This window comes from Taudactylus pleione, unplaced genomic scaffold (genome assembly GCF_031769625.1).
Source record: "Taudactylus pleione unplaced genomic scaffold, aTauple2 ptg000080l, whole genome shotgun sequence".
In the NCBI taxonomy this organism is placed as follows: Eukaryota; Metazoa; Chordata; class Amphibia; order Anura; family Myobatrachidae; genus Taudactylus; species Taudactylus pleione.
This window is the reverse complement of record NW_028284482.1, coordinates 8,384,778-8,528,956: the sequence shown is the minus strand read 5'-3', so window position 1 is coordinate 8,528,956 and position 144,179 is coordinate 8,384,778. Positions and strand designations below refer to the sequence as shown.

Sequence of the window (144,179 nt, the reverse complement as noted above, 5' to 3'; positions counted from 1 at the left end):
TGTGTTATTACACAGGTGAGAGATGGGAAATTTCAAATGTGTTATTATGGGCTGAAGGAATGGAATGTGTTACAACACGCTTGAGGAAGAGAAATGTGTTACTACAGGGGTGAACGGGGGTAATGTGTTACTACAGGGGTGAGTGGAGTTAATGTGTTACTACATGTGTGAGGGAGGGATTGTATTTCTACACAGGTGAGGGAGAGGAATGTGTTACAACATGGGCAAAGGAGGGAAAGGCGTTAGACAGGTGAGGGAGGGGAATTTCAAATGTGTTGCTATGGGGTGAAGGAAGGGAATGTGTTACAACATGGGCATGGAAGGGGAATGTGTTACTACAAGGGTGAGGGAGAGTAATGTGTTACTACAGAGGTAAGTGGGGGTAATGTGTTACTACAGGTGTGAGGGAGTGGAATGTGTTAGTACACAGGTGAGGGAAGGTAATGCTATAGCAGTGATGCATTACTACAGAGGTGAAGGATGAATGTGGTATTGGAGTACTGAGATGGAAACAGAAACAGTAAATATCTAAGGTCTACCCGGGTGAACCCAGGTACATCAGCAAGTTGTATATACAATTGAAAGATTACAGAATATATAAGCAAATAAAAATGAGAATAAAAATAACTAAATAATGAATCTAAGAGGAATTTGATAGATATATACTGTAATCTGCATTGTGATATTTGAATTGATATACCATTTTGTGAATATAAATTCCATATGAATATGAGACATGTGTATGTGTATATATACTTTCCCTTTTAAACACCTATATATGTAACAGTCATATACTTATTTGCTGGCAATTATGTAGTCTTTATATCTATTTTTTAGTATATGTATTTATTTGATATATACTGTATGTATTTATGATATTTTTCCTTTGAGAGAGAGAGAGAGATTCTCTTTTATATACTCACATTTATTTTTATGTATAATGATTGTATTTTAAAAAGAATGATTATCTAAGTTGATTATCTAAGTTTAAAGCCCCCATTCATGTCTAAAGGTCCCCATACATCAGCAATTGATAGCAGCAATCGTGCAATTTGCAATCGATTGTGTATAAAAATCTTTCCCTTTTTCAATCGATTGCAGATTGTATAGATGCCACAATCGATTGAAAAAGGGAAATATTTTTATACATAATCGATTGCAATTTGCACGATTGCTGCAATCAATTGCGGATGTATGGGGGCCTTTAGACATGAATTTTGTTGTTTCTTAAGGCCCCCATACATCAGAGATTGATTGCAGCAATCCTGCAATTTGCAATCGATTGTGTATAAAAATCTTTCCCTTTTTCAATTGATTGTGGCAATTCTGCAATCGATTCAAAAAGGGAAAGATTTTTATACACAATCGATTGCGAATTGCACGATTGCTGCAATCAATCTCTGATGTATGGGGGCCTTAACATCCTCCACATGAAGCTTGGTGATTGACTAATCAAACAATTAATCCCAACTGTGGAATAACAATAAATTAACCAAGGTATAAAAGAGCAGGACTGAGGCAGGTAACCCTAGTTTTGAAAGAGCTCAGAGTGAGGATGAAACTAGTCGACCAAAGGGTTAACGCCAGTTGGAGTTGCTCTCTGAGCTCTATTTTCATCCTAGCCTGCCTAAGGTCTCTTTTTTTTGTTGTGGATGGAATATACATTTCTTGGTCTACCATAGCTAAAGTAAGTGCCCTTCACTATTGAGGAAAGGGATCTGATTCCAACAGTATCAACCTTCAGTGGACTCAGCTGGTAAATCATAGGAGAGAACGCCGCTATCCTCATCTGCACCTGGGGATGGATGTCTTACTAGTGCCCTAAAGCTGCTGTGACATTACTGCTGTTGATTTTTATGTGTGGCAGCTACACATGCTATCTGTATGCAGACTACAGCCCCCCCAGTAAAAGCAGCCATTTCAGTGTAGTCAGTGTAGTCCAGTCGAAATCCTGACGCCTATCATTATCCCTACACAGGGAGCCCGACGCCCAGAATACCAAGCAAAAGTAAGCCGGGTGGCGGGCGCGGACAGCCACGGGGGGGGGGCTTAGGTTAGGGGCTCGCAGGGGGGACTAAGGGTAAGGCACCCCCTGGGAGTGTTAGGGTCAGGCTAAGGGAAGGGGGGCTTAGGTTTAGGCACTTAGGGTGGGGGGTTAGGCACTAGGGGGGAGGTTAGGGTTGAGCACCCCTAAGTTAGGGTTAGGGGGGGTAGGGTTAGTACTACTTACCGAAATCCCCCTGTCGGCATCTTCACCCCTGTCGGGATTTGATAATACATACTGATCCCCAACCAATGCAGCCCTGAGAAGCTGGTGTTATGCACCAGAGCTGCTTATGTGCATGCATCGGACCAGCCTGCCTGATTCACTGAGCAGGTGCCGGGACCCAGGCCAGCAGCAGCTCCCCTTAGGTAAGAAGGTAGGAGCTGCTGCTGATGCTAACTGTTTCCTAGCAACTAGGATGATGGCTGCTATGTGCAGCAACTCACCTGTTTGGAATACCTCTTTACCTGACCCCAGTCTGATGACCCCTGGTCTATCTCCCTTTCATTAGTTCCTGCCTGCCGGTGATATTTCCTTGTTCCTGTTCTAGTGAGCTCGTCACATGGTCGCTGTACTCTGTACAGTTTCCAGTCTCTCTGGCCCTCATTCAGAGGCGGTCGGAGGATGCAAGCGGTCACTCAGAAACTGGGCGGCTGCTTGCATCCTGACCGCCCGCCTCTGTTTCGGTCGTTAGGCTGTGGGTTTACACCCACAGCTCTAACGACCACTAGGGTGATGGTCGCGATGGTCATAGACCATTGCGACCATCGGGGCTTACGACGAGACCCTAAGGTAGGGTCTCACTTGTCGTAAGCCCCGGAGAGCTTCTGGCTCTGTCAGAGCCGGAAGCTCTCCACTGACATCACTAGTGATGTCAGTGGGGCCTCCCCCAAACGGCAGGCGTTCCCATTGGAATGCTTCCGTTTGGCCTGCCACCCCCCGGCCCGCCTTCCAAACGGGGCGAGCTGTCAATCAACATCGACAGCTCGCCCCCTTTGGAAAGACCCGCTACAACCGGCGCTGTCGGTCGTAGCAGGTCTCACGCATGCGCACGAAGGAGCCGGCTCCCTCATGCGCATGCGCACTGGACAAACATGGAGGTGGCCGTGCGGTCGTAGACCGTACGGCCGCCTCTGAATGAAGCCCTCTGTCTTTTCCTGTGACCTGGGACCCTGCCATTGTATACCTGCATCCTTGAACCCTGCCTTAGGCCTCTGTGTGTACTCCCTGCTCCTGTGTCCTGCTGAATTCTGCCCTGTATCAGTGTTCTGTGTCCATCCCAGCTCTGTGCCTTGCCAAGACCCTCCAGCTTAAGGCCCCCATACATCAGCAATTGATTGCAGAAATTGTGCAATTTGCAATTGATTGAAAAAGGGAAAGATTTTTAAACACAATCAATTGCAGAATTGCCACAATCGATTGAAAAAGGGAAAGATTTTTAAACACAATTGCTGATGTATGGGGGCCTTTACCCTCTGTGTTGCTTCCAGTCAGTGCTGTCTTAACAGCAGTGTGGGCCCTGGGCAATGCACTGGGGCCCCTACCCACCCATACATGGGAAAAAAATTAAATGGTCAATAAAAATTAAACCTTTAGATCCCCACAAATAAATCAATATTCCACAGCATCTGCAGCACTGGAGATAGGCTGCCACGTATGAGCAGTCATGTCTTTCACACTGCTCCGGGGCTTATTGCTGCAATACTATCAAATAACTGTGCAATCTTAAAATTATAACATGACAAAATCTCACTATGACGGGGCTAATTGCTTCAATAATACTATATCAGACTATGATATGGAATACCATGCTTTTAAAAATATCAAAAATTTACCAACTGGCCACAGCTGCAAGGGGGCGGATTGGCGGGCCCCTTGAAGCTTCGGGCCCTTAGGCACCTCCCCAGCAAGCCCAATGGAAGAGACAGCCCTGCTTCCAGTGTCTAGTGCCAGCAAGTTCCTGTGGATTCATGCTGCCAGTTTAATCATATCAAGTCCTGGATCTGGTACAACCCAATCTGTATCCTGCATTGCTGGTCTAGCTATATTCCAGCTAGTATCCTGAGTAGCTGGCCTGCTACAACCAGGTCCATATCCAGCATAGCTGGCTCTGCTATAATCCAGCTATTATCTTGAGTAGCTGGCCTACTACAACCCAGTCCGTATCCAGCATAGCTGGCTCTGCTATATTCCAGCTATTATCTTGAGTAGCTGGCCTACTACAACCCAGTCCGTATCCAGCATAGCTGGCTCAGCTATATTCCCGCTAGTATCCTGAGTAGCTGGCCTGCTTCAACCCAGTTTGTATCCTGCATAGCTGGTTCAGCTAGAATCCTAAGTAGCTGGCCTGCTACAATCCATTCGTATCCTGTCTTGCTGGTTCTGTGCACATCCAGCCTGTGTGTCTGTGGTTGCCTATTGGAGCAAAGCATATTCACCCCAGCTGTGTCTGTAATTACAAGTCTGCAGTTTTGTCTATCAGTCCAGCTAGCAAGTCTCCCTGCAGTTGGATTTCATTCTGTCAGCACTATGCCTTGCTTCAAATTTCAGTACACGCCTGCACCTCATTGCTCCTACAATTACCATTGCCTTGCTGGGATTTCAACACACAATCAGCTCCAGATATTTCTGCGGTCACTATTACCTTGCCTAGTCTGCCTACAATTAACTCTTGCCTTGGCTGATGCTAAACTCCAGGTTAATTACCCTGTGGGTCCCAGTTTATATGGATCCTATTCAAATAGTACAGGTGCATCCCTAACATTGATTCATACTCTGCCAGTACCCGCAGTATTGAGCTGCAAACAAACTATAAGGAGACTTACCATTGCAATCTCTCCCAGTGAGCATTTGTTTCAGCCAAGTAACAGCACAGTTATAAGAGGAACACTGGGCTTGATTCAGTACAGATCGCAACTGCGAATGCAATAGTGATTACGCTGTGCAGTCTCACTGAGAAGATATGCTAATCCTCTGTGATCACTATGCCATCGCAGCACAACATAAGGAGGCCCACCTACACACATCCATAATACTTAGCAAGACTGCGAAACCGTCTGTAAAATCGAGTACAGGATTTGCTAATCTCATCTCATGCAGTGAGTACACAAGCTGCGTATGGCATCGCAGTGGCTAGTTTATGCACACCTGCAACGCCATTCAAACACACTGGCACGCCTGCGTTTCGCCGGCCACCCCCACACGGTAATTCCTGTCAGTCACTCTGCACAGTGTGTAGTGACTGCGATCGTAGTCCCGATCACAGTGGTGTGTTTGTGCACACGCACTGCGATGCATACGCATAGGCAGAACGTAACAATCGGCTGATTGCCCGCATAATCACAGTTGTGATCCTTGCTGAGTCACGCCCATTGTGCTGGATTGGAGGAAAAGTCTCCTGATAACACTTGAACTGGAACTTGGGAACAATATACAGGTTGGAAATTTTAGCTCATTTTAATTTTATTACAGCTCAATCAATTGGATACATTTTTTAACTATATTAATGTTGTGCCATATATATTCTATTTATCCCCTGTGATTTGGAGGTTTGTTGCAATAAAAGGTGTTCAAGTAATAGAAATCTTTTTTTTTTATATCAATCAAGCACAATATTACATAAGAATTATTGCCATCTACCTACTTGCGCAGTCTGGTTGTGTTTCTTCATTCTATAGATATATAACTTGATTATTGCATATTAATATAAATGACCCTGACATTGACAGTAACTGCCACTATCTTTTCAAATTTTCCTAAATTGTTTCAATTTAGAAAACATATATTTATATTAGAGATGAGCTGGTTCGGGTCTCAGAGATCCGAACCCACCCGAATTTCGGGGATTCGGGGCAATCCAAGCGAAGCTTAGATCTCCCTGCCTGCACCGGATCCCTCACCCGAGGCAAAACCTCATGACCCCACTGTCAGGTTGCAAGGTTTTGTATTGAGCAGGCTTAACGCTGATTGGCTGAGAGAGCCGTCTGTCACGGCTCTCAGCCAAGCAGCGTTAAGCCCATTGAAAATGCACACAGAAGAAAAAGCAGATGCGCCCGTCGCCTGACACCTCCAGCACCGCCGACACTGCCGGCACCCCCACTGGCAGCATCCCCCGCTGCTGACATCACCGCTGTCGACACTGCTGGCACCCCTGCACTGCTGCCCCACGTACTGAGAACACCGTCAGCGACCCCCACACAGCCGACAGTGCAGACGCTCCCTCGCCGAGGACACCAGCAGCACCCCTGCACTGCCGACACTGTCAGCACACCTGCACTGAGGACACCGCTGGCACCCCCGCTCTGCTGACACCCTGCATTGAGAACACCCCTGCACTGCCGACACAGTCAGCAAACCTGCTCTTAGGACACCGCTGGCATCCCTGCTCTGCCGACACCGCTGGCACCCTGCATTGAGAACACCCCTGACTGCCGACACAGTCAGCAAGCCTGCACTGAGGATACCACTGGCACCCCCGCTCTGCTGACACCGCCGGCACCCTTCACTGAGAACACTGCCAGCACCGCAGCACTGCCATTCCATGTACTGAGGACACCACCAGCAACCCCTGCACTGCCAACACAGCCAGCAATCCTGCACTAAAGAAACCGCTGGCACCCTGCACTGCTGACATCACTGGTACCCTTCACTGAGGACACTGCCAGCACCGCAGCACCGCCATTCCATGTACTGAGGACATTGTAAAGCAACCCCGCTCTGCCGACACTGCTGTCACAGTAAGTGCACTGTTGGTGTATCCAACCCACACTGTATAACACACTGTATCCATGTTGGAAATTAGAAGCTGAACTGCCACATGTTAGTGCCGCCCACTGTGTCACTTAGCTTGGTCAGCCAGCTAGCTGGATGCAACCTTTTGGCCTTAACTAGATGAAGCAAATAATATTGTGAGGTGGTCTAAATTGATTGGAAATTACTGGAAGTAAATGTTATTGAGGTTAGTTATACTGTAGGAACAAAAACAGGCCCATTTTATGTGATTTTAGCTGTTTTTATGATTTTTTGATTTTTTTAAGAAAAACATCCAGATTCAAAACCAGAAGGGGATCCAGATCAAAAACCAAAACACGAGGGTCGGCGCACATATCTAATTTCTATTATAATTATTAGAGATGTGTACAGATCTCATGTTTTGGTTCTAAATCATCATTGTGTTTTTGTTGGAGGTTTGTAGTCCTTACCGGTGAGGGCGCTGTGGCGCAGTCCTTCTGGCAGAGGAGTTGGCATGTGGAGATTGGCATTGCATGCACGCAGAAGTCTGCCAGCGTTGGGCCATCCTGACAGGGGTAAGACTAGTGGCGTCTCCGCATCACGGCTGTCTGGGTACCACCATGTTGTCTTTAGCCATGTGACATAGCAGGCCAATCATCTGTAAGGCACCTGCTCTCTCTGGCCTATAACGTTCTGTTGCTGGGTACTTAAGGGTGTTTGGAGCGCCCTGTAGTTGCCAGTGCAACATGTTTCACAGCGTTAGCTGTGAGAGAGAGTTCCTGTGCTCCTGACCTTGAGACCTGTGCTCCGGTGCTTGCCCTAGCTCCTTGTCTATCTTCGGCTCCCTGCAGCTTGCACTGCTCTGCCTTGCCTTGCACTCTGCTGGAGATTGCCCTGCACCTTCCACCCGACCCACTCCTGGCTGAACCTGTCTCCTCAGTTAACCCATTTCTGTACAGCCATCATCACAGCATTTCCAGATTCTCCTTTCAGCCATCATCACAGCTTTTCTGGATATCCCTCTCAGCCATTACACTGCATACCCAGATATCCATTTCACCTTTATAGTCTATCAGGATTCACCTTATTCATCTATGTCACCATGCTAGACATTTGTTTATTCCCACTCACTACAGTTTCCTCCTGCTACATTTATTAGTTTGTAATTACTGGACTTTAGTTTATGTCTACCAACATTCACATTAAACAATCTACTTTTCAGTTTAAATCTGTTCTGGTGTTTACTCCTGTTACCACCCCAGGTCCACAACAAACACAGACTCTAACAGTTTGCACTAGCCAAATGGATTGGCCCACTGGACAGGAGTCCAGAACCGATTTAATTCACCACATGGCCTATCACCTGGAAGGATTGGAAACCATGCAACAACAATTAGCACAGTATGTACAAGTAATGGCACTCTGTCAGGATACCTTACAAGCTACACTAAATACTCCAAGTATGCCTGCAGTTATTCCTACCTCCACTTGAGTGGTATCTGCCTCTGAAGTTCCTCCTCATTTGTATTTACCTACACCTGGTAAGTTTGATGGCAATTCTAAACTGTGTCGTGGATTCCTCAATCAGTGTGATCTACATTTTACTTTGCAACCCTCCAATTTCCCTACTCCTAAAACCAAAGTGGCCTATATTGTGTCTTTATTGTCTGGCTCAGCCTTAGATTGGGTTTCTCTGCTCTGGGAGCGATCAGATCCACTACTGAATAATTACCCAGAATTTTTAACATCATTCAGGAGGATTTTTGATGAGCCCTGAAGAACCACTTCTGCTTCTTCCAGTATTATGAATCTGAAACAAGGTATCTGTCCTGTCAGTCAGTACGTCATTTAGTTCCAGGCATTGGCATCAGAGCTCAGATGGAACGAAGAAGCCCTAACATGGGCCTTCTGGCATGGACTATCGAATTGTATAAAGATTGATCTAGCCACTCGTGATTTACCCTCTAACCCTAATGATCTAATTTCTCTCTTCAACAAAGTGCATATACGCTTTAGAGAGCGCCAAGCTGAGAAGCTCAGAGCTGATCGTTTTAGGTCTCATCCTCTACCTGCTCCTACCCATTCTCCTCCCTCCTTTACAGATGAAGAACCCATGCAGGTTAATCATACCCATCTTTCTAAAGAAAAATTACAGAGACGCATTCAAAAAAACCTTTGTCTATATTGTGGAGACACGAGTCACCTGGTGGCTTCCTGTACCCGCAAGCTGGGAAACGGCCATTCCTAACTAGTCCCGGGTACCCACAGTTAGGCGTTTTATTTCCGTCCCCAAAGCAGAATGAATCTGTCTTGTCCATAGCTCTGGACATTAAGTCTTGTCCTGTATTCGTATCTGCCCTCCTGGACTCTGGGGCAGCAGAAAATTTCATGTCCCTTCGTTTTGGCAGATAAATGACAAATTCCTTGTGTCACCTTGACTCATGCTATCTCCTTGACCTCTATTGATGGTAGACCTATTTCAAATGGGGCTGTGTCTAAAAGAACTCAACCTGTTCTAGTTCGTATTGGAGTCCTTCATGTTGAACTTATCAGCTTTTTAATCATACCCAAGTCTTCCCATGAGATTATACTCGGACATTCATCGCTGCGTAAGCACAACCCCAAAATTGATTGGAGTAATATGCAGGTTCAGTCATGGAGTGAGAAATGCCAGGGGTCTTGCCTCCCAAAGATCCGACTTGTGAGAGAAATTCAGGCATTAGAGGTTCCATCTATACCTAAAGAATATCAATCTTTCACCAATGTTTTCTATGAAAAACAAGCTAATATCTTACCTCCCCATAGGGAATGAGATTGTCATATCGACTTTTTACCTGGGAAGATGCCTCCCCGTGGTCGGACCTATACGTTGTCCTTATCAGAAACCGACGCCATGTTGGAATACATCCAAGATAATTTAAAAAAGGAATTTACCTGACCATCTACTTCACCTGCTGGAGCCGGATTCTTCTTTGTTTATAAAAAAGATGGCTTGAGACCGTGTATAGATTATAGAGGTCTGAATGATATCATTGTGAAGAACAGATACCCACTACCGTTAATCACCAAATTATTTGACAGGGTCAAGTGATCCACTATATTTCCCAAGTTAGATCTCCGAGGTGCATACAATCTCATCCGTATCCAAGCAGGTGATGAGTGGAAAACAGCATTCAACACAAGGGATGGTCATTTTGAATATTTGGTCATGCCGTTTAGGCTGTGTAATGCACCTGCTGTTTTTCAAGGTTTTGTTAATGAGATCTTTAGGGATCTCTTATATGTCTCAGTTGTTGTCTATTTAGATGACATTTTGATTTTTTCATCCTCTCCTGAGGAACACCACAATCATGTCAAAGAAGTCTTGTCTCATCTGAGGAAGAACCAACAATATATTGTAAGTTGGAGAAATGTGTGTTAGGTGTACCAAGTATTCCATTTCTTGGATATATCATTTCTGGATCAGGGTTGGAAATGGACCCCAAGAAAGTCCAAGCAATCTTGGTACCGTCCCATGTCTTTGAAAGCCATCTCGGTTTCTCCAATTATTATCAACATTTTATTAAGGGATTCTCCTTCTTGGTGGCTCCCATAATGGCCTTAACTTGTAAAGGTGTCAATCCTGCTCTATGGCCCCCTGAGGCAGAAACAGCCTTTCAACTTCTCAAGCAAGCCTTTATCATAGTTCCCATTTTGAGACAATTGGATGTCAATAGGCCATTTATATTGGAAGTGGATGTTTCATCTGAAGCAGTGAGAGCTGTCTCAGTGCTTCGAGGATAACCAGATTCATCTGTGTGGTTTCTTTTCAAAGAAATTCTCCCCTGCTGAAAGAAACTAAGCTGTCAAGTTGGCTTTAGAGGAATAGCAGTACCTTCTAGAGGGCACTAAGTTCCCTTTCACCATTTTCACAGACCGCAGAAATCTTCTTTTCCTAAAAATATCCAATGTGGAAGTCCTCGTCTGGCCTGATGGGCAATATCTTTTGCCTGCTTTCGTTTTACCCTGACGTATCATTCTGGGGCTCTCAACCTGAAGGCCAATGCCTTGTCATGATCACTGTCCACTGAGAGTGGTCCAGAAACACTGCAGAATACTACCGTGCTGGAGTCAAAGGTTTTTGCCAGTATACAACTACAACCACCTGTTAGGAAGACATTTGTGGCCTCGGAGTTGAGAAAACAGTTGCTGACATGGGATCACTCATCTTGTTTTGCCGGTCACTCAGGCATTCGAAAGATCTTGGAGTTCCTGAAAAGATCCTATTGGTGGCCATTGATGAAAACCGCGGTAACCGAGGTAACCTGTACCCTGCATGCTCAGCAAAAATCTCCTCGACAGTCTCCAGCCGGTGAATTGGTGCCCCTTCCTGTGCCATTTTGTCCGTGGACACATCTGTCGATGGATTTTGTGACAGACCTGCCAAATTCTAATGGATATACCACCATCTGAATGGTAGTAGATAGTTTCCGTAAGATGGTCCACTACATTCCATTAAAAAAAGTTACCTTCGGCACGTGATTTGGCTCATCTATTTGTTCACCATATATTTCATCTTCATGGACTTCCTTCAGAAATTGTCTCAGACCGGGGTGTCCAATTCATGGCAAAATTCTGGAGAGCCTTCTGTTCTGTTCTACAAGTGAAACTCAATTTCTCCATGGCCTATCACCCTCAAAGTAAAGGTCCACCGAGAGGGTGAATCAGGAACTTGAGACCTTTTATGAGAATCTAGGTCTTCAATCCTGGAGAACTGGTCTGATTCCCTTCCCTGGCTAAATTTGCGCACAACGCATCATATCATTCTTCTACTAACCAAACTCCTTTCTACATTGTATATGGACTTCATCCTAGGGTTCCTGAGTTCCATAGTTTGCCCACCTTCGATGCCACTGTACGGAACTTTGCTTTGGTCTCAAGTGCAGGCTGCTCTTGTTAAAACCTCCCTGCAGTACAAAGATCAGGCAGATAGGAAGCAAAGAAAATTTCCTCAGATGTGGGTTGGGGATCAAGTATGGCTTTCTACCCGCAATCTTCACCTCAGGGTATCATCTATGAAGTTCGCTCCCTGGTTTATTGGACCATACTCCATTACAGAGATAATCAATCTAGTGTCTTATCATCTTCAGCTCCTATCTTATTTAAAGATTCCCAATTCCATTAATATATATTTGCTCAACCCACTACTTCTCAATAAATTCCTCAGTGTTCTCCCTGTTCCACCAAGGGTCCAAACTGAAAAGGGAGTTGAATTTGAGGTGTCTCAGATTCTGGATTCTCATATACCTGCTTGATTGGAGAGGCTATGGTCCGGAAGAGCGTTGTTGGACCAGAGCTGAGGACGTCCACGCTCCCAAACTCATCAGCAAATTCCACTTGGATCATCCCAAAAAGCCTGGAAAGTGTCCTGAGGCCACCCGTAAGGAGGGGGGTACTGTCACAACCCAGGTTTCATGGCATGGAGGTTTGCGGTCCTTACTGGTGAGGGCACTGTGGCGCGGTCCTTCTGGCAGTGGAGCTGCCATGTGGAGATTGGCATTGCATGTGCGCAGAGGTCTGCCAGCATTGGGTCATCTTGACAGGGGTAAGTCTCCATGTCACGGCTGTCTGGGCACCACCATGTTGTCTTTGGCCATGTGACATAGCAGGTGAATCGTCTGTGGGTCATCTGCTCTCTCTGGTCATTCCTGTTCTGTTGCTGGGTACTTAAGGGTGTTTGGAGTGCCCTGTAGTTGTCAGTGCAACGTGTTTCACAGCGTCAGCTGTGAGAGAGAGTTCCTGCGCTCCTGAACCTGAGACCTGTGCTCCGGTGCTTGCCCTAGCTCCTTGTCTGCCTTCGGCTCCCTGCAGCTTGCACCGTTCTGCCTTGCCTTGCACTCTGCTGGAGATCACCCTGCACTTTCCACCAGACCCACTCCTGCCTGAACCTGTCTCCGCAGTTAACCCATTCCTGTACAGCCATCATCACAGCATTTCCTGATTCTCCTTTTAGCCATCATCACAGCATTACAGGACTTTCCCTTCAGCCATCATCACAGCATTTCTGCATTCTACTTTCAGCCATCATCACAGCATTTCCGGATATCCCTCTCAGCCTTTATTCTGCATAACCCAGCCAGCCCCTATAGACTTTTGGAATGGACACAGCCCCTATGGACAACTGACTGCACAACACAGCCCAGCCAGCCCTTTTGGACAACAGGGCTTCCCAATTCAGCACTCCTGGAATGAACACCGCCGATATGGCTGGTAGATGGCCTTCTGTCCATTTCAGAATATGTGACACTTCTGTCATTGCCGCCTGACTTCGAGTTCCTCCTTGACAGTTTAGACAAGCCAGCCATTGTCTGAGTGTACTTGCACAGGTTTTCCATGAAGCAACAGCCTGGCTTGCTGCAGAGCCCTGAAGACTGCCTGCAGTTCCAATATATTGATTGGAAGCGCAAATTCCTCTGCGGTCCACCTTCCCTGAAAGGAGTGTGGACCCGTCACTGTGCCCCAGCCCGAAGACTGGCATCCATCATCAGAAGGACCCAGTCCGAGTTCCAAAAGGGATGCCCCTTGGTGAGGTGAGCCGTCTGTAGCCACCAGGCCAGAGATAGGTGTACCTCCAGAGAGAGCATCATCATTTGAGTCAGTATATGATGGGGAAATCTGTCCCACTTGGAGAGGATCAATAGCTGCAGAGGCCAGGAATGAAACTGGCATACTCCACCATGTCGAATGTCGACACCATGGATCCCAGTAACTGCATTGCTGAGTGGACTGACACTCGACGATTGTGAAGGCATCTGCGTACATACGTCTGCAAAGTGTAGATCTTTTCTGCTGTCAGAAAAATCCTTTGCTGTTGTGAATCTAACAGGGCACCCAGATGGAGCATCCTTTGAGACGGAATCAGTGAGGAATTTCTACAATTCATCAACCACCCGTGTACCTGGAGCACAAATATCATTAGCTGTAGGTGGTGGTGAAGTACCTCTGAGGACCCTGCTAGTTGCAAGAGGTCATCCAGGTATGGTAACAGGCGGATCCCCTGCAGCCGCAGATGGGCTGCCATTACAGCCATGACCTTTGTAAATACCCAAGGTGCAGTTGCAAGGCCAAACGGCAGAGCCTGAAACTGGAAATGTTGTGACACAGCAAACCTGAGAAAACATTGGTGAGCTGAAACAATCAGAATATGCAGGTATGCATCCTGAATATCCAGGGATACCATAAAATCCCTAGGTGCCATAGCCAGTATAACTGAGCATTGGGTCTCCATTTTGAACCTGGGTACCCTGAGGAATTTGTTCAGGGACCTGAGATTGAGAAGGATGGCAAGGACCGTTTGGCTTCTGGACTAGAAAAAGGCTGGAATAATACCCTGTTCCTCTTTGGGACATCGGGACCGGGTTTTTCGGAAGCCCTGTACAAAAGAATTGGTGGGGAGGCCTTCTGCGGAAGGAGAGGGCGTACCACAGAGAGAGCACTTCCTTCACCCAGGAATCCGTGGCAGTTTGACACCAGTACTGTGCAAACTGAAGAAGTTGACCTATCACCCTGGGGTCCCCCAGGAGGAGGCCCGTCTTTTCAAGCAGAGGGCTTGTCATCAGGCTCAGGGCTGCCACCAGAAATCATGGGGCCCAGGACTGACAAAATAGGCAAGGCCCCTCCCCGTGTTTCTGCAACTTTGGCCCCGCAGTGTCTCCCTCGCCAACACCCCTTCTGTCCCCTACAGCCTACAGACATTTACCTTGTCTCCCGTGTCTTCTGGCTGCTCCTCTTCGCGCTGTGGCTGGTTCCTCTGTCAGTGGTGCGGCGTGTATGATGTAATGACGTCATGTGTGCCTTGCCTCAATAAAAAAAATAAAAAAAAACCTTATTGTACCACGCAGATGTAATCTCCCACATTTCCCTCCCTCAGTGCTTTCCTCATTTACCTCTCTTTCAGCGATCCCCTCACATTCCTCTGTCTCAGTGACACCCCATACATTTCCCCCTCTCTTTCTTCCTCCCACATTCTCTTCTGTCTGTCAGTGCCACCCCCAGACTCACACATCAGTAACATCCCCCTTCTGTCTGTCAGTGCCACGCCCCACACTCAAACATGTCAGTAACACCCCCCTTCTGTATGTCAGTGCCACCCCCCACACTCACACATCAGTAACATCCCCCTTCTGTCTGTCAGTGCCACCCCCCATACTCACACATGTCAGTAACATCCCCTTTCTGTCTGTCAGTGCCACCTCCCACACTCACACACGTCAGTAACATCCCCCTCCTGTCTGTCAGTAAGATCCCCCCCATACTCACACATGTCAGTAACATCCCCCTTCTGTCTGTCAGTGCCACCCCCCACACTCACACATTTCAGTAACATTCCCCCTCCTGTATGTCAGTGCCACCCCCCATACTCACACATGTCAGTAACACACCCCCTCCTGTCTGTCAGTGCCACCCCCCCCCCACACTCACACATGTTAGAAACATCCCCCTCCTGTCTGTTAGTGCCATCCCCCACACTCAAACATGTCAGTAACATCCCCCCTCCTGTCAGTGCCACACTCACACATGTCAGTAACATCCCCCTCCACGTCTGTCAGTGCCACTCCCCACCTTCACACATGTCAGTAACACCCCCATTCTATCAGTGCCATCCCCCACACATATGCCAGTAACACCTCCACCCTTCTGTCTGTCAGTGGTGCCCCGTGCTCCCTCCCCATTTACCTCTGTAAAAGTGCGCTGCTTTGGGGCCCTCACTGCTGCCTGTTGCCGCCTGGGGTGGAGTCCGCGCTGTTGTAGACATGAGTGTGCTGCAGCTGCTCAGCATGTGTGGGCTGACCCGGCCGGCTGCTCTGTGCTCTCCTATCTTTGTCAGGTAATTGGTCTGGGGGAGGGGCCAGCTGCCAGTCAACAGAAAGCAAGGCAGCTAGACTAGTACACAGTCACTGTCAGTTTGATGGCTGCCCAGTGCCCAGCGCTGCAGTGTGGATCGATTCCGGAGTGATATTAATCCACTATGCCAATTATTCTCAAGGGGCACTTGCTATATTACTGGTAGGTCCGTCCCTGAGCAGGCGGGCCCCCTCCCTGCCCAGGCCCGGGACTCCAGACCCAGCAGTCCCCCCCTGATGGCGGCCCTGATCAGGCTTGGCAGCCAGACGTCTGGTACTCAAGGGCTGCTTCTTAGGCCTGGCAGATTTCTTGGTGGTGGATGGCCTGGGAAAAGACTTAGGGTCTCATTCAGACCCGGTTGCAAGCACCGATGTGCTCGCAACCGGGTCGAAAGTTAGCCCTGCGTACGCACAGCGGCCACAGTGCACGTACACAAGCCCCAGAGCGTGAGAGAAACTCTCTCGCTCCGGAGCTCTCTACAAATGGGGCAGCGGTCGATGTTGATCGACAGCTCGCCCCGTTTTGTAGGCGGCCCGGGGGGGTGGTTTCCAAAATGGAGGCGTTTAATGAACACCTACAGTTTTGTGGGCGGCCGCACTGACATCATCAGTGATGTTAGTGGGGAGTTTCCTGCTCTTTCAGAGCATGAAGCTCCCTGGGGTCTCATCGCAAGCCCCGATGGTCGCGATGGTGTTCACCATCGTGACCATCAACCTGGTCAGTCGTTAAGCTGTGGCTGGTAACCCACAGCTTACCTAACGACCAGGAGGCCGCACTTCAAATATGAAGCGGCTGCCCTCATTCAGAACGAGTGCTCGCTTCTTGTGAGCGCCTCTGAATGAGGGCCTTAGTTCTTGCCTTACCTGAGGCCCGATAGGTCCAAAAGGACGGAGTCCGAATCCCCAAAGAGGCTGGAGCAGAAGGCAGACAAGCCGACTTAGCTGCTGCTAAGGTATTTACAATCTTGTCCAGATCAGGGCCAAACGAGACTTTACCATCATAAGGCAAACAATCCAACCTCTTCTTGGATTCCGCATTAGTTCTCCAAGAATGGAGCCACAGAGAACGGTGAGCCGCAATGGCCGCCGAAGAAACACTGGCATTTAGTAGACCAATATCCAAAGCTGTCTCATTTATATAGGTAGCCGAATCTCAGAGATTTCCCACCAGATTCAGCAGTTCCCTGGTAGCATTAGAGGCTAAGGATGTTTCAAGGCTGTTAACCCAACATTCCATGGCTTGAGCCACCCAGCAAATGGCCATAGCTGGTCTGCACACAGCCCTCAAAAGGGAATAAACAAATTTAAAGCATACCTCTACCTTCCTATCTGTAACATCCTTCAGGGACGACATGGAAGGCATAGGAAGCGTTGAGCTTCTTACCAAGCGCATGACATGGGAATCCACCACCAGTGGAGTCTCCCATTTTGAATAATAATTCTCAGTAAAAGGGTAGGCACAGATTAGATGCTTCTGCGGTCTCAGTCAGACTCATCCAGAAGCAATCCAACATCAGATGACACATCATCATCATTCCATACAGTAGATTGTGACGATAGCAAGACCCTTTTAGCTGGTCTGCTGATAGGTGCATCCTGCTGATATATCTTAGTCGCACCCTGCAATATAGCAGAAACTGTATTAACCCACTGAGGGGGCAACACCTGTGAAGGTGTAGGAGGTTGTTGCTGGTTTTGCGCTGGCAAAAGGTTCTGTTGTTGAAAACTGAACTGTGGACACATAGGAGGGCCTGCTAAACACCTTGCAATAGTTATTAGTGCTTTTGCAAAGCACTCCCATGGCTGCTCCTGCTGAAGCCTCAGAAGGACAAGGGGCAGTGTAACACCGGAAACATAACTCCTCAGAGGCTATTTTCCCTGCCCCTAACACCGCTGTATATTTTTTACAGAGCAGTTTAATAGGGGTTAACTTTGTCATATAACTCTCACTGCCAGACATAGTAAAGAGGATCATTTAATCAGAGTCTCAGCTGCGACTTGTGCCACACCCACACCACACCCATGCTTATGGCCCAGAATAGCAGAATAGGTACAAGGATAGCAACAAAAGAATTATAGTTTTTAGCAAAGAAAACAGACAGACAGTGCTAGCATGCAGTCGCAAACAAATGCAGAAAACAATAATACCTGCACTTAATGGCACTTCCTTAAGTCAACTACAGAGACTTAGCATCTAGTAGGACAAAAGTGCTACATACACTGACCACCAACCAGAGGAGTGGAATGTAGGGGGACCCATACTCCGCATTGCCTGTGGAGATCAGCGACACACAGCCAGTAGAATGACTGTCGGAGAACTCATGGGGAGGCGGAGCCAGAAACAGGAAGCTGTCACAGATCAAGCCAGACCACAATGGAAAGGCATGTTCAGCAGCAGAGAGGAGCCGGCTGTTAAACAGGGAAGGCTGCCTCCCCTGGCCAGCGTTTAACGCTTGGGATGCTGTGGTGTTCCGCAGAACTCCAGTCCCAAGCGGCTTAGTGTGGACCCAGGACTCAGTGCCTGGCCACACATGCTGTCATCCCCAGGGTGCCCCCCCAACCCTGAAGGAAAAAGACTGCATCTTGGCAAGCACCACCGCGGGAATCCTCCGGGGTGCCTGCTAGCCAAGACCCCTGAGACCTGCCAAGAGGCACGGATCAGTACCGACGTCTCAGCACCAGAGGGGTGATGATGCGGCCGGGCGAACTTCCACTGAACTGTTCACGCTGACTGAACTTAGAAAAAACTTCACATTTTCAGGGCTGTTGGTAACAGCCCCACTGCAATACAGTGACCCAACTCCGTCTGGACACCAAACGAAACTAAGGAGCCTCCGGCCAAGGGGTGGGTCATAGAGAGAGGCCCCAATGCACCCTGGGAGAAAACACTTAACTGCATGGTGCCTGGATGTCTTCGTTATCACCTATACCCCAAGGTTTCCTGTGGACCTCCTATGGACCCTAAAGTAGAAAGATACAGTATATCAGCAGCGCATCGGTGGGTATGTACACCCGATATATCTGTGAACAACGTCATTCACAGACTTAGCCCGGCAGCAGAGTCAATTCCAATATATCATGCAAATATATTGGTGCATCAGAACCTGTGTGCGAATGACCCGCCAACCGCCCATACACTGGCTGTACTGGACCAATGACACCACAACTGGGTGGGTGCCCACCCAGTTATGATGCCTGGCCAGACATATGGAGCAGACGATTGGTAAGTGTTTATACAGTAGCTTACTAAATCAGCCACTCGGTCAGAGTGATGGTCAGTCGGGTTTGTGTGTATGCAGCTTAAGCATCAGAGCTGCGGCACAAACACATGGCAGTAGGGATGAGCGGGTTTGAATTTACTTGGTTCTTATCGACTTTACCGCAAGTTCGGATTAGTTCGGATTTATTTTATCGGCTATCCAAAACACATGATAGCCGATAGCCAGTAAAATGCAGTTTTGAGCACCGAGTAAATCCGAGAATATCTGAACCCGCTCATCCCTGCATGGCAGTTGAAACGAATAAAGCACATCTATGAAACATAGCACAGCAGTGGTAGACAGGATGGCATAATAATAAACTATATCACCCTATACAATATTTTCATTCAGCAAGAAATAATAGCCTAAAAGTAAAAGCCTAGTAGAAAATGTAATATATTACAAAAAAATTGGCCCTGATTTAGACCCGCTCGCTGCCGCAGGCAGCTCGCAGGGTCTGTGGGTGTTTTTTTATCTTTTATCTTTTCTCCTGCCACTCGCAAAACTGTGGGAGCGACCTGGAGACTGTCGCGATTATCGCGACCATTGGCCTTGCGACAAGACCCTGTGGTAAGGTCTAGGCTTCCGCAAGGCCGAGTGGACTTCCTGCTCTATTAGAGCAGGAAGTCCACTACTGACATCAGTAGTGATGTCAGTAGGTCCTCCCACAAACGCCAGGCATTCCTAAGGGAACGCCTGTGTTTGTCCAGCCACCCCCCCACCCACCTACAAAACGGGGTGAGCTGTCACTCACCATCAAAAGCCAACCCGTCTTGTAGCAAGCCCCGTAGTGACTGAAGTTCAGTCGCTCGGCAGGGCTCACGCATGCGCATGCCGGACATGGCGCATGCGCAGTAGCCAAACATCAAGCCGCTTGCGAGCGCTGTGTGCTCGCGAGCGGCTCTGAATCAGGCCCATAGTTCTCTAAACAGCAAATAAACAGGTCTCAGGCCAATAAAATTATTTAAGCCAGAGTAACAGCCTTATAGAAAAAATAATGAATGAATAACTTAATTAACACACTTCTCCAATCAGCAAATTACAGGCCCCAGGCCAATACAAGAATCATGGGGAATATAAAAGAGAGTGTCATTACCAAAGGACGCCTACTACTATTTCCATAAATTCAATTTAGCTGATATAATCTGCTGACTTCTTTATGCTCCATATTAGTTTACACGTATTTATACTGTCACTATAACTCTTCATATTCATTGTATGGGATCATAGTGGTGATAATCATGTGTAAACGTGTAACCTTGTCTTCATGCAGTCAGAATTTTACTTTGTATTAATATAATTTTGATTTGGGGGTCAAAACCCCCACTAAAGTACAGTTATATACTCTGACTGTCAAACACACACAATCTTGGCAAAGCCCATAATGAAAGTGGTGCACAATGGAATCATCCTTGAGCTCTCTCACCTACCCTTATGTTGTATATTAAAAAGGACATACACAGCTTAACAAATCAAGCACTTCAGAGGGACTGCCACTTTTGTGAAGTGTTTGGTTGAAAACATCTTGGTGGTTTAGTTGAACCAAACTATCAATGGGTTTAAGGCTAAAGCTGGGCACACACTAGATTATATTTTGGACAACTTGACTATTTCTGATGGATGGGAACATCAAATCTTTCATCGCGTCTTTTGGTCGGCCCTAAATGCTGCTTAATCTGAGGATGTCGTTAATGATTTTTGCCACAATGTGCAGTGTGTACGCTCTAACTAATAACAAGGTGATATGTTAACAATTATATAGTTACCGATCTAACCACCAAACAATGCACGATATATCATTCCGTCATTTGTAAGATTGCACAGTGTGTATACACTATGGAGCTCATTTAGACCTGCTCGCTAGATGCGTTCGCTCGCTCCCTGCGTATGCAAATCTAGTGCATGCCCAGAAAGGCAGGCGATCGCACGGCAAGGCAATAGAATGCCCACTATGTCTTGGCGTGCAATCACTTAGTGTATGCAGATGCCCACCAGCCATTCTTAAGACGCCCACTTGCGCACGTCATCTCCTGGAAGTGCTTGACAACATTGGTACCTCGAGCACCATCGGATGCGATTGCAGTGCTTAAGGTTGCCTATACCCTTCCGCAAGCACTGCAATCACTTCAGAGTGAAATCTCACCAAGTGACGTGTACTATGATGCTGCCTTTTAATTATGCATGCCTCTGAAACGGCATTGAGACACTCAGGCAGGCATGCGTTCGCACCTCCACTCCCCTTTTTCCAGTGGTCAGCCCCTGTCACCACCCACAAACGGCCTCTCCTGTCACACACTCTACTGGGCAGTCTATGCGCAGCAAGCAAACACATCCCGATCTCTTGCATTGGTTCGCGCATGCGCATTGCGATGCATACGCATGCGCAGATAGCGACTATCGGCCAGCTACAAGCGTTCGCATCATAGCGAATGGTTCTGAATCAGCTCCTATGTCGTTTGTCTGGGAAATCGTTGACAATATTGCATTGTTCGCACATTGTCTAATGTGTACCCAGCTTAACAGTGTTGTTAATCATCATCACAGTTAGAAGATGTCACCATCCTCATCATCACCCTCATCATTGTTGTTAATATCTTCATTACACAATATTAGATCATCCCCACTGAAATCCACTGTTAGAAAAGTCTCTGTTGTTGTAACTGACGGCAAAGGTTTCTAGGTAATTTTGATGAACATCAGTTTTTCAAAATAGTTTGGGTGTAGCCTCCTAAGTCAATCGATCACGAGGTTCTTGGCTGCGTAAACACTGAAGGGTGAGCAGTAAACCATAGATAGGTTATATGAGGGGCTCTAAATTGCCTTTCTTCCTTATAATATTCAAAGGAATTGTGTGAAATGCTAATTGGTACATAATCATTAAAGTAATCATCCACCATTCTATTGATGTTTACTGTATCAGATCGATTCACTGTAAAGGTGTCAATATAAGTGGGCAATTCTTTTTATTATTATATTATTACTTAGCGGAATTGCTTAGTTTCATCTCCTCCTTCAGCTTCACTAGCTGCTTTTCCAGTAATTTCATTAATCATATGACCTGACTGAGACTGGCATTGGACCTGATTCAGACCCGCTCGCTAAGGCGCAATCGCTCGCTCTGAGCGATTATCGGCCATCTGCACATGCGTATACTTTACAGTGCACGTGCACAAGCTGTTTGTTGCAATCTGATTTTGGTTGCTCGTAAGCCACTATCAGTTCGCTGCTTTGAGTGACAGATAGTGCAGTTTGTGGGTGGTAACAGGGGAAGGTGCTTGTGAACAGGTGAGTGGGTGTGCGAACGCAGGCGTGTCAGGCCACCAAAATGCCATTTAAAGGGCATGCATAATTAGCAATGTAGTGTCATTGTACATGTCACCTGCATGTATTTCAACCAGCACTGATCACTGTGCTTGCGGCAGGTTAAGGCAACCCCAAGGGCTGCGAGCAGCTCCGACAGCTCTCGATGGTCCCGATTAATCCTACATTTCCCGGAGATGACGTATGTTGTGAGTAGCAAGGGGGCATTGGCATCTTTAGACACTTGCGAGTGCACTTTGCCGTAGCTCGCTAAAACATAGTGGGCATCCTTACGCGATGCAGTGCGAGCACTTAATTTAAATATCCGGACCCTTTTTCCTTGAGAGCGACCGCATCTTGCGAGTGGGTCTGAATGAGCTCCAGTGTCTCAACTCACTTAATTGGATACCATTTCAATGGATTCAGTAGCTAGCATAAAACCAAGAGTATTCTGCAGTGTGCTGCAGTGAGGTAACATGTCCTCCCTCACTCTATGTCATGGCTTGATATGTATGTTTTGATGGCTTGCTGCTGTTACTCCAGTTGTTGAAGCATATAAAGGGTAGAATTCCACCTGGTTATTACCTCTTGCTTCAGTTAGTGGCAAGGGAAATTAAACTCTTCTTGAAGCTGCAGCAATGTTCTACATACAGCTGCTTAATGCCAAAAATGCCCCGAAATGTTACAGGCCACAGGTAGCATCTCCTGCATAGACCTGTCATTTTTTAAGTAATTCAGAACCACCAAGTTTATTGTGTGCACAAAACATGGTACATGTTCAAATTCACCTAGTTGTAATGCTCTCACAATGTTATTTGCATTATCGTAAAGCCCTGAGGACAGTCTTAGCGAGGAAAGCCATTTTGCTATCACATCCCTGAGTTTTTTCAACAGATTGACACTGATATGCCTCTTAGTGAACCTAGTGAAACAGAGAGTAGCCTGCCTGTGAGTGAGCTGACATTGGACCCGATTCAGACCCGGTCACTAAGGTGCGCTCGCTGTGAGCGATTTTCGCCCATCTGCGCATGCATATAATTCGCAGTGCGCATGCTCAAGCCAGTCTTCGCAATCTGATTTTGGTTGCTCGTAAACCACTTTGAGGTCACCACTTTGAGTGACAGATAGTGCCGTTTGTTGGTGGTAACAGGGGAAGGTGCTTGAAAATGGGGGAGTGGTGTTGCAGACACAGGCGTGTCAGGCCGGCAAAACACTGTTTAAAGGATGTGCATAATTAGCAAAGTAGCATCATTATACACATCACCTGCATGTATTTCAGCCCGCACTGATCGCAGTGCTTGCGGCTGGGAAAGGCATCCTCAAGGGCTGCGAGCAGCTCCAATGGCTCTCGATGTTACCAATTAAACCTACAGGTCCCGGAGATGACGTGTGTTGCGAGTGGCAAGGGGGCGTCTTTATACACTTGCGAGCGCACTTGGCCGTAGCTCGCTAAGACATAGAGGGTGTCCTTACGTGACATAGTGCGAGCCCTTCATTTAAATATCCAGACCCTATTTGCTAGCGAGTGGCCGCATCTTGCGATCAGGTCTGAATGAGCTCCATTGTGTTAGATACTGCTGCTGCGGAAGACAATACACCCACCCAGTTGGCTATCACAGTCATGTCATTTTTAGTTGACCAGCACCACATATCTGTAGGTAAGTGGAGAGTCAGTACAATGGCATTTTCTAGGCCAAAAATAACTGTTTGTTTAATGTCCCAGTACAGGTGAGGAGTTGCTATTATAGAATAGAATTGAGATGGAACAGTAATATACAATAACAAACAAAATAAAACTTACGCTCCAAATCAACGGTACTGCAGTGGCCGCTAGGGTGATCACTTAACACCCTTCTTCAACACCAAATAAAACACAGTACTTGCGGTCACTTGCGCGCCTCTGGAGTAAATACCAATGACAAAATGGTAACTTGTTGAGAGGGTTCCCCCTAAACAAAAAATCCTATATTCTTTTCGTATAGAAGACCCTCCTTCCTTTGGGTTATGGTGGTTTCCTCAAAAAAAGGGTATATAAGATATATATAGTGAAGTACAGCTTTATTATTTTAAAACATATCCAATAGAGAAGCAGTGTACCAGATATATTGGGGTGTAGGACAGCACACACCCAAATGAGCCAAAATAGGGTAGCAAGGAGAGGCAGAAAAAAGGATACCAGGTGAAGGGAGTAGAGGACATCCTCACAAGAGACCAGGGTTATACACGGACCCATCCCGGGAGGTGACTGTTTATACCCTATTGTGACCGCAAGTACTGTGTTTTATTTAGAATTGAGATGGAATTTGGTAGTTTAGAGACAAGACCTCAACTAATTATCTAAAACCAGATGCATTGCTGGCAAACATTGAACACAGATCTAATGCTTACATAGCCGTCATGGCTTTTGTGATCCACTTTGCAACAGAATGGTGGCTGTCATACTTGGTTCCTCTTGCAAATGATTGTTTCACAAACAATTGTGAGAAATTACTAGTCTTCTTTTTGGTCCTCTTCTGTTATGAAGATTCACCCCCAGCAGCAGCCTTAGCACTAAAGAACTCTTTTTGGGAATCCTGGATAGGGCAGGAGTCAGCTACTCTTTGCAAATTGGATGCAGGACTGCCTCCGATAATTAATGAGGAGGTTGATGAGGAAGATGAGGAGAAGAGTTTCTATCCATGCTGAAAGTAGCTGATACTGGACTGCTTGTTATTATATTACATGATTTTCCTGATATTGATAAATAATTTGAATGAACTCACTGCAAATAATGTAAAATGGAGGTGGTGCCTAGATACTTAACTTCCCTAACTCTACTTACTTTGGCACTACAAATGTCACAGATACCTTGACAAATAATGTCAATATTTGGGTCCAAATTCCACACAGAAGAGGTGTTTTTTTTGTTCTAATGCCCATGCTTCTTCTTATTACTAGCAAGAATTGGTGGCTGACTTAATAAACACAAACAACATCCTCAACCTAAATGTTATCTTCTTTTTCTTGTCCAGCACATTCATCATCAACATCCTCATTACTGTAATTAGTGTCAGATATACAATTATCTTCATTACCTTTACCACTACACAGCCTCACATTTACAGAGTGTTCAGAAATGGTGGAAGGAGGCTTCTCTGTGATTAAAGAGTCAAAATCAGAAATGTTAGACCCACACATTGTACTCATGGACACCCTTAGTGGCATAGTAACTAAAGTGTGGGATATAGAAGTGTAGGTGTCTGCTTACAGCAACCAATCAGATTCTACTTATTTATCTAGTACATTTTAAAAGATAATAGCTAGAATCTGATTTGTTGCTATGGGTAACACCTCCACTTCTATAAATCCACACTTTAGTACATATACCCCTAGACTTTCCTCAGGGATCTGTAAAGTTTGTGAACACTCAGTTTGTTCTCTAGCTTTAGGGCCAAATGTAATAGTCTGTTTTAGTAACAGTACAAACTCGCACTTTCTCGCACTTTTAAAAAGTGCGAGTTTGTGCTGAAACTCGCAAATTCAATAGCCTGTGAACTTATCAGCTCGAGGCTACTGCATTCGCGAGTTTAGGCGAGTTTAGGACTATGTAAACTGACACCTTTTAATGCGAGTAGCATCAAAAGGTGCGAGTTTTAGAGAAGCCATCACAGATCAGTGAGATCCGTGATGGCTTCTGTGTGTGTGTAAAAGAAAAAAACGTGCACACCCTCCCCAAAAGCATAACTAGCCCCGGGCTTTATAAAGCCTGTTCTGGTTCTAAAAATACAGGGGCCAAAATGCGTAGGGGGCCCCTGTATATTAAGAACCAGCACAGGGCTTTGTTGAGCTGGTCCTGGTTCTGGAAAATCAGGGGACAAAACGAGTAGGGGTCCCCTGAAAATTCCAGAACCAGCACCGAACTCTTTCTAGCGGGGGGATAATGCCACAGCCAGGGAAAATCTTTCACCGGTTTCCCCGGCCAAAGCATGATCCCTGACTGCTAGTCAGTCCAGGCTGGGGATCCCTGGGGAGTTTGGTACCCCCCCAATAAAGGGGTACCCCTCTCCAGGCCTAGACTGAAAGCCCGGAGCTATCCCCGGCACCCTAGGGCGGTGGGTGCCGGGTTGATAGTGTAAAGTGTAAAAATAAAGTTTGCAAATTGTCTTTAGTTGTAGAACCACAAGTACCAGCAAGTCCTCCCAGCCCGTAATGCGGGGCATTACGGGCACGCTGGCACTTGTAGTTCCACAACTAAAGAAATACGTAAATAAACAAACATACACCATGAAAGTAAAATTTTTATAAAACATACATGCACACTCACACATACTCACCTAGTATCCAAAGTAATCCATAGGGGCACCTGAAAAAAAAAATCCATACTCACCTCTCCTATGCATAGATCGCGTCCACTTCTCCAAGTAGGCAATCCAGTATGGATTGCCTGAGTATGGATTTTTTTTTTCAGGTACACCCCTATGGATTACTTCGGATACTAGGTGAGTATGTGTGAGTGTGGGTGTAAGTCTGCATGTATGTTTTAATAAAATTTAACTTTCACGGTGTATGTTTGTTTATTTACGTATTTCTTTAGTTGTGGAACTACAAGTGCCAGCGGGCCCGTAATGCCCTGCATGCTGGTATTTGTAGTTCTCCAAATACCAGCATGCAGGGAAGGCTTGCTGGTACTTGTGGTTCTACAACTAAAGACAATATGCAAACTTTATTTTTACACTTTACACTATCAACCCGGCACCCACCGCCCTAGGGTGCCGGGGATAGCCCCGGGCTATCAGTCTAGGCCTGGGGTGCCCTGGAGAGGGGTACCCCTTTATTGGGGGGTACCCAACTCCCCAGGGATCCCCGGCCTGGACTGACTAGCGGTCAGGGATAATGCTTTGGCCGGGGAAACCGGTGAAAGGTTTTCCCTGGCTGTGGCATTATCCCCCCGCTAGAAAGAGTTCGGTGCTGGTTCTGAAATTTAGCACCAAACTCGCAATTTACCAAAACAGACACCCTATTACATTTGGCCCCTAGTGTTCTTTTTGTGCGATTTGTCTATTTTAAAGGTGACACATCCAGACTCAGGACCTGATTCAGACCCGCTCACAAGATGCGTATTCAAATTCGGCAAGGCAGGCAATCGCATGGTAAGTCATTAGCATGCCCACTATGTCTTAACGTACGATCGCATTGTGTATGCAGATGCCCACTAGCCTGTCTTAAGATGCCGACTTGCACATGTCATCTCCAGGAAGTGTATGCAACCATTGGTAACATTGAGTACCATCGGATGCATACACAGCGCTTGTGGTTGACCATACCCTACCGCAAGCACTGCGAGTTTTTCAGTGTAAAATACAGCCAAGTGATGTGCACTATGATGCTGCCTCTTAATTATGCACACCTCTGAAATGGCGTTGAGATGCTCAGGCACGCCTGCGTTCGCACCTCCACTCCCCTGTTCCTAGTGGCCAACCACTGTCACCACCCACAAATGGCTTCTTCTGTCACTCATTCAGCCGGGCTGTCTATGTGCAGCAAGCATACGCTTCCCAATCGGTAGCACTGGTTCGTGCATGCACATTGGGATGCAAACAATTAGCTGGCTGCATGCAAACGCATTCCAGCGAGTGGGTCTGAATCAGGTCCCCAGAGCAAAAAGGTGTTGAATGCAAGATTACAGAATATGCCTGACTGTGTTTGGTCCTGACTTTTGCAATAGTCATTCTAGTGTATAAAAGAGCAGTAATAGGACCACAACTAGCAAAGAAAGGCCATGTTCTAAGCCTTTCCTTACCACTGCATGTGGTGTATGGCATTAGCAATTTTATGTTATTTGGCAGTAATTTTTTTAGAGGTGATCTTTTCTTAAAGATTGACAAACATTGTTTTGCTTTGGAGTACCCTTTCTTACACCTTCTTCTTACACCTTGACCTTCTTTAAAAGTAGATCTTAATGAACTACTATGACTGCCAGCACTAGTACTGGGTTGCTATTGTTCTTCTATCAACTGATCCGTGATTGATTTTTACAACAGGAAAGAAGTAAAGCTACTATAGTTGAACTTAACTGCCACCACACCAAGTGGACGTACAATGAGATAGGGAAATTAGGGACTGCTACGTTTACTATGCAGTTTTATGAAAAGATTTTAGATTTTTTCTAGTACAGTAATGTATGCTGCCTCTCCAAAACACATACTCTTGAAATATGATTTAAAGTGAATTATGAGATTTGAAATATTTTTTGACACCAATAATTATTATTGTTAATTATTTTTGGGGTCAGCTGATAAGGACACAACTACACTCAGTATGTACGGTAATATATGCTGCCTCTCCAAAACACACACCCTTGAAATATGATTTAAATTGAATTATATAAAGCTAGAAAAAAATTTTACACCACAAAGTGTATTTCTTATTTCCACTTTAATTATTTTGGGGTGCAGCTGATAGGAACACCACACCTAGTAAGTGCAGTAATATACACTGCCTCTCATTAAAAACACACAATGTTCCCTAGAAATATGATTTCAATTGAATTATGAGTTTAAAAAAAAACAGAAGAAGATGTCTTCTTTGGGGTGCAGCTCACTTAGACACAGTTAAGCTTAAAATCACACTATCTTTGCACTCATACACAATTGACAACATATACTGCAGCATATATAAATATAATTGTAAAAAACAATGGCACAGCTCATTTAAAGTTCATCTAGGCATTGATCAGAATAGGGGTAGGAGGGAAGGAGTGATAGTATCAAAGCAGCTACTGTGAGGTGGCTGCAACCACCTAAACATGGGAAAAACAAAGGAAAATAACTGCAGCGCTAAAACACTATAAGACCAATGCTGGAAAATAACATATAGCAAATAGCCTTTTATTATCCAAAAAATGTATATTACATTTACAATCTTAAAAACTTCTATAAAAGAATATATACATATAATAGATAATATGGGGGGAGGATGAAGAAGAAAAAAAAATAAGAAAAATTTAAATTTGTATCTTTAAACTAAATGAGTACTTTCAATCTACAAGAATAAAACTACATATTATGCAAACAAATCTTGTTGCAAACGCTTGCACAATACTTTATATAAAATTGAGTTTAATAAAGTGTTACAATTTGACCTTGTTTTCCACTTAAGTGAAAAAATGGCATGGGTACGGGATGCTGGCGCTCAGGATCCCAACAGTCAAAATCCCAACAGCGGCATCCCAACAGGGTTAGGATATCATCACCTGTCTCCCTACCCTAGCCCTCCCTCCCCTGTGCCTGTACCTAACTTCCCCCCCTAGTGCCTAAAACTAACCTCCCCCTCCCCACACTCTGAACCTAACCTTCCCCCACTAGTGCCTAATCCTAACCCTCCCCCTAGTGCCTAACCCTATCCCCTAACCCTCCCTCCAACCTTGCTACTTACCTTCGGGTTGCCGGAGGTTGGGAGGCTGGCACCAGGATTCTGACAGGTGTCGGGGTTCCGGCTCCGTTATTCGAAGGCATCCCATATTTCAGGATACTGAACATATCCCCCAAAAATATATGTATGTAAGCAACACTAATGAAGTCTTTAGTTCGGTACCAATGTGGCCATGTGTACACTTCCAAATAATAATTGACTTACACTGGCCACATTGTTACCGAGCTAAAGACTTTATCAGTGATACTTGTCACAAGAGGGTTAAGTACTTGTGGAGGTGAACCCGGGGTGGATTCAAGGGAGTTTATAGGAGCAGATGTCTGATATTGAAAGGACGCTGGTCTGAGATATGTGTTGCTCATGGATGGCACACTGATGAAGAATAGATGCTGGAGACGAGATACACCCGGATCAGACTGCAGATACACCCAACAGGTAACTGGGACATCCGGGAGGATCACAGACTGTCAGGATAGCTTAAGCAAGGCTCACTCTGGGGGTGGCAGTAGGGAGTAGCACAGCTGGTATGCAGAGTGTCTGGGAGGCTGGAACCTGGAGCAGTATACTTACAGTATATGTGAGACTCAGCAGGAGCAAGGAATAGCAAGCAGGGAGCTCAGAGACTAGGCTGGGAACAACGTCGCTTTGGCAATGAAAGGACTGCAGATCAGCCCTTAAATAGGAGGAAGTGCAGGATTGGTTGCTAGGGGCTCCCAGGAATGCTCTGACTGGATTGGCTGAAAGGAGTCACCTGACCACATCCAAGATGGCGGCGCCCATAGCATGCTGTAGCACTGCCAAGGTGTGCAATACTCACACTAGCAGCCAGGACACTATGCATCCAGGCCCCTGTAGCATGCAGCACGGACCTCCATGTGCCTATACCCCCGCCAGAAGGACCCCGCCAGAGCATCCAGACAGGTAAGTGCCGCTGACCCCGACCCCTCACAGCCCTGTAATTACATAGATATATTACTTCACTTAAGTGGAAAACAAGAACAAATAGTAACACTTTTTTAGACTCAATTTTATACAAATTTGTTGCAGTATTCTGTCGGCGTTTCCAACAAGATTTACATGTATAATATAAGTTTTTATTCTTGTGGATCCAAAGTATTTATTTAGTTTAAAGATACTCATTTTTACTTTTATTGTTCTTATTTGTATTTTATTTTCTTCCTCATTCTTCCCTCTCCTATTGGGCTAGCGATATTGTGCAGCAATACAAAACTTGTTTGCAGCAACCCGGGTTGTTTTCGACCAATAGCCATCCTCAACCTGCTCAATGTGTCACAAAAACGGACAGCAACCACAGTATCTCCCTTTGTGAGAAAATCAATAAGAAGCATGTGGTCCCAAAATACGGTTGCCATTTCCTTCGTTGCTGATGGAGTTGTTTTGAATTTCTTTCAAGGTGGGGACGATGCGTGTTTCCATGTCATGGATGCTTGCTTCGTCTACGGAGTCACATGACGTTTCATCGCCTGTAACAATACGCTGCAGGAACTGCATTTCTTCCTCATGGTACTGCATCAAGCGCTACAGAGGCAATCCCATCCTATTGGAGTTGGTACCCAGAGTGAAAACTTTTTCCTGTACCCCAGTTATCCAGGAATGATGTTGTGCACAGTACCCACTGAGATGTTCAGTTTATCAGCAATATCACTAACTCAAATGCATCTGTCCTACTGATTCAGACCTTCAATGTTGTAGAAATTGTCATCTGTGATTGACGGTGACATTTTCAAAGGCAATGCACCAAACTCAAACCTGTTACTGTGACATGGCATTATGACCGTACACCTCAACAAGTTGGCAGTGAATTTCAGCTGCTACTATGGCCCTTTAGACACAGAAATCTGATCACACTATGCACCTCAATGTTTTCACCATATTTCCGCCAGCGCTGCCATCTTACAACTGATGTTGGGATAGTATTGACTGATATAAGGCGCAGTCAAATGACCATGAGGGTATGCAGTGGTCTCCCTGCTCTGGCCTAGCAGGAAATTAGAATGAAATAGAAAAATTTACACACGTGAGAGATCTTGTTACCTTACTTATTGAACCACCCTCGTATATATTTTTTCATACAAATTTTTAAGATTATAAGAGGTATATTTACTAAAGTGAGAGTTTATAGAAATGGAGATGTTGCCCAAAGCAACCAATCAGATTCTAGCTATTATCTTCTAGAAGGTGCTAGTTAAATGTTAAGTAGAATCTGATTGGTTGCTATGGGCAGCATCTCCACTTCTAAAAACTCTCACTTTAGTAAATATAGCCCTAAGTGTAATTTTTTTTGCATAATAAAGGGTGTTTGATATATGTTATCTTCCAGCATTGGTCAATTTTAGGCATACCATTACATTATCCTATAGTGTTTTAACATCGCAGTTATTTTCTTTTGTTTATACACAAGAGCCTGTTTGCACGTGATTGCAGGTGCTACTAGTGTTTGGACTTCAATTCTGCACCAGCTCAGACCTGGTGGATTTTGGATCTTTTCCTACTTTTAATAAGACACAAAACCTACCCATGCACAGTTTGAAACTTAAAAAAAATATATTAAAAAGTGACATCTTACACCCTGTGTGACCAGATGACTTGGGTTAGGGTCACTATACTTCTTGAATGGCCCTGATTGGGTTTATTTCACCAATCCTGGTGTATATAAATTCCCATTCACCCTCAGAAACTGCCTGTTACCTTGTATTTCTCTCTCAACAGATGTTAGCAAGTTACATTTTGCTGCTGATGCCTGATTCACACTAAAAGAGCATTTAAAATGCATGTGCAACTTTGATTTTTTTTTATACATTAAATGAACATGCATGGTTTTTTTTGCTGACCTGAATAACATTGGGTCAAATCCTGCCAATAGGATGTAGTGGTCTAGTGTTTCTCCTTTATAAAGGGCAGTGACAACAATCTCTAGAACTTTGTATATTGCAATATTTAAAGTGATTTGAACGCTTCTTGTAACCTCCACTTCAAGCCCAAAGTTTTACATAGAACAAAATGTTTTCCCTTACTCCTTCCCCTTCTTAGTCCATCTTCGTAATTATTCTCTCTTAATTTTTTTCTTGCTGTCTGTAGGTCAGACTCTACAAGATAACAGCTTTGCTCTTTAGCACTTGGCAGCTTAGCAGATAGGCGCTGTGGATATTGTGTCTAGAAAAGGTCCACAAAAGGTCATTGGTTTCATGTGGAAGACAGGAGAATGTATATTGCTTAGCACATCTTGTTAGTAACCATATGAATAAGTTCTCTGGGGGAAATCACAGCCATGTTTTGCTCATCCAACAACAAAAATAATATTCGCACTCAGATGGAATCCTTTTCAATTACTGTACAATACAATTCTGACTATGAAGTTCCAGAGGAGAGAAAAGATTTAATGGCATGATGGGTCAACTGTACCTAGGACAATGTGCATAATGTCTAAAATTATTATTATTAATAACATTATTATGAACTTTCTGTTACAGAGCACTAGCATACTCCACAAGGCTTAACAACAAACAGCAAAATGAAACAAGACAGGGTACAGTATTCCCAAACAGACAAAGAGATATGAGGGCCCTGCTTACAAGATTACAATCTATATAGATTCAGAGACAGTGAGGAGTCATATTTTCTCTGTGATTTTTATTTTATTTTTGGATTGGGGAAAGGGGGGGCGATTTACTCGCTGAAAAATTACCAGAAAATAGCAATTTTCTAACGACACTTGATTCAACTTGCCATGCCTATTTTTCCAGCGTTCTGAATGCAAATTGTCAGCGGCCATTCCGATACAATTTACCAAACAATAGCGGTACTTTTGGCCAGAGAGATTGCTGTTATTTCATGTACAGTAGTTGCAAATAGATGCACACAGGCACAGAGAACCATAATAGCCTGTCCAAAGCAGATTGATTTGTGGGTTCCTGGGGACTGATGCAAACAGATGATGGTTATGGCTGATAATACTAACTGGCCATTTCTAATTGACTGACTGCAAATTTGCATCCCATGCAGATCAGTATTTTCCTCATTGATCATCCATAAATGATGTATTTTAGAGGGAATATGTTAGCAGGAGATTTTATACTAAAAATAACAGCTTAATAGTGAAATTTGTCTTTAGCATTTTTGGCCTCCTTGGTGCACTGGGGGTAAATATATGTGATTCCACCATTCAGACAACTAATGAAGGAGTTTTCATGTTGCATTGCTGTCAATTTGTGTAAATGGAGCTTCCTGTTGGGTGTGTTATATGATCTCCCTTGAAGCAGTTAATGTTTGTGATAATTGTGCAGCCTCACCCTGCAGCTGCATTTATTGTGTATGGTATAATAGCAGTGTTTGTAAAGCCTGACTCTGTACTCTGGCTCTAAGGATGAATTAATAATGGAATTCAAATTTGGAAATTAAAGTGGTCAGTGGTCCTTCAATATTCTCAGCTTTTACAGATGAAAACATATTTTTAATTTCATAATATATCTTTGCATACGTAAAACTAACCACCCTGCAGGCTACTCATCCACCTGTGCATGTTTGTTTATTATGCCTTGTGCATATTATGTAATTAATATGCTTATTTTTCTGCTTATCTTGTTGGAGTAGGCTTTACAGATATTTACTGAAGACAAAGGATTAAGGAGAAAAATCAACCTAAGGCAAATTTTATGCGGCAAGAAGTGCATGCAAGTATAAGAATGAATATAGATTGAGAGTCGACAGCAACTGATTGCAAATGCAAATGTCACACCTAGAATCAACTCCAGACCTTTTACCTGCTTAATTGATAATGAAATAATGAGGGAATAGCCAACACCTGTCCATAAAATAGCTTTTGAGTTGATCGTCCCATTACTTTTGGCCCCTTAAACAGTGGGAGGCACATATAGAAACCGTTGTAATTCCTACATCGTTCTCCTGATTTGGTGTAATTACCCTCAAATTAAATCTGAAAGTCTGCAGTCAAAGCACATCTTGTTTGTTTCATTTCAAAGCCATTGTGGTGGTGAATAGAGGCCAAAATATGAAAATTCTGTCAATGTCCCAATATTTATGGACCTGACTGTATAGATAAAATATTGTCTATCGCTCAGTAATTAACATCAGTAGGTGTCAAGGAGGTTGCAATGGTGATGCTGCAAAATCTTCTGCCAGAATGTGATTTCCTAGTAATGGAATTAGAGTCTTGTGATGTGAAGTGATGTTAACAAAAACAGCATGTAATTCAAAAGAATATACTCTGCTTTTAAATGTTAATTGTCTTATCTAGAAATGTAGAAACATAGATGTTGATGACAGATAAGAACCACTTTGCCCTTCTAGTGTGCCCATCTATGTCTTTTCATATCTTCAATTCATCTGAGGGGGACCCTTCATCACACAAGATGCTCAGAAAAGCACAAATACTGAGCACAGATACTTTTTGCATGGCTAATTGTCTTACACAAATCCCACTGAACATAGGAAAACCACCCTTCATATACTTTCTTTACTCCCCATTGAATCTGGTTCTAGCTGGTATTATAATTAACCCATAACACTTAGCGTGCGTTCACTCATAACACACAAAAACAAATAAACAACACCACGACTCATTATTTGAGGTCAGTTTATCTTCAAGTTCAGTCCGCCATTCTGTTGTAAGTGTGTGTGCAAAGATAATATAACTCCTATGCTGGGCCTCATACAAGATATTTGCTAACCAGGCAGAAATCACTAGTTACCATTTTAACCCTATGATGACCATTTTAACAATATGATGACATTTTAACCCTAATTTCTACATGACACATACTGTATAATAAACATGATCCTCACTGCAAAATTAGAACCTCCATTGTCCTTTTACAGCATTTCCTTACACAGAATATAGCAATTTTATCTATACAATATAACAATGTTAGTACTATTATTACATATAACATGTAATTTAAAATCTCACTAAAACAGCCTTCCCCAATCAGAAAACTAATTTAATCACTCTAGCTTTCTTGCATAACCTGTCAGTGAGCCTCACTGAATCCTTGTTTCATCTCTCTCAACATATTTTCTATATGAAAACTATATGACTACTCTAATAAATAATATGCATGATTATATAAAATATACTGTATCGGTTACTTATAAGGTAAAGAAAAGCTCAGTTCAATTACTATATTAAAAAGTGTGTTGTTTCAACAAGTATATGTCTCAAGTTCAATTAGTCTATAATGGTCATGTCATCAGATCTTGTGCAACTCTGTTGTCTTCCTGACTACTTCTCCTGTACAAGAAATCACTCCCAGGCCATCGTCTTCTCACAAACTCAATATATAAGTAAATATACACATACACAAATACAATATATATAGATTCAGGCGCAACAAAATATATGTTGTTTGGTATTCAGATATCCAAAATCCTTAATAAGCAGCTCCTATGAGAGGTAAATCCCTTACACCCCAAATGAAAAAAATATAAAGAGATGAAAAATGAAAATAGAGCATCAAAAGAGCGCTAACAAGGATACACAATTTCTTAAACATACTCCACATACTCCAGTGACTTTCTCAGCTCTTGTTCCAACCATCATAAAATAAATCAACAAGTTGGCTAAGAAAACTAAACAGTGTGAGCTAGACCATAACAACAAAACAAAATAAGCACTTCCTTATCCTGCTGCAAATATCTGTTCCACCTCTCTTTCTTTCTACTTTCGCTGAATATTTCTTCAAGCATTGAGGGGTTCATTCAGAGTCGGTCGCAAGCGCTGAGCGCTCGCAACCGACTCGATGTTGCCCCACTGGACATGCGCACGATGGAGCCGGCTCCGTTGTGAGCATGCGCGAGACCGGGCTAGCGACGGGAGGCGGGCAGGGGGCATGCCTGCCCAAACAGAGGTGTTCCCACCGGAACGCTTGCCGTTTGGAGGCGGCCCCACTGACATCATTGCTGATGTCAGTGGGCAGCTTCCTGCTCGATCAGAGCAGGAAGCTCCCTGGGGCTTACGATTGCCCAGACCCAACCTTGGGGTCTGGTCGTAAGCCCCAATGGTCACGATGGTCTTGACCATCGCGACCATCACCCATGTCGGTCGCTAGAGCTGTGGGTGTTAACCCACAGCTTAGCGATTCACAAGGAGGTGGTCATTCAGGATGCAAGCGGCCGCCCTGATTCAGTGCGACCGCTTGCAACTAATGACCTCCTCTGAATGAGGTCCTGAGTCCTTCGCTGGTACACGTGAAAATTAAGCATTTTCTCCAGATTGGGAAAAAGTATTGTGTGATGTCCGCTTCCAACGCGTTTCAAGCACTTAATGCTTTTTATCAAAGAAATACTTAATGGATAGTAAGGGCGGAAGTAGCCCTTACTTATTGAAATAGTGACTTATCCATACTGAGTAACAAACTGGTCATTACATGATCCAATGTAATATTACAGCAGGTTGCTCTTTGTTTTATTGTGACTTCGTTTTGGACTTTATGTAGGAGTCTTAACATTTTGAGTAACCCGGAAGCACTTACAAACTTTTGACCCCTAATGAGCACATGGAGGGGTATAAATAGAGAGTCACCCCTCCAGAATAGTATCCCCTTGAAGAAATCTCTGGACGAAACGCGTTTGGGGTAGCAGCCTCTTAGCCCATAAACTTTGACTCCTTTTTACTCAGATAAGCTGATATCCTCCTTTTAGCCATCAATTGTCTTTACATATTTTTATCTATTTTATTTATTCTTATCCTCGAACTTATATATTATATATCATTGTACTACTTTTATCATGTGATTTTTTTTGTTATAGAAAAAATTTATATTTATATTATCACTGTTGCACTTTACATATATTATTTTTGAAAACCATCTTATTTATATTTATCATTATATGCACTAGCACTTTGTAGCACAGACTGGTCACCTATTTGTCAACCACTTTATTCTTTTAAATATATATATATATATATACTCCCAAACAATAGATCCCAGCATGGAGACAGGGCATATGGGATGTAGGCAGGATGCCGATGGTCGAAATGCCAACCGCCAGAATCCCAACACTGAAAGCTCGGGATGGGACTAAAGATAGGTGTCTAAATACCAAAGCGTTATCATTAGCCCCACGTCGAAAGCCCGACACCTGGCATACCAAATGTAAGTTAGCAAAGGAGCGTGCTATGTCTAAGTCCTGACATGATCTTTTATGCAGTAATAAATACTTGCATTCTCAGAAACGTCTGCCATGGGTTATTCACTACAATACATTTAGCGACAAGATTAATTCAGTCTCTAAACAACACTGGTCAATTGTACAAAGAGATAGGGATTTGAATTTGGCAGACACTAGGTTGATGTCATGCTACACACGTGGTAAAAACATCCATAATTGGGTGGTGAAAGCAGACATCAGTGGGCTTGACAAGAAGGAAAGTGAGGGCTTCCTTAAAATAAAACTAGGATGCTTCAAATGTCTTAATTGCCTCACATGCAGGTATATGACCACAGGCGAGTTTTTCTATCATCCCCATAGTGGCAAGAAATATAGCATAAGACACAGGGTGACATGTACTACTAAGTTTATCATCTATATGATTACATGCCCCTGTGGTCTCAGTTATATTGGTAAAACGGACCGAACATTATGTGAGCGGATGGCTTTACATCGGTCGGCCATTAGGCCGGCCATTACATCTGGCACAATTGAACAACCAGTGGCCAGACATTTTTTTGAGGCACACCACAATATAGCCAAGCACAGATACATGATCATTGACCATGTTCCAGTCTGGGCACGTGGTGGTAATCGATCGCAGAAATTGCTCCAGTGTGAGTCCCGGTGGATTCACAGATTGGGGACATTATACCCTAAGGGTTTAAACGAGAATTTAGGCCTGCATTGCTTCTTGTAGGTACTTTCCTATATATTGGCATTTTGTTTTCTGGTTGAAGCCATATGATCAGATAAGTTGTCTGCATTAGCAATGTGTTTTTATAATGATGCTTTCATTGTGATCACGTATGTCCGTCCGGGTATTTAAGTCACACCATGTTAATGTAGTGTGCCTTTTTTATGTAATTCAATATTGGTCATGAATGATTGCCAACGTTATACAGATTGTGTTTACATCTGCCTCGTTATGTGGTCTGATTTACTGTAGTTTCTCACACTCTCATGGTATCTGTAATATAACATGATGTGTGGTGCATGATGCACATGATGTGACCACGGACGTCTGTCCGGGTACTTTATGTGCATCGGCAGAACACTTCGGTTGTTTTGTCTTGTAACCTCTCTCTGATTATCAGTAATTGCTATATATCTATAGATTATGTAGGTGCATGTGCCGATATTCGATCTGGTTCATTAGAGTCTCTGTAGATAATTTTGCCATTTTTTTATATACTGTAACGTGTTTAAAATGATATGTGTTATATTTATTATAATATTTATATATCTGCATTTACATGTTTCCATGTTCCATTTTTTTGTTTTTACTTTCACTATTTGCTGCCATGGTAACGGGTCGCGCCTGTGACGTCATCAGTGGGCGTTCCATGTTGGATGCCGCGGCGTCTCACGAGGTGTGGTGAAGGGTAAGTAATCTGTTTTACTTGTTTTTTGTATCTTGAAACGATGCATTAAAGCATCGAAACGTCGATCTGATTCCTGCCTTCTGTGATTATTGATTGGAGTGCCGCTGATATAGTAAATATACTTGGCTGCTCTTGTTCATTGACTGGGAGTGCCATCCACATCGTTTGTATATATATATATATATATATATACAATCAGCAGGGTTAGAGACCTCACCCCCTCATTATTGTTTGTTGGTAATTATATATACCTCGGTGTCCCAAGCCTCTACAGACAGTGAGGGGAGGATGATGCTTAGTGCAGCATGAGGGCACAGTACTGTTTATGGGAGTAATGTCTAAGCTGCTTCTGCTGCACCGGTGCTGCCACCTCATCTCTCTCTCTGACTTTGAGTCCCCGGCTCCAGGCTCTGCTGCTGATGACGTGGGTACAGGGGTGCCTCTGCGCTGGCCGGCCAATGGTCCTGCAAGGTGGGCAGAAAGGGTGCAGCTTCCGGTTTGCGTTCCAGAGTGGAGCATAAATTACAGAAGCACGGCTGCAAGACCGGGCCAGCAGGCAGTGTGAGCCGGCCTGGCAGGTAATGTGAACCGGCCCAGCAGTGGAGAGGATGGGACTGTCCCAGCGGGAACCTTAGCATTGTCCCAGTGGCCCAATCTGCCCCTGTATATATGTGACAATACAAGCACAATGCCCGATCACTGTGTCCAGCAGTGATCGGGACATGGCGGGAAAGGTAGAGGCGGAGTTGTAGCTGGGAGGAGGGACCGGAAACAACACTGGCCTGGGTAGCCAGTCTGGGGGAGGTGCTGCTGGCTGCACTGGTGCCGGGGAGGACAGATCATTAGCCAGAGCGGCTGCTGGCAGCCGTGCCAGGGGAGGAGGGGGTTGCGAGTGCTCCCAGCTCGGCACAGTGCAGCAGCAGCAGCTCCGGTAGCTGCAACTGCTGCTTCTGTAGTTGTCATCACAGCAGGGTAGGCGGCAGCCAGCCGGGGTGGAGATCTGCTGGCTTCCCAGAGCAGCAGCTGCTGCCTGCTATTAGCAGTCACAGCCACACCGGCAGGTGAACGGGGTGGGGGAGCCACTGCTGCTGGCTGCCTGAGCCAGGGCCACTGAGCAGGCAGCCACACCGGGAGGGAGCTCACGCAGCCTGCCCAATCACTGTTGGCCACTGTGATCGGGACAGAGCATCTATTGAAGGCACGGCTGACTGCAGCCGTGCCGGGAGGGAGTCCCGTTTGATGCCTGATCACTGTGGCCGGCAGTGATCAGGACACACTGGTGGGAAATCCGAGGGTGTAGAGGGACCAGCAGGTCCCGCTGACATAGACGGCTGCTGGAAGATTAGCTTCCAGCAGCCTCCTAGTGGGCATTTCTGACTGGTCGCATCAGATGTGACCATGTCAGGGAAATCCCAGTCTGGTGTAGTCACATCTGATGGGACCATGCCAGGCAAGTGGTTAATAAGGGATATCTAGTATAATTACTATAGATTAATAAATTGCATTTTTAATTATCTCCATATAGTTGTGGACAATGGTAATCTATCACTTATTCATTATTTCTTATGTATACTGTCATAGCACATAATAATTCCCTCGACCACTACACTCTCCCCCGTTTGCTAATGAAATGAGTCCCATTATATATTGATGCTACAATAAATGCCCATCCTTTACACCTTAACAGACATTTTTTTTTCAAAAACGGTAAAAACATTGCAGATATTTTAAATTAATTTAAAACATTTTTTTCTACTTCAGGGTCCATAGGGTATCCACAGGATACCTTGGGGTATAGGTGTGACGTCAGTCGCAGGGCACCAAAGAGTTAAGCTTTCAGCCTCCCAGGATGCACTAGGTCCCCCTCCTATACCCCGCCCCCGGGCCAAGGCACCTCAGTTTAGTTTGGTGCCCGGCCGGAGTCGGGTGCACCTGTTGGAGTGGGGGCTAGAAGAGCCCCTGAAGCTTATTCTTCATGCAGCTGTGGCTGCACATCTGGATGAACAGCATGGACAGTCAGTCCTGACGTCCATGCTGTCTTCCCTACACCCCGCCGGTACCAGAACGCCGGTACTGATCCGGGGATGCTGGTGGGCGTCTGGGGTCACAGCTAGCGGTGACCCCAGATGCTCCGGACCATGGCCGGATTCAAGGGGGACAGAGGTAAGCAGCGGGGTCCCGCGGTGGGTCCCCGCTGATCACATGGTCCTAAGTCCCCAGGCAGGGGGCTCCCTGGGGACTGGCTGCAGCGTGGAGCCAGGCGACCAACCTGCGCTTCCACTACCCCCTGGGACAGCGGACCGCAGCAGAGCGGTAGCGCTGCGGCGTCCCAGGGGTTAAATGCATGCCAGGGGAGCGCGCCTTCCCTGTCTCACAGCCGGCGCCTCCCCCGCTGCACACAGCCCTCTCTGCATGCTGCCGACTGGTCCTGTGGCAGCGCTCCTCCCCCAGGCCAGCCTCCTCTCTGCTCCTCGGCGGCCATCTTCTCCAGAACGCATGGTGAACGCTGCTGGAAGCGCTGGACGGAAGCATCGTGGTCTGGGTCCCCCCGCATACCTCTCCTCCGCTGTGGCTCAGGTCTGTGTATGCAGCGCTGTGTCCTACCAGGCCCTGTGTCTGTGTAGTTGAGTGATCAGCGCTGTTAGTGCAGGAATTGTTATTTCTCTGCATTGTATGTGACTGTGCTAGCGCTGCTGCCTGTAATCTTTTCTTCTCTAAACTGTCAGCTTTATTACTGTCCCTGTTCTTTCTGCTAAAGCCCTTGCGGTGCGGTGCTGCAGGGTGGTCTCTCGCCTATTTAATACTTAATTGGTGAGAGAGGTCACATACGTGGTGCCATCATGTCTGAAAGTGATTTTCCCCTCCGGCTACAGTGTACCACGTGCAAGTACCGTTAGCGGAGGGGGAGGGTAGCGCGGAGGGCCTTTGCCGGCAGTGTTTGTCCATGGCGCGGCCTATTACGGTTACAGCACCGGTACAGGAGCCGCCCTGGGCTTGTTTCGCTCAGGCGTTAACAGCTTTAGTGGGCCAGTTAGCTCCGCAGCCCGCGTTTACTCCGATGGGTTTGTCCCAGCAGTCTGTGGTGTCGTCACCCATGCAGGGGTTCCCACGACAATTGGTGGTACCCCACAGTCTCCCTATTTCCCCGCTCCCGGGTTCTCAGGAGCCAGCGTGGGTTAACTCCCTGACAAGTTCTGTACAGCACTTGTCGGATGTGTTGCAAGGGGAGTCTGTGATGCGGTCTCATAAAAGGCCGGTGGCGTCTTTGTCCGCTCCTTATGAGGATGACGAAGGGACGTCTGATGATGGGGAGATTCTAGATCCTTACGATCAGGAACCTCTCCATACTAAGGACGCTGATGCTAAGTCCAAAGTATATATTCCTGGACTTATTCGGGCGGTCCGCACAGCCTTGGTGATTGAGGACGAAGTTCCCCCAGCGGCTAAATCTAAGTATGCCTTTTTCAAAGATGTGAAGGGCGATGCCACAGTCTTTCCTCTTTCGGGTCAGTTGGTGGACCATTTAGAGGAGGCGTGGAAACAACCTGGCAAAAGATACCAGCCGCAGAGACGCCTGGCGGTGGCTTATCCGTTCGCGGATAATTATTTTGCTAAGTGGGAATCCCCTCCACAGGTGGATTCTCACGTGACCCGTCTTGTCCGTAGTGCCACATTGCCGATGCCATCCATGTCCTCCCTTAAGGATGCTACGGACCGCAAGGTAGAAATCTGCCTGAAGTCCGCTTATTCCCTTGCAGGGGGGGCAGCACGGCCGGCTATGGCCATTTGCTGGGTTGCCAGAGCGATGGAGCGCTGGGCGGATTCATTAGAGGCTTCTTTTGAATCCGACTGTCCGGCCGATCAGGCGGAGTTGATTGGCAATCTCCGTGATTCGGCCACCTACATCAACGAGGCGGCTCTAGACATTAGTACTCTGGTGTCTAGAATTTCTTCAGCAGCGGTAGCTGCTCGTCGCACCTTGTGGCTGCGATCCTGGAAGGCGGACGCAGATTCCAAGAAAGGTCTGGAAGCGTTGCCGTTTACCGGAGAAGTTCTCTTCGGTCCGGATCTGGATAAGATTGTGGCCACGCTGGCGGCAGCCAAATCTGCCTGTCTCCCGTCGGCCGCTGCTCCTTCTGGTTCGGGACCATCGTCCTTTCGGTCATCTAGGGCCCAGGGCAGGCCCAAACCACAGTCGTTTCCTCGACAGGCTGGCCCTAAGAAATCGGTCAAGCCCCGGAAGCAGGCATGGAGTACCAGACGTCCGGCCCCCAAGCCAGATGACAAGCCTGCGGCCTGACGGTCCGGGCCTCCCTTTGGGGGATCCCAGGGTGGGAGGCCGCCTGCTACAGTTCGCCCAGTGTTGGTCGACCACTACGACAGACACTTGGGTTCTGGAGGTGGTTTCCCACGGATACGCCCTCTCCTTCCGGCACAGACCCCCGGCTCGCTTCTTCACCACGGGTCTCCCATCAGACCGGAACAAGGCTACGGAGCTGCGGAAGGTATTGCACACTATGCTCCAGGCTGGAGTTATAGTGGCGGTTCCATTCTCCCAGAGGGGCCAGGGTTTCTATTCAAATCTATTTTTGGTACAGAAACCCAATGGGTCATATCGTCCGATACTCAACCTCAAAGCACTCAACAAGTCTTTGCGGGTCCCGAAGTTTCGGATGGAGACCCTACGGTCCATCATTCTGGCGCTGGAACCTGGGGACTACTTGGTGTCATTGGACATACAGGACGCTTACCTGCATGTCCCTATTCTTTGGCGCCATCAACAGTTCCTCAGGTTTGCAATCAGCAGCGACCACTTCCAGTTTCGGGCGTTACCTTTTGGCCTGGCAACAGCACCACGTGTTTTCACCAAGGTGATGGCGGTCATGGCGGCTTCTCTGCGGCTGCAGGGAGTCCGCATGTTGCCGTATTTGGATGACCTGTTATTGGTGGCAGGATCTCCAGAGCTCCTGTTACGCCACTTGGACCTGACCATTGCACTGCTGCAACGGCACGGCTGGCTAATCAACTGGCAGAAGTCCACTCTAATCCCGTCTCGGAGGATTCTGCATCTTGGAGCCTTATTGGACTCGGGACAGCAAAGGATCTTCGTGACGGAGGACAAGATCTCTGCTTTACAGTCAAGGGTGCGCAGTTGTCTGCACAGCCGCCGGGTGTCCTTACACTCGGCGATGAGGTTACTGGGCTCCATGGTGTCGGTGTTCGACATGGTGGAATACGCCCAGTTTCACTCCAGACCTCTGCAGCACCTGATCCTGTCCAAGTGGAACGGGCTGACTCAGTCTCTGAAGTCCCAGACGATTGTGCTCACCCAGGAGGTTCGCCTGTCCCTTACGTGGTGGTTACAGACGACCCACCTCAACAAGGGACGTCCGTTCTGGGTTCCAAATTGGGTCCCGTTGACAACGGACGCCAGTCTTCGGGGCTGGGGAGCAGTTTCGGGTCCACACTTGTTCCAGGGCAGGTGGACGCCGACAGAAGCGGAGCTTCCAATAAATATCTTGGAACTCCGTGCGGTCTTCAATGCTCTCCAGCAGGCACAGCGGTTTCTCCAGGGTCGCCCGGTGCAGGTCCAGTCGGACAACGCTACCACCGTGGCCTACATAAACAGGCAAGGAGGAACTCGCAGTCGGGCGGCTCTCGTAGAGGTCTCTCGGATCCTGGTTTGGGCGGAGCGCAATCTTCCGGCCATATCAGCGGTCTTCATCCCGGGAGTGCTCAATTGGGAGGCGGACTTTCTAAGTCGCCAGGACGTTCATCCGGGGGAATGGTCCCTGCACCCGGACGTTTTTCAACTACTGGTGGACAGGTGGGGTCTTCCAGAAATCGACCTCATGGCGTCCCGGCACAACAACAAGTTGCCGGTGTACGGGTCTCGCACAAGAGACAAAGGGGCGTCTCTGGTGGATGCTCTGTCCGTCCGGTGGACGTTCCGGTTCGCATACCTGTTCCCTCCGGTCTCCCTTCTTCCACGGGTAATCCGGAAATTCAAACAGGAAGGAGGGACGCTCCTGTTGATAGCTCCCGCGTGGCCCAGACGGCACTGGTTCTCAGACCTTCAGGGTCTGTCCGTGGACATTCCTCTGCGGTTGCCGCTACGACCGGACCTTCTGTCTCAGGGTCCTTGCCTTCACCCGGACCTGACTCGGCTGTCTTTGACGGCGTGGCTGTTGAGACGGCCATGCTGAGGTCCCGGGGGTTTTCCAGCTCTGTGGTGCGTACCATGTTACGAGCTCGGAAACCGTCTTCCGCGAGGATATACCATCGCGTGTGGCATACGTTCTTCCAGTGGTGTCGACCGAGAGGTTATGCACCGCGGGAGTTTCGTCTGTCTCGGATTCTCGCCTTCCTGCAAGCGGGACTAGATCATGGGCTTCGCCTTGCTTCTTTGAAGGTACAGGTTTCGGCCCTATCTGTCTGGTTTCACCGTAGGATTGCTACAATCCCGGATGTGCGCACCTTTATGCAGGGTGTTCTCCGCATTCAGCCGCCCTTTGTTCCACCTGTGGCGCCTTGGGATTTGGCTGTGGTCCTGAGGGCTCTCCAAGGACCGCCGTTTGAACCACTGGGCTCAGTGGATCTTAAATGGCTAACAGCTAAGACTGTTTTCCTTCTGGCCATTGCTTCGGCCAGACGTGTTTCTGAGTTAGGGGCTCTTTCTTGTAGACCCCCTTTCTTGGTTTTTTATGGGAACAGGGCAGTGCTCCGCACTCGGCCCGAGTTTCTTCCCAAAGTTATTTCCCAGTTTCATATTAACGAGGAAATAGTTGTTCCGGCCTTTAACTCACCGGGTCTTTCCGTGGGTGAGGCCTCATTGGATGTTGTGCGGGCCTTAAGGACTTATGTTGACCGCACTTCTTCGTTTAGGAAGTCGGACGCTTTGTTTGTCCTCTTTGGCTTCCGTAAAAAGGGTTGGCCTGCTTCAAAGCAAACTTTGGCAGCCTGGATCCGTATGGCTATTTCTGAAGCTTATCTTCATGAAGGCCTACCGGTCCCTCCTTCTCTGAAGGCTCATTCCACTAGGTCTGTGGGTCCTTCGTGGGCAGCTCGACGTGGTGCCGCGGCAGTTCAGATCTGCAAGGCTGCTACGTGGTCTTCTGTCCATACCTTCGTGAGGTATTACAGGTTTGACACCTTCGCCTCTCAGGATGCTTCCTTCGGGCGGCGGATTCTCCTTTCTGCACAGGAGCGTCCCCACCCTTAAAGGATACTGCTTTGGGACATCCCCAAGGTATCCTGTGGATACCCTATGGACCCTGAAGTAGAAAATATGAGATATGGTAAGAACTTACCCTTGTTATCTCTATTTCTACGAAGTCCATAGGGTTCCACAGGACTCCCGCCCTGTCGCACCTGTGCTGCAGATGGGCTTTGCTCTGGTCACCGGTTTTCCGTCTCCCTCTGGTGAGAATGTGATTCTTGTATGTGTCCAGATCTTTGTTCTCTCTCTTCCTTCTCCTCCTCCGGCCTATGGCTTGGTAACTAACTGAGGTGCCTTGGCCCGGGGGCGGGGTATAGGAGGGGGACCTAGTGCATCCTGGGAGGCTGAAAGCTTAACTCTTTGGTGCCCTGCGACTGACGTCACACCTATACCCCAAGGTATCCTGTGGAACCCTATGGACTTCGTAGAAATAGAGATAACAAGGGTAAGTTCTTACCATATCTCATATTTTTTTAAATGTATTTAAATATTTCATTGAAAACAAATCCCATGGGGTGTTTCATGCCCCCTGTTTCCATACTGTATGTCCCCATTGTAACATAGATCTGTCAGTGGCATTACCCCCCAAATCCTTGTGGTAATAGATCCCTGGTGGCATATTACACCATCCACCAGTGGTCCCCACTGTGTTACTAACCCCCACCCATGGGCTGTGATTGTGTCTGAGAAACACTATTTGACTGAGGTCACATGCCATCAGATCACACTGGTTAGTAGTAAATTGGCAAACGTACAAGGTCAAGTGTTATGATCGTTTATTATGTACCACTGAATTATGTTCATCTCTAAATTCATTATGATCCCTTAGAAGTTATATGCTTTAAATAATATGGATGCCAGAGTATATTGACAATTTAACATCAATATTTTATAATGTTACATCTTTCTTCCTTAGCTAATCGTAAGGTACAAACTTGATTGATGTTTAACTGGTTTAGGAATAATTGTATTATAACAGATTATATCCAGGTTCTGGTCTGTGCTCCTTTGCATATTGTCAGTAGCACTGTTTACAGACTAACACAATCAACAGTGCTTTTGCTGACTATACTCATCCTCAATGATCTGCAATGATCTTACACATAACATTTCACCTATGAACACTTGATTAATAATTAACAGCAAGCTGGGGATATTCTTTTTTGATCAATGAGTGCCCAAACTGAATCATGAAACTATTTTCTATCCCTTTCATACTACATCAATTAACAACTCTTAATCACCCATTGGGTATTAGTTCTTATTATATTGAACCCCTTAATTATTATCAACATTAGACTCATTACATTTTTACCACAACAAGTCTGCTTTAAGCAGTCAATGCTGGTATTGATTATATAAATGGATGCATATAATTAATCTTTTTACAAGCATTGATTTTTATAATGGTAATCTTCAAGTGGGTTTTTCTTATTATATAGCCCTTATGGATTACTATTATTTTGTATTTTATCTAGGTAAAGCGGAATATTCCTGCCAATTTAAAGTATCATTCTCACAAATCCTTACTATTAGTGTGTAGTAGGATTCAATGCCATCTAAATGTATTTTGTTAGTAATTTAAAAGCTTGATAAAAAGTTTATCAATGATGTGATGATTATATTACTTGATACAACACAGTGCTTTTTAACTTGCTTTTACAAATTTACTTCATTATAACTTGTGTGCCAAATCATAAAATAACATTTTTAAATTATTATTGCACACTCTAAGGGGTATATTTACTAAAGTGGATTCTAATTGATTTCAAATAGATATGAATCAATCTAAATTGATGTTGTGTTTCTAAGGCTAAATCACACATTTACGAACAGACAATTTTTTTATTTGCTTTTTTAAGTGTTAGTTAATGTGTGATTTACCCCAGAAACAAAACATCTATTCAGATCGATTTAGATCTATTTGAAATCGATTCAAATCTATTAACATCTCTAGATATTAAAAGGAAGTGCAGCAGTTTATTGATTTTGCAAGGTACTATCGTAATTTAATTAGAAACTTTTCTGGAGTAATTGCTCCTACTGCACAACTCACCAAAATAAGGTAGCTCCTTTAAAATTGTCACCTAAGCATTTATTTGGCTTAAGAATCTCTTTACATCAGCACCAGTATTGGTAAATCCTGATCCCAAAATTAATTTTGCTGTTACATTTCGACATCTGACTCTACTGTTGGAGCAATTCTCTGGTGTGGGTGACAAGATGTTTCAACCTCTGTCCCTATTTTTACTGCAAAATGACCTCTAAGACAAATAAATAATTGCAATAAATAGCTAAAGATTATCAAATGTGGTTTTCTTCTTTTTTTTTAAATGAAACATCTTCAGGGTTCTGGTTCATCCAATGACAGTCCTAGCTGATCACCATAATTTGGAAATTGTATACACCTAAGTAGGTCAGGTGGTCTTTATTCTTCTGCAGATTTTCACTTTGTATGCAGTCACGAAGTGAAAATCTACAGAAGAATAAAGTTCTCGTGTGTCTACGTAGTGTATTTATTTAAAGGAATTTGTGTTTAAAAATGTATATACAACTTAATAATTATTAGATTTACTGTAATTCTTTAAGGTTATTGAGTGGGTGTGAGACATAACATGTAGTATAGTTAATGTAAGTTTTAGTATTATTGTAATGTAAGTTTTAGCATTACTGTCTAGGTAAGCAACATATCGATCAAATATTTATAGCGATTTATAAGAGGTACGTTATAAATAATATATTGTGCATTTAACTGGTATCAAATTCTAACATTTATTTGTGGAATAAACATTATGGAAGGAGTATATTATTTAATTAAAGTATATAATCATATATTTTAAGTGTATGCTTCCACTTGAGCGCCTTAGTGGCAGATGTCTGCTAGGTGTAGTTATTTTTCCTTTGAGGGTTACATCCTTCCAGTGCAGCTTTGAAACTTCCTATTGGAGAATACAGCTTTCAGCGGCATCCAGCATGCAGGCACATGGAGTTCTGAGCCTGAGACACTGCAGGTTCCTTACACAGCGGAATATTGCCTTGCTAGCAGGCACCTGTCAGCTAACAGCGTGATTCAGTCACATTCTATGGGCAATTCACCCGGATAAGCCCTAGTGACCGGAACTGTTAGTACTATCGCTTTAAATTAACTTGCTTTGATACATCGTATCTGCTGTGTTCCATATACACATGGGCAGGCTGTGGCAGTTCATCACTGCCAGGCTGCCCCTGTCATTAGCTGCGGAGCGGGAGGAGGATCAGGGGTAAGCTGCGGCAGTCTATCACTGCCGGGCTGTCCCTGTTGGAGCTAGATTCTTCTCACTACAGAATTAGCCACACCTAGTTATTGCCAAATCCATAGCTAAGGGTGCAGGATGGATATGGCAACACCTTTGTACTTACAATCCACCATCTATGTCCTGTTCAGCCTGACTGTTACCATCCGTCCATCACTTAATGAGGTGTAGCTGCCTCTCAGCATTCCAGCAGGGGGGACCTTATCCCAATTTCCTCTCCTTCAATATCCGTGCATGGAATCAGGTGCAGGTTACAGGAGATCTTCTAATGGAAAATTACAATGCTACAATGTTCTGCTTTCCAGGTTTCCGGTGTATGATTTTACATCTTTATTATTGATAATTATTATTTATAAAGGTTTGCCAATTATTGTATAATAAGATAATTTTTCTTTCCAAGACACACTCAAGGTTAATAGATATTTTTGGATTTGGCTTAAATTGCAGCTAGATGATCCTGGAAAGAAAACAGAAAGCCCCTTATCTTTATGTAATTAGGATGCATTGCTCCTATATACGAGTGCCCCCAACATAAACCACTAGTGTGCCTGTAATGCCCACATTTACAAAGATGTCCCTGTCCCAAAGCATTTTCCTGACATGGGTGGGCATATAACAATGTATCAAGTGCAGCATCAAATCCTAAATCTATAGAAAGGAATAGTGTATTCGGCTGCTGCCAAAAGCCCAAAGAAGCCTAAAGCCGTGAAGCCTAAGAAAAAGGCAGCCAAGAAAGCTGTGCAGGGTCGTAACTAGACCTGGGGTCACCCAGAGGAAACCTTTCATGGACCAGGACCCATAGCAGCCGCACCTACAGTAGTTACGCCAGTGAAACTGTGGCAAAGAAATATTGGAAGAGCCGCCACAGCCTCCCGTCCTTGTAATCACACCAAAGGCTCTTTTCAGAGCCACCCACCCTCTCTTGGCAAAGCTGTAGGTGCAAACCATTGCCTGTAAGGGGCACCCTATAGTTTTAGAGTCACTAGATAGAGTAACAAATGACATCACTAACATCAGAAGTCACTGTCCTAAGTTTAGGATTTTCGGCTGGGTTACTTTCAAAACGGAAAGGATGCATGTATAGCGCAAGTACATGTATAAAAATCTGTTCAGCTGCAGTATAACAAAAATACACTAAAATAGTTAGCATCAACTGATTGGCATGAATTAACTGTAAATATTATCATTATCATGTAGGTGCATATTATAAATATACAGTATAAACCAAAAGTACATAAAGTTTGAAATATCTATATCTATGATATGTTACCGTTAAGGCAAATCCCCACAATAATTATGTTTAAGCATCTAAATGCTGCTTGATATTGCAATAAGAAAACATGGGGTAGATGTACTAAGCCTTGGACAGAGATAAAGTGTAGAGAGATAAAGTTCCACCCAATCAGCTCCTGTCATTTTTAAAAAACAGCATGTAAGTAACAGTTAGGAGCTGATTGGCTGGTACTTTATCTCTCCACTTTATCACTCTCCAAGGCTTAGCACATCTCCCCCATAGATTTCAACAAGAATACTGGATATAATAATAAACATAATAGAGCAACTTATTCACATGCTGTCAAGCCAGAAATGTCGTAGGTGTTTTATCTGGCAATAGTAGTGGAATTGACTGACCTGTGTAAAGAATGGCATGTTAGAAAATGTACAGATAAAGGTCACATCAATCAAAAAAAAGAGGTCTCCAATCATTGACCTCACTAATGCAGCATCCAGCACAGTCAGGTACATAGGCTACCAGTATTAAAACTGAAAGACAATCCCAAAGTCAAATAAGGGAAGTTGTATATTGTATGTTTTGGTATTGGTTCTGTATTTTTTCTAAAAAAATCATAAAATCAGCTGAAATTACATAATTTGGGCCTGTTTTTGCTACTAACCTCAATAACATTTATTTCAAGTAAATTTTATCCACCTCACTGCTCACAAAATTGATTTCATCCAGTTTAGGCCAAAAGGTTGCATCGAGCTAACTGGCTGACTAAGCTAAGCGACAGCAGTGGGCAGCACTAACATATGGAAGTTCAACTTCTAACATGGTACTGCAATGGTAGGCAGGATGGCAGTTTAATAAACTATAACACCTCATAGGAAGTTTAAAAACCAAGAATGTTTTCATTAATCAAGAACTAGGTCAGAGGCATGAGGGAGTTGGAATATGTTTACGGACTGAAGACAGGGAAAGGACGGAATGATTGATTAGTTTTTAATTTATTATTTTAATGTTTTGATTCTTAAAAAAAGTATGATGGAAGATCAATATAGCATCAAGTTCTTCAGTTCCTAAGAGACATCTTTGATCTGGAGGAGTTTTTTTTATACAACTAAAAGAAATGTGGTGGCCTTGCTTGTGGAGGTGCTGCTAAATAGTACACACTGTAAACAGACATTTACTTTGTGCTCAGGGAGGTTGTTGAGGATAATGGGACCAAGACTTGCTGTTTACATCAGAGGAAAGCAGCCTTTAGCTCTCCAGCTGAACAGCAACTCCCAACATCCGTGCTCTTTGCCGAGCCTGCTGGAAGTTGTTTGTCAACAATGGGTGGTGTGCCTCAGGTTACCTCAGCCTGCTTTATGCACTGTATGTAACATGTAAATATGTACTGTGACACAGTTAGGTTAGGGGTCCCTCTCCTGGGTAGAGGACTCCTTCCTTACACATACACACAGCAGCAGGGAAGCAGCACACCAGTCTGGATGCAAGTACAAGCTGGTCGGCGCCAGTCTTTATTGTACAATGTCAGAAATAACATAAAGAAAACATAAACAAAAATCCTAGCCCTGTCGGGGCACTAACTTCACAGGTAGTTCCCTCACTACCAGAACCTGGCAGGGCCTAATGCCCTCGCCAGCAACAAAAGCACAGCACAACACTCACGGATAGGTTTTCAAGTGTCTCTGAGCAAACTCCCTGTCTGCTCTCCCAGGTGAGACAATCAGCCCTAAACAAACTAGGCTTATATTGGTCACTCTCAGGTGGAAAACTAACAATCCTGTTACCAGACTGCGAGAACCAAAACCTGGAGTGGCCGTGGGTGGAGCCCTCCCTCTCCTCTCACCCACAACCCCCAGGTCCCAAACCGGCTTTTCAAAAAGCCGAAACTCAAGCCTGCTATACTGCAGACTTTCTCCTGGGGGTTTAGAACACATTAGACAGGAATCTGGGACCAATGTACCTGCTACAGACCACTTTACCAGTGATCCTATCACATATCCCCCCCCTTTGTTTCGACCTGTGGGGCGGAACAACTGAAGCCCCCAAACAATGAACGCGTGACAACGTGTCTGCATTGGCCAGCTGGCTTCCTGGCCTGTGTTCCACTGAAAATTTAAAAGTTTGTAACGCCAAGAACCATCTCGTAATTCTCGCATTACTGTCCTTATTTTCAGACATCCACTTCAGAGGGGCATGGTCAGTGATCAATTTGAACTTTCTTCCGACCAAGTAGTACCTGAGAGCCTCTAACGCCCACTTTATGGCCAACACCTCCTTCTCCACTGTGGCATAGTTTCTCTCATGTACATTCAACTTTCTGCTAAGATAGAAAATAGGGTGTTCCTCACCCTCCTTGTTCTGGGACAGGACCTCTCCTATACCTACTTCTGATGCATCGGTTTGTACTATGAATTCCCTTTCAAAATTAGGAGTCATCAGGACTGGTTGGGAACACAACGCTACTTTCAACTCCTGAAAAGCTTTCTCTGCCTCAGGACTCCATTCTACCATGACGTTTTGTTTGCCTTTGGTCAGGTCAGTCAGTGGGACTGCCATGGTGGCAAAGTTGGGTATAAACCTCCTGTTGTACCCCATAATTCCCAAGAAGGCTCTCACCTGCTTCTTATTCAGAGGCCGTGGCCAGTTTTGTATGGCATCAACTTTATTGACGTGAGGCTTTATCAGGCCTCTGCCAATGGTGTATCCCAGATATTTTACTTCCTCCATGCCTAGACAACACTTTTTTGGGTTGGCTGTCAAACCTGCCTTATAGATGGAGTCCAATACTGCTTGTACCCTGGGTAAGTGAGACTGCCAATCAGGACTATGAATGACCACGTCATCCAGATAAGCAGCTGCATACCGTCTATGGGGCCTTAGAATCCTGTCCATCATTTTTTGGAAGGTAGCAGGTGCCCCATGTAGCCCGAAGGGCAACATCTTGTACTGAAACAAGCCCTCTGGCGCTGAAAAAGCTGTCTTTTGTTTGGCGCTCTCGGTTAACGGTACTTGCCAATACCCTTTGGTTAGGTCCAGAGTGGTTAAATACCTTGCCGTCCCTAGTCTCTCAATCAGCTCATCCACTCGTGGCATCGGGTAGGCATCGAATTTTGAAACACTTCAACTTTCGGAAGTCATTGCAGAAACACACACTCCCGTCGGGCTTTGGAATCAACACAATGGGACTTGACCATTCACTATGTGATTCTTCAATAACCCCTAACTCTAGCATAATTTTAATTTCTTTCGACACCGATTCTCTTTGTGCTTCTGGTAACCTATAGGGCTTTAGATTAACTTTAACCCCTGTGTCAGTGATGATGTCATGTTTAATGACCGAGGTTTTCCCAGGTAAGTCAGAGAACAGCACCCTATTTCTAATCAGAAACTCCTTGACCTCTTGTTGTTGAATTGCCGACAGGGTTTTTGCCACTGTCACTTCGGGAACTAAGGGCCCTGGATCTACTGGAGGGGCTCGGTTGGCCGAAAGTACCGTTCTATCTTTCCAGGGCTTTAACAGATTTATATGGTATATCTGTTCCGGCTTTCTTTTCCCCGGCTGGTAAACTTTGTAATTGACCTGCCCCACTCTTTCTAAGATTTCAAAGGGCCCTTGCCATTTAGCCAAAAGTTTATTTTATACAGTGGGAACCAATACTAACACTCTGTCCCCAGGAGCAAAGTTGCGTAACTGAGCATTGCGGTTGTATACCCTCTGCTGTGCCTGTTGAGCCTGTTCCAGGTGCTCTCTCACTATCAGCACTACCGCAGCAATTCTCTCCTGCATTTGAGAAACATACTCAATCACCGTTTTGTAAGGACTAGACTGCCCCTCCAATGTCTCTTTGGCAATGTCTAGTAACCCCCTTGGGTGTCTCCCATACAACAAGTCGAAGGGTGAAAACCCGGTGGAGGACTGGGGAACTTCTCTTATGGCCAACAATAAATACGGCAATAAGTAATCCCAATCCCTACCATCCTTGTCGACCACTTTCCTAAGCATGTGTTTTAACGTCTTGTTAAACCTCTCGACCAGCCCATCGGTTTGGGGGTGATAAACCGAAGTTCTTAACTGTTCGATTTTGAACAGGCGGCATAACTCTTTCATGACTTTTGACATAAACGGTGTACCCTGGTCAGTTAGTATCTCCTTAGGTATACCCAGCCTGCTAAAGACATGAACTAGCTCTCTGGCAATGGTCTTGGTTGACGTATTGCGCAACGAGATCGCTTACGGGTACCTGGTAGCGTAATCCATTATGACCAGAATATACTGGTGTCCCCTGGCAGACTTCATTAAGGGTCCAACCTAATCCATTGCTATTCTTTCAAACGGCACCTCTATAATAGGCAATGGAACTAGTGGACCCTTAAAATGTGGCCTGGGAGCATGATACTGACACTCAGGGCAGGATGCGCAAAAGTCAGATACCTCTTTATGCAGCCTGGGCCAGAAAAACCTCTGCATTATTCGCTCAGTGGTTTTCTCTACCCATAGATGGCCTGCCGTTATATGACCATGGGCCAGATCCAATACTGTTCTTCTGTAGGCTTTGGGAACTATTAGTTGTTCCACAACATCTTCCCCCTTCTTAGTCACCTGATATAACAAATCCTGCCACATTGCCATGTGGGGATAGGACAAAGGACTATCAGGGTCTACAGGTTTACCATCAACTACTTTTACATTCTCCCTGGCTTTTACCAAAGTAGGGTCATTCAACTGCTCCACGGCAAAGACCTCTCTTCTGACCTCTAAATCAGGCAGACGATCACCTGGCCCAACAACACTTCCTACCTCAATGGGAGGCACATCAGTTGGCGGGCCACCGTCACGCTCCGCATTCTCTAGTTCGCCAATCATAGTAGAAAAAGGGAATAACTCTGACTCAGAAGAAACTCCCTCCTCCACTACATCGACAACCTTCTCAAATGGATCGGGGTTGTTCACCACTGGAACAAAACGGCTTTCCCACAACTTCCAGAAGTGAGCAAAGTCTCTCCCCAATATTGCATCGTACATCAGACCATGCACCAAACCCACAGAAACTATAGCAGAACCACATGGTGTCTCGATGTTCACCTCGGCAGTAACATAATATCGAGTATCCCCATGTATGCAGGTCACACCAACAGTTTTCCCCTCATGCAGCAAGGGGTTCACCAGCTCAGCTTTTATAAGTGTCACCAAGCTACCAGAGTCCAACAGTGCCTCTTCTCGGTTGCCATCTACAGTGAGTACACACATGTGCCTATCAGTCTCAGCCTGCCGGTCAGCCGTACAGGCTATCTGTGCAAAGAAAGACCCCCTGCGGTAGACATGAGCAGTATCACATTGCATAGGTTCAGTTGTAAGTGAACAATTAGCGGCAATATGGCCGAAGCCACCACATCGGAAACACTGAGTCATATTAATGTCTAGTCGTTTACGGGGCAAGAACCTTCCCGGCCTGGCAGGCCTGTCTCCAGGTTCTACTCCCTCAGTCTTAGGTACATTCCACCGCCCAGCACCCTTCTCCCCTGGAACAGTCTTACCAGTGTCTGTGGGAGTTCTCCGGTGCGCCATCGGGGCTCGGTGGGGCATACTCATCAGCTCCTCAGCCGCCACGTATCTCTCCACCAGCTCGACCAACTGGTCCGCGGACTTAGGGTCTGCATGGCTCACCCACTTGCGCAGAGTCACAGGTAATGATCGCAGGTACCGGTCCATCACGACCCTTTCCACGATCTGTGGTCACATCAGCGTCTCGGGCTGTAGCCATTTTGAGGACAGATGGACGAAGTCATGCATCTGTGAACGTTGAGGCTTATCCCTATGGAACTCCCAGCGGTGAACCCGTTGGGCACGAACAAAGGTGGTGACTCCCAAGCGAGTTAGGATCTCCTGTTTTAGTTTTTTATAGTCCTTGGCATCAGCCAGGCATAAGTCGAAATAGGCTTTTTGTGGCTCCCCAGACAAAAAAGGTGCCACCAGACTTGCCCACTGCTCCTTGGGCCAACTCTCCCTTTCGGCCGTTCTTTCAAATGCGGTGAGGTAGGCCTCCACATCATCGCTCGAAGTAATCTTTTGGAGGAAGTGACTGGCTCGAATGGAGTGGTGGCGGGGGGACCAGTGGTAACATCTCTGGGCTGGGCGACCAGGTGCTGCACCACCTCTTTTATGGCCTGGCTGTTTTCCGCTAAGGCCCGGCTGTTTTCCGCTAAGGCCTGGCGGGTTTTCTCGATGGCGACCTGTTGTTGCCTCTGGGCTGTCTCCAAGGCCAACAGATGCACCCTGGTGGATTCCTGCTGAGCCCAGGTAGATTCCTACTGAAGTTTGTTCGTCTCCTGCTGAGCTCTGGTATATTCCTGCTGAAGTTTGTTTGTCTCCTGCTGAGCTGCTGTAGCTTGGAGCAAGGCCTTAATAATGTCCTCCATTTTGTCCTGGGGTGTAGGTTGGAAGCTGAACCTTGCCTCTCTGAGCATTGGCTGACGCCTCCTCTATGGGACTCCAAGGACACAGTGTTATTTCCACACTCACAAATTGGGTGTCTGTCCCTTTAATTTTTAAACGGAAAGTTTTCCTCTCGCTGCAACTTCAGTGTGTGTGGTTGCCTGCATTCTCCACCATATTGTGACACAGGTTAGGGGGTCCCTCTCCTGGGTAGAGGACTCCTTCCTTACACACACACACACACAGCAGCAGGGAAGCAGCACACCAGTCTGGATGCAAGTACAAGCTGGTCGGCGCCAGTCTTTATTGTACAATGTCAGAAATAACACAAAGAAAACATAAACATAAATCCTAGCCCTGTCGGGGCACTAACTTCACAGGTAGTTCCCTCACTACCAGAACCTTGCAGGGCCTAATGCCCTCGCCAGCAACAAAAGCACAGCACAACACTCACGGATAGGTTTTCAAGTGTCTCTGAGCAAACTCCCTGTCTGCTCTCCCAGGTGAGACAATCAGCCCTAAACAAACTAGGCTTATATTGGCCACTCTCAGGTGGAAAACTAACAATCCTGTTACCAGGCTGCGAGAACCAAAACCTGGAGTGGCTGTGGGTGGAGCCCTCCCTCTCCTCTCACCCACAACCCCCAGGTCCCAAACCGGCTTTTCAAAAAGCCGAAACTCAAGCCTGCTATACTGCAGACTATCTCCTGGGGGTTTAGAACACATAAGACAGGAATCTAGGACCAATGTACCTGCCACAGACCACTTTACCAGTGATCCTATCATAGTATGTAATGTGTCCAAAATACAGAACTAATTTTTGTATACAATGTATTTGCACTTTATTGCACACATCCTGGCAGGAAGATGCTCTGTGCTTGTGCTCATAATAATAATTCTGGTCTCTCATATGTCACCCACCATCTACAATATCCAGTTATTCTGCATTGAGTCACCTAGATACAGGAGGCAGGTGTTTTTTTTCAGCTGAACCATTATTTATAACATCCTATCAATTCACCAGGGTCCCGGGGTGTCAGGGTTCAGCCTAGGATCGGCTATCTCTTACCTCTGTGCCGGCTTCCCCTGACTTCCTTGTGGTCAGACGCCTGGTGCAGTGAGGGGTGAGATGCTGAGTATTCTACCTTAGATGCTTTTGCAGACTTCCATGGTCGGCTGTGTGTTTTGGGGATCGGAGTTCCCATCATGGGCGCCGCCATGACAGTTCCTCTCATGTGACAGTCCTCCTAACCAATGGTAGCATGAACTCAGTCAGCTGACGCTGTGCTCCAATAATCTGCTACCCCTGGGTATAAATCCACCCCCAGAACATCAGGAAGATGCTGTTCAACTTCGTTATTCCAAGTGCCTGTGTTACTCCCACTGTTGCTCTGTGCTAAATCCTTCAGCGTGTTGTTTCAGCCTGCTCACAGTTTTCCAGTTTCCTGTATTAGCTTCCATGCTAACCCTTACTCTGAGACTTTAGCTTTCTCACAGTACTTCAGTGTTTCATGTCCCTTCCCTGTGTGTCTTTGTATATGTGCTGCTAATTATATTGCAGCTTTCCTGTGGCTATTACCCTGTGTCACTGAGGTGTCAGATTACCTGCTAGTACTAATCAGCTCACAGCTGGACCTCCAGCACTCTCCTAGTAATTGCCTTTGTCCAGTACCAGCATTACTAGCTTCCCCAGTTTATTCCTGCCTTCCCTCTGTGTTTTACTGTGTTTATCAGCTCCAGAATCTGTTGCAGTTCCTGTACATTTTCCTGTGTTTCCAAGCTAGCCTGCGACTGGGATTACTACATGTGCCTGTGTCCACTTCTCTCTGTGTCTTGTTTGTGCAGTCAACACCTACATTTATAGCTTTCCAGTGCATGTTGGTGTTCTTTGCTCTGTGTCTTGTCTCTGCAAATCAGCTCTAAACATATCTAGCAATTCCCAATATATGCCTCTGTTTTTCTGTGCAATCAGCACTTGGATTTCTTAGTGATTCTCAGTACACTTTCCAGTATTCCTATGCTAGCCTGTGATTAGGATCCCTAAACAGCGTTTCAATATGTAAGCATCCAGTTTACCTCCTGTGCTCTAGCATTTGCTTTGTTAAATATAGTTTCCAGTCTTCTGCCATTCCCAGGTACCTGTCCAGAGGGCCGCGACCTGCTCACTTGGTGCAGCGGAAAACCAAATCCCAATTGGAGGGGTCACTGGAGAAAACCACCAAGTGAGTTAGACTCCGCGCCTCTGGGCAGGTCTAGCCAAACCTGTGTTCGGCCGCAACTAGGAGACCTAGTCCAGTCACTTCCTAGGTCACCCGAACCCCCCAGCTTACCATCCTCCACAGAGGAACATTTGCATCGGATCGTGACAGTTTGAACAGCCCAAAAATATGCAAGCCGCCGGGTTCCAGGGTGAAGCAGGTTTTCAGGATTTACTTTTTCGTGTTACTGCACAGGAGACAGCTCTGCAATCCGTCAGACAGCAGCTGCAAGAACTCTCTAGTCAAATGATGGTTTTTCATTCGGTTCTAGCTGCTTTGTCCCCAGACACACCACAAGTTCCGCCAATGAATTCTGCACAGCTTCGTTGTGAAGTTCCAATTACCTCTACTGATGAAAATTTTTCCGTGTATACTAGTGAACCTCTCAAGTGTCCTCTGGTTCCCCAATTTTCTGATATTCCTGACCCTGAACCTTTCAAGAGTTCTACTGGATTCTAGAACAACTACAAAATCTCCGTCCCAAAATTTTGAACTTTTTTTTAACTTTTGGGAAGTTATTCCCAAGCTTTCTAGTGTTACTCCTGACTTGACTAACAGCCCTTCCAAGCAAAGTACAGTAAAGCATCAAAGTTTCCTGCGCCCTAAACTTACTGAGGTTGAACGTCAGTGACGCCGGGAACTGCATCTGTGTTTATATTGCGGTTATGATGATCACTTTCTTAAGGACTGTACTCTGCGCCCACTGAGAAGTGGTGGCAAGTCTGTGACTCCCAACATCTGCGCTTTCAGTTCTCCCCATCATTCATCAGTGATTTCCATTTCTTCAGTTACAGATAAGGAGGTGATGTCCAATAAGCAAAAGAAAGTTCAAGTTTTTGATTGGGGCCCTGTTACAAGACGCTTCAACCCTCGTCTAAGAAATATTGGGAGGATATTTCAACCTTCTAAAGTCAGGGACACTACTCATTCCATTTCTTATGGTCACAGCCCGGATTCTGCATGTTCCGGTCCCAGCCCGGATTTTGCCTGTTCCAGTCCCAACCCGGATTTTGCCTGTTCCAGTTCCAGCCCGGATTCTGCCTGTTCCAGTCCCAGCCCGGATTCTGCCAGTTCCAGTCCCAGCCCGGATTCTGCCTGTTCCAGTCCCAGCCCGGATTCTGCCTGTTCCAGTCCCAGCCCGGATTCTGCCTGTTCCAGTCCCAGCCCGGATTCTGCCTGTTAAAGTCCCAGCCCGGATTCTGTCTTTCCCAATATTGGACTCCAGTCAGTAGCCCCAGGAGGGGTCCCAACTTCCTTACCGCAAGTGAGTGTTTCAAGTCTCGCACCCCAAGAGGGGGTCTCAAGAATCGCACCCCAGGAGGGGGTCTCAAGTCTTGCACCCCAGGAGGGGGTCTCAAGTCTCGCACCCCAGCAGGGGGTCTCAAGTCTTGCACTCCAGCAGGGGGTCTCAAGTCTCATACCCCAAGAGGGGGTTTCAAGTCTCTCACCCCAGGAGGGGGTTACAAGTTTCGTGCCCCAGGAGAGGGCCATCATTTCAAGTGTTACGCCCCAAGAAAGGGTCTCAAGTTTCAAACCTCAAGAGGAGGTTTTGAGTCACTCACCCCAGGAGGAAGTCTCTGTTCTCGCATCCCAAAAGGGGGTTTCATGTTCCATACCCCGAATGGAAAAGCCGAGTCTGTTTCCCCAGAAGGGGGTTTTAGGTCCCATACTCCAACAGGGAGTGTCAAGTTCTGTACTCAAGGAAGGGGCCTTAAGTCTCTCACCCCAGGAGGATGTTACAAGTTTTGTGCCCCAGGAGGGGGCGTTAATTTCAAGTCTTTTACCCCAGGAAGAGGTTACAAGTGTTGTACCCTTGGAGAAGACTTTTGTTTCAAGTTTCACACCCCAGGAGGGGGCCTCCGCTTCGAGTTTCACGCCCCAGGAGGGGGTCTTCACTTCGGGTTTCAAGCCCCAGGAGGGGGCTTTTGTTTCGAGTTTCACGCCTCAAGGGGAGGCCTTCGTTTCAAGTCTTACGCCCCAAGAGAGGGTCTTCATTTCAAGTGTTATTCCTCAGAAAGGGATTTCAAGTATCCTACCCCAGGAGGAGATTTCAAGTGTCTTACCCCAGGATGGGGTTCCCAGTGTTATACCCCGGGAGGGGATTTCAAGTGTTACGTCCCAAGAGAAAACCCTTGTTTCAAGTTCTTTACCCCAGGAGGGGGTTTCAAGCCTCTTACCCCGAGAGAGGGTTCCTAGTGTCTTTCCCCAGGAGGGGACTTCAAGTGTCTCACCTCAGGATGGGGTTTCCAGTGTTATTCCCCAAAAGGGACTTCCAAGTGTTTTACCCCAAAAGGGGGTTTCAAGTATTATACTCCAAGATAGGATTCCTAGTGCCATTCCCCATGGGGGGATTTCGAGTATTACATTTCCAAAGGAGAGTGCAAGTGTCTTACCCCAGGAGGGGGTTTCAAGTCTTGTACCCCAAGAACAAGGGTTTACAAGTGTTACTCCCCAAGATGGGGGTTCTAGTGTCATACCTCAGCAGGAGGCTACCAGTGTCCCAAGTCTAACATCCCAAGAAGGAGTTTCAAAATCCGTATCCCAGGGAAAGATCTCAAATTTCTTGCACCAAGAAAGGATCTCCGGTTCTTTACTCAAGGAAGAGTCTTCTGGTGTTGTGTCAAAGTCAAACGTTTTAGTGCCCCATCAGTTAAGAGGATCACAAAATGACGCTACCACTATATCTATAGGTATCCCTCAGAATCCATCTGATGTTTCTATGCCCATTCTTTTTGATGGAGATATAATGCAGTATTATGCCTTGGTGGATCATTTCATCGCTATTATAAAATCCTCGCCATGGTCTGAAATCAAGCCTACTAATGTAGTAAAATTTATCATTTCATCTTTCCGAGGTAAAGCCTGGGACTGGGTTGAGCCCATGGTCCACAGCATTTGATACTGTGGACCATGGGATTCTAATTGAGCGCCTGAAAAATTTCTGTGGCCTGGATGGCAGTGTCCTTAAATGGTTCAAATCATTTCTCACTGGCAGGTCACAAAGAGTTTCTTCTGGAGTAAACTCTTCATCACCAGTGTCACTTCCATGCGGTGTCCCACAGGGTTCTATACCATCTCCCATGCTTTTTGCAGTATATATGCTGCCACTGGGTGAAATAATCAGACGTCATGGCCTGGTGTACCACTGCTATGCAGATGATACACAACTGTACCTGTCCTTTGCTCCAGGTACAAAGGACCCAATAACAACCCTAAATGGCTGCCTAGCTGAGCTTCAGGAGTGGATGAGTGCCAGTTGGCTGCGACTGAACCCTGATAAAACAGAGGTTCTTATGAAAGGTCACAGGACAGGGCTACAGCATAGCCAACCAACAGGACTTACGCTTGGGGGTTCAGAATTACAAAACACTAAACATGTGCGGAATCTTGGTGTTGTCCTGGATAGTGACTTGACACTTAAACATCAGGTAACAGCCACAATCAAATTCTCATTCTTTCATCTGAGGAACATAGCCAGAATCAAGCACTAAATTCCCTCAGAAGATCTGCCTAAAGTCATACATGCATTTATATCATCACGCCTAGACTACTGCAATGCTCTCTACCTCAGTCTCCCAGCAAAAGAATTACACCGCTTGCAGATGGTACAAAACGCAGCTGCCAGGCTATTAACCAACCTGCCCCGTTCCAGCCACATAACACCCATCCTCTACTCCCTTCACTGGCTGCCTGTCAGATGGCGAATTGCTTTCAAGATTGGATTAATAACTTACAAAGCCCTTCATGACCATGGCCCAGGGTACCTGAAGCAGCTTCTGATTCCCTACTGTCCCACTCGATTACTGCGATCCGTTGACGAAGGACTATTAACAGTACCTAGAATCTCACAGAATTCGTCTGGGGGTCGAGCTTTCAGTTCTGGGGCTCCAACCTTATGGAACTCACTTCCCCGCATAGTTCGAGAGGCCTCCACTCTAGAATCCTTCAAAAATAGACTCAAGACTCACCTATTCACCCAAGCATTTCACTAATGTCCCTTGTTTAAGCTTATTTTGTATTTTGTACTGTAAATGTAAAGCACTTTGAGTCCTTTAGGAGAAAAGCGCTATATAAATAAAATTATTATTATTATTATTAAAGGATCCGATGTTGTCAGATTTAGTAGCCTTTTCTGCGGCAGTCATTAAAGAATTTGGTCAAACTTATCCTGACAGTTCTCTCGGGAATACTCATCTCAACAAAGCCTCAAGTTCTGGGGTACCACCCTCTACTATTAAGCACAGATACATTTCTTTGAGTCCTTCTCAAATAAATCTGGTACAAGAACAACCTGTCCCGAAGGATAAGACTCAAGGAGGCATAAGGATGATGAATTATAATACAGATTCTGACTACGATCCTGAGTACAATGAAAAAATAATTTCGGTAGTTCCCATGAAAGACACTTTGCAACTTAAGTCTTCTACTTCTAGTGGTTCGAAAAAGTCTCGGAAAAAGAAGAAGAGTCGATGACTTCCTGGTGACCAACCTTTCTATGACAAGTTGACCATTTTTTTCAATTATTTAGTCCCAATTGAAGTTTGAGAGACCATCTGGTAGTTGTGTACCTTGTTCTTCTAATCTTCAAAAACATCTTATGTCTTCAAAGATTTTTGACTTTCCTGTGTTTTCAAGTATTTTTTGTGTCTTTCTGAGGAGTTCCATCTGAGCTTTTTGGGTGTTCGGTGCCCACCCTAAAAGGAGGGGGTACTGTCAGGGTTCAGCCTAGGATCGGCTATCTTTTACCTCCGTGCCGGCTTCCCCTGACTTCCTTGTGGTCAGAATCCTGGTGCAGTGAGGGGTGAGATGCTGAGTATTCTACCTTAGGTGCTTTTGCGGACTTCCATGGTCGGCTGTGTGTTTTGGGGATCGGAGTTCCCATCATGGGCGCCGCCATGACAGTTCCTCTCATGTGACAGTCCTCCTAACCAATGGTAGCATGATCTCAGTCAGCTGACGCTGTGCTCCAATAATCTGCTACCCCTGGGTATAAATCCGCCCCCAAACTTCAGGAAGATGCTGTTCAACTTCGTTATTCCAAGTGCCTGTGTTACTCCCACTGTTGCTCTGTGCTAAATCCTTCAGCATGTTGCTTCAGCCTGCTCACAGTTTTCCAGTTTCCTGTATTAGCTTCCATGCTAACCCTTACTCTGAGACTTTAGCTTTCTCACAGTACTTCAGTGTTTCATGTCCCTTCCCTGTGTGTCTTTGTATATGTGCTGCTAAATCTATTGCAGCTTTCCTGTGGCTATTACCCTGTGTCACTGAGGTGTCAGATTACCTGCTAGTACTAATTAGCTCACAGCTGGACCTCCAGCACTCTCCTAGTAATTGCCTTTGTCCAGTACCAGCATTACTAGCTTCCCCAGTTTATTCCTGCCTTCCCTCTGTGTTTTACTGTGTTTATCAGCTCCAGAATCTGTTGCAGTTCCTGTACATTTTCCTGTGTTTCCAAGCTAGCCTGCGACTGGGATTACTACATGTGCCTGTGTCCACTTCTCTCTGTGTCTTGTTTGTGCAGTCAACACCTACATTTATAGCTTTCCAGTGCATGTTGGTGTTCTTTGCTCTGTGTCTTGTCTCTGCAAATCAGCTCTAAACATATCTAGCAATTCCCAATATATGCCTCTGTTTTTCTGTGCAATCAGCACTTGGATTTCTTAGTGATTCTCAGTACACTTTCCAGTATTCCTATGCTAGCCTGTGATTAGGATCCCTAAACAGCATTTCAATATGTAAGCATCCAGTTTACCTCCTGTGCTCTAGCATTTGCTTTGTTAAATATAGTTTCCAGTCTTCTGCCATTCCCAGGTACCTGTCCAGAGGGCCGCGACCTGCTCACTTGGTGCAGCGGAAAACCAAATCCCAATTGGAGGGGTCACTGGAGAAAACCACCAAGTGAGTTAGACTCCGCGCCTCTGGGCAGGTCTAGCCAAACCTGTGTTCGGCCGCAACTAGGAGACCTAGTCCAGTCACTTCCCAGGTCACCCGAACCCCCTGGCTTACCGTCCTCCACAGAGGAACATTTGCATCGGATCGTGACATGGGGCAACCGGTTGGGGTTGATAGCAATGAAAATAACTGTAAATTTTAAAATCTACCATGTTTGCCCACCAAATCAACTTGGTGGTTCTGAATTTTTTAAAAAAATGAAAAGAGCATATAGAGGATTCTGTCTGTGGCCATAGAAATTTCTGGACATTTTTGGCATTCAGCAACTGCATGTAGAAGATTTTAGCGGCTGTGGCAGTTCAACTTCCAACATGGCATATCAGGAAACAAATGGTTTTATTATTAAAGAGGCATCAGGGAGTTGGAGTTTATATGTAGTTGAAGGGAGGGAAAGGAAGGTTTGATGAGTAGTAAATTTCATTTTTTGATTCTAAAGCACTTCTTGAGGAATCGGAGGGTAAGAATTTACAAAATTTACAAAAAATATAAAATCCTTCACATCAGTCCTTGCTCCAGAAGAATTCTTGAGTGCTACACCTGCTGCTGCTGGGAGTGGATCTTCATCCCAGAATGGGACCAGGATGACTACTAGTAGTAGTTAAAATAAAACAATTAACTGTTAAACAATCCGTTGCAAGGGGGAGCAAGTATGACAGCAGTCACCCAGTTGCACAGCAGATCACTGAAGCCATAACATCTATGCTGGTATTAGATGTGCATCCATGATCCACCAATAATGCAGTGGGTTTTAGACAGTTAATTGAGGTCCTGTGTCCCCGCTACCAAATCCCATCTAGATTTCACTTCACTAGAAAAGCAATTCCCAGCTTGTACAGGGATGTTAAAAAAATTAATTAGTGGCCACTAATATGCCATTGTACCCACTTTCCACTTAAACACAGATATTTTGTGGACAAGCAGAACACAAAATTACATGACTGTAACAGCCAACTGGGTGGTTGTATTGCCTTCAGTGGCACCAACAGCAGCAGAAACATCTAAGAAATGGCAGCTCATTCAGAGGCAGGCTACTCTGTGTATCACTGGTTTCACTAAGAGGTATACCACTGACAACCTTTTAGAAAGACTCAGGGAAGTCATTGCTTGCACTTTCCTCAGGATTTTTTAATTCTGACAACGCCACCTATGACATAGTAAGAGGAGGGGGAATGCACCTTATTCAAGCTCAGTGAAAAATATTTTCTGTGTTGTGCAAAGTGCTAAAACACTTCAAAGTAGTCACATGTGATGTGAGTTCAGATACTGCCAGCTTGATTCAGGTAATTCCCCTATTAGACTGTTGGAAAAGCAACTTGAGAAACTGAAGGAGGACCTGAAACAAAGCGATTCTGCAGCTAACTTTCCCTTTGATGTTTTTTCTTTACCAATGTAAAAGATTGCTTCTTTGATTTTAGATGCCCTGACTTAAGCCCTGTATGCCCTTGGGCATTGGCTTTAGTAGATGACGTAGACAGACTAGTATAATCATGTCCGGTGGCACTGGCAGCAGCTCCAGCACAGTATGTGGTTCCTGCTCTCCTCTCAACTGATCATTCTCCATATCAACAAACACGAATGATTTGGGGTAGAGCACACATGTCAATTTGAACCAATTTTAAATATTACACTGCGGTATCAATGACTTATAGTGTCACAATATATGTTGAATATTACACTGCGTTTCCACTTGCAGTGTCACAATATATTTTATGAATACACAGCGCTACCACCTAGTGTCACAATATGTTTAATGAATAAGAAAAGAATAACACTTACAGTGTCACAATATTTTTTATAAATACGAATAACACACTGCACTATGACTTATAGTGTCACAATACATGGATGATACTGAACAATAATAGCATAGCTAGCACACACACAAAAAAAATTAAAAAAAAAAAATTTTATTTTTTGTTTAAAGATAGTTTTATTTCACTTTTATTTTTTTTTACACTGGGGAAGAGCACACCTGGATGACACAGCACCCCATCATGTACTGCAGTCCCCCTTTATGTACTGCAACCTCTTTATGGACAAACAGCAGCACCCCTTTATGAACTGCAGCCCGAGCCCATTGATGGTACTGCCGCCACTGACCCTTGATGGACAGGACAACACAACAGCACCCCTTTATGTACTGCAGCGTCCCTTAATGTACAGCCACAGCCCTTTTATGGACAACACAGCAGCTGCCCTTTATGTACTGCAGCCCCAGCCCCTTGCTGGTACTGCAGCCCCAGCCCCTTGATTGACAGGACAACAGTGAAAGCAGCCCCAGCCCACAACACTGCACCCTTGAGAAGTTGAGAACACGTGCACAGACAGAGCAGCACAGAGCACATCTGTTCTGTACACTCTCCACAGGAGTGAAAATGGCACCGATCACCGGGACCTTTATAGAATCTAAAAACCGTGAGAATCCGGTAGCGGGATGATGAAGTTTTGCCTCGTTTTGGATTCTGAGTTAGGCGGGAAAACCCTAGCTGGATTCAGATCCTACTTGGATCCCCTATGTTCGGGCAGGTTCAGTTCTCGGAGAACCAAACCCACTCATCTCTTATTTATATATATATATATATATATATACATATGCACAATGAATGGCCAAGCACCCCTCTTCCTCTATAGTTCTATGCCACGATGCCTGCTACAGTATATTGCAAGAATTTCCAGGTGCGGCACTCAGTGGTCTACTCAATAAAATTCACAACACAGCCAGTGAGGCACATTTCGGGCTATAATTGCCCATCTTCAGGCTCCAAATATACATAAACGAATGTTATAAGACCCATACCTTATATACCCGCTTCCACTTCTTCAGGCGCTGGGTCTCATCAGGTACCTCCCATTGCACTCCCGGCAGCATGAGCTGTCGCCTCCGAGTGTTGCAAGCTCTCTCCACTGACGCTGAAAGACAAGCATGCTGGTAACTATGTATATATATATAATATATATATATGTGTGTGTGATGTGCGGCAAGGTATATGGCTGGGGAGGCACTGGCTAGTATCAGAGCCAAATTTTTACTGTACACATACATATATGAACCTGAGGGTTCATGTGGGCATTATACAAGGGTGCAGCAGTATATAGTGCTGGAAATTTGGTGAGTTTGATCAGGGATGTGTGGAAAGAGTAGACAGGAGTGGCAGTGCATTGCCATACACTTTTTACTCTAAAGTTTTGACTATAAAAATTATTAGAATAATACAAAGAAGATATTTATAATATTTTCTTCAAAGTTTGGACTATACAAATGATAAGAAAAAAATAGAGTATACCTAAGTATGACAGAAAAGGCTCTGCAAACCGGAGGCATAGGCAGGGAAAGTCTAGAGGAGAGGACAGAGTTCCACCTGGACTACACGCGTTGGATACTTTAATGTATGCTATTCTCAGATAAGCTATTTTTTACCTCTCTAATGTATGGGCATTTATTTGCAATATTGAAGCTCTGAAATTGTAAACTGTATTACATTATGTACGTCTATTTTTATGTTTTGGGATTGCCACTAAAACTGTGAAAAACACTACTGATGTCAGTGACCTTATGAGGATAATCACAAAGGACATGAGGTAAGCTGTCATAATTTTATGCACATGGTATGGGTTCACTCTTAGCCCTCTTCACACAATTTTGGTGTTGTTTCACAGTTATTGCACTAGGAGGTACCCTTGTTTTTTGTTATTTTTCATATATATATATATTCTTATTAAATATTACATCCATATACATACAGGATACACATATGATTATGGGGCCTATTCATTAAACCTAAAAATTCGATGGAGATAATTAGGTTTAGAACTCGCATGGAGTTCTACCTAATTATAGGTGGAATTCATCATTCCACCTCTCCATAAGTATCTATTCCGAAAAGCTGTCATTTTTGCGATGACAGCTTTTCGGGAAATAGATACTTTTCCCTGCCTACACTACCTTATCGCATCTGGAAACAGTGCTGCGCATGCGCTGTTACATCTGTAAAACCAGCGCATGCGCAGCACTGCCTACAGATGCGTTAAGGTAGTGTACCCCCCCCGACCCCTCCCCACCCCCCTCCCCCCTCCGCTCACCTCCCCCCCCCCCTGACTTACCTGTCCGCGCAGCAGCCTCCGGCTCCGTCTTGCTGTTCTGTCATGTGGTTTCCCAGCAGACCACATGACAGATTAGAAAAAAAAAACTTTTTTTTTTTTTTTAAAAACTTTCTTGTGCTCTGCTGGGGAGCACACATGTCCGACCAGCCTCCGGAGCCTGAGGACGGAGCAGAGCGCAGGAGGGACTCGTCGGGGGACCTGCACACGCGGATACAGGTAAGTCGATTCTGCTATTCGCCACCTCACAGTGGCGAATAGTAACTGCATCAAATTCCGAAAATTCATAATTTTCGGAATTTGATGAATACCACAATTTCCACATCCCCATACTAATGTATGGGGAGTGTGGAAATTAACGCAGGGGAACTTAGCAAGGAGATATCTGTGATATCTCCTGTGCCAAGTCTGTTCATGAATACCAAAATAACGTTATTTAAGGAAAATGTCCTTAAAAACGTTATTTTAGTGTTGATGAATAGGCCCCTATATCTCAGTCTGTTTACTGTGCATATAGAGTTTTTATTTTGCAAATTAATGTTTGCTATATATATTCAGTTTTCATATGAGCTACTGTGAAGCTGTAGCTTTGGGTGAGCGAATTATCCGAATTTACACAGCTGTTAACACAGACCATTAGGAAATGGATAAATATCCAGTCACTGCAACTCTCTGCTCATTATTCCACAGAGATTCTAACTGGTATTACCTCTCAGGATATCACCAGGAAACGGGAAGATATCTGTTCTGTAAGACTCTCACAAAGATAATTTCTTTTTTATAATAAATAAAGTTTACAAATTGGTATAAAACTATATTTTTGTCCCAGGCCAGTAGATATGAAGAGGAGGGGGATTGCAGGCTCTTTCGTCTTTGGAGCTAAATTGTCTTGGGAATCTTTGTGCATTGTATGCCTGTCACTGTGTTGCTTTGTGTATTTTATGAAGGTCACTCAAATGATCTATGTATGGTATGGTGGTCACTGGGATGCTCTGTGTACTGTATGGTGTTCACTGGGATTTTCTATATATTGTCTGGGGATCCCAGAGATACTCTGTGCACTGCATGGCTGTCACTGGGGTGCTCTGTGTATTCTATGAAGGACCATAGAATGCTCTGTGTACAGCATGGCAATCAGTGAGATGTTCTGTGTAGTGCATGGCAATCATTATGATAGTCTAAGTATTGTATAAAAGTCATTGTGTAAGTGCATACATTGTTTGATGATCTCAGGGATGATCTATGTATTGGAAAAATAGGGGGCTGGACTGCAAACCCTATTTTAAACGTGATCAGAGGTGCTACGATGCTGAGACTTGTAGTGTCATGCAAAAAAAAGAAAATGCAGGTGCACACACTTAAGCTCTAAGAATACTGATAATCAAAACAATTATACTAAGCTCTAACAATTAACTTGGAGTATAAATAAGGTTCTTGGCACATGTTTGGCCAAAACTGTATACCCACCTACCACATCAAGGTGAACTTTATCAGGTACTTAAACTGCGCACCTTCATTTTCTTTTCTTTTTTTGCTTGATCTATGTATTGTAAGTTACTGGGATTCTTTATGTACTATATTGTTGTAACCCCCCCCCCCTTTTACCTCTGTAAAAGGTCACCAGGTTACTAACTCCTTTAATGTCTATATTTACCCACCCTTAACCTCTCGTTAAGTGGTGTACCTTTTTTTCTATTAGTGCCTCCACCCAAATTTTTGTGGTCGGCATAGACCTACTTGGGAAAACCCAAACGCTAATAGCAATTAAGTAATGTGGTGTAGATAACACAATGTATAACTTATACCAATATTCCTGCTAACATCTTTATTTATATAAGCAAGATGTTCATGCATACTGTATAAGAACATGAATTTATCTTTTTTTGCATTACATAACTTATCACATACAGTTTAATACCTAGTAATACATAGAGTTAACTGAACAATACTATGTATATCAATATAATATAAATATATATGTATATGGATCCATATATTAAAACTAAGTAGATTCTACAGCATATCCTTTAATAGGAGGGTACTCGTTTGTAATTATGAATCCACGTCCCTCTTGACTAGGGGTGAGCGGGTTCGGATTTCTGAAATCCGAACCCCCCCGAGCCCCCCCGATCCGAGGCAGATCCGAGTCAGGCTCGACTTCTCCCGCCTGACTCGGATTCCGAAATCGAGGCAAAACGTCATCATCCCGCCTTCCGAGTCTCGCGGGTTTTGGAACCTATATAAGGTACCCGCGTCGGCGCCATTTTCTCACTCGGCTGTGGAAAGTGAAGAGGGAGGGTGGGAGTTAGAGCTGGCTGGGCTGTGTAGTGTAGTGTAGTGCAGAGCAGAGTAGTGTTGTGCTGTGCTGGGCTGTGCTGCTGTTGTCCACTACTTCAAAGTCCATAGGGGCTGGCTGTGTTGTGCTGTGCTGCTGTTGTTAATAGGGGCTGTGTCCACTACTTCAAAGTCCATAGGGGCTGGCTGGACTGTGTTGTGCAGTCAGTTCTCCAAAGGGGCTGTGTCCACTCCAAAGTCCTGTGCAGTGTCCCAGTCCTAAAGGGGTGCTGTAGTGTTGTCCAGGGGGTGCTCTGTCCATCAGGGGTGCTCCCCCCAAGTGCTAAAAAAATAATATTTTTTGTGTGTTTGTGAATTGTGTGCGCAGTAGCCGAACGTGCATCAACAAAGTAGTGCCAAGCATGCACCTGTAAAGGGCCGGCTGGCTTGACCGTTAAAGGGTGCTGTAACCCCCAAAGTACACTCCAGTCCAAACCAAAAAAAAAATTATTTTCTGTGTTTGTGAATTGTGTGCGCAGTAGCCGCACGTGCATCAACAAAGTAGTGCCAAGCGTGCGCCTGTGTCATAAGTAAAGGGCCGGCTGGCTTGACCATTAAAGGGTGCTGTAACCCCCAAAGTACACTCCAGTCCAAACCAAAAAAATATATATTTTCTGTGTTTGTGAATTGTGTGCGCAGTAGCCGCACGTGCATCAACAAAGTAGTGCCAAGCGTGCGCCTGTGTCATAAGTAAAGGGCCGGCTGGCTTGACCATTAAAGGGTGCTGTAGCCCCCAAAGTACACTCCAGTCCAAACCAAAAAAAAAATTATTTTCTGTGTTTGTGAATTGTGTGCGCAGTAGCCGCACGTGCATCAACAAAGTAGTGCCAAGCGTGCGCCTATGTCATAAGTAAAGGGCCGGCTGGCTTGACCGTTAAAGGGTGCTGTAACCCCCAAAGTACACTCCAGTCCAAACCAGAAAAAAAATTAATTTCTGTGTTTGTGAATTGTGTGCGCAGTAGCCGCACGTGCATCAACAAAGGAGCAGCGCCAAGCGTGCGCCTGTGTCGCATAAGTAAAGAGCCGGCTGGCTCATTTCTTAAAGGCTGGTGTAACCCACAAAGTGCACTACTCTCCAGCAAAAATAATAAAATATTTTCTGTGTTTAGCCGTACGTATATATCAAATCGATATAACATAAATGGAGGACCAAACTTTCTCCGATAAAAATAAAATAGAGAAAGATCAAGATCCACTTCCTCGTAGTGCTGAAGCTGCTGCCACTAGTCATGACATAGACGATAACATGCCATCAACGTCGTCTGCCAAGGCCGATGCCCAATGTCATAATAGAGGGCACATACAATCCCAAATGACAAAGTTCAGGAAAATGACCTTGAAAAAAACATTTAAATCAGCTGAAGAGAAACGTAAACTTGCCAATATGCCATTTACGACACGGAGTGGCAAGGAACAGCTAAGGTCGATCCCTAGTATGTTCATGACTAGTGGTTCAGCTTCACATGACGATGGAAGCCCTCCTCCCACTAAAACAATCAAAAGAGTTAATCTGGCAAAAGCACAGCGAAGAACTGTGCTTTCTAAGAAGATATCACAAATCCCCAAGGAGAGTCCAAGTGTGGTGGTGGTTGCGATGCCTGACCTTCCCAGCACTGGACGGGAAGAGGTGGCTCTTTCCACCATTTGCACGCCCCCTGCAAGTGCTGAAAGGAGCACCCACAGTCCACTTGCTGATATGCAAATTGAAGATGTCACTGTTGAAGTACAACAGGATGAGGATACTGGTGTAGCTGGCGCTGAGGAGGAAGTTGGCGAGGAGGATTCTGATGGTGATGTGGTTTGTTTAAATCAGGCTCCGGGGGAGACAGTTGTTGTCCGTGGGATGAAAAAGCCCTTCACGGTCATGCCTGGGCAGAAGACCAAACATTCCACCTCTTTGGTCTGGCAATATTTCTATCCAAATCCGGACAACAACTGTCTTGCCATATGTACCATATGTAAAGGTGAAATAAGTAGGGGTAGGGACGTCAACCACCTAGGAACATCCTCCCTTATACGGCACCTGCAGCGCGTTCATAAAAAGTTACTGTCAAGTTCAGAAACTTTGGCTAAGACCGTAAGCAGTCCAGGGACACCTAAATCCCGTTGTCCTGTTGTATCCAAGCGCCTGCAAACCACACCGTCAACTCCCTCCTCGTCAATTTCCTCCTTAGTCAGGATCGGAAGTAGTCCTGCAGGCCATGTCACTGGCATGACTGACTCTCCTATCCAGGATTCCTCCGGAGGATCCTGCATTGCTACGCCTACTGCTGCCGCTGCTGCTGTTGCTGCTGCTGGGAGTCGTTCATCATCCCAGAGATGAAGTAGGAACACCACTACTTTTACTAAACAATTGACCCTCCAACAGTCCTTAGCGAGGAGGATGAAGTACGACAGCAGTCATCCTGAAGCAAAACGTATAACTGAGGCCTTGACTGTTATGTTGGTGTTAGATGTGCGTCCGGTATCCGCCATTAGTGCAGTGGGATTTAGACAATGGATGGAGGTAGTGTGTCCCCGGTTCCAAATCCCATCTAGATTCCACTTCACTAGGCAGGCGATACCGAGACTGTACAGAAACGTCAGAAAAAGTGTCCTCAGTGTCCTGAAAAATGCCGTTGTACACAATGTCCACTTAACCACGGACATGTGGACAAGTGGAACAGGGCAGACTAAGGACTATATGACTGTGACAGCCCACTGGGTAGATGTATCACCTTACGCAGCAACAGCAGCAGCGTCACCAGTAGCATCATCTCAGAAACGCCAGCTCGTTCCAAGGCAGGCTACACTGTGTATCACCGGTTTCAGTAAGAGGCACACCGCCGACAACCTCTTAGAGAAACTGAGGGAAATCATCACCCAGTGGCTTACCCCACTTAGACTCTCCTGGGGATTTGTGATATCTGACAACGCCACCAATATTGTGCGGGCATTACATCTGGGCAAATTCCAGCACATCCCATGTTTTGCTCACACAATAAACTTGGTGGTGCAGAATTTTCTGAAAAGCGACTGGGGCGTGCAGGAGACGCTTTGGGTGGCCCGAAAAATTTCTGGCCACTTTCGCCATTCAGCGACTGCGTGCCGAAGACTGGAGCGCCAGCAAACACTCTTGAACCTGCCCCGCCATCACCTGAAGCAAGAGGTTGTGACGCGGTGGAACTCAACCCTCTATATGCTTCAGAGGATGGAGGAGCAGCAAAAGGCCATACAAGCCTATACATCCACCTATGACATAGGCAAAGGAGGGGGTATGCACCTGACTCAAGCGCAGTGGAGAATGATTTCCGTGTTGTGCAAGGTTCTCCAGCCCTTCGAACTTGCCACATGTGAAGTCAGTTCAGACACTGCCAGCTTGAGTCAGGTCATTCCCCTCATCAGTATTTTGCAGAAGCAGCTGGAGAAAGTGAAGGAGGAGCTAAGACAGAGCGATTTCGCTCGGCATGTGGGACTTGTGGATGAAGCCCTTCATTCGCTTTGCCAGGATTCCAGGGTGGTCAATCTGTTGAAATCAGACCACTACATTTTGGCCACCGTGCTCGATCCTAGGTTTAAAGCCTATGTGGTGTCTCTCTTTCCGGCTGACACAAGCCTGCAGAGGTGCAAAGACCTGCTGGTGAACACAGTGTCAGCTGAAGCGGAATGTGACACGTCAACAGCTCCTTCTTCATTTTCTCCCGCAACTGGGGCTGCCAGGAAAAAACTTAGGCATCCTAAGCAACCCGCTGGCGGTGATGCAGGGCAGGCAGGACCAAGTTTGGACATCTGGTCCGGACTGAAGGACCTGGCAACAATTTCTGACATGTCTACTGTCACTGCATATGATACTGTCACCATTGACAGAATGGTGGAGGATTACATCGGTGACAGCATCCAAGTAGGCATGTCAGACAGTCCATACCTGTACTGGCAGGAAAAAGAGGCAATTTGGAGGCCCCTGTACAAACTGGCTCTATTTTACCTGAGTTGCCCCCCCTCCAGTGTGTACTCCGAAAGAGTGTTTAGTGCAGCCGGGAACCTTGTCAGCGAAAGGCGTAGGAGGTTGCTTCCACAGAATGTGGAGAAGATGATGTTCATCAAAATGAATTATCAGCTCTTCCAGGGAGACCAGCCTCCAGAACGTACAGAGGGACCTGTGGTGGTGGATTCAAGTGGGGACGAGTTAATACTTTGTGAGGATGAGGATGTACACACTGAAGAGGGTGAGGAATCGGTGGATGAGGAGGATGAGGATGACATCTTGCCTCCGTAGAGCCAGTTTGTGCAGGGACAGATTAATTGCCAGCTTGTTTTGTGGGGGCCCAAACGAACCAATCATTTCAGCCACAGTTGTGTGGCAGACCCTGGCGCTGAAATGATTGGTTTGTTAAAGTGTGCATGTCCTGTTTATACAACATAAGGGTGGGTGGGAGGGCCCAAGGACAATTCCATCTTGCACCTCTTTTTTTTCTTTGCATTATCTACAGTTTGGGGCCTAGTTTTTCAAACTGCCATCCTGTCTGCCACTGCAGTATCACGCCTAGATGGGTCACGTGTTTGTGCCGCCCACTCGTGTCGCTTAGCATAGTCATCCAGCTACCTCGGTGCAACCTTTTGGACATAAAAACACTATTGTGAGGTGTGAGGTGTTCAGAATAGACTGGAAATTAGTGGAAATTAAGGTTATTGAGGTTAATAATAGCATAGGAGCAGAAAAACCTACAAATGCTGTGATTTTAGCTGTTTTTATGCTTTTTTTTAAAAAAAATACAGATCCAAAACACAAAACCCAGAACCCAAAACACGGAAGGGTGGTTTTGGCAAAACCAATCCAGATCCAAAACACGAAGAAAGATCCAAAACCAAAACACAAAACACAAAAAGTGGCCGGTGCACACCCCTACTCTTGACCCCTAGTTATTTGCACTCTGAGCCAGAAGTATAATGTTCCTGTTATAACTAGGGTGTCATACAAATATCATTAGGCTTGAGATAAACTTATTATTCTTGACTCTTTGTATGGTTACTCTCTGGAATATAACAAGTAGTGTCTCTTTCCAGAATGGGATTACTTTCCTCGCTGAAATGTACAGTATATTCGTAACATTTTCATGAATATAATCAACCTCTACCCGTTTTGTTAAACTCTGTGCTTTGTTAAATTATTTTGCAGTCAAAATTTAGAAAGCTTAAACAAATTATATTGAATCTCCTGACTGCAGCTGCATCAGAGTCATACAGATCATTTCTTCTAACAAATTTGCAGAGATTAAAGAAAGATTCAACTGTCCCAATTCCAGGCCGCTTCTAAAGAACGGTATACATTCGGGAAGCTGGCGGACGCAATGCCGACCGCCAGCTTCCCGACTGCTTAATCCCGGCAAGGGTTAAATGACAGGCATCTAAATCTAGATGCCTGTCATTTTACCGACGCCGGGAGACTGGCGCCCGGCATCCCGATCGAAGGGATGCCAGGCGCGGACAGCCGCGGGGGTGGAAGGGCTACGTTTAGGGCTCCCGTGGGGGACTTAGGGTTAGGCACTCCCCCCCGGGAGGTTAGGGTCAGGCTAGGGGAAGGGGGGGTTAGGGTTAGGCGCCCCCCGGGGGACTTAGGTTTAGGTGGCGGGGAAGGGGGGCTAGGTTTAGGTACTTAGAGGGGAGATTAGGGTTAGGAACAGGAGGGGGGGTTAGGGATAGACACCCTAAAGGAGGGTTAGGGTTAGGGGGTAGGATTAGGTTAGTTTATACTTACCTTTAAGACGATCAGGATTTCCTCCTCTGTCGGGCTGCTGCTGCCGGGATTTGAACCTCCGGCTTTGCGGCTGGTGGTAAATCATACCGAATGCCTAAAGAACAACTTTTCAATATGATAGGCTGCGCATGCTGAAACAACCAGGATTCAAATGAGCTCTGTTATGCAAGGGGTCGTTTATCTTTGCTGACTAAGGGCCATATTCAATTAGAGGCAAAAAGTCAGAATTCGCAAAAAAGTATCGCGAATTACGTCATTTCGCCAGGTGGGAAGTTTCCACCATATTCAATTCCAAAGACTTTTTGCGTACGCGAATAGTCAATGCAATGCAATCGGCGGAAATGTTCAGCATATGAATAGCAGGCGGAAAAAAGCGCAGAATTGCGATTTTGGGGTGCAAACTTTGGGAGACCCCCCTGCACCCTTGGGACAGTCCCCCAAAGAAAATCTGTGTAAAAATTTTTTTTAAAGATTTTAGAACACCCCAAAAATGTACTTTCAATTTGGGGGTGAAAAACTGCAAAGTTGGGGGACAAACTTAAAAACTAGCGAAATAGACTTCTGGGGGGGTCCCCAAGAATGGGGCAGGTGTTTGTTTAATGCAGGTGCTTGCGGCAGGTGGAATTTTTACCTGATTTTAAACCTCACTTTAACAACTTAAAAATATGCTTGCACCTATTTTCATGTACCCCAATTTTGCTGGGAGTCGTTATTTTCTTAATAAAATATTGCTTAATGCTATTCTTCACCACATTTGTTAATGCGCTAATTGGAACCATTTGTTACAACTTAAGTACCCCAAATACCTTCATTAGGGCTAATCGGGGGCATCTACAGTGATACCCAATGTTAGTGCATCTTTTGGGGGGTTTCAGGCTGAGTTCCCCATGTTTGACAGGACTTTTCGCCTCTCTCAGTTTCGCCGGGTGCTGTTTTTGCGTCCTTTGTAATTGAATATGGGGAATAGCAGGAGCGTGCCCGATACTTTTCCGCATGCAAAACACGCGATGTAGGCGAAAAGTCTGGCTTGCAAAAAAGTATTGTGGGTGCGAAACTAAATGAATTCGGCCCTAAAGCTGAATACTTGTGCATATTAAATAATGGTTCTTGTGATGATGCCTGTTGCTTATACTGTATATGATGTTTAATTACTCATCTGGTATATCTCCAGCAGAGGGACATACAATAAGTAATTTGCGCAACTGTCACTCCCCCAGCTCTCTCCTTAGTAGTGCACCCATAGTAGTAAATGTGTATAAATGCATTTAGAGCAAGGGGCTTATATTATAATTCCTCTTTAATGGGGTATTACTAATCCTCCCTCTTTATATGGATGCAATAGCTTTGCTTGGAGTGCTGGTAATCCATAACTTTTACTCAAAGCAGTATGTGTTTGGTATTATACACAGGGGTGTATCTAAGGATCCGAGCGCCCCTGGCAAGGTAATGAACTGGCGCCACCCTCCCCTCCATAATTTCAGGAAGTGCCCCTAGTAGTAGTCCCCTCAATGCAATGCCCCCAGTAGTAGTCCCCCCTATACAGTGCCCCCAGTAGTAGTCCCCCTTATACAGTGACCCCAGTAGTGACCATTCTTCCCCATTACGTGCCCCCAGTAGCGGCCCCCACAATACAGTTCCCACCGTAACGTCCATTCCCCCCCCCATAATGTGCCCCAAGTAGCGGCCACCCCCTATACAGTGCCCCCTAGTAGCCACACTCTCCCCCTGTGCTGTGCCAAAAAAAAAAAAGAGCACACACACAGAAAAGAAAAAAAAAAGCAACTTACCTGATCCCCGCTCCTGCCAATGACCGCCGCTGTCCACTCCTCCGGGCCCGCTCTCGCTCTGCACTATGGGATGGGTGAGACGTCATGATGTCTCTCCCATCACCCAATGCGGGGGGAGCAGGAAGGCGCAGCTCATGAGCTCCAGCCGGCTCTCTCCACGGACGCAGCAGCCAATGAGAGTCTGTCTGTCTCATTGGCTGGCTGCTATAACAAACCACTGCTGGCGGCTGTGTGTTTATTACTGTGTAGGGCAGACTGCTCTCACTGCGGTCTGCCATACACTTGTGGGGCCCGAGGGACTAGCGGGGCTAGTTCAAGCCCCTGAGGTAGTCCACCCATTGGTTGCTGGTGGCACTGCCGGACAGCACCCCTCCTTTGGTCGGCACCCCTGGCTAGTGCCATCCTGGCCAATGGGTGGATACGCCCCTAATTATACATCTTATACATACCCAGCCCCTTCTGCTTGTTTAACAGCCTCCGGCTGTTGCTCTGGCTCCCCTAACCTGTATTGCCCTCCAGCTGGATGTTCTGCCTACTGCCCTCTGTCAATCACTGCCACTGGGTAATCTGACACTGACAGCCGCCCAGCTGCCTTTCCAGGGGATTAGGTGAAAGCCGGACCGGACAAGATTCTGGAGCGCCGGACTGGGACAGCTCCCTGCAGCGACCTCTGCTGCTGGGGAGCTGTCAGCTGTATAATGAGTCCCCATCCGGGGTGTGTGTCAGTGACAGGCAGGGAGCATTCATTACAGTGGCTCCCTGCCAGACCAGATGCCGGGACGCCGGAACGGACCAGCTCTGCTGTAATGCGCTGTCTGTCAGAGGGAGTCGGCTGTAATCTCTCCCTCCCCCCAGGTGACAGGCTGTCACTAGACAGCACTACACAACCCCTGGACAATATTTCCTTTCACAACCGGCCATCCGACAACCCGCAGAGACAGACCTATTCAAACATTCCACACTCAAACCATCCTCTCAGTTTTACCCCAGCCACCTCAAGGGACACCTGGTCCACACCTTTGAGACACTAGTCATGGGAGACATCAATAAAATAGCTACACCAAACAGGAGAACCATCAAAAACCTCACCCAGAATGAACAAAAAGCATTGCAGCAACTTCAAGCTAATAACCATCTTGTCATCAAACCAGCAGACAAGGGAGGGGGGTTAGTCATCCTCAACAAAGCAGACTATACCACAGAAGCGCAAAGGATGCTATCGGATACACAAACATACGAGATGCTTACACAAGACCCAACCAGGACCTATAACAAACAATTACTCACCATCCTACAATCGGGTCTCTCAGAAGGGATCTTAACTAGGAAAGAATTCGACTTCATATACAACCCACACCCCGTGATCCCGGTATTTTATTACCTCCCTAAAATACACAAAAACACCACAAACCCCACTGGTAGACCCATAGTGTCGGGTATCAGTTCCATGACCGCAAACCTTTCCAGATACCTAGACCACTTTCTACAACCATACGTTAAAATACAAAAATCATACATACAAGACACGACACAGATACTCCAAATCCTTGACAAGATAGACTGACAGGACGACTACTGGCTGCTAACCAGTGACGTCACATCACTGTACACGGTCATTAACCACACACAGTGCCTGGACAGCATTCAACACTTCCTTAATCAAGACATGACTTTAGACCCCTCACAAACCCAACGGAATAGACTTCATTCTACAACACAATTACTTCTGGTTTGATAACAACTTCTACAGACAGGTGACAGGGACCGCCATGGGGACCAGATTCATCCCCAGTTATGCCAATCTGTTCATGAGCAGATGGGAGGAAACTCACATCTGGTCAGGACATAACTGGGAGAAGAATCTGGTCCTATGGACGAGGTATATAGACGACGTGTTCTGCATTTGGCAAGGATCACTCAACACTCTCACAGACTTCTTAGCTCACATCAATGACAATGACAGACATCTGAACTTCACAACACAATACAGTAAAACAGACGTCAACTTTCTAGACCTACACATATTCATCGACGAACACAAAATACATACCAAGACATTTCACAAACCAGTAGACGTCAACAGTTTCATTCTGTCAGATAGTGGACATCACCCAAACTGGCTCCAAAACATACCTAACAGCCAATTCAAACGCATGAGACGGAACTGTACCAAACTAAAAGACTACCACGAACAAGGGATACGAATGAAGGAACAATTCATAGCCAAAAAGTACGACAACAAAACACTCCAAGATACTCTGGACAAAATAGGCAACGAGGGACGCTCACCCCTATTACAATACAAACCTGACAAACAACAACACACCAATGATATACCCTTCATAACGCAGTACAACACCAGTGTCACCAAGATAAAACAGGTAATCAAGAAACACTGGAATTTACTACTTAAGGACGACACACTGGCAACAATACTTCCCACGCACCCAAAGGTAATATACCGCAAAGCACCAAACATCAAAGACAAATTAGTTCACAACCACATACCCCCGACTTCGCTGACACAAATTACCATAGATCAAGAACCCTTGAAGAAGGGCTTCTACCATTGCGGAACATGCATTAACTGTCGAACACTAGGACATAGGAGCACCAAACCAACCACCGCATTCTCTTCATCACAAACAGGAAAAACTTACAATATCCGAGAACACATAACATGCAACACCAATCATGTGATATACATGCTACAATGTCCCTGCAACCGTCAATATATAGGACGTACTATCAGACCCCTCAAAACTAGAATCACAGAGCACATTAGAGGCATAGTAAACAAGACAGATACCCACAACGTCCCCCTACACTTCCAAGAAAGACACGCCAGTAACACAAAAGGTATGACCTTTATAGGCATCAAGGCTCTGAGCAAGAACTGGAGAGGAGGGGACATACTAAAAAGAATAAATAAAGAAGAACTCAAGTGGATCTTCACCATGCAAACATTCGCACCAAAAGGCCTAAACATTGACAATGAAATTAAATCAGTAATAACCCGTTAGGCTCAACCCACTAGGGAGGTACGGACCATGCTATACACCCACAACTCAACAATCACCCGAGAGCACCCAACCATTTTACTACATAGAAGGTGTACCGTTGTGAACCCCATCGCACACAATGCATAAACAATGCACTCACATCACGACACTACAAGAGTAACTCACATGTTACAACCAACACTCAGTCACACCAAAAGCGTGTACATACAACACAACTATAGTACCACCCCCGACACACATCAATTAGCAAGGTATACATCACCTTCACATAGGACAAAGACATGCACAGGATGGGGGGGAATAAATAAATGCATCATGAGACAATTCCCACACCAACCAATACAAGACAATTGTCAACACCCAGTTAGATGTTACGGCACGTCCTTCACAACCACCGTCTCCACATCACTGACACTGGACATCAGTGTTGACACACCCAGATTATCAGACCAACAATGCACACCTGATCAGGTCACAGAATACACAACTCTTAAGATTCAGCGTCCCCACGCACCCACCACACTATGATGGCATCAGGTCACCCATCTCACATTCACCAGAATACATAACTAGATATCAACCCTCAATCAACCCCCCCAAACTCCCAAACCCCCCCCTTTTTCTTTACCCCTCCTTTTTCCAAACCCCCCCCCTCCATAACCACCATGTTCCTACCACTTAACTGTAACTCTGATGCATCCAGAATAACAGACTCCACGACACAAGCACCTGCCCATATCACACTAATATAAGGGGTAACCTGTACACAGGGGACATAACCGGAATCTCAACACGCACACACCACAGATTGACAGCATCGGGCCACCCATCCAACGATCACATCACGCGCACCCATACACCTATATATGTAAATGTAGGCACACAATACCACTTATATATGTATTGTACACTTTATTCAATCCCCTCTCCATGCAATAAAAAAAAAAAAACCCCATCATAGGCGCTATACGCAAGATTCCTGCCTCATACAGCACCTCTGGAGTCAGGACCCGGCAAGCTAGCGTCACCATGGAGACCAGGACGCTGCCACCGTGAACCCCCTCCCTGATAGGCCCATGTACACCATGTGACGCTCGACGCAGGGGGATACCTGCGTCTATGCGTCACATGGCTTGCCACACTCCCGGCCAACACGGACCACATGATAGCGACACGCACGTGGGAGGTGACGTCAGAGGGATACCCGACGCTCCCACGGCAACGCTCACCGCCGGGCAGCCCGGCCATTACCGCGTGGTGTATTACGCGTGCGCTGATACACACACCCCCCGCTTGCATAATATATCAATACCACCATGAATAGCCTGCATCTATGTCAATCACTCACACTGCCCCATCCCACCCAATACAGCCCACACCTGCTAACACCGCTGTCACGATAGGCTACCCAACCCACTGGCCACGCCCACACACCCACCTTCCACCTATATAGCACGCTCACATTCATACTATCAGTAACTCCTTGAAGAAGGCTTAAGGCCGAAACGCGTTGGAGGCAACACACCCCCACACAGGACTACTGAACTACCCCACCTTGTACCCCATCATCAACTCCACGGCAAGGTGGCACAGAATTACGAATGCGGACCGCCGCATCATCCCCCATCTCAAAGCAGTGACGAGCGCCCGTCCGGCACACCCTGCGGGCTCGCAGGGTGCCAGTGACCACCAGACCAATACCGGAGTACACGACATCTGTGCAAGGACTAGAGACTGCAACCTACCGGTAGGTAACTACAACATCAGTGCGGGACGCTGCCACTGCCACTTTACGGGACTTTCTCATAGACATCATCACCATCCTGGTCCTCTAAGACTGTGACCATAGGTCCAGCAAAGGGGACGTGCAGAAGTAAGGGCCGCACGGAAAGGAGCCCCCTAAAAGGGCCCACCTACTCCCTGACCAGGAAATCACTAAACCCACCACTCAACCCCAATCTCATTCACGGAACCGCCTGGGGAGCACTGTGACTCACCAATAAACAGGTTGGATTCGATCTCAAGTGTCTGGCTTTTCATTACACACCGCAAACACCTACACAGTAAACAAACACCAATACACGCCATCCATTGATACTACATAACCACCCCAATTCCGCTTTCCCACCTCCCCTCCCCTGCCACCTCCCCCCCCCCTTTTTCTTTCCCCACCCCGTTCCCCTCACCCCTCACCCCACCATCATATATACATACATTTTCTCCAAATAACCCATTTTTTTTCCCCTCGCAGCATATATTCACATACAGGAGCGCACGTGTAAACCCCCCTCGTCCAATTAGCAGCAGAGTTGGTCCGTTCGGGCTTCCCGGCATCTGGTCCGACGGGAGCCACTATAATGAACGCTCCCTGCCTGTCCCAGTCGGATTTAAAATGGTCAGTGTGAGAGTCCCATTATTTAGTCTGCAGTAACAACTGATTCAATTAATATTCAGAGTGAACCCTACAGTGAGGTCGTCTCTACAATTTATGCAGCATTAGGATCATAGGACCTCATTCAGAGCCGGACGCTATTTGCGCTCGCTCGTTCAGTAAAAAGGGGTGGCTATTCAAATGAACCGTTCGCTCTTTGTGGTCTGTTCACGCCTCTAGGTCTGAATGAGCGAACAAAACTTGCGGTCGTTTTTTGGAAAAATACTCCCCCTGGCCGCTCGCATCCTACGTCATGTCCGCTATTTATTAGATTAATCGAGTACATCGACCAGCGTATGAGCTGCTCGCTATTCTTGTGGTTGGTTTTTCCTACCGCAATCTGACTATAAAATAACCGAGTTACGTGGTCAATGACGCTGCTGTATTAATTATGCACACCCATAAAACGCCCGTTTTGACCTTTAAGCACGCCTGTGTTTGGATCTCCACTCCCCGTTTTCAAGCACCTTCCCCTGTTACCACCCACATACGCCTCCTCCTGTCACTCAAAATAGCAGGCACTCGCTATTTAGCGAACAAATGATTTTCGGCCGCACTGACTGGTTCTCGCATGCGTATTACGATCCGTACGCATGCGCAGTTGGGCAAACATCGCTCGGAACGAACGAGCGGCCGCTTACGAGCGGCTCTGAATCAGGCCCATACAACGAGCAGAACGATAGGAGCTGTAATTGTACATCCATTGGCAACTAGTTTACTCCCTTGGGACAATTCTCTAGTAATGCTACAAATGTTGCTAAAGTTCTCCAACTTTATTGCCAGCACAGAACAGTATTAACCGGCGCTTACTTTGTAATGCCAACATATTAAAAAAGGGACAGGAAATTGCACTTAAGAAGATAACAAGTTAGAAACAGTCAAGTTAGTTATCAATATCCACACTCTTCTAAGGAGTATAAGATCAGCAACTTAACTTTGTGCACCATCGCTTCAGAATTAGCTGGCCAGCCAGTAGTAAAGTGTACTGACTCTCATATTTGCTGTTTTATCTATAGACTCTCTAAGATATACAGTGTATAATGTAATTTAACTACCGTGTAATGTTCTATGGTACTGTCGTGATATAACCCTCTTAAGTCACAGGTGGGCTGTCCTGAAGTCCGTGCAGTTCCAGTAAAATAAAACTCCACCGGGTCACGTGTACTTACTTTATCTTAAATTGTTTATCTTATGTATTTCACCAATGTAATGTACCGAGCGGGATATTGTCAGTATTCTGTTTTACTGCTTGGGTTATCATCACTGCAAATAAAATACCCCAGTACCTGGTACCAATTGGCCTGATACATGTTGTTGGTGAACAGAGAGCTTTCTATTCTTTTACAAGAGAATAATCCAGAGAAGTGTTCCTGAAAGAGTTCTCACTTTGGATGGTAAAACACCTATTACGCATTACCTCACTAGTTATCGCTTTAGAGGGGTGTCACATCAGCTGCTGCTATCAGCTATTATATACTTCTCTCAAAACCGGACCTATTTTCCCTAACAGACACCAATTCACTCCTACCTATATTACTCCGCCCCTTCTTCTATAGTGTACAGCAGGGATGGGGAACCTCAGGCCCGGGGGCTTTTTTCTGCTAGCCTCATCTGGCTATCAGGGTGTCTAGAATGGCACCCTGCAGTCAGAATCTATGCAGCAGTGCCGCCTGGAGCATCCTTATGATGCTTCAGACAGTCACACCACTACTCTTACTGGTCCCCAGAGCATCCTCAGGATACTCCGGGCATTGCTGTAATCACCGGCAATTGTGCCACCCCCCTGTGTGACATCACACGGTGTGACCTGCACCAGGCCCGCAAATAATATCATATATATCAAAATGGCCCTCGGCAGAAAAAGGTTGCCATGTTTTACCTCAAGAGGGTATTGATACATATTATACACATGTTATATAAATGTACATTCATTTATGCACAAGTCACCTCAATAAACAATATAGTTAAATAAATTAACATATATCTGTATGCATAGTTTTACCTCACAGCTTGTACGTACTGTACATACATATATATATACACATATATATATATATATATATATACACACTATGGGTCTCATTCAGACCCGCTCGCAAGCGCTGGACGCTTGCAAGCGGGTCGATGGTACCCAAATGTGCATGCGCACGACGGAGGCTGCTCCGTCGTGCGCATGCGCGAGACCCGGCGAGCGACGGGGAAGCCGTCGCTCGGGGTCTCGCACCAAAGGGGGCATGCTGTCGATGGTGATGTCGATGGTGGGCGTGCCGGGGCATGGCTGCCCAGGAGGCATTCCCATGGGAACGCCTACCGTCTGGGTCTGGCCCCACTGACATCACTAGTGATGTCAGTGGGAGTGATTTTGGCTCTGATAGAGCCAAAATCACTCCAGGGCTTGCAGCAGCGAGACCCTACCTCAGGGTCTCGTCAAAAGCCCGATGGTCGCGATGATCTTGATCATCGCGACCATCATCATGGACGCTCGCATAAGCTGTGGGTGGTAACCCACAGCTATGCGAGCGTCCAGGAGGACGCACCTAAAAAAAAAAAAAATGCCCTGATTCAGAGCAGGCGCTTGTTCAGAGCGTCCGGCTCTGAATCAGGTCCTATATACAGTACATACTTGATTACCCTCCCAAACATGTGGCCCTGCCCCCACTCCATCCACAAATGTCATTTGCCTGGCCCCGCCTCCTTGCAATGGCCACGCCCCATGTCATGCCGATCTGGCTGATCCCTCCGGAAGGAGCAGCCAGAAAGTCGGCAAGCTTGCGTATATATAATATTTTACCTCAAAATATTGTCAGTAATACAATATTTCTTTTAACCCTTAACCAGGGTTACGTTATGGTCACTGGGATGCTCTGTGTACTGTACTGTATGTTGGTCACTGGAGATGCTCTGTGTACTGTATGTCGGTTACTAAAATTTTATGTGGATTGTACAACTGTTATTGGGATGCTTTGTGTATAACAGCATATTGCTACAGTACATTGTGGTTCTTTAGCATGGATTAATTGTCTACACTCATATATATTACACAGACCAATGCACACCTACACACAACATAGGTATACTGCTGAAACCTCCTTTCTTCGAATGCTCTGTATGATGGTAACTAGATTGTTCTCTTTGTATTGTATTTCAGTATATGTTAAGTAAATACTCCTTTTATGATGGAACTTATCTGACTGACCACCTACTGATAAAGTGCCCTTGGTTCTAATTCCTGTACTGAATGGCATATCTGCTTGTCAGTGCAGGTCTGCCACACTCAATCACTCCATCTGCAGATATATCTGCTAGGTGTGTACCCAACTTTACTGTACTTGATCTGTATTTGCATCTCCCTTCCCTCCCATGTTCCAACTCTATAAAGGCCCCCATACACGGCATGATATACGTGCCGATCCGATAGATCAGTAGGATATTGGTGCTATATCGCACCGTGTATGGACACCTTAGGAATAGAGACAAATTGTCAGATCTGTATATGGACGTAAGCATACGCTTTTTTTGTTAGCATGCACAGTCCAAATTAGCAAATTTTGCTTTAAGCAAAGGGGTGTAATGCCCAAATCTGCAAGAGCCCCTTTGTCCCCAATTTGATTCATGCTAAACCCCATAATAGGAAAGCCCAGTGACATTTATCTATCATTCCTCAGGCCGTCCTGATAACCAGTGTTATGGAGTAGCTGCACACTCAACCAACATATCTGGTCACGCATTCTGCACCCTGGAAATGAGCAAAGTGTCAACAATCAGAGCAATTCTGTCTTTGGTGACAGTGGGGGTCATTCAGACCCGCTCGCGAGCGCAGGACGCTCGCAAGCGGGTCGATGTTCCCACACTGTGCATGCGCACGACGGAGGGAGCTCTGTCGTGCGCATGCGCGAGACCCGGCGAGCGACGGGCTCTCCATCGCTCCGGGACTCGCACCAAAGGGGGCGTGCTGTCAATGTTGATTGACAGCACGCCCACCAAAGGGGGCGTGCCTGCCAGACGGAGGCGTTCCCATGGGGACGCCTACTGTCTGAAGCCGGCCACACTGACATCACTAGTGATGTCAGTGGGAGTGATTTTGGCTCTGATAGAGCCAAAATCACTCCAGGGCTTGCGGCAGCAAGACCCTACTGCAGGGTCTCCGTCACAAGCCCGATGGTCGCGATGGTCAAGACCATCGCGACCATCATCATGGACGCTCGCATATGCTGTGGGTGGTCACCCACAGCTATGTGAGTGGCCAGGGGGCTGCTCCATTTTCATGGAGGAGGGCCCTGATTCAGAGCGTGCTCTCTGGTCAGAGCGTTCGGCTCTGAATCAGGCCCAGTGTTTGTTCATTCCTCTTGTAATTAGCTTCTGAGGCTCATATACAGCTCATACAAAGCTCATTAGCACAGTTCATGGTTGAGTTATAAATAGAATGGGGGCAGGGCTCTCTTATAAAATGGATACTTGCAATAGGCATCATGTCAGGATTTAAAACTCTAATAATAATATGGGCCAGATTAAAGTCTAAATGGACAGCTTTTATTAAACATACTATAACTGGTAAACCATACCATATTTAGCAGAACGGAGCTCTTCCATGCATGCCAATTCTGCCTGCTGTTGTGCTGTTAATGCAAATTAAATGTTAATGAGAAATGTCCTCCATGCTCATGTAATATTGGTTTTATGTAACATGGTCATTCAGAGTCAGGGATGCGGTCAATATCCCGACTGCGGGGATTCCGACGTTCAGAATGTCGGCGCCAGAATCCTGACACCTGTTACAATCCCAGCGCTGGCATCCCGACCACAGTAATCCTGATGGTAAGTAGTGTGGTTAGGGGGAGGGCTAGGCACTAGTGGGAGGGTTAGGGTTAAGCACCTTAGGGGGGGAAGGTTAGGTTAAGTATGCTGGGAGGGGGAGGTTAGGTTTAGGCACTAGGGGGAAAGGTTATGTCCAGGCACCAGGGGGGAGGGTTAGGATACCTACCGACAGGTGGCTGTATCCTTGCCCTTTCGTGATGCCGGTGTAGGGATTTTAACCGGCCAGGACCCCGAGCACCTGCATCCAGTACCCATCTGAGAATATACAAGAAACTACATTGATGCAATACCTACAGTATACAAACAATAAATGTAACATGTCACAAATAAAATATGCTCATAATGTTAGATAACCACTGTACAAATACAGCATGTGAATACATAAGCACTATGACAGATGTACTTGTTAGTAATAAATGGTAAAGCTACATTACCCTGTGTGTACAAAACATGATGTAATAAAGTGTCATTTACACAACAAGGAATAGTGTCACATATTAATGTAAAAGTTGTGTTTTCCATATTACATAGGTTTATATATAAAATAGCTCCTAATTTTAAGAACCGCTTAGTCAAGAGTGCCATACCGGAGAAAAAGACAGGCAGAATAAAGACCAAAGGGTTCCCCAGATGTGGAACATATAGCATTGCATGACACACACAAACCAACCATCAAAAATAGAAGAATTATGTGCCAACATTACTAAACAGACTTTTAGGGCTCTATTTACTACAATCCGCATATTGAATGCGGATTGTAGTGTGATATTACCGAGTGAATTCGCATTGCAAATTCAGGCAATATCACAGGGATTTACTATAAATCCCTTGCAGGGACAGAGCCACCCTCGCTAAGCCCCGCCCCCCACGATCGCGGACCCCCGTGACCCCCCCTCCCCTCTGCGACCCCCCCTCCCTTCATTACACTTACCTGCATCCTCCTGGCCTCCGGTGATCTTCTCCGGGCTTCCCGATCAGGTGATCTCCCATACTGCACTGGGGCCCAATCACCTGATGACCGGGCCGCAGTGCACTGTGGGAGACCAGCTGACCGGAGAGGAGCCATCACAGGAGGCCCGATCACAGGTCCCTGGATTCAGGTAAGGAAAAAAAAAATATTTCAATTTTTTTTTTCTTTTTTTTACAGTAATCAGCTTGCGGTCTGTTTAGACCACACAGCTGATTACTGGTACCGGCTCCCGCCTCTGCTCTCCCCGTTAGAGCAGAGTGGGAGCCCAGTAACCGGGGGAGATCCTGGATAACGCCACCTCCAGGTGGCGTTATTATCACAGGGCTTCCCCCGGTATTTTTTTACAATTTATTTTTAGTAACTATGGTCGGATCACATTTCCCATTACAATTATGGGAAATGCGATCTGCTTTACTAAAAATAAGTGATAATTAGGGGTTGGAGTAGAATTTTACTAATTCTACTCCAATTGCCCTGTAATAACTACAGGTGAAACTAAAATAATGTGACAAGGGTGTGAAAACACCCTTTTTCACTTTATTTTAGTAAAAGTAATGTTAATAAATAGAGCCCTTAAGATGAATGAATTTATCACGTACAATTCCACAAATTGTGTATATATGATAGAATGCATTTGTGGATTGCTGTAGGTGGGGAGAACCACTAGAAAACTTAGAGACAGATGGGCAGAACATATGCAGAATATAAAAAAGGATTTGAAAACCACTCACTGCCCCAGCACTTTAGAGAAAATCATAATTGTTCTATAAGATGTTTTAAATCAATGATGGGAATCAAAAAGGTTGAAGGCAATTGGCGTATTAGAGGCGTTGAGACTTCATTAGCTACAACGGAAATTAAATTAATTTAAGAAATAAAGACCTTAATGCCACTGGGCCTTAATAACAACTTTGAGTTGAAATGGTTCCTATAAAAAGCCAATCAGTCAGAGCACCTTATATTGTGTACCTACTGACATGGAGTATGGTTCACCACTAGTGATTCCAAACCCACTGAGGGGTGACACATAGGTCAGACTTTATATTTTATTTATTGTCCCATATATCTTTTTAGAGACGTATGCTGTATATACACGGGACGATTGTCCCAAACGATATGAATGATAACGATATCGTTCAACTATAAATCGTTCATATCATTCATTTTTATGCAGTGAACGATCGACCAACGACCAAGATGCGCGTTCCTGCATGAACGATAATGATAGCTATGGTCGACCATACATGCAGGCCAACTTGGACGATTTCGTCAAAATTTGCCTGTAAAGACATGACTTCACTGAAATATCTATCACAGTTATGGTGCGTAAACACGGTACGACTTTTATGAGCAATTTGTACGAAATTGTTCACATCGTTCACTTTTTTGCAGTCACCAACCTGACAGCGACCAACGATGTGCGTTCCCGCGTGAACGATAATGATATCTATGGTCTTTCATGCATGCAGGCCAACTTGGACAAATTTGTAAAGATTTTCCTGTAAAAAGATAGCTTCACGGAAATATCTATCATAGATATCCATGAGTGTGTACACCCAAAATCGTTTGACCTGCACTACAGAAAGTTGTAGTGAAATCTATCAATGATATCTGTGGTTGTTCAAGTTGTTCCGTGTGTAGGCAGCATTAGTTTGTATGTACCTACTGCTAAATATAGCATCTACATTACTTAAGACGTAAAGTGTATGAATATATGAGTCTGATGTATTATTGATAGAAATGAGTGGGTTCGGATTCCAGAGATCCGAACCCACCCGAATTTAGCAGATCCGAGTTGGATCCAAGCAGGCTCGGAGTTTCCCACTTGACTCAAATCTCGAAACCGAGGCAAAACCATAGAGTCGGAAATCTCGCGGTTCGCGAGCTTTTGTCTCTATGATCGATGTAGTATATAAGGAACCACGCGACGGAGACCATTTCACTCCGGCTGTGGAGACTGAACAGGGAGGGTGGGTAGTGTAGGGCTGGGAGAGGTGCTGGTGCTGTCTCCTGGGCTGGTGACTGCTGATCCATCCTGGGCTGGTGCTGTCACTGCGCTGTCTGCTGTGTCCATCTGGGCTGTTGCCGATCCATCTGGGCTGTCTGTGGTGCTGTCTGCTGTGTCCTGGGCTGGAGCTGCTGATCCATTCTGGGCTGGTGCTTTGCTGTCTGCTGTGTCCATCTGGGCTGGTGCAGAACTGCAGATACATCTAGGCTGGTGCTGTGTCCATCTGGGCCCAAGTTTTGGACTCAAAAAAAAAATATATATAGTCAAAAAAAATCAAAGTGTCTTATATTTGTGTGTGTGCATGTGTGTTAGGCTTAACCGCAGAACCGCGCAAGATCCAGCCAGCAACGCAAGTTGCAACCTAGTGCTGCCCGACTCCAGTCGTGCTTAAACCAAAAATCAATAAAAGTGTCTTTTATATTTTTCTGTGTGTGTGTGTGTACGTGCGTGTTAGGCTTAACCGCAGTACCGCACAAGATCCAGCCAGTAACACAAGTTGCAATCTAGTGCTGCCCGACTCCAGTCGTGATCAATCTGTGCTCTGGGCCCAAGTTCTGGTGCTGAAAAAAAATATGAAAATCAATTGTCTTTTTGTCTAATAATTGTCTGTGTGTCTGTGCGTGTTAGGCCTAATGCTGCCCGACTCCAGTCATCATCAATCTGTGCTCTGGGCCCAAGTTGTGGACCGGCAAAAAAAAAAAAAAAAAGTGTATTTTTTTGTAAAAATGTTTTCTGTGTGCGCACGACTGCACGTGTGTGAATTTTGTAACTGCACCTTGGCTACACTATTGGCGCTTGTGACACTGCTTCAAGACCACAGAAAATATGGAGGGCTGTCACATGACAAGAGAGCAAGGCCAAGAACTACATGTTTTAGCTGCCACCAGCAGTGCAAGGCTATCAACTTCCTCGTCCTCTATGAAGGCCCATTCCCCAGGGCTTAAGTCACGCCATCGATATGGTAAAGCTACTTTTACTGAAGCTAAGAAAAAAAATTTGAAAGGAAATTTGCCTTTAGATAAACAAAAAATTGGCAATATGCCATTCACTACACGAAGTGGCAAGGAAAGGATAAGGCCTTGGCCTTTCTTTATGAAGACTGCTGGTTCTGATTCTGATAGCCCTTCGGAGAAAACAACTGCGTGCCCTTCAAAATCGAAATCACAAATCCCTGAGTAGAGTGCAAGTGTGTCCGCGGTTGCCATGTGTGAGCCAGACTAGTGTACTGGAGGATCCTCCAAGTTCCAACATTTGCATGCCCTCTGTAAATGTGGGGAAGGGCAGTCAACATCTTGCAGACATAGTCAGTGAGGATACTTCTGTGGAATTGCACATGGAGGAGGAGGATATTTTGGTAGTTGAAGGTGCTAAGGATGATGAGGATGTTGATGATGAAGATGTTGGTGATGAGGATGTTGATGCCAAGGATGTCCTTTGTGTAAGTAAGGCAACAGCTGTTGCCCATGGATTGAAAAAGCCAAAGCCTATTGTTGTCATGCCGGGCCAAAAGAACCACCTAGGAACCTTCTCCTTGTTACATCACTTGGAGCACATTCATCAAATCTCAAAGTGTATGTCGCCAAGTTCCAAAACTGAAAACGTAACAAGTCCAGTGTCACCTACCTGCTCCCTCTCTGTCGGATCCAAGCGCCTTTGATCTCCAACACCAACACCTTCATCATCATCAGCATCCTCATTCGTGATCAGAAGTAATTTAAAAAAACAATTGACTATTAAACAGTCCTTTGATAGAGGAAGTAAGTATAACAGCTGTCACCCAGTTTCACAGCGGATCACTGACTCCATGTCGGCTGTGCTAGTATTAGATGGTGAAATAATAAAAATCAAGGATGATAGTGTGGAGGAAGTGCAAAAGGAGGATGATGGAAATTTGTGTCCTATCTGACACTAATGTGGATGTTGATGATAAGGATGTGGTTTGCGGAAATCAGCCACCAGTGGCAGCAGTACTTGCTAATGATAAAAAGAAAGCCAGAAAAGCAACATCTTGGGTGTGGAATTATTTTAATCTAAATTCTGACAACAGTTGTGAAGGCATCTGTTCCATTTGTAAAGCCAAAATTAGCAGTGGAAGGGATCATTAACCATCTAGTCACCTCCTCCCTGTTATGTCATTTGCAGCGAGTTCATGCAATTTGTTTAACAAAATTCTAATTTGTAAATTAATATCAAGCAGTCCAGTATCAGCTACCAGCAGTTTGGACCACCACATGCAATCTCTACCACCAACGCCCTTATCATCAACCTCCTCCTTAATAATTGAAGGTAGTCCTTCCAAAAAATGTTTTGTGGCGGCCCAAACAAACCAAGGAGTTCAGCCACGAAAGTGTCAGTCCTAGTGGCTAAAGTGCTTGGTTTGTTAAACTGTGCATGTCCTTTTTAATATCCCACATAAGAGTGGGTGGGAGGGACATTCCATCTTGCACCTCTTTCCTTTACATTTGGCAAAATTTGGGGCATTGCCAACTTACATTATTATTATATTATGTTATATTATAGTTTATTAAACTGCCATCCTGTCTGCCACTGCTGTGTTGCAATGTTTCATAGATGTCCTATATTTTTTTTAACTGCCGTGCGTTTGTGCTGCTGCTCTGTTGCTTACTTTAGCCAGCCAGCTCGCTGCAGCCTTTGGCCTGTATGTGAAAAATAGTGAAATAAATATTGTTAGCTGTGAGGTTGTTAAAAATGCCTAGGAATGACTGAAAATGATTGCTATTAAGGTTAATAATACTGTAGGAACAAAAACAGGCCCAAATTATGTGGTTTTAGCTGTTTATATAATTTTTTGAAAGAAATCCAGATCCAAAACCAAAACCTAAAAACAAAACACCAAGGAAAAAAATCCCAAACCAGATTCAGATCCAAAACCAAGGGAGATCCAGATCCAAAACCAAAACATGGTGGTCGGCACACATCTCTAATTATTGTGCAATATGTTACATGAACTATTACTTTTAAAGAAAAAAAATGATTTTATTGATGATATGATTATCTATATATATTTTTATGGCTGATTTATGTGTATTTTTGTATTTGACATATTAACATCACATCTTTTCTAAATGTATAAATTTTAATTAATCATGTATGTATATGATCTGCTTTTTATTAGAGATGTGCAGGTTCGGTTTTACTCGGTTATTTTCACCAAAATTATCGCAAATTCGGATTAGTTTGGATTTATTTTATTGGCTATACAAAACACATGATAGCCGATAGCCAATGAGATGCTGTTTTTGAGATTCGAACATACCCAAGTAAAACCGAACCCGCACATCTCTGCTTTTTATTGATATTTTTTTATCTATAGTTCATTTTTATGTATTGAATGTTCTGAGCATAATAATGTATATTTATTGATGTGTGTGCAATATAACCTATAGAGTATCACTACAGGATGGTTCTGATATAAGAACGAATATAACTTATGAATGCACACCAGGCTTGTGACAACGCAATGGTTTAAGACCACATTCCAGAGAGGGGATGCAGAACAAGCGTGCAAGCCGATTACAAAACAGAAACAGCTGACCGGACTACTTGAATTAACAGTCATGTAGTAGTGGTGTGCGTTCCAGCTAGTGGCATGATGAGCTCTGTGCGGATGAGTGTAAGGAAAGCACGGTCTGAGTTAAGTCCGGCTGACGGCTTCAACGCGTTTCGAGGGTCCACCCCTCTTTATCAAGAAGTGCCGTCATCTCTGTGGTACTCAGTTTAAAAGACAGGTATCTTCCAGTCACATGCTCATTTCTGACCATTCATACAGGTTTTCTAAAAAACTAGTATCAATATACAAGTAAAATCAAATGTTGGAATACAATGAGACCAAATACATAAAAATGCCATCTTCTACAGTGTCTAAAATAATGAGATAAAACCTCAAACCATGTCAGGAGTAATATAAGGGAAAAGATAAAGAGAGAAGACATAAAAATATATTAGTACATGAAGTATGGTCAAATTTAAAAACATTCATAGATACCATTTGATTTCGAAGTCCATGTTTAAACCCATTGGCGTCAAAGTATGTAAATCATAGATGGTTCTCATCTCAAGCTTGGCTAATTGTGACTCTTGGTTTTTAGTACGCCAGCTACCTTTATTGATTTTTATACCACAAAAACTTACTTATATTGCACTCATGTTTGTCCTTAAAATGTAGTGAGACACTTTGGAGGTTGTAGCCTTTTTTTATGTTACGGACATGTTCCGACAGGAGTTCCTACAACATCCTGCCGGTTCTGCCGACATACTGTACTCCACATTCGCACTCCAACAAATAAACTACATTTTTAGTCCCACAGGTAATAAAATCCCGAATAGGATATATTTATTTGGTATAATTGGACATATATTCAGTAATTTTCTGTTATGTGTGACAATTTTTGCACATTGTGTAGGAGCCACACCTATAGAAACCTTTGAAAATTATCCTCGTATTAATTTTTTCAACAGGTAAGGCACTTGTGATCAATATTTTTTTTATTTTTTTTTGGTGGTTATATATATTTATACGCTTTATACCTCCACAACTGTTGCCTTCTCAAATAAAAAAAACTCTTTATCAAAAGGCCCTAATTTTCTTTTCTACTTATACTGTAGCTAAATGCTACTTGACAACTTCTCCCAGAAATGCTAAATTTAAAGAAATTCACACCTATAGCATCATGTAGGTTTAAACTTGCCATGTTGATACCAAAATATATTTTCTTTTACCATTCATTACATCTGTGGATGCTCTCTGTCACCTGTTGCCCAGTCTATGCTATACTTCTTGGTACACTGTAGGGGAATAGCCATCAGTCTGTAAAAACAACCACTTCCTGACTAGTTCTAAATGCCAGATGTAATAGAGTCAAACTCTACAGATACACAACTCTCCCCAACTCGAAATTCCAATTTTTTCAATGTTATGAATAGAAATATAATAGCACCAAGTTAACAACTCTGTAATAACAGGCCGAAAAATAGGTCACTCCGGCCGGTGAAATTGCCCAAATTCTTAATTTCATGCATTTTCAGCTATCTATTTGGGGAGAATATATTAAAGAGCCACATTAAACATATGTATTACTTTGTGACAAAGTAATACTCAGCTAAGGGGTCACAAAGTAATAAATATATTGATGGACCAAAATTATTTCAATAAATGTATTATCCCTGTGGAAAAGGAGTGATCCTCTGGTGCACAGTAATACATATTTTTTAAACAGCTTCAAAAAAGTCTTTGATGAGCCTGTATGGGTAACATCGGCAGCCCCAGCCATCCTGTGCTTCAAACAGAAAACCCAGTCCATGGATCAATATGCTGTGCATTTAAGGACACTTGCTTCAGAGCTCAATTAGAACAAAAAAGTTCTTATTGCCACCTCTTGACAGGGGTTATCAGATGGAGTTAAGGACAATCTGGCATTTATGGAGCTGCCATCTCAGTTGGATGACTTATTAACCCTCTGTATTAAAGTAGACCTTCGCCATAGGGAGAGAGCCTAAGAATGAGTTCAGTCTTGTCATTCAAATTTCAAATTGGCTCCCCGATTCTATGCTTATTTTATACCTCCTGAAGAACCCATGCAAGTAGGGAAATCATGCCTCCCTCCTGATGAACAGGAAAGGAGGTTCAAAAACAAGCTTTACTTGTGTTCTGGGTATCCTGGGCACATGCTCATCAGTTGTCCCTAGCATCCAGGAAACTAGGAAACCTTACTGATCAAGGGGTGCTCAGATTAGGAACATTTCAATACACCACAAAAGAGGATGTCGCATTACAATTTTGCATTGGTGAATCCTTGCTGATGGGTAAAACTCTAGGCATTCCTGGATTCTCATGCGAATGGGAACTTTTCACAGCCAGTGAAGTGAATGAGCTCTGAATTCCTACCATGTCTCTTCAGTCTGCTCTCTGTATAATTGGAGTAGATGGACACAAGATTCCTTCTGCCACCATTCCTCATCATACTGAACATGCAGGTTGGTGCTCTCCATGGGGAGCTGATCTCTTTCTATGTGCTTCCAATGGCTCAGAGTTCAAATATTCTGGGCCATCACTGGCTATGTCTACATGCTCCCTTTTTTATTAAAGCAAGCCCCAAATACTATTCTGGGGATCTTGCTGCCATCAGGAATGTCTGCCAGCAATAATCCCTATATATAGGGTCATTCAAATCACTTCTATTTCTGCCAGTTCCGTATCAGTCCTTCTGTGCTATATTCCGCAAAAAAGCTGAAGAAACACTGTCTATCCACTGGGAATAGGATTGCCCCATCGATCTATTATCTGGAAAATGCCTCTTCCCCTGTCACTTTTTGAAACTCAGGCGGTGTCCAAGTATATTCAGTCAGGAGTACCTTGATGAGGGTTCATCAAGGAGTCAAAGTCACCAGCAGGAGCTGGCCTCTTTTTCATTAAACAGAAGGATGAAGGTCTTAGACCCTGTATTGACTATTGGGACCTGAATGCAGTCAGCATTAAATATAGATATCCGCTGATCTCCAAGCTCTATGAACGCAATAATGGGGCTAAAGTCGTCACTACATTAGACTTACCTGAAACCTACAGCTTAATCAGAATCAGGGCAGGAGACAAGTGGAAGATGGCCTTTAACACCCTTGATGGACAATGGGAGTATTTGGTCATTCCCTTTGGCCTAAATAATGCACTAGTTTTCCACAAATACATGAACAGTATATTCTGAGATCTCCATCCATGTGAGTGAAGTCCTGACTAGCCATCAAGCCAACCAGGTATTTTGTAAGATGGAGAAGTGTATTTTACTTTATTTGGGATACATCACTTAAGGTTCCAGTCTACAGATGGACCCAGTGAAACTCTCCACCAATTGGTCTCACCCTACTGGATTTAAAGCAATTCAGTGTTTCCAGAGATTCTGTGATTTCTATAGACAGTCCATCAAGAACAACTCATCTGTGCTGGCTCCCATTACTGTATTTACCAAAAAGGGGCCAAATACCAGGGTATGGTCTACTGAAGCTGTGAAGGCAATCTCTCAATTAAAACAGTTCTTCACATTCTGAGATAATCAAATCCTAACCAACCCTTCTTTTTAGAAGTGAATGCCTCCTCAGTAGAAATCAGAACTGTTCTTTCACAAAAAGACACAACTAGGAAGTGGTACTCCTGTGGTTTCTTTTCCCAGAAGTTTTCTGCTAATATGAAGAATTATGCAGTAGGGGATAAGGAGTTGCTGGCAATTAAACATGCTTTGCAGGATTGGCATCACCTGTAGGAGGGAGCAAATTATCCCATGATGATCTTCATAGATCATAAATAATTGCTGTATCTCCAAACATCTCAATGTCTATATTATCAACAGGCCAGGAGGTCCTCGTTCTTTGAAATTTTTAACTTGTTATCACATATCGCCATGGAAATAAAAATGTCAAGGCTGATGAATTATCTTGCTCATTCTGTACTACTGAAGAAAAAGATACTTGTAAAAACAAACCCATTCTAAATCCAACCTGCTTAGTGGACAATAAAGTCGATTCCTCCAGGAAAAATGTTTGTGACAACAGCGCTTTGCCTGAAGTTGCTTCAGTGGGCTCATGTCTCTCATTTTTCTGGCTATGCATGGTTAAAAAACACTATGGATAAAATCCTCAGAGGATATTGGTGGTTGTTTGTTCATCAAGCTGTTAAGGTCTTTGTGGCAGCCTGTCCTACCTGTACTCAGCAGAAGATTCCACCTCAAGCCCCTGTGGTTTCCTTACACCTGCTACTAGCTCCTGACCATCTATGGACCCATATCTCCATGGACTTTATTATGGACCTTCCTCCCTGTCAGGGTTTCAATATGATCTGCATAATGGTGGACAGGTTTTCAAAGGCTGCCCACATTGTTTTATTAAAGGGATTGTAATTATTTCAACGTTAATTTGAGCTTCACCCTTTAGAGCAATGGGTATACGGTAAACCTGGATCTGGGAGGTGAGTATATTTAACTGCAATGTAATGGTGTGCTGGGCATATATGCTAGTGTGTAGGGACATGCAGAAAAATAGGGGTCCCTTGCCATTGGACTGCAGGCTTAAATGCTTTGGTCAAGTAATGACAAAATCCCCTTGGTTTTATTGCTGCACACACATAGATTTGCAGTATATTATTGTTAGTGCCAATAGGAAAACTTTTTCTGTTTTGTATACATTTATGGCATTAATATTGCTATGCTGCTGGTACCATGTATAATATGGGTAACACCGATGGCGGGCATATTTCTTTTCTGTTTTATATCCTTAATTGAGAGCTGCCATGAAAGCACAAGGCAAAATTTTGAAACAAAAGGCCTAGTTGGGTGTGGTTCCCAATCCATCCCCTGTATAGATGTTCCCCTCTGTATCTGGGAGGTGATCACAGTACATTTAACTGCAAAGTAATGGTGTGCTGGGCATATATGCTAGTATAGGGTCCTGCAGAAAAAAAGGGGTTCCTTGCCGTTGGGCTGTAGGCTTAAATGCTTTGATCAAATTATGACAAAATCCCCTTTGTTTTATTTGCTGCACCCACATAGATTTGCAGTATATTATTGTTAGCGCCGATAGCAAAAGTTTTTCTGTTTTGCATACATTTATGGCATTAATATTGCCACGCTGCTGGTACCATGTAAAATATGGGTAAAACCGAGTGCGGGCATATTTCTTTTCTGTTTTGTTTCAAGTGCTTCAATATGATCTGGATAATGGTAGACATTTTCTCAAAGGCTGCCCACATTGTTTCGTTAAAGGGATTGTAAGTATTTCAACGTTAACTTGAGCTGCACCCCCAGAGCAATGGGCAAACAGTAAACCTGGATCTTGAGAAATGTATTAGAATCTTCATCTTCGCCAACCAGGATGACTGGTTTCCTTGCTACCATGACCTGAGTTTGCTCACACTGTACTAACCTCTTCCATGAAGCATCAGGGCACTCTCCATTTTACTTTCAGAATGGATTCCTTCCTGTCTTACCTCAATTACCAGTCTGCCAGTCAGTATCCCTTCCGGCAGTTCATGATGCAGTTAAACACTTTATCAAGATCTGAGGTGAAGAGGAATCTAGTCAAAGCTTCTACACTGTACAAGTTCTTCTCTGATAGGAAAAGAAGAAAAACTTTCTTGTTGAAGCCTGGTGAAAGGATGTGGCTGTCAATGTTTTACTAAAGGTTCCATGAAGCTTGCTCCTAAGTACACTGAACCTTTTCAGATTCTACAGGCAATTAATCTGGTGACATTCTGACTAAAGCTTCTGGACACACTCAGAATACCTAAAGTATTTTATGGTTCCCTCCTTAAAACTTTGTTTCTTAACCAGTATTCAACATCCCATAGTTCTCCTTCTGCCATTCCAGTTGATCACCAGGAGGAATATGAGGTCAGACAAATCCTGGATTCCAAGTCTCATGAGGTTTTGTTAAATTTCTGGTGGATTGGAAGGGATTTGGCCCTGAAGAAAGTTGTGGTAAAGTCCTCAGATGTCCATACTTCCCTGTTCCTCCCCAAATTACATCAAATATTTTCCCATAAACCTTTTGTGGGGTGTTTGGGGTCCACTTACCAGGGCAGATGGTCTTCCAGGGCTGCAGCGGTCCTGCTGTGGGCAAGTGCATGCTAGCACCTGCTACAGTAATCTTTCACACTGGCTGGTGCCTACTCCCCATTGCTGTAGGGCCCATTGCTGGCTCTCTCTGCTTCTGCTGTGTGCAAATGGCCGTGACTCTAATGCTCTGCTTGTAAGTTAGAGGTGCCAAAAGTGTGACGTCACACTGGCACCAGCTTTAAATCCCTCCCTAGAAAAGGAAGGTCTCTGAGCACTATTCAGTGTCAGAGTATTAGGCTCCATTTCTAGCTTTCATGTCTGCTCCCTGTGAACCTCCTGAGCTTGTAATTAGTGTATTTCTGGCTCTGACCTCAGATTTTCTGTGACCTGATTCTGACTGCTCCCTGGTACCTTTTTCCTGGCCAGTTCTGACCAATTCTTGTACAACCATTCTCTAGTTTTCCCCAAGGCAACTGTCCTCCACCTGACCTCAGTTCCTTATAAGGGTCCCTGGTGAAAGCCACCAATACTTTAAACTTCATGGGCCAAATGTAATAGAGTGTCAGTTTTAGTAACAGTACAAACTTGCACCTTCTCACATTTTTTAAAGGTGAGAGTTTGTGCTGTTACTCATATAACAAATACGAAGAGTACTGGCGCACTGAGACACATTACCAATAAACACATACCTAACCCCCAAATCACTAAGTTATGCAAACAAACAGAAAAACCACACCAAAACAATGCAATAATGATATAAAGGAAATATTTATTGTGAAATGGGCCAAACCATAAAAAGCCAGAAATGCTGCACATGCAAAAAGATTTGTGTGCTTTCCATTCAAGAAAAAGGGGGGGAAGGGGACTGGTAGGTGGATATATGATCGGACTGGTGGTGTGAAATTCAATCCACTGTGAATATAGAGTCCAAAGTCAAGTGGGATAATAATGTGAACAGTCTGATATAGTATATAAGCGGCGTCCCGCTATTAGATTAAAATTGGATGTTGTACAATATGGGTATGGTGCCGGGCTAATCTTCTCGGGGCTAGGAGTACGGTGTGGCTACCGGGGAGAGGTGGCCTCCTGGCAACGCGTCCACTAACCCAGCACAAGCGTAGGGAACTGCCTGAGTGAACTAGCAGCCTCCGATCGCAAGCACTGAGGGGGACACTGATGTCAAACGGAAGATACCCAGCACCACCGCTCGCTAAAGCAGTGTGCAGCGTGCCTCCCCCTGATGCCGGGGACTTACCTGTCTCACCCTGGAGGGCACCGCTCCTTCCCCTGCTGGCTCTGTTCATCCAAACCGTGTAGCTTGATTGCAGTTTCGCTGATGTGTCAGGTGACAGGATAGATACCACGTGATTGTCCCAGGTGATTCAGTCCGGATAAGTCTTTTTGCAGTGTGCACAACTGGTCTAAAGGATGTTGGCAGCCAAAATAATAACAAAGTATCTTGATGTGAGGATGAACTCCAATGCGTTTCTGCCTTTCTGGCCTTTATCTAGGAGTCGGTTGTGTTGTTATTCCTGGAGTTAAATAGGGAAGAGCCCTCTCTCTGATAGGTCATAGCACAGTGGGGAGGGTCTTAGTGGTCATATGTAAAAAAACAGGGAAAGAATCTTAATAAGTTGATCTGACCTAAAAAATAAACCATTTCAAGATTGCATGTAGCAGATGGGAATCCAAAACAATAAAATGAATTAAAATAAACTAAAATTAAATTAAAAATAAAAATAAAAAAGGAATAGTCAATTACAATTGTGACCAGTCTAATAGACCTAGCAAACTAATTTAGCAAACTAAGATACTAAATACTGGATACCTAAGGAAAATTGCCCTAATGTGGTATTGGTTCTAAATCGATTGTCCCCAATAGTAACCTAGTACAGTGTTACGTGGCTAATGAATACTATCACCTCCGTATATCATGCAAAGGTGTGAATATAAATATAAATCAATGTTTCTTAGGGTTACAGGTTCATGCCATATCACAGTGCCAAAGGCTCCTTAGTAGTGTATATGAGCGTAGAATTAGGGGACAGCGAGGACCAGGGGACTGTAGATTACGGATCCACCTACTAGAATTAATATAAACCTTCTATCGGATGAGGTGTTGTCATGTGTGCAAACCACTCATCATACTAAGATAAAATAAAGACACTGAGACGTGGATTTGGCAGATAACTTGATGGCGATTTATTGGAGCAATAATAATTATTATTATTTATTTATTATTTATTTAAGGATGTATGGTGGCAAAGAAAGGATGGCCAGAAATCAGCCAAATCTGCTATGCCCACACACAAACAACAAAAGGCATAGCAGGCGTAGATCGCCCAGAGTGCATACACATAACCATGTAAATCATGTCAACAACAAAAGGTAACGCTCACCCCCATCTTGACTTCCCACCCGTTTAGGTGGTGATACTGCCCCCCGTTAGGTTGGTACAGCCAACTACCAGTCAACGAAGGGAGCGCCCTTAAATCATAATTGCACCCGGACTGGCGACCTGCCGTTCTTTCCCGCCACAGCAAGGTTCTGCTTATAGAACCGCCGCACCGCCACCATACCAAGTACTACCCCAATAACGCCAACTCCTCAAAAAGATCCCCAGTAAACAATGACAAACCCTCCTCTGTTAAATTAACTCCATCAGGTCTATACATATAACTAAATCGAAATTGAATGTTCTTATGGTAAATGACATGGCCATAATTGGCCATCACAAATTTGGCAACTGCGAAATTAAGTTTCTTCCTAGCTTCGTCATTAGCAGGAAAACTCCCAACCCCACGCCAGACCTGTCGAGGTACAATGCAAGACCAAATTAATTTACACAAGGGCCAGGCCGATAGCACCCTCACCAAATCGTTGACAATATCAACTCGTAATTCTACAGTGGACCTCTGCCCTAAGTCGTTGCCTCCTAAATAAGCCACCAAAATACGTGACCTACCAAAAAGCCTTGCATACTCTAACAGTTCGGACAAAAGGAATGCCATCTCATACCTCTGGAATCTATCCAACGGACCCTAGCTGAATATTCAAAAATTGGAGCTTGATCTGAACTCATAAACCTAGCAGCCCAGAAAATATATGAGTGGCCTATCACCCAAATATCTTGCGTTTCAAAGAGCAATCCTAAAGGTGGAGGAAAGCAGTAAATAAAAAATTAGTAATTGTCATAAAACAATAAAATTTTATGGTGTATTAGTGGGATCTGATAGAACATAAGTGAGTATCTGCCAAAAAGAAAAATTTTCTATTGGTCGCCGACTTTACTATTTAAAGTGGCTAAGACAAACAGAAGACACAAAGGGGAAGAATGGGTGGGGGGGGAATTGGGAAAAAACAGGTGAACTCGGCAAGAGGTAAAATAAAAACCTGCTGAGGGATGGACTATGGCCTAATTAAATGATTGAGAATTGCCGAATTGAATCCGTCAGTTCAAGTAAAAATTGTAAAATCCCTCAAGACTCCCATTGCCAGCAATGGCGAGTAGCTAATCCCGAGTAGGACGGACAGGGGTAACAGACAAGACAAGACAGGACAGTACATGAGACAAGACAAAAACCAGGCAAGCATAAAATATAAACGTAACCGGCACAGACTGTGAAATGACTTTAAACAAAGGGCCTTAACACCTAGGTCGAATGTAACCTTTATAACTATCCGATTTCCAACGTCCTAGGGCCTTAATTTCTGATGCCGAGAAACTCGCAGCTGCCGCCGAAGTTGCGGCTCCGATCCGAAACGAGTGTGTACCAAAATCTTGAGGCAGGAGGCCTAAAACTGATACACACCTCTTCAAAAACCAACCAAACTGGTATTTGGTAAGCGGAGTCCTGTCCATATGCATGAGTCATGAACCAGGAACATCCGGCCGCAATAACTCATACCGTATAGCTAGTGCCACGGGGCAGATCTGTTCATCCCTAGATGGACCCAACGAGATCCACCTACCCCTACCAGTCTGGTCGGTCTTCGACCGCCGAATCCTACAGAGAACAGACCTCTCACTGACCAGGATATCCGAGAGGAGCATGGCGGCATCAACCCATTTGGATGATGCCACCAGCTCCGATACCCTCAAGGTGCCGTGAAAAGCCTCCGAAAACACCACTTGCATCAGGACCGCCTCATACGCAGTAAGAGCCACTCCGAGAACCGCCCCTAATACTGCCGGAAGCAGATAAGCGTCCACAGGTCTCCTACGGTCAGCTACTGGCCGGGAGACCCGTGCCCAACCCTTTAAAGCCTTCACAATCAGAAAACTTTTAGTAAAGTCAGGTTGGCCCTTCAATTTACAATAAAATGCAATGCCCCCCAAAGAGCGCGCAACAGAAGCCCTGGATCTGCCAGCCAAACGGAGACTCCAAATAAAAGAAAGCATCGAACGATGCTGACTCTTACCTGCCTGTTTGCTGCTACGGGAATAATCTTCCCATTCATTCCATGCCTGCCGATATGCTCGCAACGTGGAGGGGGCTAGAGACTGTTCAGCTAAGCCCTCCATGCCGGCTCGATCACCTGCCAAACATAAGAGGGGCAAAGCACAACGTCAGCACCAGGGGCCACAGATCGGAACCTAGCCCACTGGAAACGTGATAACGCATCGGCTATCTCATTCTCCACCCCAGGAACATGTCTTGCCTTAAACATGATGTTACAGCGCAAACATGTGAGCACAGCTGCACTAGCAAGTGCAAAACAAGCAGGGAAGCCGCACGTTGTTGATTGTATCGCATGGACCACGCCCAGGTTGTCACACCTGATAATGATGCTGCGATTGCGTAACCATTCCCCCCAGATTTCCAAGGAAACCATTATGGGAAAGAGTTTGAGAAGGAGTAAGTCCTTAGTCAAACCCTTTCCCACCCATTCTTCCAGCCAACGCCAACGCACCAGGAGCCATCAAGGTAACATCTGAACCCCGTGGTGCCTACTGCGTCGGTGAACAGCTGCAAATTGTCAGTGGCTGGAGACATTCACAACCGAACGCCATTAAAATCCCGAAGAAACGAGACCCAGACAGAGAGGTCCCACTTAATCTCTGAGGATAAATGTAGCAAATGTCTCGGTTAGTGACACCAGCCGTTGCCCTTTCCAATTTATGTGAAAAAACTCTGCCCATTGGAATTACTTTACAGGCCCAGGAGGGATTGCGCCTGCCGCAGGGTAACTCTACTGGAAGAAGTGCATTCCGCTATGGCATTACGCAACTTGACAGGCTTATCGAGAGGAATGCGACAAGAACACGCCGAGGTACAGATCTCGATACCCAGGAATTACAAGCAAGGGGAAGGGCCCTCCTTTTTGTCCGCAGCAACGGGAACTTCAAATGAAAAAAAAGCGCTCGTAAACAAAGGATAACTGCATCTGCCTGAACCGGAAGGGCCGACACACAGAAAGTCATTGAGATAGTGGGCTATCCCATGACTACCGCAAAAATTAAATAAATAAATTCCACGCACCAGTGTAGGAAGGTGCTAAAACGCTCAAAAAACGCACAGGACACAGAACGCCCCATAGGCAAGCATTTGTCTATGTAATATCCGTTGTCCAAGCTAAAAACCCATAAACTGGAATGACTCTGGGTGCAAAGGAAGTAGACGAAAAGCTGACTCAACATCTATCTTAGCCATCAGTACGCCCGGACCATAACACCTAATGACGTCCAAAGCATCGTCAAAAGACTGGTACACCACCGAGGAAACCTCAACTGGTATGGCATAATTTACTGACGAGCCTGGCGGATAAGACAGATGTTGCATGAGCCTGTATTTTCCTGGAATTTTCTTGGGAACCACTCCCACCGGGGAATTCACAAGATCCCTAATGGGGGTTCTGCAAAAGGCCCTGCAATGTGCCTGACACTAACCTCACCAGCCACTTTTTCCCTAAGAATGTGAGGCAATTCAAAAGCAGACTTCAAATTTCTAGGCGAATATGTGTCGACATCCCTGCAAATAGGTAAATGAGAACCAAAACTGAAGCCTTTTAACGAAAATTCTGCATCCTGCAGAACCGGGTACCAACTCAACCACTTTGCTATCGCTGTGACACGGACAGGGGATGGAGCTTTACTTAGCACTTGTGCCTTTTGCTGGCTGTGCAGGCTGCTGCTGGGCACCCACCTTGAAACACTTGGCAACTGGGTGGTTGCCACCACATCGCAAGCAGAGGTGACGAAAACGACATTTTCGTCCCTGCGTACAGGTGGAATTATTAAAGGTGAAGCATTTTCCCCCAGACGCCTGCGGTTAGCCCTGACGAACTGAACTAGCTGCTTTGCTCGCTTTGTACCCCTCATAGGCAGGACGCGAAGGTTGTGTGACCTCCAGCAATGTGTATTTGTCGAAGTAGGAGCATAGCTGAGAATGGAGCTTCCCGGTGATAGCTGCTTGGGGCAGTGATTGCAATAATAAGCTGTGCACCCTGTAGAAATTCACTGTAGCACATGTATTCTGTCTATTTTGTAAGTTAAATGCTCAGAATACAGTATATAATACAATCTCCTCTATTGACTGATAAGAATGATTCAAAGGAGATAAAAGCTAGATCTTAGGTGCTATACATAAATAAAGCAGTGTCAAAGCCATTACCCCTTACTGTCAGATAACGCATCACTAAAGCATTCTATTCCCCCAATGATACCTCAATGCCCAGCATAATACTGACACTGTTTGCTGCAACTGTTTTCTACCATTAAGAGGGCATAATCAGCACTTAGACCAACTATAAAATACATCATACGAATGTACTGAATGAAATAATTCTGGCATATACAGGACCAGCAAACACAGTAAGCAATTATATGTAGAAGTAGGGCCATCCTGTCTGAGCTGAATCTTTTTATTTCATGTGCCGGCTCCTTTACAGATCATTTGAGCAAGTTGGGGAATCTGGGGGAGGGCAGAAAAACAAACCATGCACTGCCCTGGACATAGATGCACAGATTGGTCCCCTTATGTACTGGATGGTGTATTATCCAGTATTAATAATTGATCCAATAGGTGGTCCATATCAGTGCACCCTGTACAGTGCATGTTTTCCAGATCTCCCCAGGGATCCCCGGCCTGGGCTGACTAGCGGTCAGGAGGAAACCAGTGAAAGGTTTTCCCTGGCTGTGGCATTAACCTCCCGCTAGAAAGAGTTCAGTGCTGGTTTGGGAACTTTCAGGGGACCCCTGATTTTCCAGAACCAGGACCAGCTCAACAAAGCCCTGTGCTGGTTCTTAATATACAGGGGCCCCCTACACATTTTGGCCCCTGTATTTTTAGAACCAGTACAGGCTTTATAAAGCCTGGGGCTGGTTATGCTTTTGGGGAGGGGGTGCACGTAATTTTTGTAATAATTTAAAACCTTTTACATAAGTACACACAGAAACATGCACGTATTTCATGACCTGCTCAGGATATACTCGCTAGCCTGAAACAGGTCAATTATTTGGGGACTTTTGGTTATCTTTTTTTGCAAGTCTAAAACAGACACCCTATTACATTGGACAAGTTGATTGTTTTCAATGTAAAAACATCTGGATGCGAGTTTGAGAATGGGGATTTATAGTAACTCTGAAAAATGCGAGTTTTAGTGAACTGACAACCTATTACATTTTAGAGTTGTGAAAAATTGCGAGTTCTGGTTCTCCACCAACTCCAACTGTATGGTCAGCATCCACGTAATCCACCCGAGAGTTGGGACACAATGTTATTTAAAAATAAAAATTAAATATATGTAGAAAATAATAGTTTTATAAAGAGAAAATACAAAGAAAAAAAAATGATTGCATCTGTAGATACAGTAATAATTACTACTAGATGTCAATTTTAATAAATTTTATTGCACAATATTTAAACATAAAACCAGCAATGAATCCTTCAAAAATAGATTACATAAGTTTCATAAAACAGCATAAAGTTAAGTATTATAAGTAAAACACACTTGTGGAGTTCTCACCCCACTGACCGTGTCCAAGGATATTATCCTTAGAAGAAATCTCATAATCTCCCACCACTTTAGAGATGTAGGAATGGTCACAGGTTCAGAGATAAGAGACTTGTGAATATATTTCTTTGACCTGATAATAATTGCAAACTTCTTCTTAGATAAGGAGTGTGCTCCAAGTAGATGTTAGTTACAAAGATTATAATGACTCTTGATAAAGCATGGGCCAAATATCTGCAAGCCGCATACAGTGCTCCCTCTTTGTAGTAGCGGTAGGTAAAAATAGACAAAGACAGTCCTGAGTGCTCCTTATATGAAATTGCCCTTGGAGGATGTTGATACCATTAATTATTATCTGGGAAACTAATGTCTATAAGCTGCATGTGTGGTATTCACCTCACGTCACTAGAGTTAGTGGTTCACTGTGTGGTTGGGAACACAGCCGTCTGTAGTCTGTCTCAGGAGACCACACATGTAAGAAGTACTGTTGTTTCCTTTGCTGACTGTGTGTATACCACTTGTTCAACATAGCAATATTTCATCAGTGAGCTAGATAGTACAGAGCTTATTCATATACCAGTGTAGACTCAGTGGATACAACACATTGATTGAGGAGAAGCACAGTACCCAGTATTTTATGTTAATTATTGATAGAAGCACATCCACTTATACAAAGTTTGTAATATAATTGGTGCCTCCTTAATTGATTAATATGCCCCCAATTATTATAAAAATATTATTGCCTGTACATGACTGTTGTATGTAATGTATACTATACCATGTCTTCTGTTTTGATCTTGTCTGACTTTCACAATAAAAACAAAATAAAAAATATATATCTATTATTGTCTGTATATATTAAAATTTTATGTAAACATTATTTTCCTAAATAATAATTTAATTAACGACTATGGCCCATCAATATATTTAGAATTTTGGGAGGACCCTTTTGAAATTGAGTAATAATTAATGATAAGCTAATATATTTGTATAAAATGGCTATTTATTATGTTTTGCACAGACAGATACCTCAAACTCCTTGCAGTTTTAGGAATATCTGTCCATAACCATTTTCTATGTCTGGTTGCTCTATATACAGTATATTCTACTTTCTCACCACTGGTAATTGGCTTTATTAAGTCATCTAAGTGGATTCTCCATTTCATATTGTGCAATGCTAACTACTGACTTTGAGTTTATACTATATTTACTTATCTGAACCTGCTTGCATGCAATTTTATAATATTTATTTATTTACTATTAATATCAAATACTGACGAGTACTAGATTATTTTATATGTAATTATTTTAAGTTCATATTGTATGTAATTTGGAGGTTCTATATGTGTCTCTACCTCTAACAAATGTAATTTATATCTATGTTATTATTTTCCTGAGAAACTGTATGTGTCCATTATTTGTTTTATGTTATCCAATTTGTCCTCAGTAGGGGGTTGTGTCATATAAATTGCATAAAGGCATTGATTATATTATATTGTAGTTTAATCTTTGTTGGAGATTTTTTCGATAATACTTGTAGGGGTTATAGGATCTGGGTGAAATTTATAATTTTTATACAATTGTTCCAACCCCAGAATTAATTCAGTGCTATTAGTTTTTCTATTGAACATGTTCTCATTATTTCTTTATAAATTCTATATAAATCCTATTGATAATTTGTGGTAAATAAATTATGCTGTGAATGGCCCATTGTGGACTACACTGCTGTAAATGGGATCGGTATGAATGACCGCCGAACTCATGCCTGGCAGTTTAAATCCCAACAGCAGAAGACCGGCAGTGAAGACACCGATGGGGTAAGTAAATTCACTAATCCTACCCTTTTCCCTCCCCTTTACCCTAACCCTCCTTTAGGGGTGTCTAACCCTAACCTCCCCCCCAGTGCCTAACCCTAATCACCCTGTAAGTGCCTAAACCTAAACCTTCCCCGCAGTCTAAACCTAACCCTCCCGGGGGGTGTATACCCAAACTTCCCCCCGGGGGTGCCTAACCCAAACCCCCCTTTCCCTAGCCTAACCCTAACCCCACTGCGGGGTGCCCTAAGTCTCCCCCAGGAGCCCTTAACCTAACCCTCCCCCCCGTGGCTGTCCACGCCTGCTGCCCAGCTCGCCTTTGTTTGGTATGCCAGGCGTCGTGCTCCCGGCATAGGGATAATAATAGGCATAGGTAATTCAATGCCAGTCATAAATCCCCTGTCGGGATTACACAGTCAGGAAGCCAGCGGTCGGCATTTTGACCATCAGCTTCTTGACTGCATCCAGTTGTAATCCAGTTAGGGACTGGGCTTTGTTTCCAATGCCAAAAATCTGTCTATATATATAGAAAACTCAGACATTTCACCAGATTGTTCCAATTTATCGAGTATCAGTTTTGAACATTATTTGGGTTTTAAATATACAAAAGTAGGTCTTCTGCAAAACCAGTTAGTTTGACAATGGATTTGCCTATTTTAATCATTGGAAATTGTTCCATGATTGAAGTGTATTTTTGGGAAGTTTACAGTAAATATAGGTTGAAAAATAAGGAAGAGAGCAGCCTTAGTTGGTGCCTGTTTGCTTATTGATATTTTCTCCTCTTCTGTTATCTATTAATATCAAGGTGGTAGTTGGGTTATTGTATAAGTATTTAAGGAAATGTAAAAAGACAGGGCCAAATGCTCAAATTTATAAAATAGTGTAATTTGTAAGTAGGGCCATGAAACTTTATCAAACCTTTCTTTGTGTGCCAAGATTAATATTTTGGGTCTACTGATCTTTAGATAAGACAGAAACTGCTCCTATAGTATAACAATTATAATTAATTTAATTATGTGATTTAACCTTCAGTGGTGTTGAGTTAGCAGACTTGGCATAGTCTTCTGTAGTCTAGAAGCTATATGTTTGCTAGGATTTTTAACTTTGGTATAATAGGGTAATGAGCTTATATAATGACACTATTTATTTTGTTCTGGAATAAGACTGATTAAAGCTAGGGAAGAATGTTGATTCTTCTGTATTTATTGTAACAAATACAATAAATCAAACTGAATATATCTTCTTTAAAAAATGTATATTGATCACCATCAAAACCATCATTAGGATGAGTAAATAGGAGTAGCTTTACTTTAATCACAGTATAATTATCTGGGGAAATTTGCAATTTCTGGGGAACTGTATTTCTTTCTTTGGTTAAAGTTATTTTAATTGAGATGACAAAGTGTTTCCTTTGTATTTTAGCCCTACATGCACATATTATACAGAATCCACTCTTTTATCATATGGGAAAAAGATTACATTTAAATATATATATATATATATATATATATATATATATTACAAGGGTGGGGTGGCACTCACATTTCAGTGTTTTCAACACCTGGGGTGGAGGCCTCAGTGCTCCAGCAAATAATTTTTTTTCAAACGCGAGTCTAAAAACATTTCTAAGAATGGTAGATGATGAGGTGCTAGTGGCTAATAAGATGCACACTGGACATTTTGATAACCTTGGGCCTTGAAGAAAGAAAGGCCTTAGATTCCCTACAAAATAACCATTCTGTGGTTATTTTGAAGGCGGACAAGGGTGGAGCCATTGTGCTCCAAGATGCTTCTGCATAAGATAAGGAAATTAGGAGACAATTAGCAGATTCACTGACATATCTAAAGGTGTATTATAACCCAGCCCCTAGGATTAAGAGAGAAATAGATCAATTGATTAACATGGCATTAAATCAAGCATGGATCAGTGAAACATTGGCTGATTTTTTGACTGTAGACAATCCAATCTGCCCCATAATTTATACTTTGCCAAAGGTGCATAAGACACTGGTGGACTAACCACATCAGCCCATTGTATCAGCCAATTGCTCAGCTTCTAGATTTTTTCCTACAGCCATGTGTGATTCAAACTGACAGCTATATCAAAGACACAGGTTTGAAGCTGGTGAAGGATTTGACAGAGGGATGCTTTTTAGCAACTATGGATGTTTGTTCCCTATATGTGCTGATCCCTCATAAGGAAGGACTTGAGGCAATTCGCCAATCCCTGATTAAGGGTCCTTATGATGGTCCACCAATAGAATTTATTTTGTCATTGTTACAAAGCGTGCTTGAGATGAACTACTTTCTTTACAATGATGACTTTTTATACAACTAAAAGGGACAGCCATGGGCTCAAGCCTGGCACCGGCTTATGCTAATGTTTTCATGGATGATTACGAGAGGTGTAACATTATGCCCAAATATGCACAGAATATCATGTACTATAAACGCTTTATAGATGTCGTCTTCATAATCTGGAATAGTGATGAAGAGGCCTTCCATGATGTGGTTGGTTTTTTGAATGGACTGGATAGCCCAATATGGTTCACTGCAGCCATTAGTAACTTGAGTATGAGCTTTTTAGATTTGATGAATCTATGAAATGGCAGGCTGTTGTACATGCTATTTCACAAACTCACTGATTGGAACATGTTATTACACTCAACAAGCCATCACCCGGACACTTTGCAGAGTAACATGCCTGTTTCGCAATTCCTGAGAGTACTGAGGAATAACTAGGAAAATGATCTAGCAGAGTTACAGATAGAATAAATTTCAGAGCATTTTATAGAGCATGGTTATAACAAAGTAAACATCATAAGTTGCCTCATCAAGGCTAGGAATATCCATATAAGGGAGAACTCAACCCCAGTTTGACGTACTGCTGAAGGAAGGATGATCCTGTGACATGAACATAAAGACAGTTCGGAGATTAATTAAGAAACACTGGCCATTGTTGATGACAGACCCTGGGTTTGTGAAACTGAATAAAAAATCCCCACTATTGAGTGTACGCAGAGGTCTGAATTTGAAGGACCTGCTGTATAGGACTAACATACCAAGAGAATTAAAGGATGTACCAGACAACTGGCTGAAAACTAAAAAAGGCTGTTTTTTCTGCCTAGGATGTACAACCTGTAGATCACTGATTATTGGACAATCCTTTACTCATCCACATAGTGGCAGAAAGATTATGATTAACCACAGATTTTCCAGGCTGATGGACCACATAATCTTCTTTTGAATTGCCCATGTGGATTGTTCTATGTGTGAATCACCACTCGAACCTTTAGGGAAAGGATGACGCAGCACCGTTCTTCAATTCAACTAGCCTATTCCAACAATGGGTCAGATAAACAAGTAGCAGCCCATTTCCTACAACTTGGTCACCAAGTTTCAGAATTAAGATATATGATCATTGACTGGGTGCCACCACCAAAAAGAGGTGGAGACAGAGGCCTTATGCTATTAAAGAAGGAAGCAAGATAGATCCACTGCCTAAATACAGTAGCCCCTAGGGGCTTAAATTAATATGTCCATTTGAATATATTTTTGTAATAACACTGTGCTATGTCTGTCTAAAGAAAAGGATGGCATTGATATAACTAAGCATTTTTTCTGCTTTTTTCTTCATAAAGTGGTTTATTTGCCTCTAAACGCCCGCTATATTTTGTAATATTGCAATTTTATCATTTTTTTATGTATGTTTGTTTCCAGCTGCCCCCTTAAGTGGAATATATTACCCATTGGAGTATTCAGAATAGGGTTCACATGAGATAAACCTACAATGGGATTGGAGGATATTTATCCTCTTTTGAAAACACCCTGAGCTTTATATACCTTGTGTGGTTGATATAAGATTGAGGTAGTTTGTCCACTATATGCAAGTTATGGTACATGGAACCCGCTAAAAGGTTAGGGAGGAATGTTTAGCATGTAACAGAATTGACTTCTGGTTGTGTGTCTCAAATCGGGGTTTTTACCACTGGTCCCTGTGCTTCAACGAATGATCGCTAATTGGGGGAGCATTACTGGAGAGCGGTATGGTGCTGATGGTGCACTGTAGTGTTAATTCAGTGGTGAGTAGTCCGCTGACAAGTGATGAGTCACTTGTGTTTATGTGAATATAGTTGCGAGGCAACTGACACCTCCGCAATTTGCAGATTGCTAGTAACAATATTACTGGAGACTACAGAAGGTGGCTTCAGAGGACTTAAATAATAAGCAACAAGGCTGGTATTATAATAATAATAATAATAATAATAATAATAATAATAATAATAATAATATATATTCTCAGCAGGGTTAGAGTATGATTAGAGGCTTCTGTTGTTGGGACTGGTTGCTAGACAATGGGCACTTCCAGTTTTCACAGAGTTTTATACACTGAGGTTGTATTGCATAAAGAGGATTCCTAGGGTCACAGAATCCCCGCAAGGTAATAGGGCTGAATCTAGGTGTTTGTATATACCATTGAGGACCAGATAAAGTGAGTTTATTGCTAGTAAATACTATCTTGTTGTTTGGAACAGATGGATGATGTCACTTCCGGTGGCATCCCATGTGATTAGAGTCTGTGGGTATTTATGGAGGGTGGCTTGCACTAAGGGATATACTGCTGTCTTGTCCTATGTCTGGGTCTATATGTCCTGAAGAAGGTCACTTAGAGAGAGAGAGAGAGAGAGAGAGAGAGAGGCATATTTTATGATGTGCATCATGAATGTTACAAATTTGTAAGAATTACTTACTTTTATTACATGTAGTTGGTTGTATTTTGTGGGATATATATCCCACAAAAGACATATATATATATATATATATATATATATATATATATATATATCCAAGAAAAGGCTGCACTCACATCAAACTCTATATAGATAATGCTGGGGTGTCCACCACACCACTGGAGACCTGATCGGAAATCCACTGGTAATACAAAGTAGAAAAAAGAGGGGCACTCACCAGGCTTGTAAAAAATGAGTCCATTTTTAATGCAAGTAATGTATCATACTCAACGTTTCGGTCACTTTTTCTGACCTTCTTCAGGAGAACCAACATCAAATAAAGTTCAACAGCAGTAGCATAAGATACAGGAATATCACCATGTTTAACCCTGAAATTTAAAATGGCTGTTATATTAAAGCAAAACATGGCTTGTACCCAACCACAGTGGCTTTCCTCTGGTTGGCTAGATCAGTGTTGCTTATGTTTGCCCTGATTTTAGGTGAAATAGTGCAAAGAATTTGTAGAGCTTTTCGTATGATAATAACTTGATAATAACTTCAGTAATCATCATAAGCTTCTTAAGAAAGTTCTTTGTTAGAGTTATAATGAGATGTGGCAGGAAATACAAGTATATATATTAATAATCCCTGTAGCATAAGACACAGCTGTTTTGTGACCTCTGCTGGATGAGTTAGATTGTGATATGTAAGTACAGTGTTTCTGCTTTAACAAGTGGTCTAAATTCCTTCTTTATCTTTTTGTTTCAGAAGGAGGGAGCCATCAACAGACACATTTGAAAACATTGTTCACTATCTCCTTTTGCTTCCCTTGTCAATAATTAATTGTATGCATTATGTTATTAACCTATATTGCCCAGATCTTAATTAGCTGAGACAGTTTCTACTTTTATTGGTCAAGAAGATTTGCATACTGAATGACTGTAACAAGGGTGCTCTGAAAGTCATTTAAAGTAGTTTTGGGAAACCAGATTGGATTTAAAGAGACATTGATTAAAAGAAAATGAGTGTACTATACTTTATTTTCAAATTCTAATAAACCATTTTAAACATTCTTTGCTAAATTTACTAAGCGGCTGTTTTGGTGTCATTTAGAAACCGCCGTCAATTGACGTCGGTTTCTATTTCTAATTGACAGCATTTACTAAAGGTCGGTTTTGATGTCTAAACTGAAACCCCCAGCGGATTCTAAACAACAACCTGCCGTGGCTTCTTCTATTTGATGGTGGTTTCTATTGAAACCAGTGTTTTTTATAAGGCATTCAATTGAGATTCATATGCTGGGGTTTTTCAGTTGGTGTGTGAAAACGCCTGTCAATTGACATTAGCACAAATGCATAAGGCTTTTCACTTCCTCTTTCACTTTGAGGTCTGGTAGCAGATTCGAGGGGCCTATTCATCAACACTAAATTAACGTTTTTAAGGACATTTTCCTTAAATAATGTTATTTTAGTATTCATGAAGCCACTTAGCACAGGAGATATCACTGATATCTCCTTGCAAAGTCCCCCTGCATTAATTTCCACACTCCCCATACATTAGTATGGAGATGTGTAAATTATGGTATTCATCAAATTCCGAAAATTATGAATTTTCGGAATTTGATGGAAGTACTATCTGCCACTGTGAGGTGGCGAATAGCAGGTGACATTTACCTGCTTCCAGCTGGACAGGTCCCCCGACGTCTTCTTCCGGCAGTCTGGTGCGTCCTCTGGCTCCGGAGGCTGGTCGGACACTCTGTTCTCCCAGCAGAACACAATAAAGATTACAAAAAAAATATTTTTTTTTCTAATCTGTACTGTGGTCTGCTGGGAGACCATGTGACAGACCAGCAGGACGGAGCCGGAGGCTGCTGCATGGACAGGTAAGTGCTGAAGGGGGGGAGGTGAGCGGGGGGGAGGGTGGGCAGGTGAGCAGAGGGGGGGACACAAACTTACCACATGTGTAGGCAGTGCAGCGCATGCGTTGGGTTAATGAATTTAACAGCGCATGCGCAGCACTGTTTCCAGCTGCGGTAGGGTAGAGTAGACAGGGATAACTATCTATTACCCGAAAAGCTGTAATCGCAAAAATTACAGCTTTTCGGAATAGATAGTTATAGGGAGGAGGAATGATGAATTCCTCTGGTAATCAGGTAGAACTCCATGCGAGTTGTAAACCTAATTACCTCCAGGGAAAGTTTAGTAATGATGAATAGGCCCCTCAGAGAGGAAGGAGAGATATATTTGGTACAGAGCAGAGATTTGATAGTTGTTTGTGCTGAGTGGTGGTTTCTGTTTGTTATGTTTTGTTAGTTTTCTGTCTTGTCATTTAACAGGCTGTGCTCTTCATATTTATTTGTCTAAAAAAACCTAAAAACATTTTTCTAACGTGTTTGTGTTTTATCTGTAAGTGTTTATTTCTGTTAATTTACTTTGAATTTTGTACCATGTCTGCAGAAAGGAGAGAGGAGGAGAATGTTCATGAGGAAGGGTCAGAGCAGGCAGGAGAGGGGGCCAGGGTCGCAGGACCAAATCTGGCCGCAATGTTAGACTTAGCTTTGAAGAAAATCACGCGCTCGTTTCTGCTATTGTAGCTCACTATGAGGTGCTACTGAGTGCACAGTCATTAAACAACTCTGTTCGCAGGAAGCAGCAGCTGTGGGCCTCAGTGTTAAACTCTGTAAACACTGTGGGTCCCTTGCTTTGCACGGGGCACTGCCGCAAACGCTTTTCTGACGTACAGCGCACAGTCAAAGAAAAGATGGGAGATGAGAGAAAAGCCACAATGCGTACTGGTGGTGGGGGTCCTGTGCGTGTAGAATATTTGCCGTATGAAGAAGAGATTCGCAGAATTATCCCACCTGAACTTGTTGAAGGTGACAACGTCCATGACACTGTGATGCCCCTTCTCCACAGCACCATGATGGTAAGTTATCTGAAGACTTAAATACATACTTGCCTACTTTTGAAAAAGCATTTCAGGGAGATTGTGAAAGCAGCACCTATAAGTGCGCATTAAGGTCATACTTGCAAACTCTCTCTGATTGTCAGGGAGACTCCCTGAAATAGTAGCAACCTCCCTGACTCCCTGAAAAGTCTAACAATCTCCCTGTAGGCACCTTACCCCCATTCTAAAGCTGTTATATAAAAAAATCAGATCTGTACATTTAAATAGGATCATTAGCATTAGTATAATTTCCCTACAGTCGGTATAAGGCACAGTGGGGTTTCTATTAACGTGCCGCTGTATCGCTTCCTGCTTCGCCTCTTCACCGCGGTGAAGCAGGAAGCACTACCGATGAGAAGTATAAACATCTCATCGGCTGGAGCGATAACTCCTCCCTCCGGTGCTACCCGCTAGAGACCGCAGCGCATCAGCCTAGTGCTGATGCGCTGTGTTTCAGTCCCGGCCGGCTCCACTGAGCATGCGTGGGATCTCGCTAGTATCGTGAGATCCCCGCGTGCAGCTTGGAGCCGGTAGCCACTGCAGCAGGGACAGCGCTGTCCCTGCTGTGGGGATAGGGCAGCACCAGGCTGTAGCTGTCGATAGCGACAGCTACAGTGGGTCGAACGGTCAGGCGATCTGATCATTCATACATGGGCCATATATAGCATAGCGCCCCTTGTCATTTACCACCAAACCCCCGATTATACAACGGGTTGAAGCGGTATCAGCGCACATAACATGTGCTGATACCGCTTCTGAGCTTCTTACATCTCCCCCAATGATTCCTATGGCAACATGAATTTTCTGAAAAGTATAAGTGTGTTTTCATCAACAAATAGATCTTACTAACTTCTTTCGGGCTCATTTGCATTTGGTTATAAATCAAGTTTATGACACGCCAGATGTAGCAGTACACGTCCACTTTACTGCCGCGCTTATAGGTGTTTGCTTCACAATCTCCCTAAAACTCTTTTTCAAAGTAGGCAAGTATGATTAAAGTGGACGTGTGCTGCTACATCTGAGAGGCATGTCATAAAATTAACTTAGATCCAAATGTAAATGAGCCCCAGAGCAGTTACTAATATCTACTTGTTGATGAAAACACACTGATACTTTTCAGAAAATACATGTAGCCATAAGGATCATTGTGCCTCATAACCCATGCAGGGTAATGATCCCATTTGAATGAATATATCTCTGTTTTGTATTAATGTAACAGCTTTAAAATGGGGGTAAGGTACAATCAGTGAGATTGCTGCTATTTCAGGGAGTCTCCCAGACAATAAGGGAATTGGCAAGTATGCTTAATGTCTCTATAGCATAATGTTTCTTAATTTATAGAAATATGCAGTATTTATGTTAATGTTGTTTATCTTAGCAGATGCAAATCTAAACTTATAGAGGTTTTTCAATAATAATGTTCTTATGTTGTTGCCACGTAGAGTCAACATGTCCTGACATTCCCCGGCATAGCAGTCCAGGCACAATTAGTTGGTAAGTGAAACATTTTAAAAAGGGAATGTTATTCAAAATATACCACACTAATATACATTATCATTTATTTTTCGGGGGCAGCCCTTGAGCAGATGAAAAGTTACTTCGGAACCACTTGCACACTGCCCCTCTAATGTTAAATTTAGAATTTTAATGTTACTAAATAACATACTGCGCACAATAAGTTCATGTACTTATTGTTTGGCTATTCTGCATGTTTTAATATGGGTGTTTATTATTGAGGGGACAAGTGTTTTTACACTTTCAGCAGAGTCACAAGTGTTTTTCGTGTAATTTTCTAAAGTGCCAAGAACAACACACCTAACAGCAGTGGTTCCCAAACTGCGTACTCAGGACACCCCAACAGTCCTGGTTTTAAGGATATCCATGCTTAAATACAGGTGACTTAAGTTGTACCACATTCACTTTGATTATACCATCTGTGCACAAGAACGGATACCCTTAAAACCCGGATTGTTAGGATGCCTTGAGACAGTGTTTGGGAAACCGTGCTTTACGGCCATTTTTGGCCAGACCAACATCATGTAAAGCCGTTAGTTGCCCAGCAAACAGGTTTTCTATCATTTTCTATGTTACTTACAAATGCTGCAAGCAGACATTTCACTCTTGTTCCAAAAACTTGACTTATGCGCATTAAAAAACTTTAAAGACAGTGATCTAGGCTCAAATGTAATAGGGTGAGAGTTTATAAAATATGAGAGTTTAGCAGTAAACTCGCACATTGTTCGAGTTTTATCTTCAGAATGGAAAAACATCTGGATGAGAGTTTAAATTGTGTGTTTTTTTGAGTCGAAAAACATGTGAGTTTGCATTTTCTCTGACTCTTACTTTGGATGAGTTTAAAAAGTGTGAGAGTTTACTGTTAAACTCTCATAGTTTCTAAACTCTCATCTTATTACATTGGTCCACTCATGTTAGTTATCCCTTTTATGGGGTACAGGATGATTTTTGTCCACTTAACCCAGGTAATATGAAATTTATGCAAATTTAAGGATAATTTAATTACCAAAATCACACTTTCAAAATATGTTCTAAATGCATTTACAAATGTAAATCATGCGCTTGTTTACTGTAAAATCTTTGTTTTTCCCTTTTAAAAAAGCAGAACATTCCCAGCCACCTACAGTAGAAGTAGAGTCACCACCTGCTGCAGAGGAAGAGGAGGAACAGATTATATTACATGTTGTTGAGCCTACACTATCTCCCACCCAACCTGAGGTGTCAACTTTAATGATGGAGGACCCACCCAACAAGGATCCTTCATGCCAGATGGCGCAGTCCTTGTCGGACTTTACAGCAGTTTGATAGCATTAAAAATTTTCTCAGGAGAAATAATAATAGACAGACCCAAAGTAATGCTGCACGGAATAGCATGGCCACAGCAATGGAGGCAATGACCCGAGAGATGGTACACATGGGCTCTGCCATTGGTAATGTCAATAATTCGGTACGTGAGGTTAATGCAAACTTAATGTCTCTTACCTCCCAAATCTTATCACAGATGCCAGTTCCTTCTGAGTCCTCGAGCAGTGGAACACCTGCATCGACACCAGCCTCTTTAAGTCCAGCTAGGCGTGGTCCCCGGACACATGGAGGCCATATAGGTCATGAGTAAGGGCATGAGTGTGCACATCCTACATTAAGGAAAAGGAAATGCTAAATGTTTATTTGTGAAAACAATACAAGTTTATATTACCTGTTGTGTTCAGCACTATACATATTTTTTGGTTTGTTAGTTATGTGAAAAATAATCACACAAGAAACATATGATTTTTGTCCATTAAAACTATTAGACAATACAATGATTGTGTAACACTATGATATGTAAAAAAACAAAACACATCTACAATAGCAACATTATAGTGGACATTTAAAGGTGAACACATTTAGTACAGGTGTAAACAACAGGTGACACTGTAGCTGATGTGGAAATTAGTAAACTAACGTACACCAAATTTTTACCTGAAAAATAATTAGAAATTAGTTGTTGCCTTGTCTGTCTTCCACTCTCTGTATTTTGAACCTGACCAGATGGTTGTATGACCTCTATTGGTTCACTGCCTACATAATCAATTGTGCCAGGTTGTTCAAAGGCAATATTATGTAGTAGACAGCAACACACCACAATATCAGCTACTTTAGCGGGACTATATAGAAGAACACCCCCAGATTTGTCTAGACATCGAAAACCTCATTTTTACCAACCAACCATCCATCCGGCATTAAACCATCTTGAAATTTTGGATACAGTGATGACCGCCTGTGGCTATATGCATCATGACATGAACCTGGGTAATCTGCAACAACGCTTAATATTTTAAGGTTTGCGTCACAGACCACCTGAACATTTAATGAGCATGAATGGTGGTGTTTTAGATACATTACAACCTTATTCCGTGGTGGTCTCAGGCCAATATGCGTGCAATCAATTGCACCAAGGACACTTCAGTTCATGCCATGCTGCCTCCTGGCTGGGGAAGCAGATATAGGTGCGTGAGAGATGTTTTATCGCACAAAGTATTTGGCCAAGATGCCTTGAAAAAGTAGGCTGGGTGATGCCTAACACCTGTGAGGACACATCCTGGAATGACCCAGTAGCAAAAAAATGCAATGCATACATCAGCTTGTGGAGGCCAGATATTGCATGTGAACGTCCTGTATCAGGTTCCAGATGGCATTTTAATTGGTCATAAAGATGCATGATGTTTGCCCTGTTTAGTCTGAACATCTGTATGGCCTACTGATCACAGAGGGAGTTCAGATTTAATCTGCCCCTAAAAAAACGGGGCCTCCTCAACATCCGTGGAAGATGTGCCTGCTGCTGTTGGTCCTCATCAAGCCTCCTATTTTGCTCATTAAGTAATGCTGCATAAGAAAAGCAAATGAACCAGCCACAATTCCCCTGAAAAGCCATTGTCCTACAGCCACAACAGCAACACATGTTTGTCCTCTTTTATAGACATCATAATCCCCATAGACCATATGGATTCCATCCCTGTCAATTATCTTGGCTTTCTAAATCAATTCACTTGCCTGGAGTTTCAGTAATCATGCATGTGTGAGCCTCGTTAAATATTTGCCTGTGTTTGCTGGTGACTTCTATATAAAACATAGTGAATTGAATGTAATAATATTAATGTACTTGTCCTACTGTATGGGGTAATTTAATAACCACCCTGGGATACATTTAATCACCACCAAAACTTACACAGAAGTTTAATTTTGGTCCAAAAATAAAATGTAGCCACCCCCCACCCCCCAAATCAATGGCCAGCCATGGAGCCTGGTCTGATTGTGGAAAATAGGTGTAAAAAATTACGTGGGTTTAAGTAACATTTTTAATAACTACCACTATCAGACAAAAGCTGGAGATCCATGGAAATAAGGAATCCCAAAAATAAAATCGACCCCCCCCTCCCCCTGCATTACTGGTGGTGGTGTATACTGTGTTAATAGTAAATAAAAAGTTAATAATATTGCTCTTTACAGGCAGCCTACAAATTCCAGCGATCATAGGCCAGCATGACAGCATTTGTGGAACAACAGGTGCCAGCATGATTGGACATTAAGGGCCCTCTGGCACCTGTAGTGCACCTGTAAAAAAATAAATAAACACAGGACACTGACACTTTGTAATACTTTATTAAAAACAACCCCCCACACATCCCTCTTTTCCCAGATTAATATGTACCAAATGCAGGGTTCATGTCCCTATTTCTATACATTTAACCAAACAGCCGCCTAGTAAATTTTGCCCAAAGTTTGCACAGATGTTAGTGATATGTGCAGTGGTTTTAAAAACTCGCCTGCCACAGGCAAGTCTATTGTTTGGGATGGTTTAGCAGTGGTTTGACGGCAGTTTTCAAAACCCCTGCTTAATAAATCCTGGGTTTCTATTCTATTCTATTCTTTCTATGGTATGAAACATTGATGGTGCTTTAATCTACAATTCTGTTCTATTCTATTCTAAAGTGTGTTTTGACGGTGGTTTTTCCTTTTCCGCCACTAAACCGCCACCAAACCATCAGGGTTTAGAACCCGCCGCTTAGTAAATTTTGCCCTCTGGGTCTTAATTCTGCATTTAGGTAAAAGTTGAGGTAGGGAGCAAAAGGCAAAAATGTGTGCATGTGGAAAGTGCATGTGGATTCCCAGTGAAAGCTGCCAGTCAGGCATGGAAGGAGTACTTTACAGTAGGTGCGCTCTTGGTGGGAACGCAGGTTTCTGTTACCTGGAAAAACTCAACTCTGACATCATGGAGTCTATTAAATAATCTGAAATTATTTTAGTTTTAGAAAACAACATTATGCAACTACTTTGCTCTTCTTAGGGCTACTGCAGAATGTTCACAATGCCCGTTGATGTGACTTTTCTTAGCATGTTCTCGTTGCTGCAACCGCTTTAGCGTCTTTTGCTGTAGTCACATACTGTATGTGTAACTATAAACCAGTTGTGGATTCAATCAGGAGGGGCACTGGGGCACATGTCCCCTCCATTTTTTTTTCAGTAGGTGTCAGCTTGCAGTGACAAATGCAGGATTTCTATAGGGGGGTTTCCAAATGCTTGATTTTAGAGCGAGTGTGGGCAGTCCATTAGGAGGGCATAATTAGCACTTATCCAGCTTTTAATATGTTACATACAAAGTATATTGTGTTGCATAATTCCAGCATATACAGGACCAGCGACCACAATAAGCCATTAGATGCGGCAGAATGTCCATCCTGTCTGAGCAGCATGGTTTATTTTAGATGTGGGCATCATTCCAGAGCATTGGAGCAAGTCCGGGAGTCTGAGGGAGCAGCAGAAGACCCTAGCACTGCCCTGGACATATACAGTCAGGTCCATAAATATTGGGACATTGACAGAATTTTCATATTTTGGCCTCTATTCACCACCACAATGGCTTTGAAATGAAACAAACAAGATGTGATTTAACTGCAGACTTTCAGATTTAATTTGAGGGTAATTACATCCAAATCAGGTGAACGGTGTAGGAATTACAACGGTTTCTATATGTGCCTCCCACTTTTTAAGGGGCCAAAAGTAATGGGACAAACTAAACAATCCTAAATCTAACTTTCACTTTTTAATACTTTATTGCAAATCCTTTGCCTCTACTGCAAATGTCTTCAGTTCCTGCTTGTTCTTGGGGCATTTTCCCTTCAGTTTTGTCTTCATCAAGTGAAATGCATGCTCAATCGGATTCAGGTCAGGGGATTGACTTGGTCATTGCATAACATTCCACTTTTTAGCCTTAAAAAACTCTTTGGTTGGTTTTGCAGTATGCTTCGGGTCATTGTCCATCTGCACTGTGAAGCGTCGTCCAATGATTTCTGAAGCATTTGACTGAATATGAGCATATAATATTGCCCGAAACACTTCAGAATACATTCTGCTGCTTTTGTCAGCAGTCACATCATAAATAAATACAAGGGAACCAGATCCATTGGCAGCCATACATGCCCACGCTATGACACTACCACCACCATGCTTCACTGATGAGGTGGTATGTTTTGGATCATGAGCAGTTCCTTTCCTTCTCTTCTCTTCCCATCACTCTGGTACAAGTTGATCTTTGTCTCATCTGTCCATAGGATGTTGTTCCAGAACTGTAATGGCTTTTTTAGATGTTGTTTGGCAAACTCTATTCTGGTCTTCCTGTTTTTGTGGCTCACCAATGGTTTACATCTTGTGGTGAACCCTCTATATTCACTCTTGTGAAGTCTTCTCTTGATTGTTGACTTTGACACATATACATCTACCTCCTGGAGATTGTTCTTGATTTGGCCAACTGTTGTGAAGGGGTTTTTCTTCACCAGGGAAATAATTATTTTGTCATCCACCACAGTTGTTTTCTGTGGTCTTCCGGGTCTTTTGGTGTTGCTGAGCTCTCCGGTGCGTTTTTTCGTTTTAAGAATGTTCCAAACAGTTGATTTGGCCACACCTAATGTTTTTGCTATCTCTCTGATGGGTTTGTTATGATTTTTCAGCCTAATGATGTCTTGCTTCACTGATAGTGACAGCTCTTTGGATCTCATATTGAGAGTTGACAGCAACTGATTCCAAATGCAAATGTCACACCTAGAATCAACTCCAGACCTTTTACCTGCTTAATTGATAATGAAATAACGAGGGAATAGCCCACACCTGTCCATGAAATAGCTTTTGAGTTGATAGTCCCATTACTTTTGGCCCCTTAAGTGGGAGGCACATATTGAAACTGTTGTAATTCCTACACCGTTCACCCGATTTGGATGTAATTACCCTCAAATTAAATCTGAAAGTCTGCAGTTAAAGCACATCTTGTTTGTTTCATTTCAAAACCATTGTGGTGGTAAATAGAGGCCAAAATCTGAAAATTCTGTCATGTCCCAATATTTATGGACCTGACTGTATACTAGATAAAAATAATAAAAATTGATGGACACTTGTCCCTATACAAATTATTAAAAGGCAAATTTATATGCACATAAAGTCCCTCTCCCGAGGATTCAAGATACAGTCCAATTGAAAAATACTTTTGAGCTGCCACTGTATTGAGCACCTGGATATTACACATGCGGCCAATGTCAAGCAATCAACAGGGATATAGGTCACACAATGTACGAGCTGCATGGTCAGCTGTAATAGCCGTATATAACCGACCTCCAGGAGTTGCTGGGGAGACACTGACAGCGTTACACCAGAGTCCCTCTCCAGGGGTATGGTACCTCCGATCCGCTCCGAGTCAGCCTCCATAGTTATCACGCTATGCTCTGGGATATACAATGCAATGCAGATCTCACCCGTCAACAGGTGTGTACTCAGACTGCATGTACTGGTTGGTATATTCAGCTGATTCTCCTTCTCCGCTGGATCAAATATCGTATATAGTCAATGAAGGCAGTTTGATACAACAGCAATAAATTTAGCAACAAAATAAATTTAGACTATGCAATATCTGTATGGGCTTTTTGAAGAACACATTACAACTGGTTAGCGTTACTGCCTCACAGCACTAAGGTCATGGGCTCGATTCCCACTACGGCCCTAACTGTGTGGAGTTTGTATATTCTCCCTGTGCTAGCGTGGGTTTCCTCCGGGTACTCCTTTTTCCTCCCACACTCCAAAAATATACTGGTAGGTTAATTGGCTCCCCACAAAATTGACAATAGTGTGTATGTTTGTGAGCATGTGATAGGGAATATAGATTGCAAGCTCTTCTGGGGCAGGGACTGATGTGAATGGTAAGTTATTCACTGTAAAACACTGCGGAATATGTGTGCGCTATATAAATAACTGGTAATAAAACTATAACTAATTAAAAGTAATACATTTAAAAAAAACAACACAATTCAGTCCATCACCACAACAACAACAATAAGCACATCTACCACCAGCAGCTAAACATCTACAAACTGCTGACTCAAGGTATTGGGACACCTGGGTTCATCACCAAAACAAACAGTTAGAACACTTACAAAAACAAGTACAACAAATAAGCACACAAACTAGTCACACACACACACACACACACACACACACACACACACACACACACACACACACACACACACACACAGAATAAGCAGAAATGTAAGTCATTTGACCACAGAGTTTACAAGAGTGGGAAACATTCTCAAACAAATGAGAAATGACAACAACCATTTCCATGACACATTTGTCCACTTAATGGAGGACAACCAACAATTTCACCTGTATACATGAGCATGCTGGAGGCAAATATTACCCATCAACAATCAGTTCTAAAAATGATGGCATCCCAAAATAATGCTACTAGGGACCTAAATAGTACTCTAATAATTTAGGATCCCAAATCATTAAAAAATTAGGAGATGATAGTGCCAGCACCTCAGGGGGGACCACTCCACATACCACAGCCATTGCTTCATCTGGATGACGCACTTTACGCACCAGAGATTCTACTGCAATTCCACAGAGTGGACACTCCTCAGGTCGGAGTCGTGAGCATAGATAACCTTAGAAGGTAAAAAATTTTTACAAACTAAACATCTCATGTTTTGAGTCAATTTGGGTACATGTTGTGCTTGTCATAATTATTTCTGCTTTTGTCTGTACAAAAATTATTTTTGTATAACCATTGTTATTTTGCCAAACAATTTGCACCTTATTGTAGCAGAAAAAGTTTAAAAACAGTGTTATTTAGGTAACACACTTACCATATGTTTATTGAGCTTACCTGAAAAATGTGCTAGGCCAAAGCACAATACCAACCACACTTGAAGAATGGCTACACTACAAGGTGTCTGTAGATAGAAATGTTTATATATAACTATCTGTTATACTTGTCATTGTGTGTTTTTCACATTGATACACATTGTGCAATATGTGCAAGCCAAACATTTGTATACATTAAAAAGAAGTGTCATTACACTGCAAACCATAAATAAAAAAAATCAGTGATGGTTAGAACACCCAAAATATATATATATATATTTTTTAACAAATTTGTATTGTGGTGTTGACTTTCTTTATATGTAATTTTGACACAATTCATTACCAATATCCTGTACTTCATAATGCTGAGTGACACAAATAGACATTAGTAATGCATGACTTAATTTTGTTTTTCAAAACTAAAAATACAACATTTAAAGAGTAAACATTGTCAAATAATGCATCAGACCAATAAATAAACTAAACATATGTAATGACTACTATAATATATGACACACATGCTTAAGCTTTCATGTGTGGAGTCAATGCTTACATTATGGTTTGTAAATAATGAGATTTCATCTTGTTTAAAATCAGCAAATTATTGTTATCTTTAACAAACAAACATATATTTATTTAGTGATGTGAACAATATCCAAAATGTTTTTTGCATATATATATATATATATATATATTTCTTTGCAACAAAAAAAGTGTTCCACACTGGCGCATAAACATGTGTTCTCCAAAGTTTTTGTGCTATAATCTCTTTAACAAATTTAAAAGTGGAAAAAATAATTTGTGTAAGAGGTTTGTACTGTATGTCCCCAATTTCACTCCTCCAAAGATTTTATTTCTCGGAAAAATAATATAAATATAAATATAGTATAATACTATCATAAATTGAATAAAATGTTTATTTCAATATTGCGCTCACATTTATTAGTTATAAAACTTGCATATAATACCATATCCAAGGTGTATCCTTTATCAAAAATTTCTCCTGAATGTCTCTGTTTATTCTGTTTTCCAGTAAACAATTCAGATCTCAAATGAAATTAAACACAGAGAACAAATATTGCAATAATGTTTCAAATTAAAAGAACATATTTATTTCTACATTGTACTCACATTTGATAAATTAAAACATGCATATATCACCATATCCTTAGTGAAATTATTAGGGATACTGGTCTGTCCAGTGGAAAAGGTGACCCTTTAAGATGGTAATTGAAAGTTGGAGTCCCCAAGTCCTGGAAACCTGTTGCTCCACTCCCAAAAGGATACCGCTCCACCTCTGATAATCCCCAACAAATACCTCAGCTTAATGCGTTTCAGACCCTTGGTGGTCCTTCTTCAGAAGCATGAGGTTGTGCTGTACTATGCTCCTATAAATACCCCCACTAATTGAGTAATTGACACACTGGAAGCTGTTTTTGCGGCTCAGTCCGTAACCGGAAGTGCATCACCAAAGTTCGTAACCGTAAGTACATCACTAAATGTGACATCCTGCATTCCAACTATTAGATCGGAAGTGCATTACTGGATATGATGACATTCATTCCAACATCTCCCGATACCAGACATACATTGTTAGGTCCACATTCCATTCCACCGGATGTTATTGGGGTATATTGTACCAATTTTAATGTATAAAAGGAGTCCGTATGAGTCCATTTAAATGTATAAAAATAAACATGTAAGATATAAAATTATTACCATGTAAATATTAATAAGTATAAATGTTTAAAATATATTAAAAATAATTACATTACAATACCAGGTTATTAAAATATATTTAGAGGTAAAAAAAGAAACTACAAGGTAGATCTCCGTAAAATGGTAAAAAAAACTCTAAAAACAATTTTAGCTCAAAGTCGCTATTAAGGCCCAGAAGTAGATTTTAAATAGTACACAAAGGAGGAAGGTAAAAGGGAAAACGAAAAGGGGTAAAAGAGGTGGACAGATAAAGAATAAGAAAAAGAAAAATCCTAAGATCACAAAAAAGTTGCATTAGAGAAAGAAATAGAATCTACAAAAATATTTCATTTAAGTAAGAGACAACTAAACCCTAACGAGTAGAAAGTCCTTAAGAAAGGGTTAAAATATGCACCCACGTGCCAATTGGATTCTTTTGATTTCTGTGTCAATCTACAAAGGTTTATACGTAAACTTACGGTAAAGAAATTCTTTATCAATAAAAGTAAAATGGAAGACACTCCAGAGGAGATCAGAGGTCCCTCCAGATCCTCATTCAAACCAATATCAACCTTTTACCCAACTGATAAGAAAGGAAGTTTTATAGAATGTTTTAATAAAATGGTCCTAGAAGAGGCTGAAGGAATACTAAAAATAAATGAAATAAATGTAATCTAAGTGAAAAAGATTGGTTAGCATTAAAATCCTTAAAACTGGATAGTGATCTAATTATTAAACTTGCTGATGAGGGTGGAGGGGTAGTCCTTATGGATAGGTATGACTATATAGCAGCGATAGACAGCTGATGGATGGAAATACATACAAAAAATTTAAATCAGATCCAACACTAAGGATCACTAAGGAGTTATCGAGGTTGACAGATAAAGCTCTTAGTAGAGGAGTTATAAACAAATCTGAATGTGAGTTTATAAACATTAACCACCTGCTGGTACCCACAATCTATACTCCAAAGATCCATAAGGACCCCCTCCACCCCCCAGAAGACCAATAGTATCTGGTACAAATAGTATTATGTCGAATCTGTCAGCAGTAATCGATCATTATCTACAGCCTTTGGTTAAGTCAAAAAAAGCTTACCTAAGAGATACAGGAGAAATTTTATGAAAAGTAGAAACTGTAAGTTGGAAAAATAACTATTTTCTCACTAGTGCTGATATGTCTACATAATACACCGTTATTGATACAGAGAGAGGTTTGGAAACCGTCTCATACTTTTTACATCAATCTGATTATTCCACAGATCTGAAGGAATTTATTTTTGAAGGAATTAAATTTATTTTAATAAATAATTATTTTTATTTCAACGGCAGCTACTATATGTAACAAGTAGGAAGTGCGATGGGCACCAGATTTGACCCCAGCTATGCAAATATTTATGGCATATTGGGAAGATCAAGTTATATGGCATCAGGGAGAGCTGGGGGCAGGCCTGGTGCTGTGGCGCAGATACATAGATGATGTGCTCTTTATATGGAATAACACGGAGGAGGAGCTAATATCTTTTTGTGAATCTTTAAAAAAAGAACCAGTTTAATATTAATTCAACCTTTTCCAGCAGTCAAAATCAAATATATTTTTTAGACATATATATATATATATGTATATATATATATATATATATATATTAAGGACGATCAAATACAGACCAACATATATACAAAGGAGACAGACTCAAATACATACATAGACAGATCAAGTCAACATCATGACATTCGGCTTGATGGTATACCGTATGGCCAATTTTTGCATGTAAAACTTAATTGTACAGAACCTAAAGTCTTTAAGGATGAAATGGATAGCATGAGCAAACAATTTCTGAATAAGGGCTATAGTGAAAAATGCATAGAAGAATCACGATGTAGGGTTAAGTCTGTGAACAGAAATAATTTAATATGGGAAACCAAAAAGAACAAACCAAAGAATAATAATATACAGTGGTCTTTTATCAGTAATGTTAATACACAGCACAGAGAGATTGAGCCAATTTTAAGAATAAAATGGAGGAATCTAAAACAAGATCCAGTATTAAGAAGTGAGATAGGGGATAGGCCATCTTTTATATATCGATGAGCCCCTCAATGAAAGATAAATTAATACAAAGTGCCATTGAAGCTCCAAAAAGTAGTTGTATTAGGAGCCAGGGGTTTCATCATGGTGGTCTTTGTAAAATGTGCAGAACAGTCAAAGGTGATAGCACAATTAAAGAATTTCAAGTAAAGGGTATTACATGTCCTATAAGGGATTTTTTTACATGTAATTCAAAGAATATAATTTACTGTATGCTATGGAATGTCAATGCAGATTCCACTATATTGGAAAAACGAGTAGGAATTTGAAAGTTAGATTAGCTGAACATCTATATAACATTAAGAAAGGTCTTGAAACACATACTGTATCTGCACATTTTAAACAAGTTCACAATTTAAACCCTTGTCATATTAAGGCGTCCTGGGGGATTGAACAAATAAATTCAACATGGCGTGAAAAAGACATAGAAAACCATCTCGCCAAACTGGAGATGAAATGGATATATAAGCTCAAAATGTTGGTCCCCGAGGCCTTAATAGTGTCTTTCAGATAAAATTATTTTTATAGTTTTTTTAACCATTTTAGGGAGATCTACCTTGTAGTTTATTTTTTATTGCATCTAAATAAATTTTAATAACCTGGTATGTAATGTAATAATTTTTTATATATTTTAAACATTTATACATATTAATGTTTACATGGTAATAATTTTATATCTTACATGTTTCTTTTTATACATTTAAATGGGCTCATACGGACTCCTTTTATACATTTAAATTGGCACAATATTCCCAGATGACTTCTGGTGGAATGGAACGATGTATGTCCAGCATTGGGAGACAATGGAATGCATGGTATCATATCCAGTGACGCACTTCTGATCTAATGGTTGGAAAGCAGGATGTCGCATTTAGTGATGTACTTCCGGTTACCCACTTTGGTGACGCACTTCCGGTTACAGACTGAGCCACGAAAACAGCTTCCAGTTACTCAATTAGTGGGGTATTTATAGGAATCCAGTACAGCACAACCTCATTGCTTCTGAAGAGGGACCACCAAGGGTCTGAAATGCGTTAAGCTGAGGTACAGTATTTGTTGGGAATTATCAGAGGAGGAGCGGTATCCTTTTGGGAGTGGAGCAACAGGTTTCCGGGACTTGGGGACTTCAACTTCAATTACCATCTTAAAGGGTCACTTTTTCCACTGGACATACCGGTATCCGTAATAATTTTACTATGGATATGGTGATATACTGTATGCATGTTTTAATTTATCAAATGTGAGTGCAATGTAGAAATAAATGTTCTTTTAATTTGAAACATTATTGCAATATTTGTACAATATTTGTATTTTTTATTTCATTTGAGATCTGAATTGTTTACTAGAAATCAGAAGAAACATTAGAGACACTCAGGAGAAATTTTCGATAAAGGCTACACCTTGGATATGTGATATATGCAAGTTTTATTACTAATAAATGTGAGCGCAATATTGAAACATTCTATTCAATTCATGATAGTATTACACTATATTTGTTTTTCCGTTCTTTTTCTCGAGAACTAAAATCTTTGGAGGAGTGTAATTGGGTATATAATTACAAACCTCTTTAACAAATTTAAAAGTGGAAAAAAAGAATTTGTGTAAGAATCTATTATAGCACAAAAACCTTGAGGAACACGTGTTTTTGTGCCAGTGTGGAACACAAATTTTTGTTGTGACTATTATTTGAGTGTGGTGAAGGCTTTATTTGTGTTACACAGGCAGCTTGACACTTTATGTTTGCGCATTTCTGATCTAATTTTCATTGAAATATATATATCTTTATATAAAATACTTACTGGTGAAATTTTGCAGAATGAGCTCTTGCCTTACCTGCCTCCCACTCTCTGATGTCTGATTGTCGCCTGATACAACCAAATCCTCTGCCTGCTCAAATTCATAATCATGTGTTACACCTTGGTTCAAATATAGATAATGTAAAAAAACAGCAGTCTGATATTTTAGATGGATTATACAACAGAATGCCACCATAGCTATCCAGAAAGTGGAACTGAGGGCCTGATTCAGACCCGCTCACGAGCGCACAGCGCTCGCAAGCGGGTCGATGGTCCCCCACTGCACATGCGCATGCTGGAGCCGGCTCCGGCGTGTGCATGCACGAGCCCTGGAGCAAGAGAGAAATTCTCTTGCTCCGGGACTCACTACAAAAGGGGCAGCTGTCGATGTTTATTGACAGATCGCCCCGTTTTGTAGGCAGGGCGGGGGGGTGGCTACACAAACGAAGGTGTTCCCGAAGGAACGCCTGCCGTTTGTGGGAGGCACTACTGACATCACCAGTGATGTCAGTGGAGAGCTTCCTGCTCTATTAGAGCAGGAAGCTCTCTGGGGCTTGCGACGGACGAGACCCTACCACAAAGGTCTTGTCGAAAGCCCCGATGGTAACCCACAGCTTAGCGAGCGGCCAGGAGACTGCAACAACAACAACAAAAAAACGCCCTGATTCAGAGCAAGCACTCTTAAAGAGCATCTGGCTCTGAATCAGGGCCTGAGTTTTCAGTAGCCCAAAAAATCTTTCTATCACCACTCTAGTGGCCTTTTGTGCATCATTATACTTGTGCTCAATTTTTAAATAACTCACCCAAAAGCCAGGACTCTGGCATGTTCCCGGCCTCAAATTTGTCATGAAGGGCTGCCTGACTGAGGATAAATGAATCTTGACATGAGCCAGGACAACCCACCAAAACACTCATTGCTGTCATGTTTGCATCACAAACCACCTGTACATTAGTGGAGTGTGTCTGTTACATGTACACGCGCCCTAGGTGGTCTCAGCCCAATGTAGGTGCAGTCAATCACACTTTGGAAATTAGGCATGTCTGCAATATGATAAAAAGCTACCCTGACTACATGCCACTGTGACACTTGGCTAAAGCAGCAGATAGAGTTGGCAATCAAAGGCTGGAATGCAGCCAAGACCTTTCGTCAAGTACCTTGAAATGGTGGACTGTGAGATCCCAATAACTCTACCAGTTACAGACTGCAAAACAGCCATGAGTTTATGCAGGCCGGAGGCAGTGTCAGCGTGCTGTCTCAGGGTCTAGGTGAAGTTTGACTAGGTCATACAGATAGAGTAAGTTGTTACGATTGAGTCGAAAAATCTGTATGACCCCGCCATCGACCAATGCGTTCAGTTTCAAACGCCCTCTAAAAAAAACGAGGCCTGCACAGCCTCTGTGGAACCTGCACACTCTGCTGACCTTGCTCAGTTTCTTGCTCCTGGGTCCTTTCAGCCTGGTGGTAGAGTCTCAGAAAGCCCACAGCACCCTGCATCAAAGCAAAACAGTTCAATTCAGCCATGATGTAATCGGAGGAAGGTATGCAGCTTCTTAGTCCCCTTTAATACCCATAATAATTGTGTGTTAAAAAATGCTTAAAAATGGTATCACATGTGAAATCTGCTGGGCAAAAGTATGTGCATTTGAAAAAGTATTTTTCAACCGCATTTGACACATATTTCAACCGTGTTTGACACATTTACATTTGATTTTGTAAATACGACTGTTTGTAAATTCTCATGTAACGCTGATGTCTATGGAAAGTACTCCCATGTTCAGACGATATATACCCATTTTTGCCATAGCAAAGTTAAAAAAAATGGCAAAATTCTCCCGTGAATGCAAAATCGAACCAACACGGAGCTTAGTAAATTTAACCTTCAGTCTCAGGTGGCAATAGCCAATCAGCTCCAGGATGCACTGAAGTGGTGGAAGCCAATCAGTGCAAAGACACTCAGGTGCAGGGAGTCAATCAGCAGTACTGTGTCTGTCCTTAACTGCCAACCAATGCACAGCAAAAGAAATAGGAGGAAGCCTCAGGAGTGTGTTCTCCATCTTGCAGCCTTCTCCTCTGCTTCACAGAGATCCATCCAGCTGTGACCACACCTGTGTAGCAGCAGCAAGCGTAAGTGCTTATAGTCAGATGTTTGATACCATAGAAGTTGCATGGGGATGAGGAATCAATGTATCTAATGAATATTATAATGTGAATGTGGGGAAGTCTGAGGGCATTTATGTGTGTGTGGAGGTGGGTCTGATGGGCACTATAAGGGGCATTTTTTTAATGTATAGAGAGATAGAACACTATAGACCAGGGGCGTTGTAAGAGAGGAGGGGCACATGTGCAGCCTCCGTTTGGGCCCCCTCATCTCTGTCAGCGCATTGAGCATAGAATCTAATACTCATGCGTGGGTCTACGGATAAATGGCACCCGTTCTTTTTTTTCCTGGAGACATCTTTTCTGCGCATGCGCGAGTCACAGGGAAAATGGCTGCTGCAATTTTCCCAGTGATTTTTTGCTGCTTTGCAGTGCCGGTCTGGTGCTGTGGAGCAGGACACTAGAATCTGTGGAAAGGTAAGTATAATTTACTATGGGTGCAGGGTGTGCGGTGTGGGCCTCCCTGGACCCAGAGACCAGTGTGCACCGCACACCTTGCACCCATTATAAAGACACCGCTGCTATAGACCTTTATAGATTATGCTATCATGTCCAATAACATTTTGATTTTTGACCATAATTTTAATTATGAATTCAACTTTAAGTATTGTCACTTTATTAGCATAAACACTATGCACTATTAAATACAATTAATAACAATGTATAAATCCAAATCATTATAGTAACTTATGGAATAATTTCTGTTTATTTTAATGTCTAAAAACTTTGTATCATATGTGTGGAAGTCATTTTCAAACTAAAGTTTGGGAATCACTGCTCTAAGAGGTCTTGGACCCAGACTATGCACTGTTTCCTGCAGCCTTAAGCATCGCAGGAGTGAACCTTGTCACAAATTGTTGACAAGGTTCCTGGCTGTCCTAAAAACTCTGAGTACACTGGAGGAAGTGCAGCTCAAATAAAGCAAATCCAGTTTGTGCAAGGGTCTCCAAATTTCCTTTTTTTTCCTGCCAGTAGTCAAACTTTACTGTCTGACATGCCTATTTGGATGCTATCATTAAAAAATGTGAAATAGTCCTCAACCATTCTTTGAATGGTGATCATATCAGATGGAGTCATGGTAGAGGACTCATTAATTGTAGGCAATTCTTTTAGACCCAATCAGATGTCAAAACTTAGTTGTGTTGTCTCATCTGCATCACCAGTGGGTCTTTTGGGACAGTTTAGTTTTTTCTTTTTCATTTTGCTTACCAACAGCTCTTTGCTCCTCTTCAGATCTGTGTCCATTGGGAAGAAAGACACAAGGTATGACTTAAATCTAGGATCCAGCACGGTCACCAAAGTGTATTGATACGATTGTAAGATCCTGACAACCCTTGTATCCTAATGAAGCAAATAAAGGACTTGATCTAAAAGTCCGACATACTTAGCGGAATCGCTTTGTTTCAGCTCCTCCTTCAGTTTCTCAAGTTGCTTTTCCAACAGTCTAATTAGGGGAATTACCTGACTCAAGCTGGCAGTGTCTGAACTCAGTTCACAGGTGACTACTTCAAAGGGTTCAGCACTTTGCACAACACAGAAAGTATTTTCCACTGAGCTTAAGTAAGTTACATTCCCCCTCTTTCCTATGTCATAGTATGCCTTGTAGCTTTGGATGACTTTTTGCTGTTCCTCCATCCTCTGAAACATATAAAGGGTGAAGTTCCACCTTGTAACTACCTCTTGCTTCAGTTGGTAGCAACTTTGCATAGCACTGAAAGTATTTTCCACTGAGCTTGAGTAAGGTACATTCCTCCTCTACCTATGTCATAGTATGCTGTGTAGCTTTGGATGGCTTTTTGCTGTTCCTCCATCCACTGAAGCATGGAGTTCCACCTTGTAATTACCTCTTACTTGAGGTAGTGGCAGCGCATATTCAACATTTCCTGCAGGTGCTGCAATCTTCTACATGCACCTGCTGAATGGCGAAAATGTCCAGAAATTTTTCATTTCGGCCCACAGAGAGCATCTCCTGCATGGCAATGTCATTTTTTTTTAAAATGCACCACAAAGTTGATTGCATGAGCAAAACATGGGATGTGTTGGAATTTACCCAGCTGCAATGCTCTCACAATATTGGTGGCACTGTCAGAAATCACAAATCCTGAGGAGAGACCAAGCAGATTAAGCCATTTTGCAATGACTTCCCTGAGTATTTCTAAATGGTTGTCAGCAGTATGCCTCTTAGTGAAACCAGTGATACACAGACTAGCCTGTCTCTGAATGAGCTGCTGTTTCTTAGATGCTGTTGCTGTTGGTGCCGCTGAAGGCAATACACCCACCCAGTAGGCTGTTACAGTCATTTAATCTTGTGTTTGCTCTGTTCCGCTGTCCAAATATCTGTGGTTAAGTGGACAGTGGGTACAATGGCATTTTGGAGGCTACTAATTAAGTTTCTTTTTTTACCGTCCCTGTACAGGTTGGGAATTGCTTTTCTAGTGAAGTGGAATCTAGATGGGATTTGGTAGCAGTGACAAGGACCTCAATTTACTGTCTAAAACCCACTGCATTATTGTCAAATATCGGATGCACATCTAATACCAGCATAGATGTTATGACATCAGTGATCTGCTGTGCAACTGGATGACTGCTGTCTTACAGTACTTGCTCCCCCTTGCAAAGGATTGTTTAACAGTCAATTATATTTTAAAGTACTACTAGTAGTCTTCCTGGTCCCCATCTCGGATGAAAATCCACTTCCAGCAGCAGGCAGAGCACTCAAGGACTTTTCTGGGGCAAGGACTGATGTGAATGATTTAAATATTTTTTGTAAACACCTTCCCTCCACCCTCATAAATTTGCTTTGGAATTAAAATGAAATAAAATTTACTACTATTGAAATCTTCCTTTTCCTGCCTTCAACTACATACATACTCCAACTCCTTCAGGCCTCTTTAATAATAAAAACATTTGTTTCCTAATGTGCCATGTTGGAAGTTGAACTGCTACAGCTGCTGCAATCTTTGACATATGGTTGCTGAATATCAAACATGTCCAGAAATGTTTATACCCACAGACAGCATCTCCCACATGTCCCTTTAATTTAAAAAAATATTCTGAACCACCAAGTTGATTTTTTGGGCAAAACATGGGACATATTGTTCACCCATGCTCTTCCCCTCCTCCCTCATAAATTTGCTTCAGAATCAAAAAATTTAATCAAATTTACTCCCAATCAACCCTACCTTTCCCTGCCTTCAACTACATACATACTCCATCTTCCTCAAGCCTCTTGATCAGAGGCATAACTAGGGTCTTTGGAGACCAGGTCAAATTTAAAATTGGTGCCCCCTCCAACACATCATCGAAAAACATTATTGTGCGCCTTCATCATGCAGCAAAAAATGGGAGTGGTCACATACCAAAAGGAGCGTGGCCAACAAAAATGGGGCATGTCACCATGATACGTCACCCATTTCTTGTCACTCTGGGGACATTACTTTCCATTCCATATGCACCTTACCTACAGTATATGGTGGTTTCTCACAATGTGGAACCTCTGAAGATGTATCCTCCCTGGGAAGATGGCGTCTTCAGTCAGTAATCACTATTCTTGTAGGTCACATCATCCAGAAGATGCCTGTTTGTATGGGAAAATTAACAAAGTCATCAACATACAACAGTGGCTCAACCAGACTCATGTCCCCTGTGTAACTTCCTGCCCTCCACATCTCTCAGTCACACCATCAACTCCCTGCATCATCTCTTAGCCACACCATCATCTCCCCACCACATCATCTCTCAGCACACATTACCTTCCCCCTGCATTGTCTCTCAGCATACCATCATCTCCCCACTTAGTCACCTCTCAGCACTCCATTGCCTCCCACCTGCCTCATCTCAGCTACACCATCACCTCCCCCTGCATTGTCTCTCAGCCACATCATCACCTCCCCCTATGTCGTCTCTCAGCACACCTTCACCAGTCCCCTTCATCATCTCTCAGCACACCATTAGCTCCCCCCTGCATTGTCTCTCAACACACTGTCTCCTCCCCCCCTGCATCGTCTCTCAGCACACCACCCCACATTGTCTCTCAGAACACCATCACTTCCTCCTGCATCATCTCTTAGCACACTATCACCTCCCCCCTGCTGCTTATCTTAATACTTCATTAGGCAAGAGGCAGCTGTCTCTTACCTAATGAATAATTAAGATAAGCACTATATGAATTTTGAGAACCCCTCTTATATCTTTTAGAGTGTTTTTAGAACACCTGTTAAAGTTTTTTTTTCCTGTACTCATATTGTCAATTGCTTTGTATTATAATTAGAATTATTGCATTAACTCTAGCTGTATCTATTTAGTATATATTAAGGTCAGTTTTTAACTATTTATAAGCACTTTGCACTTCATTAAATACTTTTGCTGTACCTCTACAGACCATAAGAGTCACTGATAGAGCCTTTTTGAGCATATACATAAAACAAGAAACATATTATTTGTTTCTTGTTTTATGTAATAAATTGTTATTAGTTTCACTGAGTTTGTTTTATATGATTTTTATAACACTCTTATGATACTTATTTATCTCTTGTGACTTACTGGTTTTCACTATTTGTATACTGTCGCTAAGACCTTATACACCTACACATATACTGTATATATATATATATATATATATATAGAAGCTAAGCAGAGATGGGCCTGGCCAGTACCTGGATGGGAGACCTCCAGGGAACACCAGGTACAGTATATACTACCCATCTCCACAAGGCCGTGCAACATGATCTCAAGAATGAATATGAATGGAATGAAGAAAAGAAATAACCATTAAAAATGAAAAATAAACATTGGTTTCTCATCCTGGATTTGTGCTAATTTTGGTTCTAGAGACTATTTATGGAAAATATCTTACACATGGACAATGTTCATTTAAGAAGAAGACTTGTATGATTATCATATTACTTTAAAAATATACAGCTATTGCCCAGATATTTTGGGCTAGCAAATGGTATCTATGGTATTTATATCATCCAAATATTTATACATTTTAACTATTTATTCAATTATTTCATTTCTCATAAATATGATTCCATGAATGTTTACATATTCTCCAATCTAAAAAATGTAATAGTTTTTAAGAGTTAATAACATGCTGTAAGAGGCAACAAATGTTAAGTATAGTGTCTGTCACATGTTTTTCATTATCCCTAGATCAGGCACAATGCGCATGCGCAATAAAACGGTGAAAAGAGATCCCATACTTCATGGCCATAATACTGACAGTGTGGGTGGAAGTCAGGGATTTCAAGCGGGAGGACTCGCGGCTAAAGACCATCAAGATGTATGGCAGCGCAAAGATGACCTCCGTGGAAAGCAACTTCCAGGAATTGGCAAGGCACAGAGGCGGATGTGACGTCACGAACCCGAGCAGAAGGACGCACGGAGGAGCCTGTGTTTTTCTATGGCCACTCTGGAATATATTTATCCAGATAACTAGTGCTGTAATTGCCTTACATGGGCCATTTTGATCAGCCCATACTTGTTTTACTTTACTCACTCTGAATGTTACCTATAGTTTTAAAAAAAAAAAGAGGGCGTTTACCGGATATTCATGCTAATTGCTCCTCATTTGAGTCCCTTGCTGGGGGTATGTAAACACAGACCCGAAAACTTAACACCACTCCCTTGAAGAAGTCTTGTATTGATGAAACGCGTTGGATATTGCTGTTTTCCATGCCTGCTACATGAACTTTTAAAACCTCTACCACAGATAAGCTGTTCTACCTATTCAATCCTTTTATTTATTTATTTTTTACCCATATATGTGTATTAATTGGTTTGTTTTTAGTCTTATTGTGATAATACATTTTTTGGTTTTATTTTATCACTTATTGCACTTGTTATCTTCTATTAAGTTTTATATGGGCTTTTAATATAATGAAAAATAATTCATTATAAATAGATATATGAGTCAGCCTGTTTTGCACCAATAATTACACATTATTGCACAATCTTGCATTTATTTGCACAATTAGCATTTGCACTTTATCATTCATACTTATGGTTTTTTGAATATATATATATATATATATATATTAGCATTTGCACTTTATTATTCAGCTAACACATCATAATTTTACACATAGTTTAAATATATATATTTATTAACAACTAAATCAGTCGCTCTACAGTCATTCTCTATGTACAATTTTCTATGCCATTAGTAGATTTACCACTACTAATTATTTAATGACAAAGTGCTGACGCCTATATTGGTTAGGCTGATATTTAGTTGGTATAGCTGTGATCCATACGGATAGTGAGGGTATATTGACCATTGGCGCTTATACCACATAGTTCTTTATACATATATATATATATATATATATATATACACACACACATTTGTGCAAGAAATGTAAAAAGCGAACATATGAGCATAGTAGCAAAATAACTTTGCTATATAACAAAAGCTCACATACATCCAAGTTAGCAGCAATGAACACGGTTACTGTTCATCATAAAGCAACAATGTCCGTGTCTCCGGAAAACACTGTGTTACCCATAGCCACGATGTCTTGCAATACACGCTCCTGGTATCATTCACTGGTGCCGGGACCAGCACATAACATCACCACATCTGCCAACAATAAGCAACTCCCAATGTGTTTCATCATGGGAAGGACTTAGGGCCTGATTCAGAGCCGGACGCTCTGACCAGAGCGCTCGCTCTGAATCAGTGCCCTCCTACCTTAAAATGGAGCGGCCTCCTGGCCACTCGCATAGCTGTGGGTGACCACCCACAGCATACGTGAGCGGCCAAAAAGATGGTCGCGATGGTCAAGACCATCATGACCATCGGGCTTGCGACGAGACGCTTGTGGGAGGGTCTCGTTGCCGCAAGCCCTGGAGTGATTTTGGCTCTATCAGACTCAGACGATAGGCGTTCCCATGGGAACGCCTCCGTCTGGCAACCACGCCCCCGGCACGCCCACTAAAGGGGGCGTGCTGTCAGTCA

At 43.6% G+C, this 144,179-nt stretch overlaps 1 long non-coding RNA gene and 1 pseudogene across 2 annotated transcripts; both read left to right on the top strand.

The window, feature by feature from the left end:
* The first annotated feature begins 37,592 nt into the window (after positions 1–37,592).
* Positions 37,593–118,138, top strand: LOC148532280 (uncharacterized). The gene is made up of 3 exons (XR_015877760.1): positions 37,593–37,759; positions 39,151–39,199; positions 117,611–118,138. It is a non-coding gene; the product is annotated as an uncharacterized LOC148532280 (long non-coding RNA).
* Positions 118,139–118,803: 665 nt separating this feature from the next.
* On the top strand, positions 118,804–123,156 carry LOC148532279 (uncharacterized; annotated as a pseudogene). The gene is made up of 3 exons (XR_015877759.1): positions 118,804–119,767; positions 121,231–121,282; positions 122,406–123,156. The product of XR_015877759.1 is annotated as an uncharacterized LOC148532279 (transcript).
* Positions 123,157–144,179: the final 21,023 nt, after the last annotated feature.